Below are 115,881 nucleotides of genomic sequence, written 5' to 3'. Positions count from 1 at the left end.
CTGTATCATTATCTTAGATTTTTCAGCTCTGATGTTCTTCTTCCACCGGAATCATATTTATATTTCTTCTTCTTCTTTTGGCATCATAACTCTGGATGGGTATTGGCCTGTTTAGCTATGTCCTTTCATTCAGAACTCTCTTGTGCCATTCTCTTCAATTGTCTTAAGGCGCATTTAAATCAAAGCGAACACGAACGAACGAACGAATTCGTTCGATAACTTTATTGTATTTGTACAGCGAATCGAGCACGACCGAACGAATGCGTTCGCATTCGCACATGTTCCAACCGATGTCGGTAAGTTAGCGAATCATCAAAGGAAATCGTTGTTCAATGTGGACAGTGGATAGACGGTAGCGAACGAATTCGTTTAGAAGTACTGATTTAATTTATTTACAAACATTAGTTAGAGAGGGTTGTTTATTGTGTAGTCGTGAAAACATAATTTTGCAATATGGAATGGACGAATGAAAAGATACTTCAATTAATTGAGTTATATACAAATGAAGAATGCCTATGAAACCCGAAATCGAAGCTATATAAAATAATAAACAGAAAAACGGATGCTTGTTTTAACATTTCTATAGGAATGGGTTGTGATGTCTCTGAACTAAAAAATGAATTAGCTTGTGGCATCATTTAGACGAGAAAGACAAAAAGAGGATTCGAAGTAGTTTGCTTTTAAAAGCCCAATGTTTTTATTGGATACATTTCAACCCAGAAAGAGTAATGGGGTAAGCAAATTTATTTTGATACACCAATTTTACAATTTATTATTTGAACATAATATAGTCATAATACCAAGGGCAAGCAACTTTTTCGAGGAAGAATTTTAAGAAAGCTGGTTCTTTAATATATTATTCACTATGCTTCTTCAAACAGCATATTATAATACCTGCTACCTGGCTGCTGATACAGTTTGTGTTCATTAGTTCGAAGCAAATTACAGGTACCTACCTAAATATATTGAATTCAAAATTATTTTAATAAGGTAATTTTTTTTGTCATTACTTTTGTCATTATTAGAAATATGAGTACAATTATTTTGTCAGTAATTTATATGGTAAAAAGTGTTACGTTTGACCTGTGCTCTTGTGCAGAATGGAAGCGTGGATGTTAAAGGCCAGTTCCATTAACAAATTTGAAGTATTTGAAATGTGGTGCGTACGTCGAATGCTTCGAATAACATGGACGGACAGAGTCAGAAATGATTAAGTACTAAGAAGAGCGGGTTTCCAGGATAGGGAACTTTTTAGTTATGTTGAAAGTAAGAAGACTGCATACTTGGGGCACATATTACGAGGGAAACGATACACTTTTCAGCAACTGATACTCGACGGAAAGATAGAGGGAAGAGGGGTCTGGGAAAAAGACGTCATGGCTGCATAATCCGCACCGCCAGTGGACAAGAATCCACGGCTACGAAATGCTTTGCAATGCTGCTAAAAACAGTAATATTTTATAAACAAGACAATGTACGGTGGACGCCTATGCAGAAATGCACGGCATCTTAACCCTTTCACCCCCAGCTACTAATTTTTTTGAGGTCAATAATCCCAGCGATTTTAAGTTTGGACAAACGGCATAAGTTTCCATGCTTATATACCAACGGCCGTACGTTGTACGTCATAGGAACGAACCTACACTGAAAAATGTATTAACGTGTACAAAAAAAAGATATTTTCTATTAAAATGCATGATACCGTTGAGTGAAAAGTATAAAGAGACACAACCAAATGTACTAATTTGTGCCAAACTTTTCTCACGGATAGATGGCACCTGTACAGGATTCTCCAGGATTTCCCACACTTTTTACTTATTTGGATTAGAGATTCAGTGGCGTATTGTTTTATAATAGTATGATACAATTGATTCAAAAGATGGCATAACCCAGACATCCAAAGTGAAAGTTATCCTCCAACACCAAATTGTTCTATATGGTCCATATAATTTTCAGGAAAAAGTCACACCATTTTGAGCGTCGGGTTTGGAGGGGGGGGGGGGGGAGAAATCGGTAAATTCGTAGTTTTTTACGTTTTTCGTCAATATTTCTATAACTATGCGGTTTATCATGAACAACCTTCTATACAAAAATGTTCCACGTTAAATTTGAAATAAAAAAGGCTCTATGCATAATCCTTCTAAAATGAAAAGTTCCAAAGTTACGGAGGTAGTATGGTATAATTATTGGTCCAAAAAGAGGCCAAACCCAGACATCCAAAGTAAAATTTTTCCTCCAACACCAAATTGTTCTATATGGTCCACATATTGTTTAGTAAAAAGTTACACCATTTTGAGCGTCCGGTTTAGGGGGGGGAAGATGGGGGAGAAGTCGGTAAATAGTAGTTTTTTACGTTTTCGTCAATATTTCTAAAACTACGCTTTAGCGTAAACAATGTTCTATACAAAAATGTTCAACATAAATTTTAAAACAAAAAACAGCCTATGCATAATTGTTATAAAATCAACGGTTCCAGAGTTACGGAGGGTAAAAAGTGGAGGTTTTCGATACTTTTTATATTTTTTTGCAAAATAGCAAATTTTATTTACAAAACAAAATCGTGTTAAAGAAAATTCCTTTCATTAGTAATAATATTATAAATTGCCCAAAAAATATAAAAAGTATCGAAAACTTCCACTTTTCACCCTCCGTAACTCTGGAAACCCTGATTTTATAAAAATTTTCATAAATTAACATAAACTTTCCTCCGGATTATTAATTTAATCCTCAAGAAACTGTGTACCTGCAAAATATACATTCTTATCTGGAACTATAAATTCAGTGTTTACCTGTTGGAAAGTTTATTTACTTTTATTCAAATTTTGGGTAAATATACCTGAAATCTAATGACACAGTATTTTTCAATCATAAAATAGGTTTTCCCAAAATGTACTTACTAATTCTGGTTAACTATTACTACGGTCTTTTCTACCTGTCTAATCTTTGGACAAAATTGTTTGTTTGAAAAGGGGTCGACCCACGATATACTAAACTGTGACTGAACTAAATAATTGAAGACAGATACTAATTTTCAATATTTATTTACAGTGGAACCCCGATAAGTCGGCCTCCGATAACCCGGAAGTCCGGCTAACTTGGATCGATTTTCATCAGATAAAATAAAAATGTTTTCACTTTGACTGAGTTTTTTTACCAAGAAATAAACAATAATGTATACAACTGTACGTAATTTAGATGTACTGGACATAAGTATTTAATTTTTTTGGCAATTATAATTAAGTTTATCTGTAAGAGTACCGTATTTTATTAATTTTTACCATATTCTCCGGCTAAACCGGATTTTCAATAACCCGGATCGGCCGCGGTCCCGATTAATCCGACTTATCGAGGTTCTTGAGTATTTATTTATTTTGAAACGTTTTTTTCAGTGTAAGCAAAAAATCCAAATAAAAACAGTTCAAACGTAATAAAATAAATTTGACGTACGTCGTACGTCCTGAAGTATAGTAAGTGGACGTACGTCGTACGTCCACTGGTGCTGAAAGGGAAGAAGAATAAATATTATAGTCGAGGAAATGAAGCATTTTGGCTCGCAATTTTTTCGTCCAGCATGGATTTACTTGAAATTTTCACAGAAGGTAGGGAATAGCCCAAGAATTATTTTCTATATCATGCCGCTGTACACTAAAACCTTGGGGGTGGTTGCCACCCCATCTCGGGGGTGGGAATTTTTTATTACATTTTAACCATGCAGATCGATGTAAAAACTAATTCTAAGAAAAAAATGTTTTTTACATTTTTTTCGTAAAATTAATATTTTTCGAGTTATTCGCGCTTGAAAGTAACAGTTTTCCGTCGAAAAAATCGACTTTTTTAGAGGGTTTTTTGAAAATATCTCGAAAAATATGCATTTAAACAAAAAAACTGTAGATAACAAAATTGTATCTTTTGGTAACATAAACTAAATTCTTTTTCTATAATATATTTAAGACCAATACAAACCGAGATACGGCATGTTAGAAGTTAGCTTTTCTCGTCAAATGCATAATTTGAAATACAGTAGGAAAAATGAAAGAATACCCATGAACGAACATATAAAACACGCTGTATTTTCCTATCACCATGTCACACAAAAAATTGGCCAGCGCAAGTACATGTAATAATTATTATTACATGTACTTGCGCTGGGCAGTTTTCTTTGTCACACGGTGACAGGAAAATAAAGCGTGTTTTATATGTTCGTTCCTGGGTATTCTTTTATTTTTCCGACTGTATTTAAAGCCAAATAAAGGTAAAACATTGCATTTTTCGAAAAAAACAAATTATCTTTTTTCAAGTATACAGTTAAACCTTTCAAAGAATAATAATAAAAAATTTCTAAATCAGTGAAAATAACCCTCTAACTACCCTCCTAATTAAAAACTGGTCTTCACCTTTCTGTAATTCCTTGTATATTTGTATTGCCAATACGCCCAACAAGTTTGACCTATTTAAAAGGCCTAATTTTAGAAAAATTTGAGTTTAAAGAAAAATTGATTTTTTGCAATTTCGTATTTTTCACCTTTTACTTCAAAATATCTCCGAAATTACTGGAGATACGAAAAAAATTATAGACTACTAAATTGTAGATTTTTTAATAACTAAAATTATATTGCGCATAGATTTTCATTACAGGGAATAGTTAGCGAGATATAGCTGTTTAAAACCTCTATTTACGAGCAAACGCCCCCTTATTCGAACCCTTTAAACTTATCCCAATTAAAAAGTAAGAGATCTAACTGAATCTAATTTATACAGTCTTATAGTTCTTCAAAAATGCTACAAAATCATTTTCAAAAAAAATTGTATCGCCAAAAATGAAGAAGCTATGTTTATAAAACGAATTTTTTTTTCGAAATATTCGAATAGTCCGCTTATGGAACATTTTCAATGCATGTAATACCACAGAACTGGTTCGTATACTGGAAGATGACTTAAAAACTATTTGTATTTGTACTTCTACATATTTTTAAATTCGTATTTTTGTGTAAATAAATGTTTTTGTAATTTTTTAATTCTACTTTTTTTTCTATATAGATCTATTAAATTATCTACTTATAAAAATTGTAATGTTCTTGAGGGTGGTCTTTAAGGGTTGAAATAATATGATATTATATCCGAAAGCATAAAACAATCATTATTTAACAATCAAAACCAAATTTTACCCACATTAAAGTTTACAATGTTTTTATATAATTTTTGAAAATAAGGGGTAGTTTACACCCCTAAAAATAATCGACGCCCTTGAGCATGTTATAGAATATGAAGTACAGTCGAACCCGCTTATTAGAATACCGGTTAAAGAAATATCCCGGTTTAAGGAATATAAATTTGAGGACCCGAAACGTTTCTAGTAGCCACCAATGATCGGTTATTAGAATATCCCGGTTATAGGAATATTTTTGCTTGGCACGAAGGCTATTCTAATAAGCGAGTTCGACTGTATAGGGTGTGATGATCATAATCCCAATTTTTTTATTTATTTATTAATATAAATGTAAATCGATATAAGCCGAAATTTTTCTTTTAAGGATAAGTAAATTTTTTATATATAGCTCCAACCAGGGTGGATTAAGGGTTGAAATATTACGATAGTATATCTTAAAGCATAAAACAATCCTTATGTAACTAGTTAGAAGCAAATGTTGACAATATTAAAATGTTATTTTATAATTTTTTAAAATTAGGGGTAGTTTTCACCCTTAAAAAACCAAAAGCGTACAACGGCTCAATATAGAAAATGAACTAGAGGGTAAAATGAGCCTAATCCCAAATTTTTGTACAAATCGATGCTGGACGAAAAAATTGCGAGGTTTTGCCATTTTTTCAGCTTCATTTCCTCGACTATTAATTCATAATTGCTAGACGTTTTTGGACGTTATATTTACCTCAAACTTTAGTTGATAATGCCAGATTTAAATAAAATATTAATAAATAAAACTTATCATCAAAATTTTCAACAAAATAATAAAAAAATACCTGGATAAATTATACTTGAGTCTGGAAATAATTTTTATTTTATTTTAATTGTTAAAATCAAACTTTTTAAATTAAATAATTATAGAATAGAGACAGGACAAAATGAAATTATTGAAATCGTATCAAAATTTATACCTATATTTATGAATATAATATGACATATTTTTTTCCTTACAGAACACACATTGCATTTTATAAGCTATTATTGTATTAAAATTTACCCAACAAGAAACACGACAATAAACTTAAACACAATGTGTGACTGGCCCATCTTAAATAAATCTGCGGGCAATATGTACTCCCGATCATCAACGAATGCGAACGTTCGCTTCAATGTAAATGGTCCTACTTTGTAGCGAACGAATGACCAAGCGAACACATACGAATTCGTTCCTTCGTTCGTTCGTACGTGTTCGCTTTGATTTAAATGCGCCTTTACGTTCATAGCTTTCAGGTCGTTTTTCACGTCACCATCTCGTTCTTGGTCTTCCATTTTTTTATCTCCCTATCGGTTTCCATTGTAATATTTTCTTTGTTGTGTTCGCATCTTCTTGTGTCAAGCATGACAATCTTTGTTATTCTTCTTCTTCTTCTTTTGCCCTTTAATTCGTCCAATTTTGAACATAGGCTTCCCCCAGTTTCCTTCATTCGCTTCTGTTTAGTGCTTTCTGTTTCCAGTGCGTCCCTCCTATCTTTTTAATGTCGTCTCCCCATCTCATCTGGGGTCGTCCTCTTGCTCTCTTTCCTGTCCATGGTCTCCATTGTTGTATCGTGCTATTCCACCTATTGTCCGTGTGTCTAGCGTTATGACCTGCGAAGCTCCATTTTAGCCTGGGTATATGTTGGCCTGCGTCTTTGATTTTTGTTCTATTTCTTATCCAGTTGTTTTGCTTTTTGTCTGTCAATTTTACTCCTAACATTGCTCTCTTCATGGCTCTTTGTGTCTTCATTATTATATCCATGTTTGCCTTGGTCAAGGTCCATGTTTGGCATGCGTATGTGAGAATTGGGAGTATGCACTGGTCAAACACTCTTGTTTTTAAGTATTGTTGTATTTTTTTATTCTTTAGGACCCATTTTAATTTTCCAAATCCTGTCCAGGCCAATCTGACCCTTCTTTTTACCTCCGCTGTTTGGTTTTCCTTATTTATTTTTATCATCTGTCCCAAATATATATAATCACTAACCGCTTCTATTGTGGTGTCGTTTAGTATTACGTTTCTATTGTCTTGTGTGTTTGTCATTGTTTTTGTTTTGGCAAAAGTCATTGTTAGACCTATTTGTTTGGATTCATTTGCTAGTTTTTGCTGCTTTTTTTTATTTTTCACAAATCTTACAATATCGCACCCTTCATTGAATTCATTAATTTGGTCATTTCTCCTGAACCTCCCTCCATGTGCCGTCTTTCTCTTGCACCGGGTCGTATACCTTTCTCATTATCCTTCTCTCGAATGTCTTTAGTTGGGCTTCATCTCTTTTTGTCATTACCCAGGTTGTTACTACGGGTCTAATTAATGTTCTGTAGATAGCCATTTTCTAGTTCTAGTCATAGTTCTACCGACCCCGAGAACAAGCTGGATTCCGCTCAAAATTCGGAACAAACGATCACCTACAAACAATAAAAACCTTAATAGAAAAGTCGATAGAATATAACAGACCACTGGTACTTATCTTCGTAGACTTTCACAAAGCCTTCGACACTGTGGAATTAGACAGCATTATAACTGCTCTGAACAATAGTAGAATCGATTACCGGTTTAAAAAGTTAGTGCAAACATTATACCAAAACGCCACAATGCGTGTAAAACTACATGATACTGCCAGAGAAATTCATATCAAGCGAGATGTGAGACAGGGCGACACTCTCTCACCTAAATTATTTATAACGGCCCTCGAATACGCCTGTAAAATGCTAAATTGGGAAAATAGAGGAATAAAAGTAGATGGAGAAATGCTCAATCATCTGCGTTTTGCCGACGATATAGTACTTATTACCGAAGATCTGGGTGAAGCACAACAAATGCTACTAGAATTAGAAAACGTATCTTCAACAATAGGTCTAAAAGTGAACATCAATAAGACCAAATTTATGACAAATTTAGTTCCCAGCTAACGCCTAATTATCTAAAATCAAGTGGTAGAATTGACAGAAAAGTACATATATCTCGGTCATGAAATCAGGATAGGCAAGAACAATCAGACTTGCGAATTTCAACGACGAATAACACTTGCTTGGGCGGCGTATAGTTCACTAAGAGACCTCTTTAAGAGCAACATCCCGACAGCTATGAAACGGAAGACATTTGACCAATGCGTTCTTCCTATTATGACATACGGAGCAGAAACTCTCACGCTCACAAAAACAACAGCACTAAAAATGCGAGTGGCACAAAAGCGCATGGAAAGATCGATTCTCGGCGTGACAAAAAAAGACAAAACAAGGAACCAAGACTTAAGGAAAAGAACAGGTATCACTGATGTCGTTGAACGTATAGCCAAGCTGAAAAGGAATTGGGCAGGTCACATAGCGCGACTGAAAGACTCAAGATGGATCAGAAAACCAATTGACTGGCGCCCAAGAGAAGACAAACGCAGCAGAGGACGACCACCAACACGCTGGATGGACGACATTAATCGAATATCCAAGAAATGGCAACAAGAAGCACAGAACCGTGAAGAGTGGCGAAGAATGGAGAGACCTATGTCCAGCAGTGGACAGAAGAGGTTGCAATATGATGATGATGTCTAATAATTTCGATGTTATATATCAATCTTTTATTAGCATAGTATGTACGATTCCCATTGGAAATGGGTGCATTAATTTCGCTTCTTACTAAATTCTTCTTATGAAATCTTCTCATCTGTGCCCAGATATGTGTAGGCATTCACACGTTCGATGGTATAGTTGTCTGTTACTGCAATATTACTTTCATTGTCAGGTGTTCTTTTGACGGCCATGTACTTCTTTTTTGTTTCGCTTATTTTAAGACCTCTTCTTGTGCTTCATGATCAATTCTATCGAACGCTTCCAGTACTCGTTGCTTGCTCCTCGATCCAAAAGGATCACATTTATTTTACATAATTACCATGCATAGACTATACATAATTCATCAACATATCCTAGACAACATAAATTAAAAGCCTACTATATATAGCATGTTACTTAGATTAACAGAAATTTCCATGTCAAAAAATAACTTCGCGATAGAATTGAATATCATTAAGCAAATAACAGTAAACAATGGGTTCAACGAACAAACAATAAACAAAATTTTATTAATGCCAGCTTTCAGAACGAACAATAACTTAAGCAAATATATTAAAAACAAAAAGAATCAAAGAAATATCACTTACACAGCAGTGTATACAAACAGGCTCATATGTGGTGACTGCCCCAAAACTTACATAGGTTAAACTAGTATAACCTTTAACAAACGTATAGCAGAACACAAAACAGCATTCAATAATATAAAAAACAGATTTTACGTACACACTTTACCTTCTAGATCATAATTATTCTTTTAATAACCAGTTTCAAATTATACATATTCAAAATAAAAGCTATCTTTATTAGAATCTATGGAAATTAAAGAATGAAAAAATACAGATATTTACATATATATTACGAGGCTACATCAACGTTTCAGGCGTTCCAGGATTGTAGCTTTGATTTTGAATATTTTGTCGAGATATTTGGCACACATATTCGTAATATAGTAAAGAATGGCGGTACAGATCCCAATTGAGAAATATGCTAGTATGTGGAAATTACTCTACAATGATTACCGCTCCTCTAATACGTCTAAAGGTGGGAATCAATCAATAAAATGTAAATTTATATGTCTCTATCGCTAAATTTCCCACCTCCACTAAGTCCACCCCTTTATATCTTACAACTTAATATGTTTTCCATCTTTTGCGTTATTTTGCCGGTTATTAGCGTGCTCATCACTGTATAATTGAATAAAATATTACAAAAACGAGCCTGTACCGCCATTAAGAAGAACAAAAAATACACTTACGTACTGTCGAACGTTCTTAGGCGGTGCGCGGGGGCTTATTTATTTTCATGTATTGGGACCGTGCAAGTTCGGCAAAGCGACCTCTATTTCTACGCTCTGTACTTTTATCGCACTTTTAGTTATATTAGTCCTGGTTGCTGGATAATTGTCAAGGCCATAGTCCAAAAAAATAATAAGAAGAAAAAATAAGATGCAGGTTATGTTATGCAAACGTAAAGAATTGTATGTAGTAAATAAAATTAGTTATTAAAATGCAGTACTGCAAGCAAAATACAATTGATTAAATTTACCTTTATATAATAATTGCATATCATATCAATATTGTGGAGCAATATATAGGGTGAGGCAGATAAAGGGCCTATTAGAGATATCTCGAGAACTAGAGGTAAGAGAATCATGAAAATTGGAACACAGGGGTTTTGAGGTATGAACTATTTAATGAAAATATTTTGATCTCTTTGTTACTTCCGGTTATACCGGAAGTTGATTGTAAATTCGTTTTTTTAAATGGGACACCCTGTATATTATTACATTTTTGGATTCTGCTCGATGTCTTCTTTCTTAAAATATTAGGTTTTGTAATATTATACAGGGCAGTTTAAAAGATAATTACGGTTTTTTAATAATTTTGTAGCAAACTTCACACCCTGTAGAATTTTACTGATTTGATATCAAAAACTCCATTTATGTTTAAGTGATTTCTAATATAGTCTGTTATTATTAAAAATTAACAATATAGCGAAATGTTTAATTTTAGTATACAGGGTTGGTCGAAACTCGGAATGAGTATTTTCTGAGTTTTCTTAAATGGAACACCCTGTATTTTAGTATTGTAATGAAATGATATTTTGTAGTACTTTTTTATTTCTTAAGCATTCTCTATACCTAACTGCCTTAATTTGTAAGTTATTCGTGGTTTTATAAGCCAAACATTAATTGCAACAAAAATTACGTGAAATTTTATTAGGTTTGCCGTGAAAATATTCAATCATAAATAATAATTTTTTGAAAATAAATATATGTTAATCTACAATGTTCCTTAATTTATTAATATTGGATGAGATACCAAAATGACTACGTTGTTAAGATTGTTGGTGCATAAAATATTAATAAAAACAAACCATATTCTACCTAGTTGACTATGGCTTTGACACTAAACTTGATTAAACATTAGAAATTATATTATTTTTATAGTTCGAGTTGCTTTGTTACCATTACTAATATAAATTTTTGTAATGGAGAACTGATTAGCAAAGTTTTTGGTCTAGGAGAGTATAACAAAAAAGTACTACTAGCAATAAGAATTTATCATCTTGCAACTCCCTGATAGACGACAACCAAAAAGAGAAACTTTTCAAAGTTTACTAGAATAGTTTCGACGTATTAGACACTTAGATTACGAGAACGTTCATATTAATATGCAGATTTTCAGTAACACTAACATTTAATTCATTTTAATCATTTACAATAGTTTTTGTTCGATCAAATTTTTCGTAATCTAAATATACAGTTCGTTGAAACCGCTCTAGTAAATTTTGAAGAAAAGTTTTTCTTTTTGATTGTCATCTATCATGGAATTGCTAATGATAAATTCTTATTGCTAGTAGCACATTTTTATTTGTTATATTCTCATAGAACAAAATACTTCTGAATCAGTTCCTCATTAGAAAAATTCGTATTAGTAATGGTAGCAAAGCAAATGGCACTTCAAAAATAGTAGAATTTTTAAGCAAAGCAAATTAATGTTTAAGGATATTTTAGTGTCAAAGTCAAAGCCAACTAGACAGAATACTGTATATTTTTTATTAATACATATTAAACACGCCAACAATCTTAACTACGTAGGTATTTTGATATATCAACCAGTATTAATAAATTAAGGGCCAATCGAGATTAATATATGTTTATTTTCGAAAAATTATTTATGATTGAATATTTTTACTCCAAACCTAATAAAATTTCACGTAATTTTTGTTGCAATTAAAGTTTGGCTCAAAGAACTACGAATAACTTACAAATTAAAGCAATTAAGTATAGGGAATGCTTAAGAAATAAAAAAGTACTATAAAATATCATTTCATTACAATACAAAAATACAGGGTGTTCCATTTAAGAAAACTCAGAAAATACTCATTCCGAGTTTCGACCAACCCTGTATACTAAAATTAAACATTTCGCTATATTATTAACTTTTTATAACAATAGACTATATTAAAAATCACTTAAACATAAATGGAGTTTTTGATATCAAATCAGTACAATTCTACAGGGTGTGAAGTTTGCTACAAAATTTATTAAAAACCGTAATTATCTTTTAAACTACCGTTTTTATAATATTACAAAACCTGATATTTTAAGACAGAAGACATCGAGCAAAATCCAAAAATGTAGAAATATACAGGGTGTCCCATTTAAAAAAACCAAGTTACAATCAACTTCCGGTATAACCGGAAGTAGCAAAGAGACTAAAATATTTTCATTAAATAGTTCATACCTCAAAACCCCTGTGTTCCAATTTTCACGATTATCTTACCTTTAGTTCTCGAGATATTTCTAATAGGCCCTTTATCTGCCTCACCCTGTATAAAGCTTCTGCTTCAATGATAGAAGGTATGAAATATACGTCAATTTGACAATTTCAATTGACAATATGAATTATTTAAGATAGTTGCAATATTTCTCCGCGACTCGCGCACGGTCGTTTCTCGTTTCCCTTCTATTCCAAGTACTTGCACATCGCGAATAGCAAAATCGCTCTATGCCGATTCAGTGCGTGGCCTGCTTTACACTTAGAAAACCGACGCAGGTTTGTCAAAATGACAGTGACTATTTCTGTATGTTTCCTAATCAGTTATTAGTTATAATATATTCGATTTCTTGTTATAGATAATCAATTTTAGTAGTTCCAATGTGACACAAAATCTAGGCATGGGATAAAAAAATTTATTTGAAGAAAGTGTATTTTTTGTTCTTCTTAATGGCGGTACAGGCTCGTTTTTGTAATATTTTATCCAATTATACAGTGATGAGCACGCTAATAACCGGCAAAATAACGCAAAAGATGGAAAACTTATTAAGTTGTAAGATAAAAAGGGGTGGACTTAGTGGAGGTGGGAAATTTAGCGACAGAGACCTATAAATTTACATTTTATTGATTGATTCCCACCTTTAGACGTATTAGAGGAGCGGTCATCACTGTAGAGTAATTTCCACATACTAACATATTTCTCAATTGGGATCTGTACCGCCATTCTTTACTATATTACGAATATGTGTGCCAAATATCTCGACAAAATATTCAAAATCAAAGCTACAATCCTGGAACGCCTGGAACGTTGATGTAGCCTCGTAATATATATGTAAATATCTGTATTTTTTCATTCTTTAATTTCCATAGATTCTAATAAAGATAGCTTTTATTTTGAATATGTATAATTTGAAACTGGTTATTAAAAAAATAATTATGATCTAGAAGGTAAAGTGTGTACGTAAAATCTGTTTTTTATATTATTGAATGCTGTTTTGTGTTCTGCTATACGTTTGTTAAAGGTTATACTAGTTTGACCTATGTAAGTTTTTGGGCAGTCACCACGTATGAGCTTGTTTGTATACACTACTGTGTATAGTATTTTTACTACAGAAGCGATATTACGCAGGTCAAAATTTTTGACGCAAGAGAACTGTCAAAACATTAGAATGTGACTTTTCATTATTGACATGTTTATAATAAACATGGCAATAGGTCAAAATTTTTGACGTAAGAGAACTTTCAAAACATTAGAATATGACTTTTCATTATTGCCATGTTTATAATAAACATGGTAATAATGAAAAGTCACATTCTAATGTTTTGACAGTTCTCTTACGTCAAAAATTTTGACCTACGTAATATCGCTTTTGTAGTAAAAATACTATGAGTGTATTTCTTTGGCTATTTTTGTTTTTAATATATTTGCTTAAGTTATTGTTCGTTCTGAAAGCTGGCGTTAATAAAATTTTGTTTATTGTTTGTTCGTTGAACTCATTTTTTACTGTTATTTGTTTAATGATATTCAATTCTATCGCGAAGTTATTTTTTGACATGGAAATTTCTGTTAATCTAAGTAACATGCTATAGTAGGCTTTTAATTTATGTTGTGTAGGATATGTTGATGAATTATGTATACTCTATGCATGGTAATTATGTAAAGTAAATGTGATCCTTCTGGATCGAGGAGCAAGCAACGAGTACTGGAAGCGTTCGATAGAATTGATCATGAAGCACAAGAAGAGGTCTTAAAATAAGCGAAACAAAAAAGAAGTACATGGCCGTCAAAAGAACACCTGACAATGAAAGTAATATTGCAGTAATAGACAACTATACCATCGAACGTGTGAATGCCTACACATATCTGGGCACAGATAAGAAGAATTCATAAGAAGAATTTAGTAAGAAGCGAAATTAATGCACCCATTTCCAGTGGGAATCGTACATACTATGCTAATAAAAGATTGATATATAACATCGAAATTATTAGACATCATCATCATCATGCAACCTCTTCTGTCCACTGCTGGACATAGGTCTCTCCCATTCTTCGCCACTCTTCACGGTTCTGTGCTTCTTGTTGCCATTTCTTGGATATTCGGTTAATGTCGTCCATCCATCGTGTTGGTGGTCATCCTCTGCTGCGTTTGTCTTCTCTTGAGCGCCAGTCAATTAGTTTTCTGGTCCATCTTGAGTCTTTCAGGCGCGTTATATGACCTGCCCAATTCCATTTCAGCTTGGCTATACGTTCAACGACATCAGTGATACCTGTTCTTTTCCTTTAGTCTTGGTTCCTTATTTTGTCTTTTTTTGTCACGCCGAGAATCGATCTTTACATGCGCCTTTGTGCCACTCGCATTTTCAGTGGCGGCTCGTGATTTTTACAATAGGGGAGGCTATACCTAACTGTAAAATATCTAGACACATTTGCACTAGCAAAAAAATGCGCCAAAAAATGTAATTTAAGGCCCCATCTTTTGACCATTTTTTATTTACATTTCATAATATCATCCTAATTCATAATTTCATGATATCATATCATTTTAAAAATAGTTAGTCTAATAGTAAAAGTTTAATACCAAAGTTTGTGTCGTTTATTTGTTAACAATTCCATCTATTTGTAAATAGATACCTATGCATATCAAAATAAATACAGATTTGAAGTTTTGCAGTCCATACATAATGAAGCTTCAAATTTTTTAAGATACTCAACTGATTTTTTTTAATTCTAAACGCGGCCTACTGCGAATTCAAAAACACGATAAATTACCGATATTTTGCTTTGAGTTAGAGATATCGGAAAAAGTTATTTGAGCAAGTTGTTCCAAATATTATTATAACCCCACATACCAAATTTCATAACAAAATTCGCACTTGTAGATATTTCATTATTTTTAGTCAGGACCCTAAAATTCGTTGTCCCGAGACGCACCCAACCACCCAACGGAGCTGAGAAAGTACTCTGCCTCCCTTGGTATATCTCCGGGCAGCGTGTGATGCCGCCGTAGATGCCACTGTTAGGAGACCGGGTCTCCTTCCTTAAACGCCTGCTGCGCTGCACGGAGCATTAGCAACGGAGAATGTTGGGCTTCTCGGCTCCGTTCATGCATCTCGGGATAACCCAGGGTCCTGCCTACATGTAATAAAACTGAGACGCGATCATGCGTTCTAATGCTAATGCTCCGTACGTATGGATAATTAGTGATAATATAGAATTTACACGTTGTATAATAGTGAGAGTAATTGTTGTTTTCGCGATTCATGATAAACAAAACAGTATAGAGTGTGTAAAAAATTTATGGGGAGGCTGAGCCTCCCTTGCCTCCTCTGGCGAGCCGCCACTGGCATTTTTAGTGCTGTGGTTTTTGTGAGCGTGAGAGTTTCTGTTCCGTATGTCATAATAGGAAGAACGCATTGCATTGGTCAAATGTCTTCTGTTTCATAGCTGTCGGGATGTTTAGACTAAGAGCCGCTATAGGTGAAATTTCTTAATCATTTTAGGCACGATGGGACCCTATAACTTAAATAGTAGAACCTAAAAGAAAACGTTTGAACACTGTGCCGTCACTTTTCAGTGCCACATGCGTCGACAGTGGCGCATCAAACTTTCCACTTATGGACGGGATAAATAAATTAAAAGTTAACAGAACTTACTAACAGAATTAACTTTTTTTATTTTTTTAAGTTCTATGTGATTAACACATAGGATTCATCGTGATTTTAACCCACCACCCCCTTCCCCCTGCCCCTACCATCAAAAACTTCATTTTTCGTTTTTATTTTTTTTTTGGTGGGATGCAATCAATTTTAAAATTTCAAAAAATTCACACGCATAGTTGAGGCTTTTATAAAACATGCCTATTTTTTATAGACCCATAGGTAGAGTGTACATAACCTCAAAAAATTAGAAGAAATTTTTTTTTTTCAAAAAAGCGTATAACTTTTTTTGAGGAATAGCTGCAGGTCTAATTTTTTCTTAATCTTGTGTGTTTTATCAAACACTATATTTTCAACTTTTTTCAGATTTTTCCGTAAGTCTCCCCACCTTCAAAAATCCGAAAAACTGTTTTTTGGGGGGTTTTGGGGGATTTTCTCTATTTTATAGACTTCATAATATATCAAATCAATTTTGTTTTTATAGGTTATATATAACTTGAAGTAACTGAGTTCTTTAGAATATTTAAAAATCAGAAAAACACGTTCAAACCCCCCAAAACCCCCTTAAAAAACAGTTTTTTGGATTTTTGAAGGTGACTGACGTTACAGAAAAATCTGAAAAAAATTAGAAATATAGTGTTTGATAAAATACACAAGACTAAGAAAAAATTAGATCAGCAGCTATCCCCAAAAAAAAGTTATATACTTTTTTTCAAAAAAAAAATTTTAAATTTTTTTGAGGTTATGTACATTCAACCTACAGGTCTATAAAAAATAGACGTGTTTTATAAAAGCCTCAACTATGCGTGTACATTTTTTGAAATTTTAAAATTTATTGCATCCCACCAAAAAAAAAATAAAATCGAAAAATAAAGTTTTTGATGGTGGGGGCAGGGAGAAGGGGGTGGTGGGTTAAAATTACGATGAATCTTATGTCTTAATCACATAAAACTTAAAAAAATGAAAAAAATTAAATTCTGGTAATGAGGGAGGGTATTTTTTAATTTATGTATCCCGTCCATAAGTGGAAAGTTTGATGCGCCACTGTAGACGCATGTGCCACTGAAAAGTGACGGCACAGTGCTCAAACGTTTTCTTTTAGGTTCTACTATTTAAGTTATAGGGTCCCGTCGTGCCTAAAATGATTAAGAATTTTCACCTATAGCGGCTCTTAGTCTAGTTGCTCATAAAGAGGTCTCTTAGTGAACTATATGCCGCCCAAGCAAGTGTTATTCCTCGTTGAAATTCGCAAGTCTGATTGTTCTTGCCTATTCTGATTTCATGACCGAGATATATGTACTTTTCTGTCAATTCTACCACTTGATTTTGGATAATTAGGTGTTAGCTGGGAACTAAATTTGTCATATATTTGGTCTTATTGATGTTCACTTTTAGACCTATTGTTGAAGATACGTTTTCTAATTCTAGTAGCATTTGTTGTGCTTCACCCAGATCTTCGGTAATAAGTACTATATCGTCGGCAAAACGCAGATGATTGAGCATTTCTCCATCTACTTTTATTCCTCTATTTTCCCAATTTAGCATTTTACAGGCGTATTCGAGGGCCGTTATAAATAATTTAGGTGAGAGAGTGTCGCCCTGTCTCACATCTCGCTTGATATGAATTTCTCTGGTAGTATCATGTAGTTTTACACGCATTGTGGCGTTTTGGTATAATGTTTGCACTAACTTTGTAAACCGGTAATCTATTCTACTATTGTTCAGAGCAGTTATAATGCTGTCTAATTCCACAGTGTCGAAGGCTTTGTGAAAGTATACGAAGATAAGTACCAGTGGTCTGTTATATTCTATCGACTTTTCTATTAAGGTTTTTATTGTTTGTAGGTGATCGTTTGTTCCGAATTTTGTGCGGAATCTAGCTTGTTCTCGGGGTTGGTAGAACTGTGACTAGAACTAGAAAATGACTATCTACAGAACATTAATTAGACCCGTAGTAACAACCTGGGTAATGACAAAAAAAGATGAAGCCCAACTAAAGACATTCGAGAGAAGGATAATGAGAAAGGTATACGACCCGGTGCAAGAGAAAGACGGCACATGGAGATTCAGGAGAAATGACCAAATTAATGAATTAAATGAAGGGTGCGGTATTGTAAGATTTGTGAAAAGTAAAAAAAAAGATTGTCATGCTTGACACAAGAAGATGCGAAAACAACAAAGAAAATATTACAATGGAAGCCGATAGGGAGATAAAAAAATGGAAGACCTAGAACGAGATGGTGACGTGAAAAACGATCTGAAAGCTATGAACGTAAAGGCGCATTTAAATCAAAGCGAACACGAACGAACGAACGAAGGAACGAACTCGTATGTGTTCGCTTGATCATTCGTTCGCTACAAAGTAGGACCATTTACATTGAAGCTAACGTTCGCATTCGTTGATGATCGGGAGTACATATTGCCCGCAGATGTATTTAAGATGGGCTAGTCACACATTGTGTTTAAGTTTATTGTCGTGTTTCTTGTTGGGTAAATTTTAATGCAATAATAGCTTATAAAATGCAATACCGCTCCTCTAATACATCTAAAGGTGGTAATCAATCAATAAAATGTAAATCTATAGGTCTCTATCGCTAAATTTCCCACCTCCTCTAAGTCCACCCCTTTTTATCTTACAACTTAATATGTTTTCCATATTTTGCGTTATTTTGCCGGTTATTAGCGTGCTCATCACTGTATAATTGGATAAAATATTACAAAAACGAGCCTGTACGCCATTAAGAAGAACAAAAAATACACTTTCTTCAAATAAATTTTTTTATCCCATGCCTAGATTTTGTGTCACATTGGAACTACTAAAATTGATTATCTATAACAAGAAATCGAATATATTATAACTAATAACTGATTAGGAAACATACAAAAATAGTCACTGTCATTTTGACAAACCTGCGTCGGTTTTCTAAGTGTAAAGCAGGCCATTCACTGAATCGGCATAGAGCGATCGGCTCGGCTAATAAGCTATTGATTATGTATTTTAGAAAGGAACTACAACGTTAACTGGGTTTTATTGTTTCGTGTAGTCAACGGACCTCTAAATATGAAAAAACCGCGGAGTGCTACCATTTAAAGGGGTGCGTTTTTGAGAAAGGGGTGAATTAGTCCCTAGGCACAAGCCGAATTAGGGTGAGTTCTATGTACGTTTGGTACAAACACGTCTACAGGAAAAATTTTCCAGGTTAAATTTACTATCGAAATATCACATTTTAAAGTCAAAAATATTTTTTTTACAAAAATATATTCAAAAGAAAAGCAAGAAAAAAACACGAAAGGTAACATTTTTGTTTCTTGCCCTATAACTTTTTTCCACGGGTATATAGGTATAGGCATTGCTTCAAAGAAAAAAAATTTCTATCCTTTTTCTTTAAAATGACGTTTAGTGTAAGCCTTTATGATTTGTAGTTTCCAAAATATGATTTTTAAAATTTCGCCACTCACATCAATTTTGGGCCATTTTTCTTGTTACTTCGCAAACATTGCTCTGTAATTTTTTTACGCAGCTTTAGGTATATGCAATGTTACATTTAGTAGGAAGAAAAGTCAATTACCTTTAAAGTGGTCGATCGTAGAAGGCTATGTAACTATTTTTAAGCAAGATATGGTTTTTCAAAATTTTATACTTTTAATGGTTTTTGTTATATTTTACGATTATTTTTAAATTTCTCATTATAACTTTTTATTTTATATTTAGGTATATACATTGTGCAATAAAAAGGAAAGTTAATTTTCTTTGCTTTAAAATGGTGCATTGCAAAAAATTCTAGGTCTATTTTTAAACAAGCTATGCTTTTTCAAAGTTTGACATATACACATGCAATAAGTCCCACTAAGTTGGAACCATATGGAAAACTTTTTATTATTAACTTTATGAAAAAAATTATGCTTTATAAAATGCTCTGCATGGTCTAAAACCTAAGATGTAATCATCAGATATAAAATGTTATCACTAGTGTACGAGGTATGTTAAAAAAATGAATTTCGCTCAAGAGTAAAGTACTTTTATATTTCACAACATCGAAAAGTGTTATTAAGAAAAGTTATTTGGAATTAAAAATTATGTTACAATATGCAATTATATCCTTCCAATTGAAAAAAATAATAAAAATTTTTAAAATGTTTCTTAAATTACGGATACCCTTGGGTATCCTACGGATATCTTGTTTAAAAATAATGCTATAGGTGATTGCAAAACACCATTTTAAAGTAAAGAAAATAAGATTTTTTATTCCTGAATGTATATACCTAAATGTACAAGAAAAATGTTATAATGAGAAATTAAAAAAAAAATCATAAAAAATATCAAAAATCATTAAAAGTATAAAATCTTGAAAAAGCATAACTTGTTTAAAAATAGTCGTACGACCTTATACAGTGGACCATTTTAAAGGTAATTGACTTCTCTTTCTACTAAATGTACTATTGCCTACACCTAGAAATGCGTAGAAAAAGTTACAGAACAATGTTTGCGAAATAATGGGGAAAATAGCTCAAAAATTCTGTGAGCGACAAACTTTGAAAAATCCTATTTCAGAAACTTTACATCCTAAAGACCTCTACTAAACGTCATTTTAAAGAGGAAGGATGGAAGTTATTTTTCGCTGAAGCAATGCCTATACCTATATCAATGTGGAAAAAAGTTATGAGGCAAAAAACAAAATTGCTTTCTTTCGTGTTTTTTCTTGCTTTTCTTTTGAATGTATTTTTGTAAAAAAAATACTTTTGACTTTAAAATATGATATTTGGATAGCAAATTTAACCTGGAACAATTTTCCTGTAGAAGTGTTTGCACCAAAAGTGAATAGAACTCACCCTAATTCACCCTGTGCCTAGGGACTAATTCACCCCTTTCTCAAAAACGCACCCATTTAAATGGTAGCACTCCGCGGTTTTTTCAAACTTAGAGGTCCGTTGGCCATATAAGACAATAAAATCCCGTTAACGTTGTAGTTCGTTTTAACTCTCTTATTTTGAACAAAATCAATAGCCTATAAGAGCAATCGGCAGATTTTGCTATACATGAAAATAAATAAGCCCCCGCACACCGCCTAAGAACGTTCGACAGTCGAACTTTCAGACAGACTTTTTCAGTTTTCAATGTTTTATTATTTTATAGTTTTAAAACTAATAACAATAATCGTACGTGAATATAATATGACATACACGTCAAATAAGGTTTGATCTGTTTTCTATAATAAAACACTGCAACAGCTACCCATTAAAAGTTTGTAGACGAGAAAACAATATAAACCGGATTTATTATTCAATAAAAGTATCGATAGGAGAAAAGGGGTAAGGTCAAGTTGAGAGGTTTATTAGTTAGTTTTTTTATAAATTATTAATACGTATCGATACAAATAATTGTAAGCTTAGAAAAAGTAGAACTCAGTTTTATAATTCGAATAAAGAGCTCATTAATAATATATGTTACATATCTACGTAAATTACCTTCTATCGTGAATAAAAATTATACATATAAACACAAAACCATTCGTCTATTTTATATACACTTTAAAACTTTTAGAACTGCTAGAGGGGTCTGATAGGGTAGCCCCGCCCCCCTCCCCAGATATGAATATAAGAAAACGAAGTAAATTAATAGTCCATTGAAATGTTAGGCCATACTTTGCATTTGTTAGTGGAGTCAATTTTGTTTTTTTAATGTGTAGGGTTCAGTAGAAGCTTACGTTTAAGTTTTTTGGGTCGCCACCCTTGTTCCCCGACCGCCATCTTGGAAAAGGGGTGCAAAGGGGTTTCGCGCTATATCTCGTTAACTACCAACGCTACGGAAAATCTAATATAACATAAAATGTAGCAAATTAAATTTCATACAATTTTGTTTCTATTACTTTTTATCGTCAAGTGACCAACAAAAAAGATATAAACAAAAATAAGTAAAAATTTTTTAATAAGTTTCCTTTTGGAGGTTATAACTTTTTTCAGTTCATTTTACAATAAAATAACATTATAGCAATTTTGTAGAGGGTTTTTCAGCGAACAATTTCCACTATAAAGGTGTTTAATTCTATTTATTTATCTAGGTTTTACAGCGCTCCAAACTTGACCAGTTTCTCGAATGCTCATAGGGATACAATAAAAACAAAACGTTAGGCTTACTTTTCTATCTTAATATTTTTTATTCATACAATTTATTATGATTTCAACATTCCTATTCTAATATTAATCTATTTTTGACCTTTCTCTCCACTATAAAACTTAGAACCTTAAGCATATTATAGAAAAGGCCAAAGAAGTTGTTTGAGGACAAATTCGCCGGTCCAGAAGAAGAATGACGCAACCTCAAAATGCAAAATTCTTCAGAAGAGCAAAAACGATTTTTAAATAGTTAAAATAGGGATTAAATGAAGAGTAATCGTCCAGGAGCATCAGTACGGAGTTTATTTTTTGATAATGATGGCTTTTATTTTCATCGATAGTGGTTCGAATTTCATTATATTAATTTAATCGCTCCATTTTCAACCCTATCTACAGTTGCGTCATTATGCATCTTAAACAAGGTCTAACAAAGCGCGTATTTCAGTAACGACGCAACTACCCTATAGTGTTTCAACACATTTTTACAGTTCGGTCTTTTTTAATAATCTTTACATAGTATTTTAGAAGTTAATTGCGCAAGAAACACGAATTGACAAAATTTGCAGTTACGTCATTTTTCTTCCGTACCAGACTAAATATCTGCCTGCTACTACTTTTATTATTATAATTTTATCCTAGGAGGCACAGCAGTCGGTCCCACTCTACTTAACTTGTTTTTACAGTTAGTTGTGCTACCTATTTGGCCACGTGATGCCGTATTAAAAATTATGAAGAGTGTTTTGTGATTAGATAAGCATTTTGTGTTTTTTGTAAGAGCGCATCATGAGTGGTGGTTCTTTTATTTGTAAGAAACCTCTAGGGAAAATTATTTGTCAGTGGGAAAGTCGAACCATCTTTACCCACTGTCGTCGGCGAACGTTTTTCGTCTCTTTATATGGCGGAAATAAAGACGATTCTCTGGAAACCCTGAGATACAAACGATTCGCTAAAACGGTGACAAAAAATGCATTTAATCTCTCTCACTTCCTCCAACACAGGATGAAGCCCGTTTCCACATACTCCGAGTGTATCACCAGATTCGGTCATGGCTCGGTAAACATTGTGATCCAGAAACTTGGGGCTGGAAAAGGCATGGAAAATTTTGGATACCAATCTGAATTTCCAAGCCTGCAGTACCCCCTAGCTTATAAAATTCATCTTTAGCAGATGCAATGGAAATTGGAAGTGCATGTGGTTGCCGAAAAGCAGACCTCCAATGTTCAGCAGTGTGCCTCTATTATGGTGGTGAAAGCTGCAGCAACATCGTGGACATATCAACATTAATTATTGAAGAAAGTGAATTGGTAGATGAATTATCGACAATGACGCCAACTCTAACTCCCATTATACCAGAAAAATTCACCTCGGATACTGATTCAGATCTTGACTCGCAGCCTGGACCATCGAAAAAAATGAAAAAATAATAACTACGATAGATCTTTTTCAACATATTTTATAATAACAAATAATATTATTTTGTCTAGAAATTGTCCGTGGATTAGGCCTATTGGGGATACCACACAAAAAACGCGTCTCCAGACTCTACCTCATAGGTGGCCGGGAAAAGAGTCAAAAATAACTTAATAATAGCATAGGAATGTTAAAGTCATAATAAATAAATATGTAGATAGAATAGTAAGCCTAAGGTTTTGTTTTTATTGCATTCCTATGAGAATTCGAGAATCTGGTCAAGTTTGGAGCGCTGTAACAGCTGGATAAATTGCTATGATGTTATTTTATTGTAAGATGAACGGAAAAAAAGTTATAACCTCCAAAAGGAAACTTCTTACAAAATATTCTCTTATTTTTGTTTATAACTTTTTTGTTGGTCACTTGACGATAAAAAAGTAATATTGTTCTGAAGCTATTTCCTTGTGGCATTTTTATGATTAATTATTTATATGGGAAATAAGCCACAATATTATTAAAAAATGATTTTTATTAACGTTTCGACGCCCAAATCGGGTGCCGTTGTCAAAATACAAAATACTACTAATGGAAACAAAAATTGTTGCTTAGTAAAAAAAAATCTTCTAATAATTTATTTAATTTGACTCATTTATATCGGCAATTCAGATACATATGATACATTTTAAAGTAGAAGACTTTAAAATGATATTGCCAATATTTATGAGTTGCGTTCCTGGGACGACTTTACTGAAAGATAGTTCATTCGATTACATGAAATCAACCCCAACTCAAGAATATCCGTCACAAAAAAATCATAGCATGTGATCTGTCTTTAAAAAGACAACCACATGCAACGGTGACATTAAAATTCTAGTGTTAGAGATCTCATAGTAAATCACGAGGGAAAACCAGGAAAAACCTCGTGATACTATCCCGACATCGTAAGTATTTGGTCTTACATTTAAATTACTCTCAAAATTAATACCAAATTCTGACTTTACTATAATTTTGTTTAAATTATAAATAATATCAATAATATATGGATATATAAGTAATACTAAAATATAAAATATGTACTAACTCGACTATTGACTTATTAATTGTGGTATTTTCTTTCTATTGACTTCCTCTTTCAGTATGGGTATCCATATCCTACTGCATTCCACCGAGGAATTTGCGATACAATTGGTTTCGTTTAGCATAATTAGAGCCGCTTCTTTGATTTTTCTCTTTTTACTATCTGTTTCTTTCAGGACTATACTTGAATCTCTCCACTGAACTCTATGTTCATTATCCCATGCGTGTTGACATATTTGAGATCTATCAAACTCTCTATTTTTAATATAAGATTGATGTTCACTTATTCTAACGTTTAATGGTCTTGATGTTTCACCTATATAAAACTGTTCGCATTCACAAGGTATTTTATAAATACAATTCTTTGTCCTTTCTTGTTCATTGTTAGGTTTAGTCTTAGATAGAATAGATCTCAATGTGTTGTTTGTTTTGAATGTTGTTGAAATGTTGAATTTATTTCCTATTGTTTTAAGTTTCTCGGATAGTCCTTTTATGTATGGTATTGATATTTTCCTCGTATTATTTCTTGTGAATGTTGTAGGATCCCGTTCTATGTTGTTCTGTTCCATTCGATCCAATCTTGACAATTCCTTATTTATAAACGATAAAGGATAATCATTTTTTAATAAAACAGATGTTAAGAATTGTTTTTCTTCTAAAAATGAATTTTCGTTAGAACAAGTAATTTTGGCTCTATCATATAAGGATTTTATGATTCCCTTTCTAATTATTTGATTTGGGCGTCGAAACGTTAATAAAATTATTTTTTTCATTTTAATTGTGGCTTATTTCCCATATAAATAATTAATCAAAAAAACAATAGATATAAAATTGTAGAAAATTTAATTTCCTACATTTTATGTGAAATTAAATTTTCTGTATAGTTGCTAGTTTAGGAGATACAGCGCGAAAGCCCTTTGCACCCCTTTTTCCAAGATGGCGGCCGGGGGACAAGGGCGACGACACCAAAAACTTCAACTTAAGTTTCTACTGAACCCCCTATACATTAAAAAAATACAATTGACTCTTCTAAGAAATGCAACGCTAAATATAGCATTTCAATGGACTATAAGAATTGGACACATGTCTATTACGCAAGTAGTGGAACCAAACAAAGAAGAATACTTAACACGAAAACAGAAACCATCTGTAAATCAAATGGTACCAATAGGATACATGTTACGCTATGCCCTAGCTCGCTAGCTCGTCATAATATATCGGAGCAGGTACGACTTCATAAGCAGATGGTTCAACGAATGTGTCTTCAAACTTCTCATCTCAGGGGCCTGTCACTCCTGGGTAGAGTTCTCTAAGGTTGGCAATCATCAGAACGATTTTTACTTTAGAGACCGCGGCTCTAAATAAATCGTTGTTATTACATCCAAACCATTCCCTAAGGTTCTTTAACCATGAGTTTAGTCCCCTTCCTATGGAACTTTTTGTATGGATTTTTTTCTTGCATAATGACCTGGATTATTAAATATTTATTTCCTCTCATTACATATCCCATGTATCTCAGTTTTCTTCTCTTAATTGTTAGGAAGTACTTATCTTGATTTGGCCTGGTTCTGCTGCTTTTCCTGATTTTAACTTTTTCACTGTTTAAATAAGTTCATTGTATATGGGAGCGTTTCCTTCTTCGTCTCTTTTACTAATAACGTAATAATAATAACATTTATCTCAGATTTAGCCATACGGCTCACACTCCCTCTAAGAAGAAAATTGACTCATCCCAGATACCTACGGTATCAAAAAAATTGAACTCTGGTGGGGCTCTTTCCGTGTTATCGAGCCCTCTAGGTGACTTGGTATGCAGGCGTATCTCCCAAAAATTTTCGTACATATCTGGCCGTTGCGAGTAGTACAGCTTTCTGTATGGTCTTGTAAAGATGTTCATTTAGACCCAGCTTTTTTATACTTTCGAGGAGGTTCTTCGGAACGACTCCAGTGGTAGATATAATAATAGGTATCGTCTGGGTACTTTGCATTCTCCATTGTCTTCGTATTTGAATTTCCAGATCTCTGTACTTGGCGATCTTTTCAGTAAATTTACTACGTAGATTATTGTTGTTAGGTATCGCCACATCAATTAGTGTTGTTTGTCTTGTTAATTTATTAACTGGTACAAGATCTGGTCTATTATGTGCCACTGTTTGGTCTGTGAGTACAGTGCGGTCCCAGTATAGCTTGTAGTTGCCATCCTCAAGCATACTCTCAGGGACGTATTGATAATATGGAAGATGGTCCGTTTGGAGAAGTCCCAGCTTGATAGCTATCTCTTAATGAAGGATTTTTCCCACTGCGTCATGCCGTTCCTTGTACTCAGTTGCAGCAAATTCCTGGCAGCCCCCTGTAAGATGTTGGATGGTTTCTTGGGTTTGTCGCTTGGTAGTCTTGGCTGACCTCATTGGAATGTCTCCCGCGCAGAGGTTTACCCATCCAGGTGCGCATTTTTTATTTATTAATATTATTATTATTAATATTTTATCCCTTACCTATACTAACGAATCTATATCCCAATATTACTGCTTTTTTTGATTTTGTACAAGTTTGAATAAGTTTTGTACAAGTTAGAGAAATGCTCGCCCCAGTTTTATTTACTGACTTTAGTCCTTACTTTTGTTTTGTTTTTAGTTTAGTCTTGAAATAATTCTAACGATGATAAAAAATCAAAATTTGCAAAATCTCGGATACATAATGAGAAAACAAAAACCTATCGGTCTTCTTCAATGGCAGAAGGGTGCCATAAAGAAGACATATTTCCTGGATGAAGAATTTACTACTACTCATTTGAGTAGTAATACGAGTAATCAAGAAAATGTTAGTCATAATGATCCCAATAACAATAACCAGAACAAAAAACAATATAAAAAATCAATGGGAAAATCTAAATAGTTGGCTGTATACCATAGTTTAAAAAAACTCATACAGAAGTAAAAACTTCGAGATGTATTCTGGTATAAAATCGTTTATTTAAAAACTATTTAAAATGTCATGGATTGCTAAACGTTTTCGTTCTATACAGAACATCTTCAGTGCATCCTGCCGAGTAGTTTGAAACTAGCACACTGTATATAGTGTTAACCAGGTTGGTCTGTGCCCATTGAATTGGCAAGTACCTAACATCTTCGAGCAGGGAACCATGGCACCCTTTTAGCATGTGTTCCACTATATCTATTAACATTGACTTGTAGTCATAAAATTTTAATATATTATTTTATGTAAACCATATATGATGGGGTTAACACTATATACAGTGTGCTAGTTTCAAACTACTCGGCAGGATGCACTGAAGATGTTCTGTATAGAATGGAAACGTTTTGCAATTCATGACATTTTAAATAGATTTTAAATAAACGATTTTATACCAGAATACATCTCGAAGTTTTTACTTCTGTATGAGTTTTTTTAAAAAACAATATCTTTTAAAAAACAAAACTTCTTCTACTTTTGGTGTAGATGTTATAGTCAAAGCCCGAATTTCAGGCACTCCTAGATTTGACTAGTCAATCCTCAGGTCTGACTGACGGTCTTAGTCAAAGCCCGAAATAAATTACAGTTTTGGCCTTTGACTAGTCAAACCTAGGAGAGACCAAGTTGGTCAGGCAAAGGTCGAAATTTAATTTTATGAAATCGGGGTTTGACTAGTCAAACCCCGATCAGCTGTTAAAATGTCGTAATTTGTTAGATTCAGTTTAATTATTATGGCATTAGAGTTGCACAATACGTTACACCTTTTACACTTACATAATTTTGAAGAGCATTTCTTATTGCAGTAGAATTATATAGTCTTCCAAATTTTGAATCTTTTGTACTAATTTCTTTTAGAGACAGCTTAACGTCTAGAACATCTTCGAAATTAAGAAAATTCTCTTTGCATTCTCTTATTTTATTTCTTGAAAGAAGTGTGTTTATTGTTTCGTATTTCGTACCAACTCGATATATACACCGTCAATTGTTTTATCTTGTATGATACCCAAAATATTTCGAGCATCTTCTTTGGCTCTATCAAAGCTGGGGACAGGTATTGTTACGGTTTGTCCGATCGAAATTGGAAGACATTTTTTTTTCCTTAATTGTTTCATAGCATTAGCCTGGGTATGAAGACCGTCAATCGCCTTTTCTTTATTTATTTTAATCTTTTCTGTCTGTGCACAACGCATGAATGTAACTTTTCTTTCAAAACTTTCATAGTATGCACCAAGTGTGCGCTGTTAGCGCACACCAGCATGTACCACCTGATTACAAATTATCCACGTATGTGGGTCAGAGCTCTCTTTTTGGCAAATACAACATACCAAATCTGAAGATGTATTCTGAATTGTTTGACAATTTTCTTCCTCTCTTAGTGACGTCGTTCCAGGGGCTTCGTTAGTATTATTATGGTGATCCTTAGTATTTCCTCCGAATACAATCTCTTCTTTCACAGTTGACGATTCCATTCCCATTCGATCTGTTTGTGCTAAAATAAAATTTATATACTTAGTCCAACCAAATGACGTGTAAATAATAATAAACCTCTGAGTTTAGCGAACCGACTATGTTCGCGAGTTTAAGTCAAACTGACGACCTTTTTTACACAGAATAAAAATATTTTGAGGAAATAGATTCCACAGAATTGTATGAGTTTAGTATACACTCCCAAGATTTCCAGTAATTCTTCTTTTTTTAATGAAACTTTATTTGAGCTGTTAATATTGTGAGGTACATAGGAAATTTTGTGTTGTACGTTTCCTACTTTGAATCTGTCAAAATGCGTCTGAGTTTAGCAAACGGAGTTTGATTATTATTAACACGTAATTTGGTTTGACTAAGTATATGAATTTTATTTTAGCACAAACAGATGAAATGGGAACGTCATCGTCAACTCTGAAAGAAGATATTGCAATCGGAGAAAAAACTAAGGATCATCATAATACAAACGAAACCCCCGGACGGTCGTCACTAAGAGAGGAAGAAAATTGTCAAACAATTCAGGTTAATTCTTTAGATGTTGTTTGTTGTATTGACCAAAAAGAGAACTCTGACGCACATACGTGCATAATTTGTAATCAGGTGGTACATGTTTTGTGCGCTAACAACACACTTGGTGCATATTATGAAGGTTTTGAAAGAAAAGTTACATGCATGCATTGTGCACAGACAGAAAAGATTAAACTAAATAAAGGAACGGCGATTGAAGGTCTTCATGACCAGGCTAATGCTATGAAACAATTAAGCGAAAAAAAATTTTCACCAATTTCGATCGGAAAAACTGTAACAATACCTATCCCCAGCTTTGGTAGAGCCAAAGGAGATGTACGAAATTTTTTGAGTATCATATGAGGTAAAACAATTGACGGTGTATATATAGAGTTGGTACGAAATACGAAACAATAAACACACTTCTTTCAAGAAATCAAATAAGAGAATGCAAAGAGAATTTTTTTATTTTCGAAGATGTTCCAGACGTTAAGCTGTCTCTAAAAGAAATTAGTACAAAAGATTCTAAATTTGGAAGACAAGGCTTTATAATGCTACTGCAATAAGAAATGCTCTTCAAAATTATGTAAGTGTAAAAGGTCTAACGTATTCGGCAACAGTAAATGCCATTACGCCTCAACATGTGAGAATAAACACTAATTTTTTTATTTTAATTACGACAATATAAAAATGAAACATTAGAATTAAAAAATGAAATTTTATTAAACCTAATCTAACAAATTACTACATTTTACTAGCTGATCGGGGTTTGACTAGACAAAGCCCGATTTCATATAATTAAATTTCGACCTTTGCCTGACTAACTTAGTCTCTCCTAGGTTTGACTAGTCAAAGGCCGAAACTGTAATTCATTTCGGGCTCTGACTAAGACCGTCAGTCAGACCTGAGGATTGCCTAGTCAAATCTAGGAATGCCTGAGATTCGGGCTTTGACTATAACATAGACATGACTCTGTATGATTTTTCAATGTGCCTCCAGTAAGTTGTCGTTCCATCGTTTTCGTGGTCGTCCCACTGATCGTCTTCCTATTGGGAACCGTCTCGCGCCGTCCTTACTACTTATTTGTTATCTTTCGGCCTACATGGAAGTAGAAGAAAAATAAACAAAAAATAGTAATAAATTAGGAAAACTCGAAAAATAGTAATACTTTTGGTAAAAAATTTAAAGTAGTATACCACCTTAAAAAATATTAGTAGCAGTAACAGTATTAACACAACGACTAAACAACAAAAGAAGCAAAATACGATAAACGTTAAATGTAAAAATTCAATTTCGTGTTTTGTAATATATTAAGAGTGTAGGCGCAAAATTTCGGGCCAATGCTTTTTAAATGCATTCATTTTTTATTCGAATCCTGAGAAAACTAATACAGGGTGATTGATTAGTGGGGTAAAGCTCAATAGATCCGCTATAGTAATAGATAGCAATAAAAGTTAATATCAAAAATTTTAGCCACCTTTTAACTTCATATTACAAAAGTAGTTAGAATGTTACAGGGTGTTCCATAACACAGTGGCAGACCAAAATTATGTTTTTTTTTTTAAATAGAACACCCTATATTTTATTTTAAATTCAAAATCCTGTTAACTTCTCCATCACAAAAATATAAAGGTTTGTAATGTTATACAGGGTATTTACAAAGTTATAACAAATTTTGTATGAAAATCGTAACAAGTTTAACTCCATGCATAAATAAAAATAAGCAAAACAGCACTGGTTTGTTAATGCTGTATTCTTTTACGTATTGTCAAAATTTTCAAGAATGATTGATATTGCTAATTTTCTTTATATCAAATACAGGGTGAGTCAAAACGTAAGTACATTATTTTCTCAATAATTTTAAATGGAACACCCTGTATTGTATATCACTGTTGAAAAGTACCATTACCGTACTTTAATTTTTGGATAACATTCCCTATGTCTAAATTTATTAGTTTTCGAGATATTTTCATTTTTCAATGGACCAGTAGCGTGGCCACCCAAATCACCAGAATTTAATAAACTGGACTGATTTTTTGGGGTTACGTTAATAATGAAGTTTATAAAATACCTCCAACAACAAGGGATGAGATGAAAAATAGAATACAAAGTGTATTTCGATGTGTTAATTTACAAATGCTTCGTAGAGTAAGGAGCTCATTCAATGGTCGTTTTTAGGCGTGCATAAATGTGTTAGGAGGTAATTTTGAACACCTTATGTAATTAAATATTAAAAATATTTTATTAAAGTAGCTTCTAATTTTTTCAAACATGTTTTTTTTGCAAAATGTATTACCGAAAATTATATTTTGTTCTTTATTTGTTACATTGTTACATTTACATACAAAAGTAGTGTTTAATTGTCTTCACAAAATGTTTTATTTTGTGTTTTTGTGTTTTTTTGTAAAATTTATTACTAATTTTCTTTGTTTATTTGTTGCATTTACATAAAAAAGTAGTTTTTAATTGTTTCAAAAATGTTGCATGTTGGGGTTGTGTTTTTTTTTGTAAAATGTAATACATACTAATAAATTATTTTTATTTCTTTATTTACTACATTGTTACATTGATTACCGGATTGATAATCAGTAATCGTCAATTGTCAATTCAGTCATGGCTTACTTAAAATTTAGATAAATTTAGACACCTAATATAATTTGCTCTGAAAAATGAAATTATCTCGAAAACTAATAAATTTGGACATAGGGAATGTTATATAAAAATTAAAGTACGGTAATGTTACTTTTGAATAATGATACAAAATACAGGGTGTTCCATTTAACATTACTGAGAAAATAATGTACTTGCGTTTTGAATCACCCTGTATTTGACATAAAGAAAATTAGCAATGTCAATAATTGTTGAAAATTTTGACAATAAATAAAAAAATATGACATGAATAAACCATTGCTGTTGTGCTTATTTTTATTTATACAGTGAGTTGAACTTGTTACATAACATAACAAACCTTTATATTTTTGTGATGGAGAAGTTAACAGGATTTCGAATATAGAATAAAATATAGGGTGTTCCATTTAAAAAAAAAACATAAGTTTGGTCTGCCACTGTGTTATCAAACACCCTGTAACATTCTAACTAACTTTTATTGTTATATATTACTATATCGGAGCTACGAGCTTTACCCCACTAATCAATCACCATGTATGTAAATATTTTTGAAAAATTTAAACGCAGAATGAAATATAGACTAAGACCCGCTATAGGTGAAATTTGCTAATCATTTTAGGCACGCTAAGACACTATAATTTAAATAGTGTAGAACCTAAAAGAAAATGTCTGAACACTGTGCCGTCACTTTTTATTAAATTTTTTTATTTATTTTAAGTTTTATGTGATTAAAAAATAAGACTCAGCGTAAGTTTAACCCACCATCAAAGATAAACATGTCTATTTTTTTAAGACCGGTAAGTTGAGTGTGCATAATCTCAAAAAAAATTTAATTTTTGTTTTGGAAAAAAGCGTATAACTTTTTTTAGGGATGGCTGTAGGTCTAATTTTTTTTAGTATTGTGTATTTTATCAAACACTATATTTCTATTATTTTTTTCAGATTTTTTCGCAAGGTTCGTCAGTCTCAAAAATGCGAAAAACTGTTTTTTGGGGGGTTTTTGGGGATTCTCCCTATTTTATAGACCTCAAAATAGATCAAGTCAATGTTTTTTAGGTTATATGTAAATTAAAGTAAGTGAGTCCTTTAGAATAGTTAAAAATGAAAGAAACGCGTACACACCCCCAAAAATCCTCCAAAAACAGTTTTTTTGGATTTCTGAAGGTGGCGAACTTTAGGGAAAAATCTGAAAAAAATTAGAGATGTAGTGTTTGGCAAAATACACAATATTAAAAAAAATACACCTTCAGTCATACCCAAAAAAAAGTTATACGCTTTTTCCAAAATAAAAATTAAAAATTCTTTTTGAGGTTATGTACACTCTAGGGGTCTATAAAAAAATAGACATATTGTAAGAGCCTCAACTATGCGAGTAAATTTTTTGAAATTTTAAAATTGTTTGCATTCCACCTAAAAAAAAACAAAGACGAAAAATGAAGTTTTTGATCGTGGGGGAAGGGGTGGTGGGGGGTAAAATTACGCTGAGTCTTATTTTTTCATCACATAAAACTAAAAAACATGAAAAAATTTAATTCTGGGAGTGAGAAAGGGTACATTTTAATTTATTTATCCCGTCCATAAGTAAAAGTTTGATGCGCCACTGTCGACGCATGTGCCACTAAAAAGTGACGGCACAGTGTTCAATCATTTTCTTTTAGGTTCTACTATATAGGGTCTTATCGTGCCTAAAATGATTAGCAAATTTCACCTATAGCGGCTCTTAGTCTATTACATTATTGCCGAGGGCTGAACGTTCCTTAGAATAAAGAAGAAGTTTCTTTTGAATGAGCTATTTAAAATTAAAAATCACACTCAATTTTCTCTTCTTTTCCGCCCCTGTAACTTATTAAAATAAACATTCTAGAAGTTTTTAGGGACTTTCGGCCCTCTATGTAATCCTTCATTCTGCGTTTAAATTTTTCAAAAATATTAGTTTTCTCAGAAATCTAAAAAATAAATGCATTTAAAAAAATGGCCCGAAATTTTCCGCCTACGTTCTTAAGCAGAATAAACCAACAAATGTTTAAACACTATTCACTGTATTTAAAATCTGGCCGTAATAAGGGGTTCTTAATGACATCTAACAATTATATCTCTTAAATTATGAACTTATGTCGGTAATATATACGTGTATTTTCAGTTGCTATAATCATCAACAAACAATATTTCCAGCCCCTTTAAGAAACGACATTTTCTTTCAGGTTAATTTTCTTATTATAGTCCAGGATCTGTTACTGATTTTAAAATTGTGTACAAAAAAGTGTATAGAAGCAAAAAAGTGTATCCACTACTTAATTGAATTATTATTAGATTATTACTTTTACTGTCTTCTCTTGAGTGCTTTTGATTAGATACCTTATTTATTACTGCCAAAGATACTTTTGATATAAAAAAAAGGTTAAACATTAAACAATCGTCTAATTCGTTAATATTTGAACACTGTCTTAACATAGTTGTTTGGACCGTGTAAGAATAAGTCTTTAGTCTTCTCTCTAAAGAATTATGTTTTTAGTTACAGAAGGCCATTCACAGCGGTTCGTGGCGGAAAGAGTACATGTTATCACAGATAGTGATAATAGCAATGTTTTAGAGGCTATAACTTCGTTTTTCAATACCATTTATACCAGCGGACAACTACCTAATGGTTGGTCTAATTCACTGTTCGTATAGCTCTACCTAAGAAGACAACAGCAAAAACCTGTGCTGATTATAGAACCATCAGTTTGTTAAACAATTTATTGAAAATTTTTCTGAAGGTAATACATGGTTGTATCTACAATAAATGCGAGAATACCTGGATGACACACAGTTTGGTTTCCGTAACGGGTTTAGAACGAGAGAGGCACTGTTTGAAATGAACGTACTTGCTCAAAGATGTCGAGATATATCTGTAGACATATACTGTTGTGTTATTGACTTCCAAAGGGCATTTGATCGTGTTAAGCACTCTATATTGATCGAAGCTTTAAAAGACATTGGCTTGGACGGCAGAGATGTTCGAATAATTGCAAATTTATATTGGAATCAAACAACATCAGTTTTAGTAGATGGTGTGGAATCATCGGCTCTTAATATTAAAAGAGGAGTACGGCAGGGATGCCTCTTGTCACCCGTGCTTTTCAACGTTTACTCCGAAAGAATTTTCATAAATGCACTTTCTGAAAAACAAGAAGGAATACTTGTGAACGGTGAAGTCATCAATAATTTGCGGTATGTGAATGATACAGTACTCCTAGCTTCTACTCAAGAAGATCTGCAAACACTACTTGACAGTGTCGTTGAGTGTTGTAGGTAGGCAGGTCTGGATCTGAACATACGAAAAACCAAAATAGTCGTAATAAGTAAACAACAGCATATAAAACCGTCTATATATGTAAATAATACCAAACTTGAGCAAGTTGATAAAATCATTTACCTTGGACAGCAATAAAATTTTAACGCAGAAAGTCACGGCGAAATTAGATCTAGGATAGAGCCGCTTTTAGAAGTATGTCCAAGGTGTTATGTAACAGAGACCTCAAATTGGCATTGAGGATCCGGTTACTTCGCTGCTACGTGTTCTCGGTCTTACTTTACGCCGCAGGGGTGGGCAAATACTTTTAAGCGCGGGCCAAAAGATATGTTCAAAATGTCTCCCGGGCCGGAATAGTATATCGCGTACGTATATTGGTGAAGTTTTTCCCTACCCAAGAAGTTTTTTTGAGAAAACTGCTATAAGTATCATTTTAAAGCATTTGGATAAAGAAATTTTACTGTGAATCATAGATAACAATAATCATAAACAAGTAGTTAGACTTCGTAAGTCCTAATTTTTCACCCAACGTGACCGGAAGGAGAACCAGAAGTCGATATTTGTACTCTTCGTATAATTGTGCGTCGACTGATAAACGATTTCACTAATTTCGAGTAATATTTGACAAACTTTCGGCCATAACTTAGCGGAGCTTAGCGGAAATGACGTCAAAACCGGAACTAAAGATTCAAACTCGACTTTTCTAGACTTTTACGGGTCTAGTGGTCGACTGTTCAATACCTGTCTATTGATATATCACATGTACTATCTCTGCTATGATAATATGGACTTCTGGTTAAAACTTTTTAACCAAAAATGATATAATAACCAAAAATATACATTTGTTCTCATCTTGCTAAAGCACGTCGAATAATATATCGCTTATACTATTTAGGTGACTTTAAAAAAGTACTTCCGCTTGAAACTCTAAAACTGGAAGTCCGAGGTCAAATTTCTCACCTTTAGTACCATCCTTGGGTTATGGGCTTTCATTCGACAACTCATTTGTCATTCTATCTGTTATAATAACGGAGTAGTTGTGTTTACGGACAGACAGACGGACGTGGAAATTAAACGTTTTCACATTTTTTCAAAATGGGTGAAAACATTTGTCTTACTTGGGTGTACATGTGAACAATTTGTGCCCAGTAAAATATGTCACGTAATTTTTAAAGAAATATGGTCCATTATATTACATAAGTCATAACAAGGATCCAGATAAAAAATGAAGAAATGAACAAGTGGCCAAAGTGAAATACTTTACTTAGGGTAAACGTCTAGATTATGGAAGATCTAAATCCGAAATCGGAAATCGTATCAAGAATATGACAATCAAGAGAAGGTGAGAAAATTTCTGAGTAACCAAAGACTCTGCAAATCAGATATAGGATAGTAAAATGTTATCCTTCTCTGTTATGTTAAATGTTAACTATATATTCTTCTTTATGGTGCCAAATCTTGGACTGTTAATGTTGACTTAATGAGAAAGCTGGAAGCTTTCGAGAAGTGCTTTTTAGGAGAATTTTGAAAATATCACGGACATATCATATTACGAACGAAATGGTGATGCTCAGAATGGGAAGAGACAGATTACTTTTGACCACTATTAAAAGGAGAAATACAGCATATTTGGGGCACATACTTAAAAATAATAAGTATAAGTTGTTGCAGCTGAATATGAAGGATAAAATCGAAGGAAACAGGGTTCCTTGGAGCAAATATCCTGGCTGAAACCAAAACATTACTGTCTCAAAGAGTGTGAGAAGTGCACATTCAATTCTATATAGTCAGTCGTATCTTGTTTTGTGAAACGATGTTGCATACTTTAAAGTAGGGATAGGGTTACAACTCTTCGGAATTATAATATTCTTTATTATTTACATATTTTAGTATTGATATGAACACCACGCACACTATCACACTAACACTGCCGATTTCAAGAAAATTGCATGTACGAGTTTAAAAAAAAATGATTATGGAATTTTTTAACGGGCCGGCTTTTGCCCACCCCTGCTTTACGGTGTCGAGTCCTGGACTGTGAATAAAATCGATCTAAATCGCCTTGAGGCTTTCGAAATGTGGTGCTTTAGAAGAATTTTAAAAGTTTCCTGGGTGGAGAAGATTCGAAACTCCACAATACTAGAACGTCTCAACAAAACTACTGAGATCATAAAAAGCATCAAGTAGAGAAAGCTGGAGTATTTCGGGCATGTAATGAGTGGTCCCAAATACAGGTTGTTACAAAATATCATGCAAGGAAAAATAGCAGGCAAACGCAATCCAGGACGAAGAAGAACCTCATGGTTGAAGAACTTGCGAGATTGGTATGGTGTTGATACAAGCATGCTATTTAGGGTGGCAGTGAATAAAATTAAGATAGCTATGATGATAACCAACGTTCTGAAAGGACATGGTACATGAAGAAGAACTAGCACGTGCCCGCCCCATACTTCCTTTCGATGGGCGTAGTGTTATGTTTTGGGCACGTTGGCAGGTGAACGGAATTGGTGATTTCTGACTGGATTCTAACAGATAAGGGTACATTACACGGATTTACAACCTCATGTGAGATTTTGTTCAGAAACTATGAGTAAAAATATTGTACTTATAAATGACAAATTTCGCCCACATAGGACTCAAGCGGTTAATGACTATCTTGAGACAGAAGCTATTCGCTGTTTGAAGTGCCCTGCAATATTTCCAGACATGAACCCCATTGAAAATTCATGGCATGTGGTCGCCATCAAAAAAATAGTATCTGTCATTGTCAACGCTCGCTGTGATAATTCTTTTATAAATGATATATAACAGAGTTACTGAAAATACATACATAGTTAATAATGGCGAAAATTTTTTGGATGATGCATAACTTTTAAATATATTTATATATAATTGCAGTATTAATTTTACTTCCGACTGACAATTAGATCCTGGATTATTAAGTGTCGTCTTTAGAATATAATCGATACCCCCTTAAATATTCATCACCTCATACTTCGTACCCCAACTTTTGTCTAGTTCGAACCATGGCTGACTCTAGACGGCCTCAGTGTGATTATTCCAACAAGTTTTTTTAAAGGTAAATCAAGCTCATTATATTTATTGATCCTTTCAATTTGTTCAATCTAATTATAAGTGTTTTTATGATGCCGTTGTTGTAAGAAAACGACGCTTTTATTTTTTTACATTTTTGGTATATATTAGAGAAATTTTTTAGTTTAATGTTTATAGATTGATTCTATAGTCCAAGTAATGAAGCTTAAAATAGGACAAATCCTCGTAATTTTTACAGAATGGATCGATTTGCTTGAAAATTTGGGAATAAGTAGTGGGTAGTCCAAGGATCAAAATATACAGGGTGCGCCAAACTTCTGGTTTTCTTTGATTACGGCTAAACTATGAGATATACAAAAAAATGTTTATAAAAAAACTAATGTGTATCAAAGAGGTCTATACTCTAAAATTATTTTTGATTATACAAGGTGAGTCAGAACGACGGTATGAACTAAAGTTTTATTTTTTTAAATGGAACACCCTGTATATTAAATCATTTTTGAATATATTATTTAAAAATATGAAAAATTTGTATAAGGTCTTATAGGCCTAAAGTTAATAATTTTTGAAATATTTACATTTTTATTGAAAAAATGGTAATATTTATAGGGTTGTGGATTATGTTTCCAAAGAAATAAAAATTTAAGTGATTGGTCAAAATTTTTAAAATATAGTGTTATTTTTAAATAATTTAATATTTTTTACTTTTAGCCATAAAATATACAGTGTGATCGCTATTTGCAAATACAAAATTTTCTATTTTTTTTTAATGGGACACCCTGTATATTAGTTTTGCATTTTGTAGTAAATATTACAACCTTTCTTTTGGTATAAGGTTGTATGTACCTTGCATGTTTCGTTTTGTAGATATTTAAAAAAAACTATAGATTTTACGTTTTTGCGGATTTTTTATTTAAAAATTTTTTTGCAAAAAAAATAATTATAATCTGGTTTTAGAAACATACACTAAAATAAAAAATATGAAAATAAAAACGTAATTAAAGATTAAAGTAAATCGTATGCTAGTACAATTCAATTGAATTTAATAACTTTAAATTATTTTACAAAAAAATAACCATTTTAATGAATGCATAAACTAGTTACTAAATTAAATAAACAACCAAATTTTAAATCAACCGTAGTAATTTTTCTACTACAGCAACTTTCCTGTACCAAATTAATTGTTAGTTAAATTGTATTTAGTTAAACTTTTAATTTACCTTTTAAATTTACTTACATACATCATACATCTTGAGAATATAAAAATTATTATAAAGTATGCTTTAAAACAGCTGAATGTTAAATGTATCAGCCAAATTATTTATTAATATAAATAGTATTTACTGGTGTCACAAAAGCTGGTAATACTTTTGTAGTTGAAATTTTTGTAACAATTTTTTATATTTTAAATTTTAATTTTTTAACCGAAAAATTTTTGGATATGACATTTGTTTTGGGCGAAACCATTAGAAATTATTACCAGCTTTTGTGACACTAGTAGGTACATAGATACTATTTACTTCTTAATATACTTCCATAACGTTCATTTGTTTCAAAGCATACTTTATACGTTCTCAAGATGTAGGTAAATTAAAAAGTTATTAACTGATCTTACTCGTAAATACAATATAACTAACAATTAATTTGGTACAGGAAAGTTGCTGCGGTAGAAGAATTACTACGGTTGATTTAAAATTTGGTTGTTTATTTAATTTAGTAACTAATTTATGCATTCGTTAATATGGTAAAATATTTTTTGTAAAATAATTTAAAGTTATTAAATTCAATTGAATTGTACTAGCATACGATTTATTTTAATCTTTAATTACGTTTTTATTTTCATATTTTATATTTTAGTGTATGTTTCTAAAACCAGATTATAATTTTTTTTTTGAAAAAAAAATTTTAAATAAAAAATCCGCAAAAACGTAAAATCTATAGTTTTTTTAAATATCTACAAAACGAAACATGCTAGGTACATACAACCTTATACCAAAAGAAAGGTTGTAATATTTACTACAAAACGCAAAACTAATATACAGGGTGTCCCATTAAAAAAAAATGAGAAAATTTTGTATTTGCAAATAGTGATCACACTGTATTTTATGGATAAAAGTAAAAAATATTAAATTATTTAAAAATAACACTATATTTTAAAAACTTTGACCTATCACCTAAATTTTTATTTCCTTGGAAACATAATCCACAACCCTATAAATATTACCATTTTTCTCAATAAAAATGTAAATATTTCGAAAATTATTAACTTTAGGCCTATAAGACCTTATACAAATTTTTCATATTTTTAAATAATATATTCAAAAATGATTTAATATATATTTAATATATATAATCATACTGTCGTTCTGACTCACCCTGTATAATTGAAAATAATTTTAAATTATAGACCTCTTTGATACACATTAGTTTTGTTATAAACATTTTTTTGTATATCTCATAGTTTAGCCGTAATCAAAGAAAACCAGAGGTTTGGCGCACCCTGTATATCATGCAAAAAGACGCTTTTACCAAGAGGTGGTAAAAACATTCATTATAAGCAAAAAACGTTCTATACATTTTTTTGATAAAATTAATAGTTTTCGATTTATTCGCTATCGAAAGTGTTAGTTCTATATCGAAAAAATCGATGTTTTTAATCAGTTTTCTGCTAATAACACAAAAAGTTTTCGTTTTATCAAAACAACTTTACTTAACAAAAATGTACCTTTTGAAAAAATAAACAAAACCGTTTTTTTTTTATTTTCTTTAAGACCAATAGTAATCGAGCTATATTTTATTATATGTTGGCTCTTCTTCGTCAAATGCTAAATATTGTAGTTTCAACGTCAAAGGACGGGAAAACTATGTATTTTTCGAGGATAACTTGTTGAAACTAATTTAAAGTATTTAAAAATATGTATCTCCAGAAATAAAGAAAAATCTCTAGCTAAAAAAATTAAGTGACATAATGAAAATAACGTCAGTTCCTATTTTTCAGCAAAAAAGTGATCGTAAACAACCCCCTAATCACCACCTTAATTAATTTGTCATTGACCTGATTTGGTTTTCTTGATTTATGTATTGTTAATAGGTTCTAGAAGTTTGATCGGCTAAGAATTATTAGTTTTTAAAAAAACTGGAATTAAAAGCGAATAACGAATTTTTGTAGTTTGGTAAAAATGCACTTTTCTTCAGAATAGAGAGATTAGCATCAGAGATACGAAAAAATGTTTAAATATGAAATTATAGGTAATTTAATTCCCAAGAAATTGGTTTGATAAAATTTGTTCTACGGCAAAAATTGAGTGATACCCCAGGCTGTGTGTGAAAAAACGTGATATAATTCAGGAATTTTTGAAACTTATCAGGTGTTGTAAAGGACGATGCCAGGAATAACTTCTACTAAAATGTAACCAAAAATATTGTGCGCTTTTTTTATATTGCGATTTTCATTTGTTAAATTTGCAATTTTTAAAGATTTTTAATTTTGCAGCTTAGGATATTGATTTGAAAGAAAAACTTTTTGATAGAAAGTTGTAGTGAATTTAAAAACCTACAATTTGAGATATGGTAAGTTTAATTTCGTTTATTGGTTATTGCAAAACAGCCCGCGAAAAGTCCAAAATGGCCGTTTTTTACAATTGCATTATTTATTGTACAAATCATTTTTTTATATTTTTTAAAGCTTTATAATGAAGATCATTCAATTCCAAACATAAAAAAATTGTACAGCCAGATTAACGAATTTGTTGCTTAGATATTATAAATTGTTTATCCCAAGAGGTCAAATGTTGAAGGCTATAACTTTTTGAAAAAAAAATCGTAGAGAGTTTCTGAAACATCCAATCTCCTTCTAAAGAGTTATATTTTCATATTCTGATGTAAATAAATGCGCAAAACATTTTTAAACCTCTAATTTTTGGGTTGGAAAATAAGGGGGCAAATGTCGTTATAAACATTTAGAGCTGAAGCGGCCCTGTACATCCTATGAGTTTCAAACTTACAGATTAAAGTTGCTGAAGACGAAACGAAGATTTTATAAAAAAAATAAAAAATTTCTAGAACCAACTGAAGCCGAGGTAATTGTTTTATTTTTCGTAAATCGTAGTGACTTTATTTATAACAATTAAGAAATTATTTTACAGTCATTGACCAAAAAAATACTTATATTATCTTAAAATAAAAATTATTATAAAACATAATTACATTTAATTATTAAAAATTATTTTTAAAATCGGTGATTTTGCGAGCGGCCGAATTTTGCAAATCGCCCGGCTCGCTTCAAATCCGCGTGCTCGGAAAATTTTTACGTAACTTATATTAAATTTTTACCGAAAACAATTTAATAATATTACCATTATAATATACAATACAGTCTATTTACCACTGTATTTGTTTTTCTTGATAAACTTTTATATGTGAAATCTCATTTCTGAAGAAATAATATTACAAAAATGATACATATATATGAAATACCGGGTGTCCACTTATATTTTCCCCCATTTTAACTGCCTATAACCTTTAGTGACTATCCGTTTTGGATGTTGGCTTCTTGTAGTCACTACAAGAAGAAAAAGTTTTATATTGTATAATAAGAAGTAACATTATTATTATTATATTTATATAACAATGAAAAAATTAAAAATATAGTTACAGATACATATTATTATATGTATCATTTTTGTAATATTATTTCTTCAGAAATGAGATTTCACATATAGTCCAGAAAGCCACTGCGCATCCGTTAGGAAAAATATTCTAATTCCGATTTTTTGCACAATCTTACTCAAAAAGGACTCCTTTTAACAAATTTGCATGTTGCCAGGACCAAAAGGTGGTCAAAAATTTTTTAAACGTTTTTTTTTTTGTTTTTTTCCTAAAATTATTTTTTTTGCATGGAAAAAAGTTTTTTTAGGTTTTTTGGATCATTCCAAACAGAAAAGGTCTTGAGTGACTTTTCTCTAGAAATGATAGTTTTTGACATATAAGCGATTAAAAATTGAAAAATTGCGAAATCGGCCATTTTTAACCCTCAAAAACTATGTGAAAAACTGAAAATTTGAATGTTCCCAAGGCAGGTAGATATTCTTTGAACATCGATTGATGAAATCTCGAAGAGTTTTTTGCAATACAATATTCAAAACTCCTTTGTTTTTTAATTGCTAATCAAGCGTGCGCGACACTATTTTCCACCGACAGTATGGTGCAAATGAAAGGAATAAATTCGTTATTTCGTAAACCGGCGACTTTAAGGAGAAATCCCGAAACAGGTCGATTTTTATTTTTAAGTTATGATATTGTGGCATATATGGTATACTAGTGACGTCATCCTTCTGGACGTGATGACGCAATCGATGATTTTTTTAAATGAGAATAGGGGTTGTGTGCTAGCTCATTTGAAAAGTTCTCAATTCTCTATTCAGTAATATAAACATTTACATAATTATTTATACAGGGTGTCCAAAATTTTTTTATTAAATAAATTATTTGACAAAAAAGAAATAGAAGGACACCCTGTATAAATAATTATGTAAATGTTTACATTACTGAATAGAGAATTGAAGAACATTTCAATTGAGCTACCACACGACCCCTATTCTCATTTAAAAAAATCATCGATTACGTCATCACGCCCAGACGGATGACGTAACTAGTATACCATATATGCCACAATATCATAACTTAAAAATAAAAATCGACCTGTTTCGGGATTTTTCCTTAAAGTCGCCGGTTTACGAAATAACGAATTTATTCCTTTCATTTGCACCATACTGTCGGTGGAAAATAGTGTCGCGCACGCTTGATTAGCAATTATAAAACAAAGGAGTTTTGAATATTGTAGTGCAAAAAACTCTTCGAGATTTCATCAATCGATGTTTAAAGAATATCTACCTGCCTTGGCAACATTCAAATTTTCAGTTTTTCACTTAGTTTTTGAGGGTTAAAAATGGCCGATTTTGCAATTTTTCAATTTTTAATCGCTTATATGTCAAAAACTATCATTTTTAGAGAAAAGTCACTGAAGACCTTTTCTGTTTGGAATGATCCAAAAAACCTAAAAAAACTTTTTTCCACGCAAAAAAAAATATTTTAGGAAAAAAACAAAAAAAAAACATTTAAAAAACTTTTGACCACCTTTTGGTCCTGGCAACATGCAAATTTGTTAAAAGGAGTCCTTTTTGAGTAAGATTTTGCAAAAAATCCGAATTAGAATATTTTTCCTAACGGATGCGCAGTGGCTTTCTGGACTAATATAAAAGTTTATCAAGAAAAACAAATACAGTGGTAAACAGACTGTATATTATAATGGTAATATTATTAAATTATTTTCTGTCAAAATTTACTATAAGTTACGTACAAATTTTCCGAGCGCGCGGATTTGAAGCGAGCCGGGCGATTTGCAAAATTCGGCCGATCGCAAAAGCACCGATTTTAAAAATAATTTTTAATAATTAAATGTAGTTATATTTTATAATAATTTTTATTTTAAGATAATATAAGTCTTTCTTTAGTCAATGACTGTAAAATAATTTCTTAATTGTTATAAATAAAGGCACTACGATTTAAGAAAAAAAAAACAATTATCTCGGCTTCAGTTAGTTGTAGAAAATTTTTATTTTTTTATAAATCTTCGTTTAGTATTCAGCAACTTTAATCTGTAAGTTAGAAACTCATAGGATGTACAGGGCCGCTTCAGCTCTAAATGTTTATAACGAAATTTGCCCCCTTATTTTCAAAACCCAAAAATTATCTCGGCTTCAGTTGGTCGTAGAATTTTTTTATTTTTTTATAAATCTTCGTTTCGTCTTCAGCAACAATAATCTATAAGTTAAAAACTCATAGGATGTACAGGGCCGCTTCAGCTCTAAATGTTTATAACGAAATTTGCCCCCTTATTTTCAAACCCAAAAATTAGAGGTATAAAAATGTTTTACGCATTTATTTACATCAGCATATGAAAACATAACTCTTTAGAAGGAGATTGGATGTTTCACCAACTCTCTACGATTTTTTTTTTTTCAAAAAGTTATAGCCTTCAACATTTGACCTCTTGGGATAAACAATTTATAATATCTAAGCAACAAATTCGTTAATCTGGCTGTACAATTTTTTTATGTTTGGAATTGAATGATCTTCATTATAAAGCTTTAAAAAATATAAAAAAATGATTTGTACAATAAATAATGCAATTGTAAAAAACGGCCATTTTGGACTTTTCGCGGCCTGTTTTGCAATAACCAATAAACGAAATTAAACTTACCATATCTCAAATTGTAGGTTTTTAAATTCACTACAACTTTCTATCAAAAAGTTTTTCTTTCAAATCAATATCCTAAGCTGCAAAATTAAAAATCTTTAAAAATTGCAAATTTAACAAATGAAAATCGCAATATAAAAAAAAGCGCACAATATTTTTGGTTACATTTTAGTAAAAGGTATTCCTGGCATCGTCCTTTACAACACCTGATAGGTTTCAAAAATTCCTGAATTATATCCTGAAATCGATCTATTTTTCACCCACAGCCTGGGGTATGAATCGTAAATGAGTATACCATCGAAAAACATTGATTTTTTAGATATAATACTAACACTTTCGATAGCGAATAAATCAAAAACTATTAATTTTATCAAAAAAATGTATAGAACATTTTTTGCTTAGAATGAATGTTTTTACTAACTTTTGCGGTCAAAATGTAATAAAAAATTTCCACCCCTGAGATGGGGTGGCAACTACCCCCATAGTAAAAGCGCCTGTCGGCATCATGTAGATTTTGATCCATGGACTATCCACTATTTATTCTCAAATTTTCAAGCAAATTTATCCATTATGTAAAAATGCGAGGTGAAAAGTTTTGGTTCCTAGACTACTAGTAGAAGTAATTTTTTTTTATAATTTGTAAATTAAAATTCTTAAACAAACTGGAACATGAAGTAAAAACCACTTCTATGTAAAAGGTATATTTACTAAAAATTTTTAGAATCCCAATGGATTCAATAAAATGAGTTCATCAGAACGTTTTCAAACCTATCGGTCCATCATCAGTGAATCTGAATACTTGCAAAATAGCCCCAGAACCAAACAATGGTTGTGATGACTACACTTAGTAGTCATCGTTGACCGAAGATGGTTGATTGGGTCCTCGGGTAAAGTTTCACCATGTTCCCAGAGGTTTAATCCCTGAACATCGGCGTTTAGCCATTTTAAATTTATTTTAACATAATGTAGATTTATTTATAATCACAACCATTGTTTGGTTCTGGGGCTATTTTGCAAGTATTCAAATTCACTGATGATGGACCGATAGGTTTGAAAACGTTCTGACGAACTCATTTTATTGAATCCATTGGGATTCTAAAAATTTTTAGTAAATATACCTTTTACATAGAAGTGGTTTTTACTTCATGTTCCAGTTTGTTTAACTATAAGGTATACAGCCAACCCAGGTTACTACCCCTTTTTAGTTTAAAATTCTTAAAATATACCGTGTTAGTAAGTGTCCTTCTTTTTTTCTATTCAGTCTTAGTCGATCTTTCAGTATTTCATAGTCGATCTTTTTGGACATACTCTTCCTCCATGTTTCCATGTGTTCGAGATTTGTTCCGTGTAAATCCAATATTTGCCTGCTGTTTTCATGATATCCATATACCCTTTGATCTGCAATTCTGGTTGCGTAAATGGGTTGGCGAGTTTTTATCACAGTTTTTATTCAGCTATACATTCTGAGTCAGTCCATGGTAAGTATACTCAGTGACATTAGAAGTGTCAATGTCAATGTTTTATATTTTATAGTTTTTGTAAAAATAAAGTTTAAGATTTAAACTTTTTGTGAAAAGACCAATTTATGAAGACCGATTGGTACAGAAATTTTTAGTTATTATTCCTCAGTCTAATTGTATTTAGTGCAAGAATATGCCTTGAGTTCGAAGACACCAAAATTACCACCATTTTAGCGATTTTGACAGCGGTATAGTATTTTTACTACAAAAACGTTATTACGTAGGTCAAAATTTTTGACGTAAGAGAACTGTCAAAACGTTAGAATGTGACTTTTCATTATTGCCGTATTTATAATAAACATAGCAATAATGAAAAGTCACATTCTAATGTTTTGACAGTTCTCTTACGTCAAAAATTTTGACCTACGTAATAACGTTTTTGTAGTAAAAATACTATATAATTATTGCCTATAGAGATATGGGTTTGTCGTGTTTATGGCGAAATTGGCTGTCGTGTTAATTGTACGGTAATGACAGTTATGCGAGTGTGTCGTGTGTGGACAAACGAAGGTATCAAGATAGGCGCTTTAGCCTCCTCGCTCTGCGAGACCGTTTTGCTACTACGCGTCAAATCGCTGACCAATCGTTTGGAATAGAAGGTACACTTGTTACTATACGTACCCTATACCGTAGCATTCGAGCCTTTGGACTGGTTTCATTTCGCCCACGACGAGTGCTTCCTTTGACTGTGGATCACTGTCATCGACGTTTGAATTGGTGCAGAGAAAGGCAGCATTGGGTTGCAGAATGGCATAATGCAGCATTCAGCGATGAATCGCGATTTTGTTTAGGTGTGCATGATGGTCGTAAGATGATAAGACGCTGCTTTGAAGAGCGACGAGATATCGGGTTTGCTGTTGAGAGGCATCTACACAGGACAGTCGGAGTAATGGTTTGGGGGGTTATTGCCTATGGTAGCCGATCACCACTTTTGTTTATTCGAGGTAGTATGGCAGATGCGCGTTATGTTGATGACATCTTACAAACCAGTTTACTGCCTTATCTAGACGGCCGTCGAAACGCCCTTTTTCAGGAAGACAACGCGCGTCCCCATATTGCTCGTCGAATTATGGACTTTCTCCAAGAAGCTGGCGTTAATTTTTTGCCGTGGATACCCCGTTCACTGGGTTTAAATCCTATCGAATATGTGTGAGATATGATGGGGAGGAGACTGTCCACTTTGCACCATTCTCCACATACTCTGGCACAGGTAATCCATGAAGTTCAAGTTGCTTAATACGAGGTGCCACAAGCAGACATCGATCATTTCATTTTGTTGATACCTAGACGTGCATAGGAGTGTATTTAGCTACGGGGTCGCTAAACACATTTTTTTTACATTTCAATAAAAAATCTTGCCAATGTTACCGTTTCATTCTTGATAAAAATGTACCATGTTGCCAAAAAATTAAGTTCAAGAAATGATTCCTTCTAGGTGTAACACTTCTAATGTCACTGAGTATATTTTTGGTAGGAATAAGCCACAATTTAACTTTAAAAATAACTTTATTTGACGTTTCGAGTAGGCAATCTTGCTACCAAACTTTGTTGGAAGTTAAAGCGATGCCTATAAAGGCAGCAGAGCAGTATTTCGTGATTTTCAAAGGATTTATATATATTTTTTTTTATAACCTGGTGGACTTGTTCGATGGGGTATGTTTCGCTCTAAATCCAAGTTGATGGTTATGAAATAATTTATTGGCTTGCGGCTTCAGATTTGTTCTACTGTACCGGGTGTCCCAATAAGAATGGCTCTCGGCCATATCTCAGGAACTGTTTATAGTAGAGCTTTGAAATAAAAAATTTTATAACAAAAGTTGCCTCAGGAAAAGCCTGGAAATTATTTTCATAATTGTGGGTCCACCGCTAGAGGGCGTAATTGAATATCAAAAATAATAAAATCTAAATTTTACAAAATTTTCCTAATGAAGGGGCACTGGAAATCCGATTATTGTATTCTTTATCAAATTCTGCGCATATTTGATTTAACAAGTTTAACTCTACCTTTGCAAATAAGAGGTGGGGGTGAGTGGGAACCTTGTTATGAAAAAATGGCTGTAAGTCCGGTTCTGCTAAATCAAATTTTGAAAACTGGGTCTTGTTGAAGACAGATCTTTTTCTTCAATGTAAGCGTGATAATTTTGAACCATCCTAATAAGTAATAAGCCAGCTGGGAGGCGTTATTTAATTTTTTTCAGAAATCTAGTTTTCTTTGGAAAATATTAAATACAAGTATGCATTTTTAATCATACTTTATAAAATTAGATTAAATTAGAAATAGAATAGCGAAAACCGCATGTCGATATCTTTTTTCTATCTCAAGATATCTCGAGAAACGTGTAAATTTTATACATAACTGTTACTATCACCGGTAAACTAAGTTAATGAAAAGTAGTGTGCTGTGGAAAAAAACAAAATAACATTTTCCAGATGTCAACGTATAAAAATATAATTAATTAAAACAACAATATAAAGAGAAACAATACTATTAAAATTAAATATAACACAGAACAAAAAGAACTACTTAGTGACGATCTAAATATTCAAATTGTTGCCCATCATACACTACTCTAGAATACATTATCCAGAGAATACTAAACGCCATTCAAAGCATATCGAGAGCAGAAATTGAGACTGCTGTTCAATCTACTCTTGAAAGAGTAAATGTCTGCAACGAAAATGATGGGTAAAAATTTGAACGTTTATGTCATCACTAAATAGTTGTTTTTATTTCTTTGTAATAGGGCTTTTCAACGCTTCTCATTTGTTTCGAGCCTCTGTCATATGCCGTATAATCCGTGTATAATATTAATATACGAGATATGAACGAGGCTCGAAACAAATGAGAAGCTTTGAAAAGACCTAATAAACGTTGACAGCTGGAAAATGTTTCTTTGTTGTTTCCATAGCACACTACTTTTAATGAATTTCGTTTACCGGTGACAGTAACAGTTATGTTTTTAAATTTACACGTTTTGTAAGATATCTCGAGATAGAAAAAAGGTATTAACATGCGGTTTTCGCTATTCTGTTGCTAATTTTATCTAATTTTGTAATATGGTATTAAAAATGCATGTTTGTATTTAATATTTTCCAAGGAACACTAGATTTCTGAAAAAAATTAAATAACGCCTTCTAGCTGGCATATTACTCAGTAAGTTGGCTCTAAATCATAACTTTTACATTGACGAAAAAGATCTGTCTTCAACAAGACCAAGTTTGCAAAATTTGATTAAGCAGAACCGGACTCACAGCCAGTTTTTCATAACAAGGTTCCCACTCACCCCCACCTCTTATTTCCAAAGGTAGACCTAAACTTGTCAAATCAAATATGCGTAGAATTTTATGAAGAATACGACGATCGGATTTAAAGTGCCCCTTCATTAGGAAAATTTTGTAAAATTTAGATTTTTTAATTTTTGATATTCAATTACGCCCTCTAGCGGTGGTCCCACAATTATGAAAATAATTTCCAGGCTTTTCCTGAGGCAACTTTTGTTATAAATTTTTTTATTTCAAAGCTCTACTATAAACGGTTCCTGAGATATGGCCGAGAGCCATTCTTATTGGGACACCCGGTACAAGCTTAGATGTATAAAAAGGGTTTCAGTAACAAATATGATATCTATATTATGTAAGATAGTAACAGCCGATTTCATAATTAAAGACCGGATTATATGTTTTTTGCATATCGATAACCATCAAAGATACAATCAAACGCTTCAGGATGTGGACGAATTATGATAATTAAAGGCGTTTGACACTAATTTAATTTTACATATTTAGAATATTTTCGTTTTTTTAACATGTTTTGATAGTTTGAACATATTTTCGAACGTTTGACATATTTTGGCATATTTTTAACAAATTTTAGCGAAATTTTTGTTTATGTAACAAGAATCGTCGCAGACCTAGGAAAAACCCCACCATGTAACAATGGTGAGGTTTAGAAATGATGCTTTCATGAACTTTTTTCTTCCCGACATTGTTCCAACTACAAAATCTTGCTTATGGTTTCCGATGCTGCGTCATACATGGTCAAAGCTGACCAACAACAAAAAGTTTTTATCCCAATTTAATTCATGTGACATGTTTGGCGAATGGTTTAAACAGAATGGCGGAAGAAATTCGAAATTCAGTTCCTACAGTTAATAGTTTAATTGGCAACGTGAAGAAAATATTTTTAAAATCGCCTATAAGGATTCAGATATATAAAGAAAAATTACCAAATACTCCTTTGCCACCGGAGCCTATAATCACAAGATGGGGAACATTCTTAAAACCTGCCTGTTTTTATGCGGAACATTTTCTCCCTATAAAAGAACTCATTTTAAGTTTTGAAGAAACAAAAATATTGGTGCGATTTCAAAATGCAAATCAATTTTAGAAAACAGGTCACTGCACAATAAGCTTTGTTTTATTAAATCGAATTATGAATTTGTTTATAAAATCATCCTCAATCTTGAAACTGAATCGCTTCCACTACAAGTCTATTAATTCAATTCAGAAATTTAACCTTTAACTACACGCGCTGGCGTACTTTGTACGCCAGATATAAGAATTCTACTGGAAATATATTTAAAAATTTAATTTTTGACCTTGCTTATTTTTCTAACCTATCACTGGAATGTGCTTTACAATTTGGTTTTAGTTTCGTTATAATCGGCGTTCTGGAAAGATCGTAATTTACATTTTATTATTTGTTGTTTCCGGTGGTGGACAATATACCCCAGGATTATATTACTATAAGTCGTAATATAAGTACATATTTTAATTGTTTTTTAGTCATTATGACAAAAAATATATTTTTCTTTGTAAACAATATTTTTCTCCTGTAAAAAATCACATTTAAAAAAAAATTTTATTAGTAATTTTATTTATCATGGAATCCAGTTATTCCATGATTCCAGTTATAAATCCCAATTGGCTTACTGAAAAGGAACTCCAAGTATTCACTGATGCCGAATAAGGTTTATAACAAACAACTAAGTGTATTTTTTCAAAAAAAAAATTAAACAAATCCGCTGTTTTTAAGTGTATTTTCTTGTGGCGTACAAAGTACGCCACGCGTGTAGTTATATTATAACTTGATGCGCGGGTAGTTAAAGGTTAAGGAAAACGTTGAGAAAGTTTCTGGGAAAATTGGACAATCAATAAATAAAAAATGTATTGAAACTTTACAGAAAAATAGTGCTTTAAAATTATTAAAGGAAGAAAACCAAATTCTTTGTCGCGATTTTGATGTTAATACCAATTTAAATGCGGAGATTGTTAGTGTTTTAAAATTTGCACCAATCACATCAGTTGATGTTGAACAAAGCTTTTCAACATACAAATTACTACTAACGGATAGGCGACTTAATTTTAGTATTGAAAGTATTGAAAAACATTTGATTGTGAATTGTTTTTACAAGAAGGAATAAAATGTAGAAACCTAAGTAATAGTAATACATAGGTACTAAATAGGTATACATTGGTATATTTAGAGTAATTTTGTCAATATATTTATGAACTTACCGTTATTTAATGAAACTTTTATACATTTTTAAAATGCATATTTTCTTGTTACTTTAAAATGTTTTTCACATATTCCACACAGTTGGAACATATTTTAAACTTTTAGGGAATATTTTCAACTTATTTTACTCATCTTTCAGGCATATATATGCACATATTTCAATCAAAACAGGAACATATAATCCGGTCTTTATTCATAATCATTCGAAAAAGTGGACTTTAGTAAAAGGAGGCTTTATGTTAAAGTGGACTTTAAAGCGGCTGTTAACGAATTTGATTTCATAATTCGCTTGAAAGGATTCTTTTAGTAAAGTGTGTTTTAATGAAATTTTATACTGTTGGTTAAACTGAATTATGTTATATTTGAACTAAAATGGAAATAATGACATTTGAATGTCATTGAATGTCGTACATTTTGCAAGTTTGTAGGATACTCCTCCTATAATTATTGTTTTTTACTACAAAAAGTTACTTATTATTATTTAATTATTATTACTTATTGTTATTATTATTTCTATATATTTATTATTAATCTACTTTTCTTTTTAATCACCTAATACTTACTTTTTAATTTTATTATTGTATAGGTAATACTATTATTTAATAATTATATACACCTACTATTACTTAATTACTCATCAATAAAAAGTGAAATATCTAAAAAAAATGGACAGATAACGAGATAACAAAAGATTACTTCTACAAACTTTAGCAAAGAGGAGGAACTTCTTGTGTTACAAAAGATAGAAAGTTATAGAAATATAATAAATAAATGTGAAGAATAAAGGAAAGGTCGGTACAATATTTTATTTATTAAAAATCATTTAAATTATCAGTACTAATTACACAAGGGCTCTGAAATTATTGAATTTTTCCCGAGTGACACTTTGACAGTTTTAATTTCACGAGCCGAAGGCGAGTGAAATTATGTGTCACGAGAGCAAAAATTCTATATTAATTTCAGAGGTCGAGTGCAATTTGTTGCGAATATTTCATGAATAAAACTGTTCAAAACCAAAATTTTATTGTAATTTATTTATGTAAGTACCATTAAACACACAGTTTTTATAAATATTTGACGATTGAAAGTCATCACTTTTATAATTTTTAAAACATTAATTGTCATTAATGTCACTGAATGTATTTTTTCGTAGCAACGAAGGGCATCTGACGTAATATACTTAACGACGGGAGATTATCAAAAATTATCGATTTAATTCAGATTTCTGTAGCTTTCTATTGGTCAGAATCTCCTATGAATGAAATAATCCAAATAATTGAGTATCATATACAGGCAAGCTAATGTTCATTTGCATTGCATATTTGCAGAACAGAAGGAAAAAATGATAGAAAGAGAAGAGGCAGAATATAAAAAAATAAAATTATTGGATTTAAAAATAAAACTACCTAATAGGCCTGGATCCCGCGCACCAAAAAAGTTGATTAATAGCAAGCTGAAAATTTGTTAATAGCTTAACGGTGTCTAGTCGACAAACTTTGATATATGGGAACACTGGAACAGGGGAAGTTTTAATTGTGGAACAGTTTAAAAATTTGGAAAGTAAGATTACGAAAATGTCCCATGTATTTTGTCGGACAGAACATCCAATTGATTTGTTACCTTTCCATTAAACTCTCATGTAAAAATTAGACTGCTATTACTAACCAACATGATTCCTGTCATTTGACATGTTCTTCGTGTTCCACTCATTAAGATGCCCAGTTGGTGATAAACACCAGTCTGATTTTTGCATGAGAGTTTAATGAAATGGTAACAAATCAATTGGAAGTTCTGTCCGACACAATACGTGGAACGGTTTCATAGTTTTACGTTCCAAATTTTTAAGCTGTTCCACAATTAAAACTTCCCCCATTCCAGTGTTCCCATACATCAAATATTGTCCGACTAGACACCGTTAAGCTATTAACAAATTTTCAGCTTGCTATTAATCAACTTTTTTTTGGTACGTGGGATCCAGGTCTATAAAAAATGGGATAAACCACAATAAATAAAAAGTTCAATACATTTAATTTGCTTTTATTAATAAATATATTTACAATCTACCAAAGTGTTCATTTATTAACACAGTTATATTGTTTTCTGAAATATTTTCGTTATTTTTATCGGTTGTAATTATTCATTGTTTGCTTCATCTTCAGTTTTATTCACAGGAAAATTGTCATCCGTATCAATGGCAATACTATGAAGCACTTTAGTTGCAACAATTACAGTCATGTTTTCTAATTGTAGTCTCATTCCTAAGCAGAGTATAGAAATTCTTCATTTCCACAACCCATATTGCTGTTCTACTACTTTCCTTGTTTGTCACTGTCACCAACCAATATGTAATGGTCAAATATACCACTTTCAAAATTCAGGGACTTAGGGTCACACAAACATAATTACATTAAACTTCTTATTTTAGATTCACATGAACGTATGTCCACCTGCTTTAGTTCTGATTTGCACATGCATACCTAGGTACATATAACGTTCAGTTACCGTAACTCTAATATTTCTGTAGACGAAAATAAAACAAAATGTAGCTACGTTTGTGTGATTCTAAGCCCCTGAATTATGCTTCAGCCTACTATTATTAAAATTGTCTTATTTGATGGCCACAGTAGGTACAACAATATCTCTAATTTTAAATTTTGCATCACTGACTGGACATTCAATGCAAAAAATGATTTTCTGGACCTGAAAATTTCTGCATCCTGGACACCTGCAGAATCTATTTTAATTAAAGTATAACCCATTGCACTCATTATTCTAGGGAATACAGCAATCTTGTAAAAATCTTCAACAGCTTTCCATCTTTTGATGATTCTTGCAATTGTAAAGGATACTTTTTTATAATTCTACTTGCTGAACCTCTGGACACTGCCGTAAAATCAGCTACATTTAAATGCATACTTCCTGATGCATAAAATCCAACAGAATTTGTTGCATGGGAGTAATGCATCCACCTCTAAAATAAATAAACAGCATGTTTTAAAATTATACATAATTGTGTTTTTAAAGTACAGTTAATTAATCCTAGTAATAATATAATAATTATTATTGACTGTTATGTTAACCTTAAAAGTTAAATACAAAAACAACTGTGTTTTCAACTCAACAAATTATAGGTTATGTACCCTTTAGAGGAGACTTTAGCGACTTAAAGGTCCGAAATCTGCACTTTAAAGTTAAAGAGGGCTTTTGATAAAAAGGGCCCTTTAACTTGATTATGAAATGAAAATCTCAAGTTAAAGGCAACTTTAAATTTAAAGCCTCCTTTAACTTCATTATGAAATCGGCCGTAAGATATCATATTATATGCCAAAAAAATCATAATTTATAAATAATCGACCTGCTTCGAGAGTCGTCTCCAGAAGACGCGTATTCTCGACAAAATTAAGTTATTCCGTAATCTTGACTACATCTGTATTTATACTATGTATATATATTATTATGCTCAGCACCTTATTAGTTCAATTAATTAATTATTTTAATTGCTACTCATGGAAACAAAACCAAAATTTAATAAAACTGTCCAATAAAAATATTCTCAGGGCTAATTTGTGGTTTCTAGTATTTCTCGTTGCTTACTTTATCCAGGACAAAAGAGGGAAAATAAAAAATACTCAAAATCATATAAATTTTATAAATATTATTTAATTATATACTATACCATAAATATGAGATTCAAAATGCATGCTAAAACTTTATTCTGTTGTCAAAATTTCTTATCTAATAAAAATAATCTTTAATTCTACTATCTCCTTTTTCTTTTAACAAATTTTCATTTAAATGATTCAGTAGACTGTTCTTATTATTATAAAAAAAAACAATATTTAATTTACCTTTTAAATAGATTATTTATCTCTTCTATGAATTTATGAATGAATAAATTATGCTGTAAAACTGTTAAATTGACAAAAACAAATATGGTATGTCATATACAACAACTCTCTCCTTTTCACAAATAATCTGACTAACCTTTTCTATCTTCTTAACTTCTTCTCATGGATTGTGTTGTCCTCGGTTCTCCCACACGTGCTCCTCGGATGCTGCTACGGTCTTTCTCCTCCAAACTATTTCACAAACAAAAAAAAAACAGCACTCGCTCGAAATCTCTCCTCTATTTAGTCCCCGACTCGATACAAACAATATCAATCTTTATAATTCCAAGATTTTTTCTCTCAGCTCGATATCTTGTGCAAAATTGATACAGACCGGCTACTCGTTCCAGACAGAAACTGGAATCTATTCGGACACGAAGAAATTGTACTTCTCAACTCGATCACAATTTCGTCTCAACAGGAATCTGCTTAAACGGCCACCAAATTCACCACTTTACACAAAATTACTATTTTTCAAACTGGACTGCTCCCTTCCGATCTTAATTACACAGTAAATCTTTTTCCTTCATCAATCTGAGACTCAACCACTCTGTTCTCCCTCCATCCATCTCTTCGCCAATCACAAGCATTCTCTTTACACATTACATCCCTACTTTAATTTCTTAAGAACAAATAGTGTTGTATACAAATTTTCTGTCTTGTCCAGGAGATTTTCCAGGAGATATTAAAATTAAAATCTTACATTTTAGAAAAACCCTATATTCTAAAACTAAACAAATTGTTTATCGTCGTTTTTTTCTAGGAAACCATTTAGAAACATTCTATTGTCTACTCCAACCGCGAGTACATTCACTTTCTAATCCGACCGTATTTGAGTTCATTGGTTAATTTGTATAAGTCCGTTCGTAGAATCTTTACCACTAAACATTTCCTCTTTCCACGAAACACTGCTTACGGCTAAATCATAGTATTTACAAATTTTGGCTATATACAGGGCGATGAAAATTTACGATCTTGTGGTCTTTGGCATAAAATTAATTCTCTAAATTTTCCGCATAAAAATTATTTAACAATATATACATGTATAATATCAGCTAAATACTATTGTCGTCAGTATACATCAGTTATTATGAGATCGAAATATGACCATTTTCGCATCAGGTGGTTAGAAATGTTGATGTCAAGGTGAAACCTACAATTTTCTCCCTTTAAGTTGAATCTGAAATGAAGAAAATTATAGTTTACGACTACTACAGACAATCAATTTAGTTCAAAAACATTAACGAGGAGTTTAATAATGCAACGAATAATAGAGAGGTAATAGTTTGAGCGTCGTCTTGGACGGATCTATAAAAATAAGCCTTGATTTCTATATCGAATAAATTAGTTTTTGGAAACCTGTCAATACAATATAGTTAAAGAGTGGTTAAACATTGGGTGTGGCGATCTATGTTTTAATTTCTTTATTAAACGCTTTTTTTTACTTCAATAGTTTGCATCAAATCTTTAGACGTTAATTTGACTGACTTTTCTTCAATGCACATGTCTAAAAATTTACAGACATATATATGCATTCGCGGGAACAATACACGAATAGACAATAAAAAAAAATTTATGTTTATTAATTGTTTAAATAAAAAACGATTTTAATGGAAAATGCTGAAAATCTCTTGTTTTTTACAATGTAGAAACTTGAAACTTTTACGGATTGTAGCTAATGATATGAACTATACATAATTTCACTTTTTACGTTTAATTGTTTACGTTATGCTTCATAACTAAACAATAAAATTTTAAATTTTGAACGCTCATATATTTGTTTATATATAAATCGGCGTTTATTCGTGTCAAATTTCAATACGATACGAAACAAAACTTCAACCAAAACTCGAATTAAAAAAATACGTGTTTTTATCGTAGTCTTAGAAAACCACCGGTAGAGACGTTTTGTGCTACAATTAACATTAGAATTCGTTTTCTATTAATTATTATTAATTAATTAAACGCTTTTCTTTAGTTCAATCGTTTGGGTCAAATATTTGGACGTTAATTTGACTGCCATTTCTTCAATTCAAATGACTAAAAATTTGCAGACATGCATTCGCGGGAACAATACACGAATAGTCAATAAAAACATTTTTTGTTTATTAATTGTTTAAATAAAAAAACGATTTTAACGAAAAATGCTTAAATTCTATTGTTTTTTACAATGAATAAACTTGAAACTTTTACAGATTGTAGCTAATTATATGAACTATACATAATTTCACTTTTTACGTTAATTGTTTACGTTATGTTTTATAAATAAACAATAAAGTTTTAAATTTTTTGCCGATTCCGACTACTTTTCATGTTTGTACATCATATGCTTTATACATATTTTAATAAACACGACGATATATTTTAATGTTTGAAAAGTGTAAGACTAAAAAGTAAAAAATAAAAAAATATGAAAAAAATATTTTTAAGAAACGCTTTTCTTTAGTTACGAGTGACTAAAATTAAACATAATATTATAAAAAAAAAATCAACTAAAAAGCAAAAAATAAAATAATTGAAAAAATCTAAAAAATTAGCATTCGTTAAAGAAAAACGTGGTGCGAAAACCGTTTATTCGATAAAGACGCGTCACGCTTTTCTTTGACGAATGTGTTAGTGTAAGATTTTTTAATTTTTTTTTATTTTTTGCTTTTTAGTTGATTTTTTTTATAATATGTTTCATTTTAGTCACTCGTAACTAAAGAAAAGCGTTTCTTAAAAATATTTTTTTCATATTTTTTTTATTTTTTTTTACTATTTATTTTGAAAATAACGACCATTGATTAGCTTTGATTTAATACATTATCGTCACCTTTAGCAAACCTTCTTCTTCCATTTTCTTCCATCTTCCATCTCCTTGTGAAGGCTGTAAATCATCATGGATATGCAGACCTTGTTGACTGCCGCTCTAAGTAGTTCTGCAATACTGCATTCAAACCATTCCCTCAAGTTCTTAAGGCAGGATATGCTTCGTCTTCCTACATTTCGTTTTCCTCGAATTTTGCCTTGCATAATAAGTTGTAAGAATGAGTATTTTTGTCCTTTCATAACATGGCCTAATAAACCGGGAAATATTAACAGAACTTCAACCACAATTTTATGAGTCCTGCCCTTTGCAATACTGGAAGGTTAGAAAAGGTACTTACAATTTATGGAAAAATCCATGGCTTTCCTGTGACATTTTCCTGTGAAAATTAAATTTTCCATGAGGAATAAAATAGGGAGTTGCGATGAATTTCTGAGTCCTGCCATATTCATAGAATGACAGGATACTATCAATTTTATGAAGAAAATTTTTTGGCAGGAGGGTTGCAAAAGGACTAAGGGAGTCTATAGATATACAAACATGTAATGAAAATAATGACATTTTCATAATTTTCTGAGTCCTGCCAACTTAATAAATTAAACATAATTATTTGAAAATGATCGAAAAAAATTTTGGCATGACGTCTCCTAATGTTTAACTGCACTTGTTCCTTGGAAAATTCTGTGGAAAATTTTCACCCTGGTACCGTGATTTTCTGAGGCATAAAATAAATTTTATTATAAAATAAATAATTTAAGTAGACATTATTAAAAATGGCAGTACATTTCGTTACACCTTTTTTACTAGTTAAAAAATGTGTAAAAAAAATTGTGGAGAAATACACGATTTTCTGAGTCATGCCACTTTGCACATATCTCAAGAATGTTAATATAAAGCTATTTACAAAGAGGCCGGACGGTTGTGTAGTTATTTCGTATATAAAAATTTTAAGTCTGTAAAATAATTGCAGGTTGTTATACAAACATATTCATATCACCACAATTTTCTGAGTCATGCCATGTCAAGTATGCTTAAAAAACACTAATCTAAAACCGTTTACAACGTGGCAGGATAACCACAAAGATATTTAATACATAAAAATTAATTTTTATATCGTTAAAACAATCGTACGGTATTAAATATTATTTTCCTGAGTAATGTCTCAGATTTTTACACACCTTTCAAATGTAATACCAAACTGTAACATCTTTATTTTAAGCGATTAGATCATATTTGTTTCTAAGTAAACGTAATAGAAGCAATAGGAAGAAAATCAATAATTTTACAATTAATTGGTTATAGTAGGGATTGTACCTATTATACAGGGTGTCGAGAAACTCTTCTAACAAACGACGCCCGGAGATTCCTCAGATAATTTTAAGAAAATGATCTTGATTAATAGCAAGATGAAAATTTGTTAATAGCTTAACGGTGTCAACTTTGATGTTTGGGGACACTGGAACAGGGGAAGTTTTAATTGTGGAACAGGTTAAAAATTTGGAACGTCGGACTACGAAAACGTTTCATGTATTTTGTCGGACAGAACTTCCAATTGACTTGTTACCATTTCATTAAACTCTCATGCAAAAATCAGACTGGTGTTTATCACCAACTGGGCATTTTAATGAGTGGAACACGAAAAACATGTCAAATGACAAGAATCATATTGGTTAGTAATAGCAGTCTGATTTTTGCATGAGAGTTTAATGAAAGATTAGCAAATCAACTGGATGTTCTGTCGGACAAAATACATGGGACGTTTTGGTAATCCGACGTTCCAAATTTTTAAACTGTTTCACAATTAAAACTTCCCCTGTTCCAGTGTTCCCGTACATCAAAGTTTGTCCGACTAGACACCGTTAAGCTATTAACAAATTTTCAGCTTGCTATTAATCAACTTTTTTTTGGTACGCGGGATCCAGGCCTATACCATAAAGAAACCTAAGTGGAGAATTTTTTTAAATTAATTTTTATAGTTTAGTTTTCCATATTTTGTATTCTCGTTAAACCCCTTGAAAGGCAGTTTATCTCATGTCTATTAAGCTGGAATAGCCATTTCACAAATGAGCCATGAGACTTATCCCATATTTTTTTGCTATTTTATTGCTAATTTATTACGCAAATTAAAAATTTATTGCTTCAACCCCTTCAGAGAAATAGGTGGCTATTCCAGCTTAATAGTAAGCTAGAGTGGCCAACATTCATATTTCCGGAACGAAAGTACATAGAGGGTCACTTCCGGCGGCATATTTTATTGCTAATGAATTGCTAATTTATTACGCAAATTAAAAATTTACTGCTTCAACCCCTTCAGAGAAACAGGTGGCTATTCCAGCACAATATTAAGCTAGAATGGCCAACATTCATATTTCCGGAACGAAAGTAGATAGAGGGTCACTTTCGGCGGCATATTTTATTGCTAATTAATTGCTAATTTATTACGCAAATTAAAAATGTATTGCCTCAACCCCTTCAGAGAAACAGGTGGCTATTGGTGGCTACTCTCCAGAATTTTCTCGGTAACGCAAAATCTATTTTAATCTGTTTCATTACATAATCTTGTATTTTTAACAAATATTATCATTAATATTTACCTACTCAGAACACTCCTTCTTTTAGACACATTTTTCCGAAACATTTATTCAGATAAATGTTGGTTATCTCCTTTATCAGTCACTTAAAACCCATACCTATAATATTTTAGTAAACGAGATAACAGATATCAATTTATATCAGTAGTAATAGTGATGAAGAGTACGACATAGCGTTAAAAGGTGCTGTTATGAAATTTGGTAAGAAAATAAATTTTATAAAAAGAAAAATAATATATTATGTACAATAATTTATTTTAGTCCATTAAAATGTTACATTTTTTAGGCCGTACCTTGCATTTCTTAGAGGAGTCAATTTTATTTCTTTAATGTGTAGGGGGGATCAGTAGAAGCTTAAGTTCAAGTTTTTGGGGTCGCCATCCTTGTCCCCGGTCGCCATCTTGGAAATGGGGTGCAAAGGGGTTTCGCGCTATATCTCGTAAACTACCAACCCTATGGAAAATCTAATTAAACATTAAATGTAGCAAATTAAATTTTCCACAATTTTGTTTCTATTACTTTTTATCGTCAAGTGACCAACAAAAAAGATATAACCAAAAATATGTAAATTTTTTTTAACAAGTTTCTTTTTGGATGTTATAACTTTTTTTCAGTTCATTTTAAAATAAAATAACATTATAGCAATTTTGTAGAGGGTTTTTCAGCGAACAATTTCCACTATAAACTTGTTTAATTCTAATTATTTATATAGGTTTTACAACGCTCCAAACTTGACCAGATTCTCGAATGCTCATAGGGATACAATAAAAAAAAGTTAGGCTTACTTTTCTATCTATATATATTTTTTATTCATACAATTTATTATGATTTTAACATTCCTATGCTATTATTAATCTGTTTTTGACCTTTCTTCCCACTATAAAACTTATAACTCTAAGCATATATAGAAAACGCCCAAGAAGTTGTTTGAGGACAAATTCGCTGCTTCAGAAGAAGAATGACGCAACCGCAAAATGCAAAATTCTTAAGCAGAGCAAAAAAACGATTTTTGATATCAAAATCATAAAGTATGATAAAAATTAGCCATTCACCACACCGTGGTCAGGATCTCGAGATATAAACGTTTTTTGGGGTGTGCCGCTTGTATATGAAGTAACATAACTTTTTTCCTATTATATATTTTGACTTAAAATTTTCCGAAAAACTTCTTCATGAACTATATTTTATTGCTGAGTTGGTTAAAATTATAAACTAAAAAGTTTGTTACTCAACTTTTTTAAGTAAACATGAAACTAACGAAATATGATGACAAAATGTTAATAAATTAACAACTCCTTTTTTAATGTGTTTAAACATTTTGGACAAATTTCATTGTTATCTACATACTTCAAAGATGACACAGTAAAATTTTTAAAAGGAAATATTTACAGCGACCAAAGATACAGCGAGGTAAATTTGAAAAATCATCAAAATTTATTTTTGGCATTTTTGTATAAAATTTATTTTTTTAACATGTTCCACCAACTCTAAATAAAAATAAACTTCATATTCGGATTCAGCGACCTCGAAAACATAAAAATAGACCAACATTGATCATTCACCTTAAATTTGATTTTCGTGGTTGGCATAACGGTTAATGCCGCTCGTCTAATATTATAATATATCTACGAGAATTCGAGAATCTGGTCAAGTTTGGAGCGCTGTAAAACCTAGATAATAAATAAAATTAAACAACTTTATAGTGAAAATTGTTTATTGAAACATTCTCTACAAAATCGCTATGATGATATTTTATTGTGTAATGAACGTATAAAAAGTTATAACCTCCAAAAGGAAATTTCTTACAAAATTTTCTCTTATTTTTGTTTATAACTTTTTGTTGGTCACTTTACGAGAAAAAGTAATAGATATAAAATTGTAGAAAATTTAATTTGCTTCATTTTATGTTAAATTAAATTTTCTGTAGGGTAGCTAGTTTACGAGATATAGCGCGAAAGCCCTTTGCACCTCTTTTTCCAAGATGGCGGCCGGGGGACAAGGGCCTCAACCCCAAAAACTTGAACTTAAGCTTCTACTGAACCCCCCTAGATATTAAAAAAATAAAATTGACTCCTCTAAGAAATGCACACTAAATGTAACATTTCAATGGACTATTTATATTTTATAAAAAATGTTGTGTTTTTTAACCGTATCCATAGGCGTAACCAGGGGGGGTTTGGGGTTGTAACCCCCCCCCATTGGGATGTACTTTGAGCTCTATACGCTTAACACCATAGCCCTCGGAGACCTTCCAGTAGTTGTAACCCCCCCCCTTTCAGGTAGTTGTAACCCCCCCCCTTAGGATCATCCTGGTTACGCCTATGACCGTATCAACACCTAGGGTTACCAGCAGGGTGGTATATTTTTATTTTAGAAAAAGTTTTCTACACGTAACATACCTACATTTTCATAGCAGTTTTGAAAAATACAAATATTTTGTAAAATCTTACGGTTTGTAATCTTCTTCTTCTAGTTTCTAGTGCCTACCCGTTTCGGATGTTGGCGATCATCATGGCAATCTGTACTTTGCACACTGTTGCTCTGAAAATATTTGTAGTTGTTGTGTTGAACCACGTACGCAGTTTTTTTCGGCCAGAAAATCCTTAGCCTTCCTGGTTTACACGTTTGCCTTCTACTTTTCCCTGTAAAATTAGTTCTTCTTCTAGTTCCATGACCGTTATCGATTGATGGATATCATGTTGGCTACCGTATTCGCTATCGTGACTGTTTTGACGGCAGCTCTGAATTTTTCTTACCATTGCCTTAGATTTTTCAGCCATGATGTTTTCCTTCTACCAGGACCACGTTTACCTTGGATCTTTCCCTAAATGATCAGATGTAAAAGATTATATTTTTCTAGTCCAGAGTAATAAGGATTTTCTCGGGACACTCAAAGATCCAGGTAGCTGACTACTTTTTTAGTTATTGTAGACCTATAGGAAGAAAACCTACCTGTTTCCTGCCTAGAGCTAAAAATCGCGATTTTTTCGATTTTTTGCACTCCATTCAAAAGCTAAATAGTTGACATAAAATTACAAAATTCAGGTTTTTAGAGCATTGAAAAACCTTCAAAATGCCGATTTTTGAAAGTTAAAAACTTAATTTGTTGCTACGTAAACTGCAAAATAAGTGAAAATCGTTATTTGTTAATAACTTTTACTAAAACTACCTTAGAACTTTAGTATTTTACCCAAAGTTGGGTATCGACGTCCTTAACAAACCTTCAAAATTAGAGATTGATTCATTAATTAGTTTAAGAGTTATTCTATTTGTTTATCCCAGAGACCTTTATTTTTCAATAAGATAAGACAGAAAATAATGAAGATATGGCAATTCTGATTATGCCAAAGGAAAGTAGAAGAGTGATAGTATCAAAATTTATTAAAAAAAGATAATTAATATAGTCAAAAATCCTAATGCCAAATTTTTGAAATTTTGTAGTTCATAAACATTTAGTATAATATATTATATGTAGTATGTATATTAGTATAATAACTTTAAAAATGTTGTCCGTAGAAACAATCTTTTTCTATATTCGAAAAGATAATATTTTAACACAAATTTTCAAATAAAAAAATTTAGCCTGGGTTCATTTGGGACAAAGTTAGCCACATGTTTTTTTTTAATTCACAGCTAATTTGTTTATAATAATTAAGGAAACTCATTAATGCCATTTTAAAGAATGAGATTTTTATTTTTTCTTAAAAAATTTGCACACACATTGTACCTTTACAGCACCCTCTACGATTTTTCAAAAATGTAGTTCAAACGATTACTAGGGGGAACTTACAAATCCACCGAGTTAAAATACCGAAAAAGCAATTTCAAACGAATATAAGTTTCTGTATCTCCGGATAAACTTAATGGATTTTGATATTTCTTTTTTAATTTGCATGTAATTTCTACGTACATTACAAATATGCAATTTGTTTATAAATTTATTAATTAATAAACAGTCTAATTTGTTTAACCAATTCTTGAAAAAATATTTTTTTACAAAAATTTATTTTTTAATCATAGTATCATTAATGATCATAGAAAAAGTTAAAATACACTTTAATAAATAAATGATTTTTATTAGATAATTATTTATTGAAAATCATTTATTTGTTAAAGTATACCTTAACTTTTTCTATGATTAATAACGATAGTACGATTAAAATCATGGATTTTTGGGAAAAAATTATTTTTTCAAAAATTGTTTAAACAAATTAGACTGTTTATTAATTAATAAATAATGTGTAGACAAATTTCATATTTGTAATGTATAGAAAAATTACATACGAATTAAAAAAGAACGATCAAAATATATTCAGTAGATCCCGAGATATAGAAAATGATAGTAGTTTAATGCCCAGTTGCACCAACAGATCTTAAACTTAAGTCGAGAGTATCATAAGAATTAATATAATATAATTATAATATATTACAATAAGAATACCATAATATAATAATAGATATAATTGATAATAAGGTTAGAATCTAAAATTATGGTGCAACGTAAGTGATACTCAAGGAGGCCCTATCTATAAGTAGGGCTTAGCTAAGCTGGAGCTTAAGATCTGTTGGTGCAACAAGGCATTAAGTTGCCTTTTACTTAGTTTTTGAACTCGTGCATTTGTCGGCTCCCAGCTCCCCCTTCACTTACCACGACTAGTCACCAATTGAACTATATTTTTTAAAATTCGTGTAAAATACCAGCTTTTCTAATATGTAAAATGATTTTTTCTACGGACAATATTTTTAAAGTTATTCTAAATGTTTATAAACTACAAAATTTCACAAATTTGGCATTAGGATTTTTGACTAAAGTTGAGTCCGCGAATCTTTACCCGTACGTCATCACTTAAAGCATACGAAATAAGTCGATGATAAGTCGGAAATTGAAATTTACTAAACACAACAGCAAGTCACTTACTGTCACTTGCTGTTGCGTTTAGTAAATTTCAATTTCCGACTTATCATCGACTCATTTCGTATGCTTTTAATGATGACGCACGGGTAAAGATTCGCGGATTCAACTGTATATTAGATAATTTTTTATCTTTTTTTAGTACATTTTGATATCAGTTTTCTACTTTCATTTGACATACGCAAAATTGCCCTATCTTCATTATTTTCTGTCTTATGTTATTGCAAAATAAAGGTCTCTGGGATAAAGAATTAGAATAACTGTTAAACTAATTAATGTTTCTTAAGTACCCCAATACCCAACTTTGGTTAAAACACTAAAGTTCTATGATAGTTTTAGTAAAAAATATTAACAAATAACGATTTTCACTTATTTTGCAGTTTCCGTAGCAACAAATTAACTTTTTTACTCTCAAAAATTGGTATTTTGAAGGTTTTTCAATGTTCTAAAAAATTAAATTTTGTAATTTTATAGGTAGGAAACTCTAGGCAGGAAACAGGTAGGTTTTCTTCCTATAGGTCTAGAATAACTAAAAAAGTAGTCAGCTACCTGGATCTTTGAGTGTCCTGAACATGGTCTATTTCTAGCTTATTACCCTGGAGTATAAGGACGTCTTCATTTCTAACTCTGTCGACCGTGCTTATTTTTAGGAGTCATCTGTATAGCCACATCTAAATGGCTGTCAAGCGTTTAAACATAGCCTCACTTAGAGTCCACACTTCTACTTCACACAGTATAACATTAAAGATACAGCAATATGTCATTCGAACGCGAAAGTCAATATTAAAATCGTGACTGCAAAGTACGTTTCTTATTTTTACGAAGGCAGCTCGGGCTTGTTCTATTCGGCTTTTAATTTCTACGGTTTCAATACGGTAAAATCAGTGGCAACAGTCTATATCTGTCACTTTTCTTCATAATATGACCGATGTATTCAATTTTGGCTGTTTTTATTGTGTTTTTTTTTGTGTGTGAATTTGATGGCCTTGGCCGAGCCAATTAGCCAGACTTTTGTTATTTTAAAAACAAACCATTTTTTTTTCAATCAGAGGAATTATTTCTGTATTTCTATCTCTAAATACATAACAAACTAACATATATTACAATGATTTTATCTGAATAATACACTGTTTTGGTTGTAAATATTTTTTTACAAATATTTATTTTTTTTTGTATTTTTTATTATATTTTTAATTTCTTTTACTTTATTATTATTATTAATAATAATAATAATAATGACTTTATTGCTTTTTTTCAAAAAAAAAATACAAACTAGACAAACAGTAATAATTATAATAAAGCAAAAGGCGACGTTCGCTCTTAGATGATGTTCCTAGAAACACCAGCTAAGAAGCGCTCTTCCACGTAACCGCAATACAAATAATTACTATTCTAGTGTAACCTAAAGACCTTATTTACATGCTAAAATAAATTTATCGTATATGATAATAACACTAATTATCTATTTTTATTGAATAAATTTTTATTGAATAAACTTTGCAATCATTTAAACGAATGTAGCCAAATTTACTTGTTTATAATCTAAATTTTAATTTTATGCTATTATTAAATAGAGACTTTTTTACGTTGGATTTAAATTGAGAGATGGGTAAAGTTTTGAAATTTTCAGGGATCATATTGTACAGATTAGCAATATTGTAAGAGAAGCAAGATCGAAATAACGAGGTTTTATGTTTCGGTATATTAAGTTTATTTTTGAATCTGACATTAATATTATGAATGTACTTCTGACCTTTTTTTAACTTTTTTATATAAATAATAGGGCTTTTTGGTTAGCATTATTTTATGAAATAATACTGATCCGTGAAGAATACGCCTGTTACTAACATTTAACCATCCTAGATCTGCAAGATGCTTAGAAGTTGGATTTCGACGTCTGATACCACAAATGAAACGGACACACATATTTTGAATTCGTTGCAAACGATTCTGATCTAGTTGTGTTAATGCTGGTCCATATATTACATCACAGTAATTAAACTGTGAAAGCACTAGACTATTGCAGAGCATAATTTTAGTGGTTCTATTAAACATTTGTCTATGTGAGAATAAAAGTTTTAAATTACAAAATGCTTTCTGAATTATTGATGAAATATGATTAGAGAACGTTAGGGAGTCATCTAATATGAGTCCCAGGTTTTTTCACAATTAGATAGAATTAAATTTTCGTTATTGATTTTTAAATGTATTTTATTATTTACTCGATTTTTCTCTATTCTACGTCCAAACAGCATGGCTTTGGATTTTGAGGGATTTATGCCTAAACAGAATTTGTTTGAAATGTCTGAAATAGATTTTAGTTCTTTATTAATTTTAGAACAAGCATTTTCAACTTCTGATTCTTTAAACTCTAAGTACAATTGTGTGTCATCTGCATAATAGTGAGATTTCATATAATTTAAATAAGTTGAGAACTGGGAGGTGTATATCGAAAACAACAAAGGTCCCAATATAGAACCTTGCGGAACTCCTCGTGATAGGTATATTTTATTTGACGACTTTTTATTTAAAAACACGCTTTGAGATCTTTGATCTAAATATGACTTCAACATTTTTTGCGCTTGTTTACTAAAAGACATAAAATTACATAGTGAGAGAAGTAGAGGGTGGTTAATTTTATCAAATGCCTTCGAGTAATCTAATAAAACTAGTATGCACAGGTTGTTGGAGTCAATATAGAGTAAATGTCATCTAAAACTTTAAGAAGTGCGGTAGTGCAGCTATATCCAGGACGGAAACCTGACTAATGTTCTGGTAGGAGGTGAAATTTGGTAATGTGTTGCCTAATTTGTTCATCCATCACTTTTTCTAGGATTTTAGAAAAGGTACATAGAATGCTTATGGGACGCAGCTCATTGTAGTCAACAGGACTATCAGTTTTTGGAAGAGGTATGACTTTCGACTCTTTCCAAACAGAAGGGAAAATAGATTTTTGTAGACAAAAATTAAATATGTGAGTAATAAATGGTAAAATGTAGGGGCAACAATAAAGAATCATAGTGATATTAATGTTATCATGTCCAGAAGCGTTTGATTTTATTGAAAGTATTTTTTCATATACCTTTAACTCATCAATTACTGTAAAACTAAAATTATCAACACCAGGAATTTTAGAAGAAGAATAGTGGTTTAAAACGTCAGCATCAGGAATGTCGTGACCACCAATACCATGAACGAAATAATTATTTATAGAATCCTGATCTTGCAAATGATCAGGAATAAATGACGACGATTTATTATTATTATTATATTGTTTTTTTACTACGCTAAGACATAAACCCGATTCAACATCTCGGAGGTTTACATCTTCTTAGTTCTGTTTTCTTATAAGAACAAAAACAAACAACAATATGATGCAATAAATCGAACCATAAAGAGAATGATTAAAGAGGAAAAAGAAAAACGGCTTTCAGAACAATGCAAGGATATTGAGGAATTTGAGAGAAGATACGATAGTTTCGGCATGCATAAGAAGATCAGGGTACAAAGAAGAAGCCTCATAGTGGAATGGTGAATGATTCAGAAGGCAAGATTATAATAGATTTCAAACAAAAACTCACAAGATGGAAAGAATACGTAAAAGAACTTTTTGACTACGAAAGATAATTAATAACAGTGAAACGAGAAGAAATGAAGGGTTTAAGGATACTTAACCCGCCATTACACGCGCTATGAGGAAATCCCTCACCATATTTGTTTATAACCAATGAAATTGTGTAAACTAATACGATAACCTTAAGCACCTAGGAATGCCTTTAGCATGGTTTATGAGAGGGTATGAAAAAGTTATAGAATATTTCAGGCGGCCAGTGTGCTGTGTGATAGTTGAAAGAAAGACATCCCTCTTCAAGTGAGGGAATTCCTCACTGCGCGTGCAATCACAGTGAAATATCGTTTCTATTATCTCAAAGAAACTTTTAGGTTTTTATTTAATATTTAGGTAGGTTTAATTAAAATATTATTGTTTGGATTAGGTAAGGAACAGTGGCACACCGAGGGGGGGTTTGGGGGTTAAAATCCCACCCAGAGCATATAGAAATATATATAAAAGAAAGTAGGAAAATGTAACTTGTCTTTCAAAAATAATACAAAAACTTTCGGTGCCCGAGCAAACCCCCCTCCCACCCTCCAAAGAGGAAAATTCTATAAAAATGTATACCATTTTTATTCAGTTGCAATGCGAAGGCAAAACAATCTTACTTTTTAACTAGAATACGGAGCGCAGTCCAGTCCTCTGAATCGCGATTTTCGGCTCTTATTGGAGCCTCATCGGAAAGAACGTAGGCACTGTTCTCCATACCCCAATTGACCAGCGTCGAGAGGTTTTCCCACCCATTGCAACTAAATTGAAGGTATTAGGTGACTAGCGTCATCTGGCAATTGAAAGATGAAGTTAGTTTTCAATCCTAATAGCAAAATTAATAATATTAAAAATATTAAAAACATTACTAAAAGATTTTTAAATTGAAAACTTATTGGTACATTTCCCTGGTGACACCTCCAAGGCTTCTACAATTTGCAAGCCAAATGGATGCTGCAGTGAAGACAAAGGGAAGGAATTCTACACTATGCAATTCTAGGAAAATTCTAGGTGCGCCACTGGTTAAGAACCCATTTTTAAATTTACCTATTCTAATTGGGAAATAAGCCACAATTTAACTTGAAAAATTGATTTTATTGACGTTTCGAATTCCACCTCGGACGTCGTTATCAAAATACAAAATATTAATAGTTAATTTCATAAATGCCGCAAAGAAATAGCTTCAGAAAAGTTTTTATTTTAATTTGTATTTTTAGTAAAATGAATTCGCGTAAATAACGTTAATTTCTTCAGTGGCTTGCTGAAATTGAAAATTAAGAAAACTTGCTTTTGATCTATATTATTTTTAATTTGTTGTGTTAAATTAATAAAAAAAAATTGGTTTACAAGACTTTCTATAATATGTGAGTACAACCCATTTTATATTTATACATGTTGACATTCATTCTTCCTCGAAATAAGTCGAATTTATGTAGGTGAGCGCGACGCTCATACGCGTGCAACCACGTCACAATAGAAGACGCGTGTAACGGCGGGTTAAACAAGAACTGGAATATGCTTTAAAAAACACCAAGGATGGTAAGACACCAGGGCCTGATGAAATACCGGTTGAAGTATTAAAACTTATTGGAAGAAGTGATGAACATGATACTCGAGTTATTTAACAACATATATGATACTTCAAATTAAAATCTGGAGTGCGGCAGGGATGTATAATATCCCCCATTCTATTCAATATATATAGTGAACACATTATGCGTCAAGTTTTTGAGGAATGGCAAGGTGGAGCAACGATAGGAGGAAGAAAAATAAAAAAACCTGCGTTATGCTGATGACACTGTTACATTGGCGTCTTCACCAGAAGAACTGGAAGAAATTATGAATAGGCTAGGAACGGTGAGTACAGAATATGGTTTGAAAATAAATATACAGAAAACCAAAGTAATGATCATCGATAGAATCCGAAACAACCAACCGGAGATAAGAGACTTGGCAGGTTACGAAGTGGTCAGACAATTTAATTACTTAGGCTCCGTTATTACTAACAGTGGAGGATGCGAAGACGAGATCCGTAGGCGCATCATAATGGCCAGATCTGCAACAGCCAAACTCACAAAAATATGGAAGAATACTGACATTACAAAAAACACAAAATTACGCCTTGTTCGAGCGTTAATATTTCCTATCGCCACCTACGCTTCAGAGACTTGGACCATCAAAAAAAAGCAGGTGCAAAACGTATAATGGCATTTGAAATGTGGGTCTACCGGAGAATGTTGCGCATACCATGGACCGCACATCGCACAAATAATTCAATATTAGCCGAACTTAACATAAAAACTAGACTCAGCACAACTATCAACCAAAATATACTGAGATATTTTGAACATATAACTAGAAGAAGGGAAGGCATGGAACGAATGATAGTTGAAGGCAACGTAGAGGGCAGAAGATCCAGAGGAAGATCTCGATTACGATGGTCGGACCAAATAAGGGACATGACTGGTTACTCGTTCTCCGAAGCAAAACAACACGCACAGGAGAGAGAGGATTGGATAGAAATAGTCAAACGACTTACATGACGCCACTACATCCTTACGAAGGATAACAGATAGAGGAGGATGATACTGGAATAATACCACAAGACTGGTTAAGGTCCACATTCATTTTATTACCTAAAAAATCAAATGTAAAAGAGTGCTCGGATTACAGAACGATTGCCTTGATGAGTCATATGCTTAAAGTTTTTCTAAAAATCATTCATAATGGAATTTTCCGCAAACTTGAAGAAGATATAAGTGAAACACAAATGGGCTTCAGGAACGGCCTTGGTACGAGGGAAGCGCTCTTTGGTGTGGGCGTACTATTTCAGCGGTGTTCGGATATCAATCAGGATGTATACGCCTGCTTTATAGACTTTGAGAAGGCCTTCGATAGAGTCCGACACGACCGACTGAGACAACTTCTAATCGAAAAGAACATTGATGAAAAAGATATTAGAATAATAACTAATTTGTATTGGAATCAAACAGCACAAGTCAAGGTCGATGATGAAATGACTGAGGAGATCAAAATATGTAGAGGAGTAAGACAGGGGTGTATTCTGTCTCCTCTTTTGTTTAATTTTTATAGCGAAGTCATATTTAAAGAAGCTCTGTCGGAGGTTAGTTGTGGTTTAATGATCAACGGAAATACAATCAATAATGTGAGATACGCTGACGACACTGTGATATTAGCAGACAATTAAGATATTGAGAAAGAAATGAAAAGCGGAATTTACAAAACAGCCATCACTTCAATAATAACATACGCGGCAGAAACACGACCTGATACAGAGAGAACAAATAGAATGCTATAAATACCAGAGATGAAAATCCTTAGAAACATGGGTGGTATAAGATACCTACTATAGGTCAGAGCTAGAAGTACAGATGTACGACGGTTCCTTAATAGGAAGAATGATCAGTGGCAAAACGACGAAAACGATGGAATTCTGGATGCACATTGACTAACATACACTCATATATTCCCAAAAAGGAGGAGAAGAAGAAGAAGAAGAATTTAGAGCCTGTTGCATTATATCAATGAGTATGGGAATAAACCTTCTCTGGGCTAAGATAATCAGGCCATAGCCCAGGACGTGATGCCAATCGTTAGTTAATATAGCTTAAAGCCCATATTATCAAATTCTCCAAGAGAGGGAATAAAACTTCCTCCTGTAGACAGCTTCTGGTTACCTGTGTTGACATTGTATCTCCCAGCAACCCTGCGTGTATCACAGCTCCTTAGCCTGCAGTCTATCCATCCGCAGCTCGTTTCGTCAATTGCTTCGTAGGTGTTGGCGCATTCTTCCTCTACATGAAGAAAGGCACTCAGTATAGCATCTAAACCAGCGGTTCTCAAACTTTTTGAGTCATGTACCATCTACAGTTGGAACGCTAAGTGATTGGAACGCATAACAGGAAAAATATAATGTCCTGGGCTATGCAGATGATTTTGACATTCTGGCACAGGGTAAGTTCAATACAACTGTCAGGGATAACATGCAACAGGCCCTGAACGTAGTATCAAAATGGACAAGTGAGGTAGGATTGTCCGTAAGCCCTCACAAATCCAAAATAGTAGCCTTCACCAGAAGGACAAAATTAGAGGGAATAGGATCTGTGAATCTCATGAGGATTTCCCTAAAGGTGGAGAGGGAGGTTAAATATCTCGGAGTCATAATAGAGTCAGGGCTTACCTGAAATCAACACCTGGAACGAATAACCAAAAGAGCGACGGCCACTTTAATGGTGACCAGACGCACACATGGCAGAACATGGGGACTTAAACCGGACATGATGTATTGGATATTCAACATGATGGTAAAGCCCATAATAACGTATGCAGCATTGGTCTGGTGGCCAAAGGTGCAGCAGAGAAATGCTATAGAGAAGTTAGCAATAACAAGAGCAATGAGAGGCACACCAACTGCAGCAATGGAAGCCTTACTAGACCTTCCTCCCTTACACATCACAGTGAAGGGCGAGGTAAGGATGGGGTTACATAGACTGCAGGGAAATCAAAGCAAAATTGCAGTGGGCAAAGGACACTGCAGCATCAAAGATATATGCGGGGATCCGATATGGGAGATGATAACAGACCATTCTATCCCCAAATATAAAATGGAAATACCTTTCCAGGTGTAAATACACTCCAGAGAGGTATGGGAAGATCCTGGCAGACATCTGAAGTATGAGGGCCACACCTGGTATACAGATGGGTCCAAGACAGAAGATAGTTCGGGATCAGGAGTATATAGTGAGGATAGGAACTATAACGGTTCCATCCCACTAGGAGAATATACCTCTGTATTTCAGGCGGAGGTATATGTAATCCTGCACTGTGCACGGATAAACAGATTGAGGACTTATACTAATAAGAGAATCAATATCTGTTCAGACAGCCAAGCGGCCTTGAGGGCTTTAAAGAACCCAAGGATAACCTCAAGGTTTGTGTGGGAATGCCGCGAAGAACTTGAGGTACTTCCATCCTGGCGGAACATAATGAGGTAAAACTCATTTGGGTGCCTGGACATCAAGGGATCGCTGGTAATGAAAAAGCTGACGAACTTGCTAGACGAGGATCAGCAACAAGATACTTAGGTCCAGAACCGGCACTTGGAGTGCCCAAAAGCACAATCAGAGTCCGATTAAGAGGCTGGATACGAAGAGAGCACAAAGAATACGAGGAATAAATTCCCACGCAAAAGCATGCGAAGAGATTTATACCTCAGACATGCGCAAAAAGAGCTGAAGAACTGTTCAAAATGAACAGGAATCAGCTTAAAATCACTACAGGTTTACTTACTAGGTACTACTATTTTAATTTTTTTGTGTTTTGTGTACCACAATAATGATACGTACCACCAGTGATACATGTACCACAGATTGAGAACCGCTGATCTAAACTCTAGCTCGTTTTTCAGGATGTACTCCACCCTCTAGACGAGATGGTGCTGTACCGTTCTCGTAAGCATAGACTCCCTTAGGCAGGCCGCACATCAAAGAAACATGAAACGTAATTCACGTTTCATGGAAATAAAACACTGCTAAATAAATAAACGTCCGGTCATTTATGAAACTCTCCGAAAATAAAAATGTTTTATGAGCATGAATCACACTCGTTTCATTGGTAGGCGGACTTCAAGATTTGTTTAGCCGTGTTTTATTTTCATGAAACGTGTTTTTCTTTTCATGTTTCATGTTTTACGTTTCATGTTTCGTTGGTGTGCGGCTTGCCTAATGTAGTAAATTTTTAAACAATATATTATCCCTAATATGCCTATCGAGACTTTTTTCTTTTCGTTCGGTTTTGCTAGGCTTGAGTCTAAAAGCAAAGTCCATATTTTTTGTATGTAGTCCATGGTAGATTTTCTAGAGACTATTTGTTGCGAAGGGGGGGGGGTAGTACAAACTCACTACAAGATGTTATTTTTGACTCTTTCCTGTTTCTCTTGTGAGCTGGCCATGGACCTTTTCTAATATTTTAAAAAAAATATAGTCAATAAAATTATAATCAAATTAAAAGTACAGTTTACTTAAATAATTAACAATAAAATTTTTTCCAAGAAATCAATATTTTTTCTACTATTATCATTAATATTAATAATAAACTATCATCGATATCCTTTTAACCAACAAGCAACAGGGAATTTTGTTTAAAAATATTATCTGTTTCAAAACTATTTTGGTATAAGAATCCAATAATTTTATTTTCTAGTAAATAAGTAACTGCATTGTGGTTTTCTTGAAGATTTGTTTATCTAAAATAATCCTTATCCAAACATGGGGATTTATTTAACGCATTAATCATACTTTGAAATTGTTTCAAAGTAAAATTATATTTTTAGATACACAAAATGCGATAAAAAATATTAAGTAGGTACATACGTGCATCTGTTTACAAACTACCGATTTTTTCCAGTTCTACAAATTTGATCTCACGTTGAGTGTGCTAAAGTACAATTAAATTGAATTGATTAAAACTTTTACATTAGATTGATGGATATATACATGCTTACTTACTTAGTGATATACCAAAATATACCAAGATATACAAAAATATACTGATATATTTTGCACATATTTTATAACTAGGAGAAGAGAAGACATGGAACGAATGATAGTTGAAGGCAACGTAGAAGGCAAAAGATCCAGAGAAAGATCTCCAGTACAATGGTCGGACCAAATAAAGGACATGGCCAGTTACTCATTCTCCGAAGCAAAACAACACGCACAGGAGGGAGATAATTGGACAGAGATAGTCAAACAGATTACATGACTCCACTACATTCTTACGAAGGAGAAAAGATAGAGGAGGAGGAGGACTTATCCATGGATCTTTGATTTTTTTTGTGATAGCATTCTAGTCTAGGTTGAATTAGATAGTATTCTAGGTTCTGTGATATTTTTTATCTGTATTTTAATACTATCCCAATCGCCATGTCTTCTTCAAAACCTGCAGAGATGAGTTCTGACCAATAAAACAAAACCAAGCTCTGAGGTTCTTCAACCAGGATGTTCTTCTTTTTCTGGACCTCGCTTCCCAAATATTTTTCCTTGAAGGATGGCCTTTAGGAGGGCATATCTGGATTTCCATCATCTTCCTTCTTTTATTTCTTTATGTACTGGTTCTTGTTTACTTTTCTTCCATAAGGTTTAGTTTGTCATCCGGTTGGGCCAAAATATTCTTAGAATTTTTCTTAAACATTTATTAATGAATAATAATTATTGAATCTTTCGAGTGTTGTGTTTTGTTCTTTCCCAAGTTTGTAATCCGTATAATAGTACTGTCTTTACATTACTATTGAGGAAGAGATTAAATATTAGAGGAGACCAAAAGGTTTCTAATTATTTAAGTTCTTAATCTCAGATTGACGGTTTGATTCCAGTAAAGGTTTCTAATTATTTTCAGATCTTGGTTGTTAATTCTTGCTTCTTTTAGTAAGTACTTGGATAATCTTGCCGTGCAGTACTCGACAAACACTTTCTCATAATCAACCATACACGCGTATACGTCGCAAATGACGTCTCTGCATCTCTGGAATAAGACTTGTATTGAGAAGAAAGCCCCTCTCGTACCATCAGCACTTATGAACCCGAAATGGTTAGGGGAAATAATTTGACTTTGAGACTCATGAGGCCTATCGTACGGTATTCCTCGCATTTTTTTGGCTCCTGGTTTTTTTTTTGGAAATGCAGTAAACTGAGACTTCAGCCATTCTGTCGGTATTTCGTCTTATGTCCGAAAATATAGATAGAGTCTAACAAACTATCTAAGAGAGTCATTAATATTCAGCTGAGCGGAATGCTATTCTCCCAGTTGTGAAATTCCATAAACAAGGGATTTTTTATGAAATGATCCCTTGTTTATATAATTCCACACCTCCAACAATAGCACCCCGCTCAGCTGAATATTAATGACTCTCTTATATACCTTATTAGATCTACTTTCTGTGGGAAGTTTTCAATTTGTCACCCTGTATAATAAAGATAAAACTTAGTTTAAATACCTAGGCATCACACTATCTAGCTACGGAAGGCTCGAAACAGAAGTAGAAGATCAAGTGAATAGAGCAAACAGAACCGCAGGTTGCCTGAATGACACAATATGGAAAAATAAAAATATCGGAAAAGAAATGAAAGGCAGAATTTACAAAACAGTCATCAGACCAATAATGACATACGCGGCAGAATCACGACCCGACACAGAGAGGACAAAAATATTGCTCGAAACAGCGAAGATGAAAACCCTTCGAGAAATCGATGGTAAGACTCTATGGGACAGAGCTAGAAGTACAGATATACGACGGAGATGCAAGATGGATAACATTACTAACTGGGTAAGAAACAGAAGAATAGAATGGAATGACCACATAAGCCGAATGACAACAAATAGGATAGTCAGGACAGCTAGAGACGGTTCCCCAATAGGAAGACGATCAGTGGGAAGACCACGAAAACGATGGAACGACAACTTACTAGGGGCACATTGAAAAAACAGACAGAGTCATGTCTATACAAAAAGAAGAAGAAGAAGAAGAAGAAGAAGAAGTATAATAAAGATCTATATTTCTACAATACAGTGGAACCTCGATAAGTCGGCCCCCGATAACCCGGAAGTCCGGCTAACCCGGACCGATTTTCATCAGACAAAACAAACATTTTTTCAGTTTGACTGAGTTTTTTACCAAAAAATGAACAATACTGTATACAACTGTACGTAATTTAGATGTACTGTGCATATGTATTTCATGTTTTTGCAATTATATTGGAGTTTTTCTGTAAGGGTACTGTATTTTATTAATTTTTGCCATATTCTCCGGCTAACCCGGATTTTCGATAACCCGGATCGGCCGCAGTCCCGATTAGTCCGACTTATTGAGGTTCCACTGTATCTCCGTTTCCCATAAGTATTTAATGGTATTTATTCTTATCGTTATTCTGATTGGTGTGGGTTGGAAATCCCTTCAATATATTTTTAGATACACAAACTACAAAAGTATATATCATTGATAAAGTCCAGATAAAAAAATAACAGCCATAAATAGGATTAAGTGCAGATAAACTTTCGTTTCAAACTTGCTAAAAGGTTAGCGTACCTATCTATTTGTTATGAATAAATGTTTAATAATTGTTGAGATAATCAATATATCAGCTTTTCCTGTAATACTATTAGTTCTCACAATCAATTATTGTCTTTTTTTTATCCTCTAATCTCTTTCGAGTGAAAACTTTTTATCAAACAATAAAAAACTTAAACAAGTTTATAATGATATGATATAACTAATATGAGCAATACGTAATAATTTTTATTATATTGTTAATTGTGGTTTAATCCCATATAAATGCAATATAAACGAATGAATTTAATCTATGTTCCTTGGGATTCTTTTCCTATAGTTTCTTCTATAACTTAAACGCATCTCTAATCCAGAAAAAAATTATTGACAAACGTATCGACAAATAATAATTACCACTATATTTAAGTCATATTTATATTCCATTGTTTCATCAACCAATGCATACCCTGGTTAAAGAATTTTTGCTGATGTAGCTTGAAGAATTATTTTACGACATTTTGTATTTCTTCATCCAAATGAAAACGATTAGCTTTTAAAGACGTTTTCAGTAAAACTTCACTAGGTTCATTAACTACAGACCCTTCAGTTTCTCGTTTTATATTACCTACACTCCCAGCTTCCTGAAATTCTTTTTCCAAAACTCCGAAACATACTCCGAAATATACATCTTGACACAATTATTGTTATTACGTTTTTCTTGACGACTCGTTACAATAAATCAATGTACCAGGTGTCCCAATAAGAATGGCTCTTTTATTAATTTATAACAAAAGTTGCCTTGGGAAAAGCCTGGAAATTATTTTCATAATTCTAGGTCCACCGCTAGAGGGCGTAATTGAATATGAAAAATTAAAAAATCAAAATTTTACAAAATTTACCTAATGAAAGAGCACTGGAAATCCAATTCTTCATGAAATTCTGCGCATATTTGATTTCACAAGTTTAAGTCTACCTTTTGCAAATAAGAGGTGGGGGTGAGTGGGAACCTTCTTATGAAAAAATGGCTGTAAGTCCGGTTCTGCTAAATCGAATTTTGCATACTTGGTCTTGTTGAAAACAGCTCTTCTTCGTCAATGTAAAAGTCTTATTTTCGAAATAGCCTTATAAGTAATATGCCAGTTAGTATGCGTTATTTAAATATTTCTGGAAATTTAGTTTTCTTTGGAGAATATTAAATACAAGTTTGCATTTTTAATCCTGTATTACAAAATTAGACCAAATTTGCAACAGAATACCGAAAACCGCATGTCGATATCTTTTTTCTATCTCGAGATATCTTAAGAAACGTGTAAATTTTAAACAACTGTTAATGTGACCGGTAAACGAAGTTAAGGAAAACTAGTGTGCAATGGAAAAAACAAAGAAACATTTTCCAGATGTAAACGTATATAATTAATTAAAACAACAATAAGACAAACAACACTATAAAATATAACAAAGAAATAAAAGCAACTACTTACTTAGTGACGACCTAAATGTTCAAATTGTTGCCCATCATTTTCGATGGAAGCATTTACTCTCTCAAGAGTAAATTGAACAGCAGTCGCAATTTCTGCTTTCGCAATGGTTTGAATGGCGTTTCGTATTTTCTAGATCATGTTTTTTCGAGTAGTGGGCCTAGCGTCAAATACAAGGTCTTTAATCCGTCCCCATAAATAAAAGTCTAAAACAGTTAAATCTGTTGCTATTCAATCTACTCTTAAATGCTTGCATCGAAAATGATGGTCAACAATTTGAAGTAGTTGCTTTTATTTCTTTGTTATATTTTATAGTGTTGTTTGTCTTATTGTTGTTTTAATTAATTATATACGTTTTCATCTGAAAAATGTTTATTTGTTTTCTCCATAGCACACTACTATTCCTTAACGTCGTTTACCAGTGACAGTAACATTTTTGTTTAATATTTACACATTTATTAAGATATTTCGAGATAGAAAAAAGATATCTACATGTGGTTGTCAATATTCTGTTGCTAATTTAGTCTAATTTTGTAATACAGGATTAAAAATGCATACTTGTATTTAATATTTTCCAAAGAAAGCTACATTTCTGAAAATAATTAAATAACACCTCCTAGCTTGCATATTACTTATTAGGCTATTTCGAAAATAAGACACTTACATTGACGAAAAAGAGGTGTTTTCAACAAGACCAAGTGTGTAAAATTCGATTTAGCATAACCGGACTTACAGCTGTTTTTTCATAAGAAGGTTCCCACTCACCCCCACCTCTTATTTGCAAAGGTAGACTTAAACTTGTCGAATCAAATATGCGCAGAATTTTATGAAGAATACGATGATGGGATTTCTAGTGCCCTTTCATTAGGCAAATTTTGTAAAATTTTGATTTTTTAATTTGTGATATTCAACTACGCCCTCTAGCGGTGGACCTACAATTATGAAATTAATTTCTAGGCTTTTCCTGAGGCCACTTTTGTTATAAATATTTGTTTCTTAAAGCTGTACTATAAACGGTTCCTGAGATATGGCCAAGGACCATTCTTATTGGGACACCCGGTACAACGCGACTACGAAGCTATATCATGCTAAATCAGCATTTTCCTGTATGGATCGGTAGACTTGGAAACGAACCGTGGCCTCGAAGGTCGCCAGACATTACTCCTACGGATTTCTCAATCGGGGAAGGCCTAAGAACAGAGTTTTTGCGAGAAGATCGAAAACGTCGAAGATGTCAAGTAAGGTAGATATCATCAATGAAGATCTCCCGATGTTTGCGCGCATTCGATCGAAAAACTTTATTTAAAGTGTATTAAGATGAAAGGTTAACATTTCTGTATAAGGAATGTTTTCCTTAATAAAAAAATCGCAATATAAATGTTCTAATCCTGGATCCCGCGTGCCAAAAAAAAGTTGATTAATAGCAAGCTGAAAATTTGTTAATAGCTTAACGGTGTCTAGTCGGACAAACTTTGATGTATGGAAACACTGGAACAGGGGAAGTTTTAATTGTGGAACAGGTTAACAATTGGGAACGTCAGACTACGAAAACGTTACATGTATTTTGTCTAACAGAACTTCCAATTGATTTGTTACCATTTCATTAAACTCTCATGCAAAAATCAGACTGGTTTTTATCACCAACTGGGCATTTTAATCAGTGGAACATGAAGAACGTGTCAAATGACAGGAATCATGTTGGTAAGTAATAGCAGTCTGATTTTTGCATGAGAGTTTAATGAAAGGGTCACAAATCAATTGGATGTTCTGTCCCACAAAATACATGGGACATTTTCGTAACCTGACGTTCCAAATTTTTAAACTGTTCCACAATTAAAACTTCCCCTGTTCCAGTGTTCCCGTACATCAAAATTTGTCCGACTAGACACCGTTAAGCTATTAACAAATTTTCAGCTTGCTATTAATCAACTTTTTTTTGGTACGCATGATCCAGGCATATTATTTCTAGCCAATTATATTTTATTACATATTAAATATTTTTTAGATATCACCATGAAAAATTTGCAATGGATTCTGCTTTCAATTTGTTTTGGTTTAATAAATTGTAAATCAACTAATAATCTGACAATTGAACAACAGCTTTTAACCAATGGAAGTCCCATCACAAATCAACTTAACGCAAACAAACAAATTATTTTATTATATCGAAACTTTACGGTAAGTATAGTTCATACCGAACTCTTCTTTCAGTGCGTCAACGATAAAATATCGAAATATACTAACCTAGAATGATAATTGTAATTTTACCCCTTAACGCCTTAACATTGTGAAAGCATGCAACTGTCGTCAACGAATTCATAATTTTCTGAGTTCTATCATTGATTATAAATATTCCACTGTAGTTATTAATCAATGGCTCTATGTATAATAACAACGATAGAGAGAATTCGACAAACTATGATGCACTGAAAGAACGGTCTGGTATGAACTTTAACATTCCTGAAACTGTAGTTCTTTTAACGTCAGTATAATAGGCTGTATTAATAAAGGGTACTCCTCGTTAAGATAGGCAAAATGCTCTCACCCCCAGAATTCAATTCAATTCTTATTATTTTTTTACGTTCTATGTGATTCGAAAATAAGACTCATGCAATTCTTGCCCACCAACCCCTCCCCTCTTCCCTGCCCCTAAAACGTAGTTTTTCATTATTTTTTGTTTCGGTGGGTTGGAATAAATTTAAATTTTTTAAAAAAATTCACGTCTCTTGAAACACCTATAGTATATATGCCAACCGATTGAAGTAAATGAGTCTTTTTAACCAAACTTTTAACTCAAAAAAACATGTTTTTCATGGTTTTTGTGTCTGTCCTAAACGATTCATTTATTTAAATTATATATAATCTATAAAAACACGTTGATCTGATCTCTTTTAAAGACTTGAAAATGCGAAAAATCCCCAAAACCCCATAAAAAATCTAGTTTTTCGGGTTTTTAAAGGTGGCGCAGCCTTCAAAAAAATCTGAAAAAAATCTAAAATATATTTTTTGAGAAAATGCATAAAATAAAAAAATTAAACCTGAAACCATCTCCAAAAAACAGTTGTAGGTAATGTACGCTCAACCTGTGGGTCTATAAAAAATAAGCAAGTTTTGTAAAAAATTTCAGCTATGCGTCTGAATTTTTAGAAAAATTTGTAAATTGATTGGAACTCACCGAAAAAGAAACAATAAATAAAAACAAAAAAATGACGTTTTTAGGGATAGGGGAAGAGGTGGGGGCTAAAATTGTGCTGAGTCTTAATTTTTAAACACATAATATGTAAAAAAAATAAAAAATCGATTCAGTTTGTATTAATCTCAAAGATATGAGTAACACTCGAGAAAAACCTTTAAAACCCTGAAAAACATGGGTTTTTGGGTTTTTTAGTTGTTTCGCTCAATTTTTGATATCCTAAAGGACCCAGATACTTCAAATTATATAAAACCTATAACAAACCTTGATTTGATCTATTTTGAAGTCTATAAAATGAAGAAATTCCCCAAAACCCTTTAAAAATCAGTTTTTCGGATTTTTTAAGGTGGCACTTACGGAAAAATCTGAAAAAAATCAGAAATAAATTTTTTGATAAAATACACAAAAAAATCGCAGCCATCTATAAAAAGTATGATGCTTTTTTCGAACAAAAATGCATATTTAGGTTATGTATAGTGAGCCTACGGTTTTATAAAAATAGATAATAGTAGGTACATTCTTTCACGGTTTTTGCTGTAAATTATAAAGAACCGCTTGGATTGACATGAAATTTGGCATACGCATAGCTAACATATCATAGAAAAAAAAGTGATATGGTGCCAATGTGTGCTTTTGTCCTGGGGGTGAGTTTCACCCCATCTCGGGGGTGAAAAAATATATGTTCAAGTTAAGTCCGAAATGGATAAACTGACTAATTTTAAGCAACTTTTGTTCTATAGAGTTTTTTCACCAAACCAATACTTTTTGAGTTATTTGCAAGTGAATAAAATAGTGAATTTCAACAAAATAACCACGTTTTTAGACGGTTTTTCGCAAATAACTCAAAACGTAAGCATTTTGTCGAAAAAAATATTCTTAGTAAAACTATAGCCTATAAAAAATTGAAAAAAATGGTGTATATATTAGGTCTCTATACCTAGCAAAAGCAGAGTTACAGGTAATGAAAAATATTTTCATATTCGAAAAATTCGAAATAGAATAATCCAATGTCAAATATCCAAATAATGAAGCATTCTTGGGGAAAACACATTACAACTTTTTTAAAGTGTTTAAAAAAATCTTTATTTCTGTTTTTATAAAAAAAAAATTCTAGCATCAAATGTAAGCAAGTTACGGTCAAAATAAAGTTGGTCCCTTTTGTTTTGGCAAAAAAAATCAGGAAGATCACCCTCCAATTAGCAACTTAAATGAAATTATTCGTTACCGCTTCAAAAGTTAATTTACTTATGTTGTGCTTATATGATCTGTAAGTTTCATCGATTGCTTATTTTTGAAAAAATTTGGTTTTAAAGTAAAATTTTTAAAAATTATAATTTTGAAAAGATGCTTTTTTTTCAAAATAACTTAAAAATTGTTAGAGATACCAAAAGTCTTGAACAACAAAAAAAGTCGACTTTACTTTTCCGAATATTTTGTATTTTTTGTTTTTCTATAAGACAAAAATTGGTCAAGATTCGGTGTTTCGAAATTTGCATATACTCGTGATAAGTGACTCGTTCAAGCCTTTTTAACTACAGCTCTTTCAAAAATAAGGACTTTGAACCGATGAAACTTACAGATCGTATGACCAATACATACGCGGGTAAAAAACTTGTGAAGTGATAACAATTAAGTTCATTTGAAATGCTAATTAAGGGGTGATTTTCCCGATTTCTTACCAAAAAAAAGGGACCAACTTTATTTTGAGTGTAACTTGTTTACTTTTGATGCTAAAAATTTTTTAAAATACAAAAATAAGCATTTGAAATACTTTAAAAAAGTTAAATAGAGTTTTCCCCAAAAAAGTGCTTCGTTTTTTGGTTATGGCACGTTAAAATATACGATTTGGAATTTGACGAATATGAACCTATTTTTCATTAGCTATAACTCTGCTTCTACTAGGTACAATGACCTAATATATACACCAAGTTTTTCACTTTTTTACGTTATATATTTTTGATTAGAATTTTTTTCCGCCAAATACTTACTTTGTGAGTTATTTGCGAAAACCCGTTATTTTGTAGAAAAATTAACATATTCACTCGCAAATAACTCGAAAAGTATTAACTTGGTGAAAAAACTTTATAGAACAAAAGTTGCTTAGAATTAGTCGTTTTATCCATTTCCGGACTTAAGTATTTCGAACATATATTTTTCACCCCCAAAAAGAAACTCACCCCTAGGGTAAAAGCACACATCGGCACAATATCACTTTTTTTCTTTGACTTGTTAGCTATGTGTATGCCAAATTTCATGTCAATCCAAGCAGTTCTTTAAAATTGAGAGGTTTTGCAATATTTTACCTTTAAAGAACGTACTACAAGTTTTGCAAAATCCTCAAATACGCGTATGAGCTTTTTGAAATTTTTAAATTGAATGCAACCTACCGAAAAATAAAATAATAATAACGAAAAATTGTCATTTTAGCGGCAGGGGGAGGTACGGGGGGCTAACATTGAGTGTTATTATTTAATCACGTAAAACTTAAAAAATGAAGAAAAAAATGGATTCAGAGAATAAAGGCATTTTGCCTGTCTTCGGGAGGTAGATGGTAGATTTATGCTAATTAAAACTAGTCAACTCGTTATTGCCAATTGAACCATCCAGTATTTACTTTTTGTGGCTTATACAGAGTGTTTCAACGAAATTTTCACAAATTAACAATTTGTATTGGAAGGGGGACGAATTTTCATGCAAAATTCATGCCCTTGAATGTAACCCCCTACTGCCCCGCATGAACCCCTACTTTTTTTTAAATAGCAAGTGTAGTCGAGTGGCACATCATTTGAAAGGCAATTTTTTTCTCTACACGATCCTCTATATTTTTTTTTTGATTTGCATGGTAACCTTAAAGATAATTTTGGATTTAACTAATTGATAATAAATTTGATAAGTCCAAAATTATCTTCAAACTTATTACGTAAATCAAAAAATATTGAGTGTCGTGTAGAGAAAAAAATTATCTTTCAAATGATGTGCCACTCGACCACACTTGCTATTTAAAAAAAAGTACGGGTTCATGCGGGGCAGTAGGGGGTTACATTTAAGGGCATGAATTATTCGTTCCCCTCCCAATATAAATTGACGTATTTTTTTAAATTTTGAAGAAGCTCTTGGTTTCTGAGTTTCTGGGGAGGTCAAATTTTCGTTGGAACAGACTGTATATAAATCATTTTAGCTTATCTGAAAAAACTTGTTTACAAATGCAGAGAGTGTGACAATCCGATTTTAGAAAAATGTGGTTTGACTCATGATACAGAAACATAATAAGTTATTATAACTAAAATGACGATACCTTTTTAAAAAAGTTATTGATTTCGATACAAAATTTTTAAAAACTTCTTTTAAAATTCTAATAATTGTTTTTAGTCGATAAACCCCTACAGGATAATCACATCTTCCGAGAATGCCAAGAAGGAATTTCCCGTTTTGATTGTTGCTGAACAGAGAACTCAAGTGACAGCATGGTCTATTCCGATGCTTATCGAATCGACTAAACCAGGAGTAGAATACTCTTATAATATGTCCTCTAAAACATTGTGTCATGATTATATGAACATTATAATTCTTTCTCCAGGTAAGGAAAAACTATCATAACTATAAAAAACTTAAACTAGAAATCAATTCTCTTCGAATATCTAGAATTCTAGAAGACAAAGAAATAATATGTTTACTGTACAATGGCAAGTGTGACAATGCTGAAATGCACAGTCAAAAGTTGGATTTATCAAATTTTCCTTGGTCGTTCTCTTTTTCGTTTCGTTACTCTTTTAATTTATAATATTCTCTATGATCATCTTTCGTCTCCCATCCTCTGTACGTGCCCAAACCATTCTTGCCATACCATACGTTTTCTGGTTATTTTACTTATTATGAATAGTTTTATTCTAGTTGGTTTCTTATTTGATCATCCTGATTATGTCTTTCCTGGTGTTGTGTATTAGTTTTGTTAATGCTACTTACTATATTATGTGTTGTCTGTCTTTGTTCTCTGAGACCGCTTGTCCTTCTCCTAGGATTTTTTTCAACGGCTTTTAATTTATCCTGTAGTATTTTAGTATCTTCTTCTTTTTAATATTGTCTTGTCATGTGAGATGTTATAATAGTCAGGATTAAATCATTCTGTTCTCAGGAGCATTGCGAAATATTTCATAGCTGTGGATTCCTGTCCATTGGAGAATATTAAGCAGCCAATAATACTTTTAACATTATTAAAAAGTTCCCTATCCTGTAACACCGCTTTTCTTTTTCCGTTTCGATTTTTGTTAATGTTATGTTCAGATCTAAAAATTTTTTGATCTTTTTGGGTTATACGTTATACTTGAAGATAAAAGACAGACAATGATTTTAAAATTGAAGCAGGAGTCAAAAGAAAATACCGAAAACTGATTTTTGGTTATTTTGACCATGATGCCCCTCCTATAAAAACCAAAAAAAAAGTCATGGAGATAATTTGACATCCAATAAATAATATATTTTTTTTCGGCATTTTCTTCGGCCTAGTTTTTTTTTAAGTTTAAAAATTTCAAAAGCAAAAAAAAATTAATTTCGCGCCAAAAATTTTGGAAAAAAAAAGCTTTGTGCTGTAGGCCAGGGGTCACCAATTATATTCCCTGAGGGTCCGTTTAGAAAACCTATGACACTTCCGGGGTCCGGATTTAATGGTACTACCTGTGTCTGGTTGTTCTGATTCGGTTTCGGAAACAAATCAGGAGGGTGCCGGGCGAAATTTTTGGGCAGAAATTGTTTAAACAATTTTTTTAAACAAATTCAAAACAATACCTTTTTTGCCCCCGAAAATAAAATTTTAGCATTTTTGGGTTATCTTGAAAAAAAAGGTCCTGTGTCATTATTCTCAAATATTGATAGATTTCGAATTTTGAGTGATTTAAAATCTGAAAATGCGAATAGGCATTTTCGAAGCTTGAAAACTCATGTGCAAATTATTATTTTTGAGGTTGTCAAGTGCGTAAATTGAAGTTTAAACATTCAATTTCAAGATTTTGATCAGTAATCAGGGCATATTTCAATTTAGATTGTTGTTTTTAATTAAGCCTTAAGCCGCCGCCCGTCGCGTCTCACTACATGGTGCGTATTGCACTATATGATTGGCGTATTTAATTAGCACATTGGCAATAATTAATTGAATTAATAAATGAAATATTTAAAAAAAGCTATGTTAATAATATATTATACAAGTAAATATCAAGTACATACTTGTTGGGAATTTTTCGCAAAGTACGTATAATACGTATACGTGCGACAGAGACGCACCATAAAGTGCGACGCGCGACGAATAACAATTTAAAAAAAAACAACGGTCTATATTGAAATAAGCTCCAATTACTCGTCAGAATATTGAAATTGAAGGTATAAGCTTCAATTTAGGTACTTGTCAACCTGAAGACTAATAATTTACACATGAGTTTTCATACTTGGAAAATGCGTAGCATATTTTCGCATTTTTCGGATTTTAAATCGCTTATAACTCGAAAACTATCAACTTTTGAGAAAAAATGACCAGAAATTTTGTTTAAAATACATTTTTCGGGGAAAGCAGGTAATTTTGAATTTGTTTAAAAAATTGTTTCCTATGTAAAAAAAATGTAAAACATATCAGAAGTTTGGAATGAATTTAGTGCAACTGATTATCATTAGGGAGTTGAGATTCATCTGTTAGCAGAGATCTGTACCGATTTTCATTAAAGTTAATTCTTGAAAAATCGGCTTCACACACATAATAGTCGGAGAGATAGAAGCGGATTTTGTGCGTGATAAGTAATATGGAAAAACTATACGGGGATATGTTGAATTAGTCGTGTACATGACTTTCACCAACGGCCGGAAATCAGAGTTGTGGCCGAGGGTAGTTATAAGGTGTCAAAGTCGCGGATTTTATTATTTTTTTTATGACGCTTATGATCGAGATAGTGCACCAAAATTTGGGAATAAGTAGGTCATGACGTAACTAAGTAAAATCTCTAGGGGCGGAACGCTGCGTGGCCGACAAAGGGGTGGGGGTAGGGGTGAATATAAAAAATATAAAGGGTTTTTTGCGACGTTCGTGATTGAGATAGTAGACCAAAATTTGGGAATAAGTAGATCATGACATTACTAAGTAAAATCCTCAGAGCCGGTAACCAGAGTTGGGCATGAGGGTAGTTATAAGGGGTCAAAATCGTCGTTTTTATTATTTTTTTTGTGACGCTCATGATCGAGATAGTGCACCAAAATTTGGGAATAAGTAGGTCATGAGGTAACTAAGTACAATCTCCAGGGGTGGAACGCTGCGTGGCCGATAAAGGGATGGGGGTAGGTGTGAATATAAAAAATATAAGGGGTTTTTTGCGACGTGCTAGATTGACATAGTGCACCAACATTTGGGAATAAGTAGACCATGACTTAGCTAAGTAAAATCCCCAGAGCCGGAAACCAGAGTTGGGGATGAGGGTAGTTTTAAGGGGTCAAAGTCGCAGTGTGTATTATTTTTTTGTGACCCGGCACAACATTTGTCCCCCACGCAGCGTTCCGCCCCTGGAGATTTTACTTAGTAATGTCATGATCTACTTATTCCCAAATTTTGGTGCACTATCTCGATCACGAACGGCAAAAAAACCCCCATATATTTTTATAATCACTACCCCTGCCTACCACCCCTTTGTACCCCAAGCAACGTTCCGCCCCTGAAGTTTTTACTTAGTTACGTCATAACCTACTTGCTCCCAAATTTTGGTGCACTATCTCCATCATGAGCGCCACAAAAAAAATATAAACCCGACTTTTACCCCTTATAACTACCCTCGTCCGCCACTCTGGTTTCCGCCTCTGGGGATATTACTTAGTTATGTCATGGTCTACTTATTTCCAAATTTTGGTGCACTATCTCAATCACGAACGTCGCAAAAAAACCCTTTTTATATTTTTTTATTTTTTATATTTACCCCTGCCCCACCCCTTTGTCGACCACGCAGCGTTCCACTCCTGGAGATTTTACTTAGTTACGTCATGACCTATTTATCCCCAAATTTTGGCGCGCTATCTCAATCATGAGCGTCACAAAAAAAATAATAAAAAACGGAACTTTGACCCCTTATAACTAACTTCCTTCCCCAGTCTGATTTCCGGCTCTGGGGATTTTAATTATTTATGTTATGGTCTACTTATACCCAAATTTTGGTGCACTGTCTCATTCACGAACGTCGCAAAAAACCCGTTATATTTTTTATATTCACCCCTACCCCACCCCTTTGTCGGCCACGCAGCTTTGAGCCCCTAGAGATTTTACTTAGGTACGTCATGACCTACTTATTCCCAAATTTTGGTGCACTATCTCGATCATGAGCGTCATAAAAAAAGTAATAAAATCCGCGACTTTGACCCCTTATAACTACCCACGGCCCCAACTCTGGTTTCCGGCCGTTGGTGAAAGTCATGTATAGTACCCTCGGAGATCCGTGGAAAAAATTTACACCCAAAATAACAAAATTCAGTTTGGCAACACTGTGCGAATGTTGATACTAACATATCCTTTTTAAGATAAGCACAACGTTAATTTAGTCCAAACAAATTAATATATTTTTTTTGCCAACAAAAATGAGATTTTTCAACCAAATAATGTTTCAAATATGATGTGCAAAATAATTTTTAATTGGGTTCTGCTAATGGGCTTGCTTTTTTTGTCATTAAAATAAAAAAAAAACTAAATTTTACTCATTAAATCAATGTTGTCCGGTTATCGTCTTAATTATTTTAACTGTACTAATATCCGTTGAGTAATTATGAATGATTATTAGGTCATTAAAACATTTTATCTATAGCGGCTTCTGGAATATCTTAAAAATATCGAATTTCATTGATAAAATGCGCATATTCCACCGATCTTCGCTTCGACAATACACAACTAATTCAACATATCCCCGTATAGTTTTTCCATATTACTTATCACGCACAAAATCCGCTCCCAGCTCTTAGACTATAAGTTGAGCCAAATATAGTACAAAATTTTATGACCAAACATTTTCAAAATTGCAAAACATTCTGAATTTAATCACGGTCCGCACAAAAATAGGCCACGGTCCGGATGCGGACCGAGGTCCGCGTGACCTAATTGGTGACCCCTGCTGTAGGCAATAAAAAATCCTACAAATTAAAGAAAAAGGTTTCTACGGTGAATAGAAACGAAGATATCGTCAAAAAAAGAAAACACACATTTTAACGGGGTTATGGGTGGTGCTAGGGATCTAAAAATTTGTTTGGTTGAAAGCTTTTTGGTGTAGAACAACATGGTTTTTTTAATTTTGGAATATCGCTTGGGGCATTTTTCACTACCGTAACCGGCTAGACCCTCCACAAAAATACTTAAATAATGAAGATATACAAATTTACAAACTAATCCACAATATGTTTTAGGAATTATGATAGTACGCCCTTTATATTTCCAACAAAATTTCATAGTGGCATTGTCAACGGCGAGCACAACTGATGTAAACGTAACTGTGCAATTGAAAGAAGAGCCGGATTTTTACCTAATACAAGATAAACCGTATAACATGACGGTGGGACCCAGTGAGCCAAGATATGCTTATTTCAGATTCGAAAAGGACACTGCTGACACGGTCGTCATCGAAGTAGATTCAGAAGACGAACTCTGTCTTACAATTTCTGTCCAGGACAGCAAGGTACCATTTTCTTTAATAATTGAATTTCCAAAAAAACTATTTTTTTTAGAGCAATTATTTATCATTATCATTGACTCTAGTCTACAACCCATGTACCGGGTGTCCCAATAAGGATGGCTCTCGGCCATATCTCAGGAACCGTTTATACTACAGCTTTGGGCAAAAAAAATTTATAACAAAAGTTGCCCCGAGAAAAGCCTGGAAATTATTTTCATAATTGTAAGTCCACCGCTAGAGGGCGTAATTGAATATCAAAAATTAAAAAATCGAAATTTTACAAAATTTGCCTAATGAAAGGGCACTGGAAATCCAATCATCGTATTCTTCATACAATTCTGTGGATATTTTATTTCACAAGTTCAAGTCTACCTGTGCAAATAAGAGGTGGGGGTGAGTGGGAACCTTGTTATGAAAAAATCGCTGTAAGTCCGGTTCTGCTTAATAGATTTTTACAAACTTGGTCTTGTTGAAAACAGCTCTTTTTCGTCAATGTAATAGTTATAATTTGGAAACAGTCTATTACGTAATATGCCGGCTAGAAGGCGCTATTTTTTTTTAGAAATCTAGTTTTCTTTGGAAAATATTAAATACAAGTATGTATTTTTTCCCTGTATTACAAAATTAGACCAAATTAGCAACAGAATACCGAAAACCGTATGTCGATAACTTTTTTCTATCTCGAGATATCTTAAGAAACGTTTAAATTTTAAACATAACTGTTGCTGTCATATAAGTGGAAATATATAGAAGCACGTAGTGTGCTATGGAAAAAACAAAGGAACATTGTCCAGATGTCACCGTATATAATGAATCAAAACAACAATAAGACAAATAACACTATAAAATATAACAAAAAAAGAGTGTGTGTACTTTGTATGCGAGTAAGAAGTTATCATGTGTCAACAAATTATATGTCAAATCAGTAAAACATAAAAATTTGTTCATTGATGGTTTGTTGCGGTTTGTTTCTATTAAATTTTATATAAAATTTATACAGAGTGAAATTCAAGACGATTCTTACAAACTAACAAGCATTTGACATGATAGCCACATTCTTTGAATGCATAAGAAATGCAACTGTTACGGCTAGAATATATGCAATGAAATATCCCCAAAGACGTCACCCCAGTAGTAGAGTTTTTCATATTTTATTTTGATTTATTATATACGGTGACATCTGGAAAATGTTTCTTTTCCATAGCACACTACTTGCTTCTATATATTTCCACTTATATGACAGCAACAGTTATAATTGATGGATTCGACCGTTACTTGATGGAAGTTCATTTTATCTCACAATAAAACACTGAAAACTTTTGTTTTCTATATTTCCACAAAATTTATTATTTACAACTATGTGACTACAGCTGTTTCGGCAGAGTGCCTTTCTCAAGTGATATAATTTACAATGTGTTTGCCTTTTTAAGTCTCTAACTGAAGAGGTTGAGGAGTGGGGAGCTGTTTGTCTCGAGTTGGTCATTCAGAATTATATCTGTATTTTTCAGTTTATTAATTTCCATAGATTCTAAAAAAGATAGCTTAAGGCCTTTATTTTGGATATGCAGAATTTGAAACTCTTCATTGAAAGAATGATTATGATCTAGAAGGTGAAGTGCGTATGTAGAAGTGTCCTTCTAGATCATAATCATTCTTTCAATGAAGAGTTTCAAATTCTGCATATCCAAAATAAAGGCCTTAAGCTATCTTTTTAGAATCTATGGAAATTAATAAACTGAAAAATACAGATATAATTCTGAATGACCAACTCGAGACAAACAGCTTCCCACTCCTCAACCTCTTCAGTTAGAGACTTAAAAAGGCAAACACATTGTAAATTATATCACTTGAGAAAGGCACTCTGACGAAACAGCTGTAGTCACATAGTTGTAAATAATAAATTTTGTGGAAGTATAGAAAACAAAAGTTTTCAGTGTTATATTGTGAGCAACAGTTATGTTTAAAATTTACACGTTTCTTAAGATATCTCGAGATAGAAAAAAGGTATAGACATGCAGTTTTCGGTATTCTGTTGCTAATTTGGTCTAATTTTGTAATACAGGAAAAAACTACATACTTGTATTTAATATTTTCCAAAGAAAACTAGATTTCTAAAAAGAAAATAAATAGCGCCTCCTAGCCGGCATATTACGTAATAGGCTGTTTCCAAATTATAACTATTACATTGACGAAAAAGAGCTGTTTTCAACAAGACCAAGTTTGCAAAAATCGATTAAGCAGAACCGGACTTACAGAGATTTTTCATAACAAGGTTCCCACTCACCCCCACCTCTTATTTGCACAGGTAGACTTAAACTTGTGAAATAAAATATGCGCAGAATTTTATGAAGAATACGATAATCGGATTTCCAGTGCCCTTTCATTAGGCAAATTTTGTAAAATTTCGATTTTTTAATTTTTGATATTCAATTACGTCCTCTAGCGGTGGACTTACAATTATGAAAATAATTTCCAGGCTTTTCTCGAGGCAACTTTTATTATAATTTTTTTTTCCCAAAGCTGTACTATAAACGGTTCCTGAGAGATGGCCGAGCGCCATTCTTATTGGGACACCCGGTACTTTTCCTGTACGCCTTTATAAATATGTCTCAGTTTTTTACGTTTAAATAAACAGCCTAACCGTTTTTCTTGTCAAACCAGAGCAATTATTACTTGGTGTAATAATTGCTTCCTCCCGTTACTTTTACCTTAGGTGGATTTAGTTTCCTCCGTGGCTAATATTTCTCTTTATTTTTTACGAATATATTTTTAATTCGTATGGCATTGAAGCAACAAAGAGTTTAAAGAGTTTCTGTGTTTCACAATATATCAGTATATCAGGGCTATCCCATGGTTTTGGATATCTACCGTTTTTTATTTGTGTAACGTATCAATATTTCTTCACCTTTAACGTAGTCTATTTTCGTTGGTAATTTACTAAAAATTGTAGGTGATATTGGCAGTAATATATTACCCATTCCTTTATTGCTATTAGTTATATGGTATATCTGTGCTTCTCCTTTCATTAAATCTTATTTTATTACGAATTATGTAATGTTATGTGCATTTTTCTGCATTATATTCATTTCGTGGCAATTATTATCCCACATTTTTCTTAGTATTGTTTTTTTTTGTCTTTGAGACCTCAAGCTGTACCTACTTCGTCTGTGGCTCAATCCTATCTACAATGTTTACGTGTATCTATTCTACCGATTATAATAATATTATGCAAACGCATTTCTAAAAAACTCCACTATTGCCACTACATGACTGTTTTATGTTTTATTTATCTTTCCCCTTTTGATACTGTATTTAATTTCTGTTCCAATAGAAATATTATTTTTGTTTTTAGTGCCCGGTTTTTGACAATAACAAAGATGTAAAATATGAGGGCATCCATCAAACAATCAATACAAAAGGTGCTATTACTTTATTGGTAAGTATTCATAATAATAATTATTTCGTAGGCTACTAGAAAGATCAAAATCTATTCTCTGCAAATACCTAATCAATATTATCTGCGATTAAGGCTCATTAAACTTATTGTTCTTTTTAAAGAAGTGATGATGGATACAGCAAAAGAGACAATCGGATTAAAAAGAAGACAAAATAAAAAATGGATTACTAAAGATACTCTACTATTGATAGAAGAAAGAAAAAAAATCAAAGAAGAAATTCTACAAAAGGGAGGATCGGAAGAAGAGAGGTCCCTTGAAAGGAAATACAAGGCAAAAAACGCAGAAGTAAAAAAACAAGCCAAAAAAGATAAAAGAAACTATATAAATGAGATGCTCAATATATCAGAAGAAGCAGCGAAAGAAAACGACTTACGAACACAATATACAATCATACGAAACTTAACAGGAAAAGCACAGCGAAATATACGAAAAATAAAGGATAAACAAGGAAATAGAATAAAAAATGAGAAAGAAATAATACATAGATGGAAGGAATACTTCGAAGAGATATTATTGCTAAGCATAAAATAACTCAAATCATAGAAGATGAAGTAGAATCACCAGAGCTAGAAGTGAATATTGGAGAAATTACAAGGGAAGAAATAAACACCCTAAAACTTCTAAAAAATGGCAAAGCCGCAGGAATCGACAATATACCCATTGATTGACATAATAAAAGCAGACACCGAGCAGTCAGTAGAGATGCTACATACACTTTTGAATAAAATATGGACGGACGAAGAATTGCCAAAGGAGTGGAAAGAGGGATTGATAATAAAAATACCCAAAAAAGGAGACCTGAGCAAATGCAACAATTGGCGTGCAATAACACTACTAAGTGCCACATCCAAAGTGCTGACCAAAATCATATTGGAAAGATTGAAGCCGGAACTAGATAATAAACTGAGAAACAACCAAGCAGGCTTCCGTTCCAACCATTCCACTATTGATCACATTTGCACCCTTAGAATTATCTTGAAACAAACAAATGAATGGAATAAAGATATAGATGTGAGTTTTATCGACTTCGAAAAGGCCTTTGACCGTGTATATACGGCACAGATATGGAAAATCCTTAGATTATATGGGAAACCACTAAAAATCATAAACTTTATTAAACTCTTCTACGAAGAATACAAAACCAAACTAGAACATTCAGCTGAAGTAACAGAAGAAATATCCATAGAAAGTGGAGTCAAGCAGGGTTGTGTACTATCCCCTACCCTATTCCTTATTATGATAGATTGGGTAATGAGAAAAGTAATCGACGATCGAACAGGCATCAGGTGGAACCTATTCAAACAGTTAGAAAATATCGAATTTGCAGATGACATCTGCCTTATAACTGAACACCGAAATCATATACAAGCAAAAATTGACAAATTGGCACAGTACTCCGACACAATCGGACTTCGAATAAACACAGAGAGAACTAAACTTCTAAAAAATAATAACCATCCAAATAATAAAATAATGATAAACGGTAAAGAAGTAGAAGAGGTAGACAAGTTGGCATCCCATGACATATCTGGGATCTGTCATGGAAAGCAGCGGGGGTGTAAAAAGGGAAATACAGACGAGAATAACAAAGGCTCAACACGCATTCAACTCTTTAAATAGAATTTGGCAAACAAACGAAATATCGGAAACAACAAAAATTAAAATCTTTATTAGTTGCAGTAAAAGTATACTGCTCTATGGAGCAGAAACATGGAAACAGGACGAAAAGACAACTAAAAAACTACAAACATTCGTAAACAAATCTCTAAGAAAAATCCTGAAAATATACTGGCCAAACAAAATACCTAATACAGAACTATGGAAAAGGACAAAGCAAACTAACATATCTACTACAGTCAAGGAAAAAAAATGGAAATGGATCGGCCACACTTTGAGAAAAGACCAAAGCAGCATAGCAAGACAAGCACTTGAATACCAAACAGAGGGGAAAAGAAAGAGAGGCAGACCAGACAACAGCTGGAAAAGAACAACAACGAGAGAACACGAAAAAATTGGACTAAGATGGGGCGAGGTCAAAAAGAGAGCAAAAGATAGAAGAGAGTGGAGGGAATTAGTTCACAATTTATCCAGAGAATAAAAACAAAAGAAGATGCGCTGTCCCGGCCAGACCGCAATCTTACACTTTTGGCCAAAAAACGCATAAGCGCCCAATACTCCACAAGGAGGGATGGAACGAGAGAGAGAGAAACTTATTGTTCTTCGATCTTTACTTTATTTAGCGTTGTTTTTCTTAATGATTTCAATGAAAGTAGAAGTCGGCCAATTATCCGATATTTCTTCTGTTTCAAAGACTAAATTATGATTAAAAAGTTTAGTATAAGCACATGTATATTTTAGTCGTTTAACAACTTTAATAGCACACTTTAATAGTTCAACAAACAGACGTCTCGTTCGGATCAGAAGCCTTTTCGTTCTTCATATTCTTCATTATCTGCACCTATCTGCCCGTTACCGTCAATTAGTTTATTTCCATGCTTTGTTGTTTCCGATGATTTATCTAATCTTCTTATTATATGCATATTATGTATATTATGTATATATATGTATATTAAACGATTCGTGTAATTATTGTAGATTTTTTATTTTACAGCATTTCTTATTCAACCAATTTTCTTTTGCTTCCCTTATTTTCTCTTTTTATTTCTTTTGTATCCTATTCTGTTGTTTCTTTTATATCCTTTTGTTATTCATTAACTTAACTATTTCAACGGTCATCCCGTCTTTTGTTCTTTTTCTGACATTTTTATTAAGTTCATCTTTAGTTATTTGTAATATAGTGTATTTTAAGTTCTTCCATTGGATGTTTGCTTCCTGACTTTTTCTGTTATCAGTTTAGGCCAGTACAGGGTAATAAGACAAAAATATACCCTGTTCGTGACACTTCAGCAGCCAGGGTACTGAAGCGTTTTTTCGACAGGTAATACCTATAGGAACAAATTGTAACTATTTTCTGCGTAGGATCTGGCGGCCATTTTTATTTATAAACAATTAACTGTCAAAAAATGGCATTTTCCCATTTTTTTTTTCAAATCAACGGAAAACTATGGAAAAATCTTTAAAATGACGTATTACAAAGTTTGATATACTAGTATTGTTAATATAATTGCGAAAAAAGGTCGGAATTGCAAAAAAAAAAATTCTCAATAACTCCTGTAAAAATTAGTGTACAGCTTTGAAATTTTTGTCAAATGAGGATTCTTTAGTGCTTAATATGTGATAAAAATTTCAAAGCGATTCATTCAATTGTTTAAATTTTATTCAAATTGTTTATCCCAGAGAGCATTTTTTTGCAATAACATAAGTCAGAAAAAAATTACCTTAGAACCAGTCCACAGGTGTCAAATGAAAGAGCATGAGCTACATTTTCAACATGGTTTATTAAAAAAGTGAATAAAAAATGCATTCATTAGTAATAAATAATTATGCAAAAGTATCGTCAATTTTTCTTTATAAACTTTTTGAATAACTTTTTCCAAAAAAATTAACTTTTTTACCCTGTTTTAAGTGCACAACTACCAAGTAATGTTATCTATATCATAATTGATAAAAAATTGTAATAAATATGTATAATATCTTATATAACAAAATAAAAAGTTTATAAGGAAATATTTACGATACTTTTGCATAATTATTGATTACTAATAAATGCATTTTTTATTCACTTTTTTTAAACCAAGTTGAAAATATAGCTCATGCTCTTTCATTTGACACCTACTTGTGGAATGGTTCTAACGTCATTTTCTTCTGACTTATGTTATTGCAAAAAAATGCTCTCTGGGATAAACAATTTGAATAAGATTTAAACAATTGAATGAATCGCTTTGAAATTTTTATCACATATTAAGCACCAAAGAATCCTTATTTGACAAAAATTTCAAAGCTATACACTAATTTTTACAGCAGTTATTGCTAAATTTTTTTTTGCAATTCCGACATTTTTTCGCAGTTATATTAACAATAAATGAGTATGTATATCAAACTTTGTAATATGTCATTTTAAAGCTTTTTCCATAATCTCGAAGATATTTGTACTAAAAAAACCATGTTTCCCTGTTTTCCATTGATTTGAAATAAAAGTGAAAAATGCCATTTTTTGACACTTAATTGTTTATAAATAAAAATGGCCGCCAGATCCTACGCAGGAAATAGTTATAATTTGCTCGTATAGGTATTAGCTGTCGAAAAAACGCTTCAGTACCCTGGCTGTTCAAGTGTCATGGCAAAAACTTTATTACCCTGGACTAATTGTAGCTGGCAGTATTTCTTGATTTATACTTTTTTCCACGTTATATTTTGTTTCCCTGTGTTTAAGTCTGGAGTGATCGATGTTGTAACTATTTGGCTCTGTTTAAATTGTTTTATATTTAACGTGAACTCAGCAATAACTTGATTATGATAAGAAGTTATGTCAGCATCTAGATACGTCTTTGCGAATTTGATAGAATTTCTGTATCTTTTTCCGATCATAATCTAGCCTATCTGGTTTCTTTAAATTCTATCCTCTGTATCCTCAGGCGAGATCCAGGTATATAATCTTTATAGGCCTGGATCCCGAGTACCAAAAAAGTTTATTAATAGCAAGCTGAAAATGTGTTAATAGCTTAACGGTGTCTAGTCGGACAAACTTTGATGTACGGGAACACTGGAACAGGGGAAGTTTTAATTATGGAACAGGTTATAGGTTTCGAACGTCACACTACGAAAACGTCCCATGTATTTTGACGAACAGAAAATCAGACTGCTATAGGTATAGCACAATACCACTAACATAATTCCTGTCTTTTGACATGTTCTACGTGTCGGACTTATTAAAATGACCGACATATTTGTCGGGCAAACATTTTTTCATATATTATATAATGTTTGCTATTGAATAGGCTTAAAAACAACCTACTAGTTTTCACAATCATAAATGTGTCAGGGATGACACGTTCCACAATTAATACTTCCCCTGTTCAGCGTTCCCGTACATCAAAGTTTGTCCGACTAGACACCATTAAGCTATTAACAAATTTTCAGCTTGCTATTAATATTTTTTTTTTGGTACACTGAATCCAGGCCAATTAATAGTCGCCAAAAATAATATAAAGGAATATTTTCAAACTAGTCCTGTCGCCAGGGGGGGTACAACGGCCTCGTTAATTCAGATGGACTTACTCAAGTTTTTTTTATGTATTTTGACCCGTAGAACACGAATTTTTTGGGTAACAGTTGATCCGGATGTCGATAAGATTGTTATAGACCAAGAACTTGAGGAATCAAATAACAGCGATTTTTGGCAAAACAAAACACTATTTTGTATTTTTTGGGCCATTTTAAGTAAAAAATATTTCTACAAGTTTTTTCGTAGGATGCACAGTTTTCGAGATAAACGCGGTTGAACTTTAAAAAAATCGAAAAATTGCAATTTTTGAACCCGAATAACTTTTGATTAAAAAATAAAATAGCAAGTCTGCTTACCGCATTTAAAAGTTTAAGTCAAATTATATCGGTTTTGATTATTTCCATTGGTAAAAATTTATTTTTTTATTGTTTAACAAAGCTATAAACACGTAGGGTTTCCCGTGCTTTTACATGCGTTTTAACGCATGTAACGTAGAAATAGTCTTGATTGCACTAGTACCTATTCTACCTACTCGTTCGATTTTAAATGAGAAATCATAGAAACATCACTCACGCACTAGTTGTTTGTAGCTTTGTTTAACAATAACACAATAAATTTTTAGCAATGCAAATAATCAAAACCGACATAATTTGACTTGAACTTTCAAAGGCGCTAAGCAGAATTGCTATTTTATTTTTTAATCAAAAGTTATTCGGGTTTAAAAATTGCAGTTTTTCGATTTTTTGAAAGTTCAACCGCGTTTATCTCGAAAACTGTGCATCCTACTAAAAAACTTGTAGAAATATTTTTTGCTTAAAATGACCCAAAAAATACAAAATATTGTTTTGTTTTGCCAAAAATCGCTGTTATTTGATTCCTCAAGTTCTTGGTCTATAACAATCTTATCGACATCCGGATCAACTGTTACCCAAAAAATTCGTGTTCTACGGGTCAAAATACATAAAAAAAACTTGGGTAAGTCCATCTGAATTAACGAGGCCGTTGTACCCCCCCTGGCGACAGGACTAAACCCTAGATTGGAAAAAAACTTACTACATGGACTTACTTCAGTTTTACTTTTATAAAATTTTAACATTTTAAAAGTTCCAATCTGTGTATCATTTTTTATCATTATATTTTTATTTGCAGAAACGCAGTTACAAAGATGGATTCTTCCTTGTTTTCGTCGCGAAACCAGATACCTATGACTGCAGTCAGGAAAGCTCAAATCTACCGAGACTGACAAGAACCGTTTCCATAGAGCAGATGGTTCGCACACATGTTAACTTTATTATCAGAAATAGCATTACAGCAAATGATTACACTATCGCTGTAGGTGCTACATTTTTAATATTAATCGGTTCCGGTATCCTGGTGACTGTAGCTGCGCTTATCTTCCATAGGTATGGGACCATTGCTAGAAATAAGTACGAAGGTAAGGGATTTATGTTTTATGATAATGAAAAATACCAGACCAGAAAGTTAGTAAACCAGAAACTTGCAAATCAAGTGGACGACTGTACCTAAATATGTCTTAGAAAGATTAATTAGTTAGAAAAAACAGTGTTGTAACTACAAGGAAAAAACACCTCCAGAGCACAGTAAATGAAATTCCACCAAAGGAATATACAATTCCTCGTTAACTTGTAAGAAGAATGAAAAACGAGTACTGGAAACGCTTACAAAAAAAATATGGCGCTTTATAAGAGGTCAAAGAGCACAAAAGCATGGTTAAATAACTGTTGATCTACCCAAAACGGACGGCTATGACAGGTAGGTACTAGAAATTCGCAATTAAAGGAATTAATTTATCTCTAGAAGAGAAATAGGCGTACCATTTTTCGTTTTCTAAATAGAAGCGTTCTGGAGTTATTAAAAAAAACGAATTACAAGACTCCATCTTTAAAGAGCTGTAGCTCCTTTAGGAAGCATTTTCGGACTAGGTGAATTGGGTTAAATCGTCTTAAAATTATCTGAGGAATCTCTGGTCTTCGTTTTTCAGGACGGTTTCTGGACACCCTGTATAACCAGAAGAATTGCAGTATGACTGTAATGGATAATTATTGGTCTTTTGTTTCTTCGTTTTGCCATAGATTTTCAACTTGTCTTCGAGACATGCTCACTGCATCTTCTGTAGAAATCTCAACGTTATCCAGAACGTCTAAGCAGATCTCTTAGGCCTGGATCCTCCGTACCAAAAAAGTTGATTAATAGCAAGGTGAAAATTTGTTAATAGCTTGACGGTGTCTAGTCGGACAAACTTTGATGTACGGGAATACTGAAACAGGGGAAGTTTTAATTGTGGAACGTGGATTTTAATTGTCGAACTTGTCAGAATGACAAGTTTATTATTGTGAAAACTAGAAGGTTGTTTTTAAGTTTATTTAATAGCAAACTTTATATAATATATGAAAAAATGTTTGTTCGACAAATATGTTGGGCATTTTAATAAGTCCGACACATAGAACATGTCAAATGACAGCAATTATGTAAGTGATAAATAGCATTCCGATTTTTGCATGAGAGTATAATGGAAGGGTAACAGATCAATTGGAAGTTCTGCCCGATAAAATACATGTTACGTTTTCGTAGTCTGACGTTCGAAACCTGTTATGTAACCTGTTCCACAATTAAAACTTCCCCTGTTCCAGTGTTCTCGTACATCAAAGTTTGTCCGAGTAGACACCGTTAAGCTATTAACAAATTTTCAGCTTGCTATTAATAAACTTTTTTGGTACGCGGGATCCAGGCCTATCCACTACCGTTGACGTTTCAGTTCTATTAACTAACGAAGAATTTACAAAAAATATCATAATTATTTTCATGGTTGAAAATCATTCATGGTTTAATTCTCATGGTTGCGTAGCTTGGGGGAATGGTACGGATGCACATCAACCGAACTATTCAGAGCAGCAGCATCTAAGATTAGAATACCAATTATGATTGCCAACCTCCGTCGCGGAGATGGCACGTGAAGAAGAAGATCAGATAATGCAGCTCAACAAAGGAAACTGGATAAACAAAACGAAACAAAATTAAGTCCGATAGGAAGAGGAAAAAAAGAAATGATTAAAAATATTTGAGAAATTAAGAAGTCGACTCAATGGAGAGGCAATGGAGAAAAATTTTGGAAGCTAGAGATTGGTGTGACATAAAGTACTGAAGAAAACTAAAACAATTGAAAAGGATCAATACAGAAAAATTATATACACATGTATATTCCTTAAATAGTATACCTATTTGTTTATTATTCTAATCAATATTCATTTTTTGTAGATGTCATAGTATCGGACTATTTTGAAGCTTTGTCTGAAGAACAGATCAGCTCATTGCTGAGGAAACTTGATCTACATGTGTCCGAATTATCAAGACATCCTAATAGAATCAAAAAAAGGTCTTACAACTATTTGTATCATACGTTGAGTATCGCCATATTTTACAGCATACCTGTAGTTCAGCTAGTTTTCACCTACCAGAGGGTAAGTTTTTAAATTTTTGACTTTTGTGTAATCGGCTGATGCAATCCTGGAGAGGTTTTGAAGCACAACATATTCTTAATGATGATTATCTTAAATGATGCATAAAAATCTACATGTTTCGAAGATTGTACTTGTGTACAAGTCCATGTAATGTACATTTTTAACCTCTGGAAAATAAGTTTTCAAGAATTCGCTGTTATCATCAGCGGCAACTGTGGATCTCCCTGTACTCTGTACACATTTCTGAATTATGACTCTGCAAGTTAGTTCTTAGTAGTGTGACTTTTAATTATTTACGCTCTGCTTTATTATCTTCACTCTTTCCTATAAGTAATTGTCCTCTTGGTTTTCTTTTTCCAATATGGTAGCGGAAACGGCTTCTTTGAAATATTAGGTACATTACTAACAACTCTTCTTCTTCTTTCGGTGCCATATTAGGTCTCCTAATATTGGCAGTTACATTGGCGAGTTGTTCAGTCTTCAGCTAATAGGAATTGTTGTTCTTTTTCTTCATGTACCATGTCCTTTCAGAACGTTGGTTACCATCATAGCTATCTTAATTTTATTCACTGCCACCCTAAATAGCATGCTTTTATCAACACCATACCAATCTCGCAAGTTCTTCAACCATGAGGTTCTTCTTCGTCCTGGACTGCGTTTGCCTGCTATTTTTCCTTGCATGATATTTTGTAGCAACCTATATTTAAGACCTCTCATTACATGTCCGAAGTACTCCAGGTTTCTCTGCTTGATGCTTTTTATGATCTCAGTAGTCTTGCTGAGACGTTCTAGTATTGTGGAGTTTCGAATCTTCTCCACCCAGGAAACTTTTAAAATTCTTCTATAGCACCACATTTCGAAAGCCTCAAGGCGATTTAGATCGATTTTATTCACAGTCCAGGATTCGACACCATAAAGTAAGACCGAGAATACGTAGCAGCGAAGTAGGCGGATCCTCCATGCCAATTATAGGTCGCTGTTACATAGCACCTTGGACATCCTTCTAAAAGCGGCTCTAGCCTGCTCTATCCTAGATCTAATTTCGCCGTGACTTTCTGCGTTACAATTTAATTGCTGTCCAAGGTAAACGATTTTATCATCTTGCTCAAGTTTGGTATTATTTACATAATATAGACGGTTTTATATGCTGTTGTTTACTTATTATGAGTATTTTGGTTTTCCGTATGTTCAGATCCAGACCTGCCTCCCTACAACTCTCAACAACACTATCAACTAATGTTTGTAGATCTTCTTGACTAGAAGCTAGGAGTACTGTATCGTCCGCATATCGCAAATTATTGATGACTTCACCATTCACAAGTATTCCTTCTTATTTTTCAGAAAGTGCTTTTCTGAAAATTCTTTCGGAGTAAACGTTGAAAAGCAGGGGTGACAAGAGGCATTCCTGCCGTACTCGTCTTTTAATATTAAGAGCCTGTGATTCCACACTATCTACTAAAGCTGATGTTGTTTGTTCAGCACTGCATATTATGGAATATCCTGAGAAATAGTAACTATTTAAGGAGGGATAGAAGAGGAGCATCTCTATCCCTCCTCTTTTTCCGGGACTGGGACTGATTGCGTCGGTTATAGAGCTACGAAGTTCACCACAAAGCCAGAGTTTTGTACAACTCTTCCATCCATTTATAGTTCTAGTTATCTTTTCCAGTTGTACTTTGTGTCCAAAGTGGATATTCCCTATAAATTTATTACATGACTAATGTAGATACATTTTATAAAATTTATTTTAATATTTTAGATCGTTAATCGCACTGGAGATGAAGACATGTGTTACTATAACTTCCTATGCGCACATCCTGCCTTTCGTTTCAGCGACTTCAATCATATTTTCTCCAATATCGGCTACGTTATTTTCGGCATCATTTTCATTTGTGTAGTTGCTGACAGGCATAGAATAATCAAGTTGAGAAAGGTAAGTGAAAATTGTTTTATACTATCTGTAAAAATATTGTATTACTTAGCAGTTCTTCTCTACTACTGCTTACGAGTAGCAAAAACGTAATGAAGCTATCGGTTTCGAAACAATGGATTTTCTAGGCTAGGTAAGAACCTAGGCACTGCTAACCTACACGTGTTTTCCAAAAAATCAAAAATTCTGAAAGGAATCATTTGTTACCCAAGGAACTTATGCTTTCGTGATGAGCTTGGCAACTCTTTTCCGTGCTCTGACTCCTATAGATTTTAAATAATCTTCTAAGATGTCTTGAAACCTCGGCCTTCCTTTAATCTGATCTTTTTTCCAGGATCACGGAGCAAGGCCACTTCATCACGTATAAAGCAATGATATCTGCTTTGGCTTTATGGATTTGTTATATGAGCAGAGCTGTAGTCCCAGGATGACGTGCTGAAGAGGTTTCTTACATTCCACGTGCAAATTTTGAAATCATTGTCCTTATTTCCTTTGTGAGTTCTTCGTAGGTTAAATAGTCCGGCTTTTTTATTCATAACCTTCGTTAATGGGGTTTTTATAGGCTTGAATAGTCGGCCCAACCCTAAAACCCTCTTGCTAGGCACTGTTTCATCCGGTCTCGTCAGTTCCCGACCCAACTCTTCCCTGAGTTGCATACCGGATGTCAAATTGGATTGCTCGGTATACCAGAGGGCACCATCGTAAGGATGAGGGTTGGATTTGAGTAGAATCGACAAGGTGGAGTAAACTGGAACCGACATGTTTTTTATTGTACTCCCTTTCTCCCCTTCTCTATCATGAGCTTTCTTAAAATGAAAACATTGATGCTAAATTATAATTATGCATAAACAAGTTCCATTTTTTTAAATATAGTCAGTAAAGAAACTCGGTATTTTAGGACAAAGGAATACCAGTGCATTATGGAATATTTCATGCTATGGGCGTGGCTTTAATTATTGAAGGGTTGTTGTCAGCATGTTACCATATTTGCCCGAGTCAGTCCAATTATCAATTCGGTAAGTTGCAACCAATTTATATAGAGCATTAAAAAACTAATTAGAAAAGTCTAACTTTTTTTAATTAGCATATTGTTTACAATTTTGTTTATCTCTTATGAAACTTAAGAGTTAAGTCTTCTAGAAACTGTAAGTGTAATTTTTTCAAAGTATTTGGGTAGTTTTTTCTTGATACAAAAGAAACAACCATCCAAATTTGATAAATATACATATCTATACATTTATATATTTTACAGATACAAGTTTTATGTACATTATGGCAGTTTTATGCATGGTAAAGTTATACCAGAACCGTCATCCAGATATTAATGCCACTGCGTACACAACGTTTACTGTTTTGGGATGTGCCATATTTATGGGTAAGTTTAATTTCACATTTTTCGCAAAAACGTACACTAAATTCTGTTTTTATTAATGTACTATATATTACACATTCGTGTCCACGTTGGGCGCCATTTATACAATAAAAATGTTACAGTACTTATAATGTATCTTTATATTTTTGTAGCTATGATTGGAATTTTGAACGGAAACTTAGCCATCTGGATCATCTTCGTAGTATGCTACACGTTGCTCTGTTTATTTTTATCATTAAAAATTTATTTCCTTAACTACGTCGTCGATGGATTAAATCAGTTTCGAAGTTCCGTCACCAAGAAAGGTTTTACTCAACACGCACTTAAACCTATACGGAAAGGTAAATGCTTTAATAAATTATATTTCCTTCAGTTTAATGATTGTATTTACATTTTTTAGCTAGATTTATAATACTGCTGATAGCGAATATAGCGAATTATTCAATGTTGATTTGTGGGCTCTTGTTGTATAGCGACAACGTCACTGACTTTGGAACTTTCTTGTTAGCGTTATTGATGGGTAACAGCGTCATTCATTGTGTGTTTTATACGTGTATGAAGGTAAGTTAGTTTTATTATTATGTATATTAAAAATTACTTTCTATACCTAATCACTAAAAAAAAAAAGAAAAAATAAGTAAATGTAAAGATCCAAAGATAGTGCAACTTTCAGTTGGTGCTAGTGTTAAGTCATGAATTCACAGCTTTCATTAACGACTTCGTTCATCAACATCATCACTTTTACAGATTCCAATGCTTTTCAACGACAGTTTCTACATTAACTTTCTGATTTGATCCGAATGTCATTGTCTAGCAAATGTATTTTGTGGACAGCAGACAGTCAGTTATCATCATCATTAGTAATTTTGAGTCCACTGCTGAACATAGGCCTCCCATAAAAAATCGATTGCATCTTGCATCCTACCTTGAGCACCCTGCATCCAGTTGTGCTAAAATGCTGAATGTCGTCCGACCACCTTATTAGAGGACGTCGTCGATTACGATACACATCGTGTCTAGGTCTCGATTCTAAAATTTTTCTTGGTCCATTTTCCATCGCTGAATCTGGCACAGAGTTGTTCCGCTCAGTTTCTATTTTAGCGTTGCAATTCTTTTAACTGCGTCCGGAACACCAGTTTTTCTCATAAATATTTGATTTGAAGCTCTGTCTCTGAGTGCTATATTCAGTATTGACCTCTCCATTGCTCTCGGTGCCACTTGTATTTTATTGATTACTTTTCTGGTAAAGGTCAATGTTTCTGCTCCACACGTTAGAACTGGGAGTACATGAGTACAAGTTGATCAGAAACCTTCCTTTTCAAGCAGAATATCTGATCTAAAGACTTCTCTCAGTTTCCCGTAAGCTGCCCATGTTAGTCCTAGTTTCCTGTTTAGCTCTGCAGTTTTATTTCCTCTTCCTAATGTAATCTTGTGATCCAGATACTTATAGGTAGTTATGTGTTCAATTTGCTTGCCATTAGTTGAATTGTTTTTGGCCAGTACAAGGTTGGTCATATGTTGTGTTTTGGGAAAGTTAATTGTAAGACTAGACATTATTCTCTTTTTATTATTGAACGAATTTGATTACCTTTTCACTAACTTACTGACTTTAATTTTAGCTGATAAGCAAAGAAAAAATTTGTTATGAAGCAATTCTGTATGGGGTTCTCGCAATAGTGTGTTGGGGTTCATCAAGTGTATTTTTCTTAGATGCAGCAACTTTATGGACGGTAAGTAAAATTTAAATATATAAAATTTTAACCTTAACCTGTGAAATTGAACAAAAATACTGAAGGTTTGCATGCTACAATGGATACATGCTACAAGGATAAGAAAGCTTTTGGCTCTGATTATAATAACGACAGATAGGTTAAAACTAATTAACGAAGAAATCATTAAAATATTGGTTAAGCTTCTCAATTATGTGTACTCAACCAGTGAAATCGTAAAGGATTAGTTGAGGGTTGAATTCTGAATCTTTACCAAACAAACAACGTTCAAAACACGAAGGAAGAGGATACCAAAAATGATCCTAAATCGGGGTCCAATCACGAAAAAAAGGAAAGGAACACCCAGACAAAGATGGTTTGATAGCGATGGAAGGTCTCAGAAATGAGAGAATTAATGGTTGGGAAGAAAGAGTAACAAACAAGGACGAATGGAGAGAATAGTACGTCAATTTTATAGGCAAGGAGCATGATTAGACAAGAAGCCATCTTACTTGATACAAGTTTTGTAATATGTAGTAATATATTATTGTATTATATTAATTGGAAGGTAGCACAAAATTAATTGCAATAGAAACAGGAGTGCGACAAGGCGATTTTCCGTCAACCACATTATTCAACATAGCAGTGGAAGGAACAGTCAAGGCCAGCAAAATTAACGGAACTATAGCCCACTCCTCAACATAAATATAGTTGCATATTCAGATGATACAGTTCTTATGGGAAGAGACAAGGAAAGATTAAAAGAAGCAGTAACAATCCTGGCAAAGGAAGCACGGAAAAGAGGTCTAGAAATTAACTAAAGAAAAACAAAATATCTACTCGGCTCTAAAAGAGAAGATAACAGGACGAGCGAAATCAAAATAGAAAACTACACTTTTGAATGTTTTGAAAGAGTTCAAAAAATTAAATATTTGGGAGTAGTAGTGAATGGCCAAAATAAGAGAAGTGAAGAAGTAACGGAGCAATACTAGCAGGCAACAAAACATACTGGAGATATCATAGGCTAATGAAGGACAAGAACTTATCCAGAAATACAAAACTGAAAATATAAAGAGTTGCAATAAGACCAGTAGTTACATACGCAGCTGAGACAATGTGCCTTAAATAAAAAGTTGAAGAGAAATTGAGAATATTCTAAAGAAAAATCTTCAGACGGATTATGGGCCCGATTAGAATGGACAACGGAGAAATAAGAAGAAGAATGAACCATGAACTAAGAGGCATAATGAAGGGAGAAGATATCATTAGATTTATTAAAGCGCAAAGACTGAGATGGATGGGACACATAGAGAGAAGGAAAAACGACCTACTGATTAAGAAGATCACCAAATGGAAACCAGAAACTGAAAGACCAAGGGTAAGACCCAGAGAGAGATGGGAGGACCAGGTCATGAGAGATATCAAAATTCTAAAATCTAGAAACTGGAGGGAACTATGCACATATCGAAATGAGTGGAATAAAATTGTAACGAAAACCAAGTCATACAACAAACTTTGACAATACACAAGTGGAATGCGGAGTGATTCACAGCAATAAGCGAATCAGACAGCTCTAAGTAAGTGCGGCAAACATTCTATCCGGAATGAAAAGCCCTGATGATGATTATATTAATATAATAATTCTATATTTAGCCCCATGCCTTCAAGGCCTGTTGAGTAGGGTGGTTCGAAAAAAACTGTTTTTCTTATTTCAGATCGCTATAGTGCGCAAAAGTTGCCATTGGTATAGACTTGAAAAAAGCACTACTTATTATTTTTTTATTAATTTGTCTTCCGGTCGCGCAATGCCATCGAAGTTAGCAAAAATTGTGAAAAACCTTAATTTTTCAAAAATTTTTTTAACAGGCCAGATGATTTTAATTGCGTTCCTATACCATGAATTAACTACTAAAAGTATGTAAAATCAATATAAATGCACTTATTATACATTTGTTTCATATCTTCCGGTCGCGCAACGTAATACAAAATGAGTAAAATTAGTAGTTTTTACAAAATTTCAAAGTTTGACTGTTTAGTACAATTTAATCACACGACTTTCAGAGATGCTATAGTTTAATTCAGTTACAATAATATATTTAAAATCCAAGCATCTAAGATACATTTTAATATTCAAGTGGAATTAGGTCGCGCAGCTTCGTCAAAAACAGCAGACTACCGAGAGGCGAGGCGAAAGTGACGAATGCCAGCGAAGCTCGCGCAGCCACAAATAGAGATACATGTGGGAAGACCTCTACAATGGAGTATTTGTCTTCTCCATTACAAAGAACTGCCATTCCGCCACCTTTTCCAACACTTAGATGGAAATACAACAGGCACTATAGGATATCCGGACCGATTAGAAAGGCCCTACCTGATTGTGAAAAACTACCAGTTGTTGTTAATTTTAATCGTTGGCATCGCTGAACGGTGTAATAATGTGGTTCTAATATAGCCGTCTCTGGAACTGTGTCCACACACTTTACTTGAAGCTACGGTCACTAGCTTAACGCATCTTTCAACTGCCTGTGTATGGCATGGCAAAGTATCTATACTCATAACAGGCTTGAAGTCATTACTCACATACTGTTTCATCTCTTCATTAGTCAATGTTCTTAGCAGTAGAGGGGAGTCAGTGTACTGGTGTTCCATTTGATAATTTCGTAATACTATTTAGCTTCAAAGTTTAAGTTTGGTGGTTTAAAGATTCTGATAGAGTCACTTTCAGATGTTGCTTGCTTTTCCTTCATGATACGCCTAAAGCCCAGCTCTCGGATATGGTTTCTGTCATCAGTTACCATAGCCAAAATAAATTTTCGGGATGGGCAAAGTAAGCATTCCGTTTTAAAACGGGATCAACAACTTGAAGAAGCTCTTCTGGTAAGTACCTTGAATATTTAATGATTTTGTAATCATGTCTAGGCCCATCTGTGAATTTGTGGTTTATTTTTGTGGCAAACCACATAGGCATATTATAACATTTGAGAATGAATGTGACAATCTCTCTCAGATTTTCAGAAGGGTTGGACACACTGATGTAGAAACGCAAAACTTGGTTTGCAGTAGTAAGCCATCTTGAATGTGACGTTGGGATAGGATCACGTACCCACTACAAAGTCTTCTGAACAATGTCCTGACTTGATGACTTTTGATATCTCAAGCAAGTACAATTATTGGTGCTTACTAAGAATACGCTTGTCAACTTTTGGAATCTCACAATCAATAGGATTAAAATCAATAAGTGGTAGTCTTTCACAATCAGGTAGGGCCTTTCCAATCGGTCCGGAATATCCTATTGGGCCTATTGTATTTTCATCTAAGTGTTGGAAAAGGTGGTGTAATGGCAGTTCGTTGTAATGGAGATGTAATGGAGAAGACAAATACTCCATTGTAGAGATATTCCCACATGTATCTTTATTTGTGGCAGCGCGCGCTTCGCTGGCATTCGTCACTTTCGCCTCGTCTCTCGGTAGTCTGCTGTTTTTGACGAAGCTGCGCGACCGAATTCCACTTGAATATCAAAATTTATTTTATATGCTTGGATTTTAAATATATTATTGTAATTAAATTAAACTATACCATCTCTAAAAGTCGTATGATTAAATTGTACCAAACAGTCAAACTTTAAAATTTTGCAAAAACTACTAATTTTACTCATTTTGTATTATGTTGCGCGACCGGAAGATATGAAACAAATGTATAATAAGTACATTTATATTGATTTTACATACTTTTAGTAGTTAATTCATGGTATAGATACGCAATTAAAACCATCTGGCCTATTAAAAAAAATATATGAAAAATTAAGGATTTTCACAATTTTTGCTAATTTCGATGGCATTGCGCGACCGGAAGACAAATTAATAAAAAAATAATAATTGGTGCTTTTTTCAAGTCTATACCAATGGCAACTTTTGCGCACTATAGCGATCTGAAATAAGAAAAAAAGTTTTTTTCGAACCACCCTACTGTTGAGCTTTTTAAATAATCATTTATGAATGTTGTTTAATTGTTGTTTTAGGTCACACCTGCAGAATCTCGTCAATGGAACCAAGAATGTATAGTCTTCAAGTTCTTCGATAAACACGATATTTGGCACCTACTGAGTGCCCCAGCTCTCTATTTTACTTTTATGTATTTGATGTCTTTGGACGATGACATACTTGATGTAGAACAAAGAGATCTACAAGTATTCTAGATTATGGGTTTAAATTTGCAGAAGAATACTGTTCTAAACCAATATTAATTTGATATATTGGTATTTGTAGGATTTAATAAACTAAAACAGGATTGACTTTTGACCTATTGTGGATGTTAAGACAGTGTACCTTTATCGCTGTAATTTGACCGATTTTGATCTATACCGATTTATTGGTGAGGTCTATTTGTACCGATGTAATAACTTAAGACTATCAATCAGTCAGCAACGAAACTCCTCTTGTGCCTTCTACACTTATCTGTTCGTTGCTAGTTGTTGTCAATATCTCACATTCTGACTTTGATGTTATTTAGCTACATTTCTCCAATAAACAATATTTCTTGTCCAACTTTCATTCTTGTTATGCCATGTATCATACCCAGTTCATTTTAAATCAATTAAAATTAAATTAAATTAAAATTAATTTCAACAAATTTAATCGATTACATTTTCCACAATGTTTCCCTTTCTTATATCTTTATTTGTTACGTTGCGGTCTTGGAGAAACTACCAACAGTGCTTGCTCTCGATGTATGAATCAATATTTACAATCAAAATGTATTTCAACAGGTTCTATCCTTGAAAAATTTGACAATCTTCTCTCTTTTTAATATATGATTCCTATATCATCTGTAGAATTTATTTTGTGCATTTCTGTTGCATTCGAGAAATCCAAAAAGTGAATATTATACAGGGTGTTGTATTTGAAATAACAAAGTGGATTGGCCACCTCCGTCTACCCAACAGACGGAGTAATCACCTGAATAAATCACAATATTTCTTCAAAATACCTTAACGCACGACCTTCTACGCAATACCGATAACAAGGTATTCGGTCATTGGTATTATCAGCATTGTGTACAAGGCCGTGCGTTAAGGTATTTTGAAGAAATATTATGATTTAGTCACTTGATTACTCCGTCTGTTCGGTAGACGGAGTAACATCATTCGACGTGTTCGAGCGTTTTTTGAACATACCCCCATTTCTCTGTCCCACTCTGTACATACCAAAGGTGACATTTGTAATGATGTGCCATATCATTGTTTTATAGATACCAAAGAAGTTACATCATATTATTCGTGTTTTATATTATAAAAACAACCTGTAAATGATCAACTGTGATAACTTATTTAATAAAGCTTTTTTAATATTTGGTGTACCTGTAGTCTTCCTGTATTTATAAATGTAAATGGTATGGTGTGCAGGGCTGCTTTATCCATTAGGCAATATAGGCAGCTGCCTAGGGCGGCAAATTGTGAGAGGGCGGCACAGGGGCTTGAAATTTTGATTGGGGGGGGGGCAAGCATTATATAATATACAATACATTATATTATATGATGTAATAATGAAAACTGAAAGTATTTTTTTGTAAATTTCAGTCATTTTC

The 115,881-nt window shown here is 32.7% G+C and overlaps 1 protein-coding gene across 1 annotated transcript; it reads left to right on the top strand.

Moving 5' to 3' along the window:
- Positions 1 to 62,366: 62,366 nt before the first annotated feature.
- Positions 62,367 to 115,644, top strand: LOC114327414 (SID1 transmembrane family member 1). Its single transcript, XM_028276025.2, has 14 exons — positions 62,367 to 62,503; positions 83,363 to 83,535; positions 87,920 to 88,127; positions 92,960 to 93,228; positions 96,578 to 96,661; positions 102,958 to 103,243; positions 105,085 to 105,287; positions 107,047 to 107,220; positions 108,116 to 108,233; positions 108,470 to 108,592; positions 108,742 to 108,930; positions 108,990 to 109,150; positions 110,209 to 110,319; positions 114,317 to 115,644. Exons 1-14 carry the CDS (start codon positions 62,494 to 62,496, stop codon positions 114,491 to 114,493), a joined length of 2,286 nt encoding a protein of 761 aa, XP_028131826.1. The 5' UTR covers positions 62,367 to 62,493; the 3' UTR covers positions 114,494 to 115,644.
- The last annotated feature ends 237 nt before the right edge of the window (positions 115,645 to 115,881 follow it).

Source organism: Diabrotica virgifera, chromosome 2 (assembly GCF_917563875.1).
Source record: "Diabrotica virgifera virgifera chromosome 2, PGI_DIABVI_V3a".
NCBI classification, from domain to species: domain Eukaryota; kingdom Metazoa; phylum Arthropoda; class Insecta; order Coleoptera; family Chrysomelidae; genus Diabrotica; species Diabrotica virgifera.
The sequence above is the reverse complement of the archived record's forward strand: the minus strand, read 5'-3'. Positions and strand labels throughout refer to the sequence as shown.

Bases quoted from the DNA above. Each gene is read 5' to 3' on its own strand.
- LOC114327414 (XM_028276025.2), top strand. The intron at 83,536-87,919 runs GTAAGTATAGTT...AATTGTTTTTAG, and splicing joins TATTATATCGAAACTTTACG to TCGATAAACCCCTACAGGAT. The intron at 105,288-107,046 runs GTAAGTTTTTAA...TTAATATTTTAG, and splicing joins TAGTTTTCACCTACCAGAGG to ATCGTTAATCGCACTGGAGA.